Raw genomic sequence first — 144179 nt, 5'->3', positions numbered from 1 at the left:
TGCGTGTTAACGTGATTGTTTACCGCTTATCAGACGAGCGTAAATATGATTTTGACTTTTGAGCAAGCAGCACTTATATCGCACGAATGTATGGAACATATTATGAACATGTTCTTCTATTTTGTGCACTCTGTTTGCGAGAGAAGCTGAGAAAAGGAGTTGAACCTAATGCAATGCGTTGCTGAAAAAAAAATTGAAAAGTATTTTCAACATGTAATTGGCAGCAGCGCTCATAGTTTTTTTTTTCAATATTATGTCTTAAGGTAGCTACGTACTAGCGATATAACACTCGTTGTCCGCCTACTCCTTACCCCGTGCAGTGTAGCCCACCGGAACTACCTCTGGTTAACCTCCCTGCCTTTCTATGCATCCTCTCTCTCTCTTTCACTCTCCTCCTCCTTTCTCCTCTTTCACTCCCCATTCCCCTGCCCACGTGTAGGGTAGCAAACTGGACTCAGTCTGGTTAACCTCCCTGCCTTTCCGTCTTCCCTTCTCTCTTTCTCTCTCCGTCTTCTCTCTCTCTCTTTCTCTCTCTCTATCTCGTTATCAATGTATGTATGTATGTATGTATGTATGTATGTATGTATGTATGTATGTATGTATGTATGTATGTATGTATGTATGTATGTATGTACGTACGTACGTACGTACGTACGTACGTACGTACGTACGTACGTACGTACGTATGTATGTATGTATGTATGTATGTATGTATGTATGTATGTATGTATGTATGTATGTATGTATGTATGTATGTAGGTTCCTCGTTATGATTCAAGGGAGAGTGGAACGAATGTTGGCTTGGTTCTGGTAAACACAAGAGCATGCTCACTCAAGAACATGTCAGTCACAACGCTCGTGCCCTGCACACGCACGCTCCCATGCAAGCGTGACACCTAATATAAAAGATTATTTTTATCAATGAGCTTATCTGTCATCGTTGCCAACCTCATAATCGCTTAGCTTGTAGTCAGACAGCAACAACAACTACAAAAACAGATCACCTGCACTCCTCGAAGCCAGTTCTAGAAAAAGTACAGGCCAGGTGTAGGGTGCACATTGCGACAGTTCGCCCCCTGAAGGACTTCGGGGTGAACGCGGCGGCTTGACCAGACGCCGCTGTAATCGTATCGGCGGGTACAAGAACGTGTGGCCATCCCTCTCACCCCTTTCTCTTTAATTTCAGGCGGCGTGCCTCAGTATCCTTTGATCCCGGTGCTAAGTCGAACCATTTATCACGAACATCCTCGGCGTCCTTATGCAAATGGCCGCTCCGGTGTATATAGGTCCAGGCCAGCCGCCTCGCAAAGCCGGCTCGCTCGTGCTGACGCAGTATTAATGAAGAGGGGACTACGGTGAAAGAGAACGTGCCCTCACACCGCTGGACCATTGGCGCCGTTAATGTCCTGGCTTCGACCATTCGCTTAATCTCGATTTCGGCTAGAGACGACGAGAACCTGAGCAAGGACAAAGGTCGTGCTGATATGACACTGATAGAGATTGAGACCCGAACGAAGGCAATAATAAAAAAGCGAAGTCATGTCAAAATTTGTTCCTCGATAAGCCAGCAGTTTTACGTTGAGTGAAGTTGCAGAAGTTGAAGTACTCTGTTTGGACCTCTTCAGCCCACCAATCATCGATCAGGTTGGCTTGATTTGTATCGACATGCGCTAAGAATAAATAATTGTTGCGTGAACCACTAATTGATGCGGAAGCTATAACCGATGCGGAAACTAGCCTGTACTGCAAGCCTGCTTTCCGTATTTTTACACAAACGTCTACACATACTACACACCTCCAAATAATTTCATCTTTATCACCTTGTAAGTGACCTGAACCACATGATAACTTAGCTCGAATATGGGAAATTCTTGTTTCGAATATGAAACCTTGTTGGCTCTTATTCTTCATACACGAGCCCACTTTGTCACCAGCCTGCAGATTAACTCAGGCACGAGGATATTAGTGTTCGAATATTGAAAAAAAAAATTTAGTGGTGGCCCGTGACCCGGTGCCTTAACCCGAAGAGACTTTCCCTGCTCCGGGTGATGACTGCACTTCATGAGAAACTTTGTCGGCAGTTCAGTGATGGCCAAGGGAACACTCCACAATCAATACTTTCCTTTACCTCCTTGTTACTGAGCCTCCGAAATAATGGGTGTGGTGTAGCCGGTGTTACAACCGACCGACCGACCGACTGCTGACAGACTGCTGACTGACTGGCTGACAGGCAGAGACACAAGCTGATTGAATGCAAGAAGATGGATATACTCTGCTACAGACAGAGTAGAATCGCTGCGTTACAATCAAAATCGTTAAGGTAGTTGACTGGTCATAGCCATGCAATTTACGGCATTAAATAGACAAGGCACCTGCATCTTAGGCGGAGAAAGCAAAAGCCACGCGACACAACACTACGGTTGAAACACACTGCGTGATCGAATGAGTACAGCAAGAGGGTCGACACGTGATCTGGAATGTTGATGCCCATCCCGGCAGTCGCCGAGCAATACATCGAAGGCTTAAACCTAGTCGCTCAGCATTCCAGGCTATGGCGGAGAAAAAGGCGCTATGCAAATGAAAGAGACACAAAGTAGTGAGCATCGTGCAGAACGGGGCATCCCGCTATGAAAAAAAGAAGAAAAAAACTACAGCGATGCAAAATCGTCCAGGTTATGCAACCACGTTGCAGTGTCCAAGCAGCGAGACTCCCTCTCGTCTGCATTTTTATATTGCACGAGTCAGGCAAATACTACGCTTAATTTACGCCCTCTGTCACCTCTAGGGCTTCTAGCGAGTCAACATAAACTCCAACGAAGGAAAAGCTCACAGTATCACGATGCGCGTGGCGGCGCGCTTGTAAAGCACGCGCATGCAAATGGGCAAGGTGTAAGCGGAAGTAGACTTGACAGGGAGCGGGGTCATTAATGTTTTCCTCCCCCTGTGTATGCGAGTCTGTTCCGCGCGGAAGCGATCAGCGTGATGCCGAGTGCGTTTTCTAATGGTGACTCACTGGAGCAGACAGACCGACACTTCGCGTAGGTCGCGAGGACGCATGCCTTGCGAGGACGAACGAACACCTTGCGAAGAATTTTGCGCGTCCCAGAAAAGGCCCGAGACAAAAGCCCCGCCGCCTCAACGCGACAGCGCGCGACGCCCTTCCTCGGCCGGAAAGACTCTCCGCGGTGAACTTTTGAGAATCCTTCGCCCTTGCCATACAAATGCGGCGCGGCGTATGTCTCTTCTCCGCCTCGCGCACACCCTCCACGGGGGCGTATAGTCGGGGGAGTGAGACGCGGAATGGAGCGCCGTGTCTCTTTTACGCGTTCGTGCTCGCGTTCGCTACGTGACTTTTGTACGTAACTAGTTGTTGGACGTCCGAATAAGACGGAAAGTCACAAGAAGATGGAGGCTTCATCTAGCTGATAGTAACTGAACGAGGAATGTCGCTTGCGCCGATGTTTCGACACGGGAACATGTCTTCGTGCAGGCACCAACCTTGTTGCTGCCCTGACGAAGTTTGGGAAAAGTCCCTTTGTCGAAACGTCGGTTCCACCGACATCTTTCGTTCTGTGAATAGTTGTTGAACTTACATCATGAGTATGAAGAGTGAGCATGGCCTTCTATGTAGGTGTTAACATATATTTCTGTTTAGTATAAGCAGATACTGGTTTGTTGTTATCGCGAAGTTGCTCTCGCGTTCTAATTGTAGTAACTTATCTTTTCTCTACAAAAAACTGAACAAGAAAAAAAAGCTGATGAAGTGCACATGTTGCGATGAATGTGAAACAAAGCTTCAGTGAAACGGGTAATCAAAGGCTATGCAATTAATGTCGACGGTTACAGCTGTATTTGCTTTAATCCTACGCAACGTGTAATCTCGTGCAATGTTTATGCATCGCACAGGTCACAAGTGCAATGTCATCCATTGTTTACCTTTATTTCCCTACACCGTTGACAAGCTTTGTGGAGATGTAAACACTAGTTAATGCAGATTCATGCAAAATGTGTGGCGTCTACGCAGCGATGGGGTGTAGGTAAAGAAAGCTTCGCTTTGAAAATAAATCAAGGGAAACGGAGAACTTGCTAACAAGCGTAGTAGTGATTGCGTTGCGATGTGACGGCACGAAGTGTGTGTGCAGAACCGAGCACTTGGGGAAAACGACGACATTCCAACATCATGCCATAACGCTGCTGGATATGCCCTGTAATTCGTCAACGCCTGCGTTGTGTAACCTTGCCTCGAAAGGCACCGCATAAGATTCCGCCTCGCGTGAGAGCACGAAATAAAGTGCAAGCGTGTATAATGGTGTTTGTGGTGGCGGCGGCGTTGCTGATGTCTGAGGTAGTCTTAACCTTGTTGAAAGTAAAAGCACTCGGGCTGCGTTCTCGAAGCGCGAGCAAACGTACTGCGCCGGAAGCAGCAAGCCAGCCAATGCTGTCGCTCACGCGCTTTCACTTTTGCTATAGTCCCGCATCAGTGAAACTTGAAACCGCTAGGGCATAGCCTTCAAGTGTCACGTGCACGGAATAGTATACGCACGCTGGCGTAGGTAGGAGGATACCAGAAGGTTGAGCGCGAGCTCTGTCTTAGCTGGAGAGGAGCGCGGAGCTCCGCGCTCAACCTCGACAGTGTTGCGTGCGTGCAACCGCGTGCTGCAGGCTGAGTGTAATTGTGGGGGAAGGAGACTCGGAGGCGACCCTTCCGCTTTGTTTATTGCGCGACTCGCGAGAGACGCACGCACCGTTTACGAACAGCGCGCGGCGAATTAGGCGGGCGGAATAAAGAAACGAGAAAAAAAACGCGGCTTATTAACTGCGAAAGCACGCGGAGTGTACTACGCGCTGCTTCCCGATGCCCGGGCATGATTTGTGGTCGCGCGTGGGAGATGCCACGGATGGTTTTTACTGCACGCTAAGATGATCCACGTGCGCCTCCGAAAGCGCTGCCGCGGGACTCGGCGCTGTGGGAAGCGGGAGAAAGCGAGGCGAACGCTTGCAAACCGGGAGGAAGACAATGGATGCTTAGCCGTGCGCGCGCGTGCGGTCTTTGCTGTTGCTTTATTTTTTTATTATTTACATCCGTCGCGTCGTGTTATGTACGCTTGCCAAACGCGCGCTTGATTTGTGTGTCCCAATTAGCGGGCCTGCGAAGGAGGGTCGTCCCCCGCCGACCCGTACGCTTCTCTGCTTTTGAGCGCCGATCAAGGCGTCGTCGACCTTGGAGCCGATTTGGAAACGGCCTAGTCACGGCGCCTCGTCTGCCCTCGCAAGCGCGAATTACCTGCTAAGGCACTCGCGGAAATCAGTCGGCCAAGAAAACGAGAATATTCCTCGCTCGAGCGCACGTGATCCTTTCGGCTGAGGATGGAAAACCAGCCTTTACCTCGTTAGCTGTTACGTGCACTGATAAAGAGATAAAGATGTCACGGGGCAGAATAAATCAACAGTGAGCGAACAAAGAGAAGCGTCAATCCTGACCTGATTGTCAGGGCTTGTTTCGACTACGGGGCTTGTCTGCGTACTGACGAAGACGAGCCTCCTTGTCGAAAGTGTTGCTCCGTGCTGCTGCTTCCTTTATTCGCCTATTGTTGATCAAGGGAAGTCTCCATTATCCGGTGACTCATTTGTCTTCTTTAAATTATGTGCAGGAATGAACACTTTATCAAGTGGGAGTCCGTGCATAATAACGTATTGGTGACATTAACAACGAGTCGGCGTTGCCTGTACTAAATCCCAGTTTGACATAGTAGCGACGATTACGATTATTGGTAGGGCGTCCTGGATCAGGACTAATTTTTCTTTAACTGCGATGCTTTTCTTTCGAGGAACCCATATGGGTTTCCTTTGTAGCAATTGCTACGAATGGGTTGATGTCTCATTTTCCCTTCATTAATTACTTCTCTCCCCTTTTCGGGTTTCCACAGAACTATTATGTCAAACTCTTGCGCCTGCTTCGAGTTGTTGACAAATTCGACTTCACCCTGCAATCTGCTAGCCACCTGGTTAGCTCAGACGGTAGAGCGGCTGCCCCGGAAAGGCGGTCGTCTCGGGTTCGAGTCCCGGACCAGGACGAATTTTTCTTCAACTGCGAGGCTTTTCTTTCGAGGAACTCGTATGGGTTTCCTTTGTGGCAATTGCTACGAACCGGTGGATGTCTCGTTTTCGCTTCATTAACAAAATATTTCTTGCTTAAAACTCGGCGGATAGGATCGCCATTCTACCTGGCGTACAGTGTGCGAGAAGATTTGGCGCATCTAATCTGCCGTTACCTCCTCTTCAGACTGATGACACAAAGTTCATGACAAGCCGTTGGACCGCGGTCCATTCGCTTATCAAAGACGGCGAATTGATTTTTTCGTGGGCCCCCGTGGGAAGTGTGGACGCACTGTGAAGCCGATGCCTATAACGGCGGCCTCTCACTGTGACACGGTCCGCACGCGCGGTTCAAGAGTGCTGCAACACGATAGCCCATGAGCGCAGTCACGTGCTCTTATTTCATATTTCGCGGGCTTTCTTTAATGGCCGAAGAAAACCACTACGCTTCGTTTAAGTTGCCACAATAAATTGGATCGGTCGTTTCGTAACCCCCTCTACAACGTGACGAAACGCAATTGGCCCTAAGGTGCATATTAAAAATTTTGAATAATTCATCTCAGTCACTCAACTAATTGAGCGGCATATAAGAAGAATATATATATTGAAGGGTGCCACATGACGGCAAACCATATGTCGTTGGTTTCACCCAGCCACTGCTAAGGATTTTTTTTTATAATTCTTGGTTCAAGTTGCGTGAAACACCCTGTACATTGTGGCCCCAAAGTGCTCTATGTTTCATTATAGCCGCATTACGCTTCCCATTTATTTTCACAATATGTTGCTGGGTGCTTGAGTGAGTCTTTCCTTCTTTTATGTATACGCCGGTGCATTTATATTGCTTGACTAAGGGTATGAATTGCTGTTGAATTGACGCCTCGTATTTACTGGTCTCTTCAATAAAGATCATAATTCCCGATTTCTCTGTGCCAAACTTAACGCCTAGATTTGTCGCTGCGTTGCCCCGGATATTTGCACATGTCTGTAAATCTCTTTAATTGTCCACTAGTAGCATTATGTCGTCCTCATAGATCAGTACCGGGAACTTCTGTTGAACCATTTGTCCATTACGCAAGTAGGATTAATCAAATCCTAATTCCCTATTTTCCGATGGTCTTTCTATGCCGTTAACATAAAGCATGAACGACTCTGGAGATAGAGGTCATCTTTGCTTCGGTCGTTGGCGAATTTCCACCAATGCATTACATTTTCGGCCTTCCCATACAATTTGTACTCGGTTTTCTCTAAATAAGTCCCTGAGCAGCTCCACGTCATCATCACCTATGCCTTCGTGCGTGAGCATATCCTATAACAATTCCTCGTCTACGTTGTCCTATAGGCTCTCTTAATACCTAGGAATGCTATCCATAAAGGTCTATTCTTAGCTACTGTAAAATGAGCGCCCGTAGTGGCAGGGAGCTGGAAGCAGGCGCGCTTTTCCTGAGGGGAAAGCGTCCAGAGCTTCTTGGGCGCGTTCACGCTAGGCGTCATTTATATAAAATCAAGCATAAGCTTCAAGTTAGGGTGCATTTCTGTATACGACCAGTGTATAGTGACCAAGGAACCTCGGAAACGTGTGTTTTTCCACCTTGACTAGGTCAGCGACCGCAAAGTCTTCGTCATCATTTACCTGACCAGAAAAAGCAGATGTAACTTAGACACATTTGCTGTGCCAATCGTTACGCAAACAAGATAGCTATACAAGAAGTCAAAGTACTAAGGAATTATAGACTATAGCTAACTATCGCAGGGAGTGGGTGTCTCACCTTGACAATTACGCCAACAGCCAAAGAAAATTTGGAACTGAGGTACTCTACGTGTTTGTTCCACGTTAGATCCTTCGAAAAGAAAACGCCCCGAATTCAATGCAGTGAGTAACCTCTATTTTGTAATTTCCAATAAATTGAGCTTCATCCCAGCAAAACACAATGCAATTCACATAAATTGCAATATTGCAATGCAATCACATAACTGCATAGTTGCATAAATTGCAATGCAATCAAATAAATTGCAACTGCAATATGCACCTCGCTGTATATCATCAGCCTGTAATAACTGTATAGATTATCTCGCGTTATTGACGCCTGCGTACTGAGTTCTCTGCGCAAGGTGCCATTCTGGCAGTTCATGAGTCGTTCCACAGATGCAGTATTGCTTAAGCTTCAGATGAAGAATAGCATGAGTTATCGAGTTGAAAGCATTAGAAAAATATATGCCCATGGCAAACTGCATGCTACTTAACTCCTGTATAACTATTTATTTTTTGGCCAGAAGTGCTCTTTCGGTAGACCCGTGTTGTTTTGAAACCGGGTTGGAATTCGCGAAGGACTTTGTGGCGAAGGAGATAAGAAGAAATCCTGGCGTACATTAGTTTTTCGATACTTTTCGATAATATTGGCACGATCGAGATCGGACGATAGTCATCAAGGACTTATCTCTAGCCTCGAACACTAGCATAACTTGAGGTTATTGCATGGCTCTTGGGAATACGCCCCTGGACAAGATAATATTATGAATATACGTTACTACTCGGCAAATAATCAAGTACACGCATTACGAGTGTTATCTGAATTCCCCTAGAATAATTTGACTTTTCATTTTTGAGAGAGTTGATGTAAGAGAAAGCCTCAAGACAATCTCTTGGTTGAAGAAATTGCGAATTCATTGTGCTGTAATTTAACAGACAAATTTCAGCGGCGGTGTTAGTAATATACTAGCAATATCGTTGGTCTCACGGCCTCGCTCAATAAACAACCGATTGACCGAATTCGCCATTTCAGTACTTAAGATGTCGTCTCGTGCGAACTCTGTATTATTCGAAAAAGTTAGGATTCAAGAGCCGATTCAGTTTCTTCCAAATCATGTCTGGTCTATGCAAACTCTCACCCCAAAATACGTTCATATAATATTTGTCTTGGGCCGCCTTCTGCTTAGATGCTTCTGCTTAGACAGTTTATTATAGCATGCTTTAAATTCGATAAGTACGTCAAGGCTCCTTGTTTTCAAAAAGTTTGCGTATGATTCATTTGTACGCTTTACAACTTCTGACTGTCGTCGTTATAATGTGTCAAGAAGAGTGCTCGTGACCACGCTCGAAAAACTGGACAATCACCCCTTCACAGAAGAAAAAGTTCTAGGACACTGGTCCAGGCGGGTTTCGGCCCTCAAAGCCTTAAAGGCTCTGCTGAAGTTTTTAAGGACCTGTTAAATGTGCGACCGTCTTTGAGTATTGTAGTGCGTAGCGTCGCGTGTGTAAATTTTTCTAAGTTTGTTTTCTTCTTTCTCTTCTGATTCGCTTTACCCCTTTCCCCAGAACAGGGTAGGCAACCGGTACTTATACTGCATAACCTCCCTGTCTTTGTCTTCACTCACCTTTTGTCTCTCCTTTATAACTTGTAACATGTCGTAATTCACCCATTGTCTGCGTACCCTGCATGGCTTCCGCACCTTCTTTTATGAATGCTGCTTATAAGATGATAAAGGTATCCATAAAGCTGTAGTGCACCTCATCACAGTCATTTTATTCGCAACTAGTTTCCCACGTCTGAAGCCTGATGGAGCTGCAGCACTGTTTAAGCTGTGTTGGCGTAATTATTCTGACAAAATTTTGTTCCTTTATCCTTTCAAACTATCATAAGTATGCCCAAATGATCAGCAATGCCAGTGGTTATGACACCTCCATAAATAAAGTGACTTTTTATGTTTGTTGTAAAGATATTTAACAAAGATGCACATTCAGACGTGATTCTCATTCTTATTTATCTCTTATAGTTAATATGTTCCTGCTTTTTTAGCCTTCAGTTAAGCTGCCACAATTACCTTGTACACTGTAAACTGATTTGGGTGTAAATCGGTTTTCAGCGTACAAGTGCGTACGACATTAACATTGGCAGTTCGCATTTGATCCTAAGGGTTTTGTTATTCGATGCCACATAACCTTTAAATAAAGTAATTTATAACGTTCACCATATCGAACACATTTTATGAGCTAGTGATCCAAAATCGAGCTTATCGAGTTCAGGCTTTCAGGTTACGTTTTCTATACAATAGATAGCACCAGCAAAACCATATACGTACCTCACATAATAAATGCGGCAGAACCGGTAGCCATTACACAGACGCTTACTCATATCTCCTGACACGATACTGAATTGTGAATACAACACTTTCCACAGTCAGTTATGGAAATAAGTCGCATGCGTGGCGTGACAGGGCCACTGCCACTTTCTCGCACTTAGCATTGCTTAGGGCTGCCTTGCGGGAATAAAAAGGCCATTGTATTACTGATTGCTGACGGGAGGGCTATCCGGGTACTTATGCATATATATATATATATATATATATATATATATATATATATATATAGACCTGTCGGGTGGTGGGGCCAAGAAGCCAGCGGCTAATGAGGTGCAGGATGCCGTTTCTTGAAGCCGTTTGCCGGTTCTTTTTTCAGGTGGGTCATGCGTAAGCCCGCAGCAAAGCCGCTGTACGCTCATCTGCCAACTAGCGCACAAATCAGAATGCCTGTGCGTTGGTACTTGATGCCATTCGGTTTTCAACAAATTTATGTGTCTGTAATAATGTACTGTAGACGTGAGCTAGCCTTCAAAACATTAAACCACTTCTACGTTAACATAAAATAGGGAAGCAACTATGGAGAGGAACCGTTGTGGATATCAGTGAATATTTATCGTGCAGTTGCATGGCACTAGGGTGTTAGAGAGAGGAAAGCACAGGTTCATTTCAAAATTTTGCAGGCGCTGGTTGCGTTATTTGTGAATAAATAGCAGGCAATCAAGTGCGAGCGCCGCAGGTAGAAATCATCTTATGCGGAAGCTGTACTTTACGAGCTACTATATAAATACATGGGGAAAAGTGAAATCGTTTTGGTCAGCATCCAACCAAACGATTTTTGTTTTATTTTCTAATTAATCGAAAAACAATATACCGGCTTCTTGGAGCACCCTTTATTTAGGTCGGCAATTTCAAGATGCGTGACGGGCGCGTATTTACTATGATGCGTGACAATGAGGACGAGGGCAGCGATAATAATGATCGTGATTATGATGATGACAATGGTATTAGTGGTAGCGGTATGAGCATCCTTGTGAAGCACGGTGGTGTCACATGCCACCGTGCATGTACTTTTAACCATTCTGGCGCAAATAGACGTGTGAAAGACGTGTGTTGAGGTGTAAATATATACTCAATCTCACCAGCATTCATTCATTCATTCATTCATTCATTCATTCATTCATTCATTCATTCATTCATTCATTCATTCATTCATTCATTCATTCATTTGAATTACCTTACAGGCCCGTAGGGCATTGTGTAAGGGTGGCGTCAAAGTTTCACCAGTGAATACACAACAAGAACAAACAAGAAAACGACGTACAATACATGATAAATGAAATTTCAGCACATAGTCACAGCACAGACGAGATGACAAAGCAACCGCGCAAATAACAATAGATGAGGTACATAGGTTAAGTCACAGGATAAAATAAAGAAAGCGCATGGCACATGGATAAGTGCGCAAGCCATCAAGCGTGATATAGCACAATGTACGGCAACAAAAAAAAATATTTAGAAAAGAGAAAACCGAAATGCTTAACAGCAAATCAATAAAAATAACATCAGGATATGAACCTAGAAGTGCTAAACGACGGCTTCAGTGAAATGTGTAATGTGGTGGTGATGGAATGTATCAGGATTAGACAGAGAAGCGATGTCGTCAGGCTGGTTATTCTATAATCTGATGGCTCGTGGAAGTGCTGATGAATTGAAAGCTAAAGTGTCCCCGTAAATCCGTGTAAAACTCAAATGATTGTGTAATATGTTGGACGTGCGGGATGGGGGACATCGAGGTGAAATGAGCATGATCTATTGTAGTGTAGATGCTTGTGAAAGAATGTTAGTAGAGCGATGTCAGAGCGTGTGCCTAAACATCAGTAACTTGCAGCACTTCCAAATGTACCAGTTGTATACCAGCAATATCCTTGCGCAGCTTAATATAGTTCCGGGCGCAACAGTCTGATTACTGGCGGGATTAGACAACTTCATTTTTGCTTGGTACATGCTCCGTTACAGCATTGCATTACATGTCAGGCCCTGTGCGCATGCACGACGTATGCCTCGAATTACTGAGGCAGTTACCGCTGGTGACCGTAATAGCCACCCTAGCCGTGATTTCCGAGCAACATGGCCGCGCCCATGCAGCCTACATACCTGGTTCAATCCGAATTCGCGCGCGTTACTGGCTGTGCGCTCTGACAGCAAGAAATAAGTGGTAAAATCTGCCATCTCTCAGTCTAATTTCACGCCAAGGGTAAGCATAAGGTATATTTTGTCGATATTATTAAATGAGCTGCTTGTTTTGACGCTACTAGGAAAACAGAGGTGGCGCCGAGCCGTGAAAGTGGTTTCATTTAAAGTAAGCAGAGGGCGCCGCAGCATTACCACTGGTGATGCGTTGACGATGCGGAACGCTATAAAGACGCAATTGTTCATTGCATAATTAATTTACTGCTCCGCTCTAGTATGGTACTATGTGATGACGGTGGCGAGAAAAATTGGAGGACGCTTAAGCTTCGCCTTCAAGAGTGGAACGCGACAGCGTTCCCGTCGACCCGCCAAGGGGTGTAAGACAATGGGGCTACGGCGCAGCGACTACGCGCCCCGCATCGGACGCGGTGAGCGTCGAGCAACCCAGCGTTCGGCGCGGCAACGAAATGTGCGCCTGAGCAAGCGACGCACGCCTGAGCCTTAGAAACAGCTCGTTTCTAAGGCAACACCGCATTCACTAGAGGCGCTTTTGTACCGCTTTGAAGCCCAGCCCAGCCCATCTTACAAGTTGTTTTTTATTCATAAAGTGCCTGCTGAGATTTATCGCTCAGGGCCAACGCCGCCGTGAGCGACGACACCGACGACACCGGCTTTTCTGCGACACGAGCTCCTTAACGCTCTCGCGTTAAAACGCCTGTTTAAGATATAGAAATCGAGCAGACAACGCAACGCTGGTGAACAATTATAAGGTCGTCCGCTCTTACTACTCGCTATGGAGACTTCAAGGGATTGCTGAGAAAACGTACAGGTGAAGTGAAGCCCCGCTGTCGCACTCATGTCAACGCAGCTTTCGGTTATAACGTCAAAACATCCGTTGCGACAATCCACTAACCGGGGACCACGTATGGAAAGGTTGGCGGGCAAACACTCAGTAGACAACGCGGCGCGGATGAACCCATTTTGACGGGCATTCAGCGTTCTTATTTTCTAAAGAAACCCGCAGCTCCCACAGTGCTGCAAGGAACTGCTGTGACGGAGTATATATCGTTTACTTATTATAGCTGCTGCGGCCAATTTGACATAAAGGCATGAATAACGATAACTTTCGCACCAAGTAGCGAGCAGCATAGACCACCTGACATGCACCGCTGATAGAGCCGAAATGTTTTCTGCGGAATCCACTACTCGCGATATCACACGTGCCTCACAAATACCACAGTTACTTGTATGCATTGCACTAAGCAAATTTTTCGAAATTATCAAGTACGTAACCAGCACCGACGGTTGTTTGAATATTTCCATCGTTCCGCATGTCTTATAGCTCAACGTATCCTTCAAAGGAGTTGAAAGGCAAAGGCGTTTACTTTATACATCTATGATAATGGTCATGCGCGGTGGCCAGAGTGTTTCGTGAGGGGCGGCCCACTGAGGGCGCATTCACATTCGCAAGATTTTTCCAGGGTGCGCTGCGTAGATTTTGCGGTTGCCTTTCTTGCCGGTTACCGGAAAATCTACGACGCGTGACCAGAAGAGGACCGCCGCATCGCCGCATCGGTTAGATACCGATTTTCATCGCCGAAATAGAAAGCATCACTTGTCACAAGCCAATCGGAAAGCGGTATTTTTGCCTTGGCTGCTCTTCAAAGCTAACCTTCCAGGTTCTCGTGGTGCGTGGAATGTGCGTAATTTTGGGAGGTACACACATAGAAGGAATACTCTTGTACTAACCATGAATTCGGAAAAAACCTGCAAGAAGTGACCTTGCGGGCTTCCGTGCATCCACAACGGATCTAGCGATAGCTGGCGGGCGGCACTGAACATTTCGTCGCGCGCGCGACGTCGTGCGACCGGAACAAGCCCTACCAGTGTGAACGGGGCTAAAAGGCATTTCGGACGTTCAACTCCGCAAAACGTAAGGTTGCCGTAATGTTTGCGCACGTGCTTGTGTTTTCAAGAGTGACGAGCAAAGGCAACGCATAAGGCTAAGGCTGCCATCAAGCCTGCAGGTTTGATATACGCAATGCTTTTGTAGACTAAGCTGCTTTATCTTTTTTTATTTATTTATCTTATACGCTAGGTTACCTTTAGCCGTTGCACGTACTCAGCGGCTATGGCACCACCCTGCAGGAGGAACCGCATCTCTCCATTCATGAGTGTCAACATGGCCAAAAGCTGGCTGACTGTTCACTGATTTGCAGTAGTGAACGGCCCATGGTGGTGGTGGCGTAATTGAAAAAAAAAAGAGGCAAAGCAGAGTTTTGAATCTTAGCACACTGTGTTACGTGAATTCATTTCGCGATTTAAGAGAAATAAATCCTTTGCTCTCACCTCCCCAGGCACCTCCTCCGAAGTTTCCTATGCCGTAGATATTAAAGCCCATTGCAAGGTGACTTAGTATGGTTTAGGTTAGATCCTGTGACGCTCGACAGTCACAAACTATTGTGTACATCATAGACATGCAAGCCGCTAGAACGTGCAGGGACAAGACTGTATATTGTTCTGAAGAGCTAGAAAGCACAAGTTTCTTTGTGTTCCTGGGGGATATGATGGGTTAGAGAAAAAGGCTGCGTTCTGGCAGCTTCGCGAGGCTTTCGTCACCGATTATCCAAAAGCAGCAGTATACAGGCGAGGCATATGGCTTTATGTAGTCGAATAGCACCGCTAAAGTTGCATCAAAAATTAACATCTGTGAACAAGTACGCAGTCGTTAAAGCAAGGGAGACCCGTGGCAACAGTTCGTTCAACCGTCAGACTCATGATGGGTGACTCCTGGATTGGGAAATCAGAGTCGCTCCTTGACTGCCTTCATTGAAATTTATGGAAGGCCCCCGCATAATGTGGACTACTACTCTGTCCAGACAAAGAAGATAACGACAGGCGATGATTCTTACTTGCTTTTCTATCAAATTGCTTTGCGCTGCTGTGGATGTGAAGGGAGGCACTTCTTGGACACACTTTTTCCTTATTATTATTATTATTATTATTATTATTATTATTATTATTATTATTATTATTATTATTATTATTATTATTATTATTATTATTATTATTATTATTAGTTAACCCTTAAAATATGGGTGCGAGCCACGTCCCCCTCTCCCCCTCTTTTACTTTACACTTCTTCATGTTCATTATTCTATTAAAAAAACCTTGCAGGCTCCTGAAGTATTGTGTTAGGGGGGATTACACAATATATATCTTCATAAGTGGAAGTATTACAAAGAATGGAAAGAGATAACGAGTATATGAGAACTATGCTAGGTACATAAAACGAGGTGACGTTACATAATAGTTAGCGGAACACGATATACACTATCAGAATGAATGGTGGCGAACACAATGTAAGGGTACATAATTTAACACGGTCAAATTTTACAAAATTATTATAAGGGTACATCTCTTGACATTGTAAAATACGGAAGTTAGCGAGAAGCGTGTACATAATTAAGAGAAAATTAATCAAAGCAACTGGTCCCGAAAAAATAGCGATCACTTCGTGACGAAACTTAACAGGGTCAGGAATGTGGAAGTCTATTCCATAGTTCAGTTGCTAGTGGTAACGCTGATGAATTGAAAGCGTTTGTGCTCCCAAAGATACGTTTGAAGCAGCGCTTGTTGTGTAAACGGCGAGGCGTTCTTAACGGTTGGGAGGGAGAGAGGGCGGTTTGGTGCTGACGGTTTGTTATTTTATGAAATAGGCAGGTTAGAGCAACCTTCCTGCGTGATTCTAAGGACGATAAGGACAGAGAAGAGGCCACGGTGGCCGCATTTCGATGGGGGCGAAATGCGAAAACGCCCGTGTACTTAGATTTAGGTGCACATTAAATAACCCCAGGTGGTCGAAATTTTCGGAGTCCTTCACTACGGCGTGCCTCATAATCAGAAAGTGGTTTTGGCACGTAAAACCCCATAATTTAACAGAGAAGATTTGTTATTAACAACATGGAATGACGGCTGTAGTCTTCGGCGATGAAGCGCGCGGTACGATTTTTTGAACACGTTCAACAGCGTTGGTTAGGTAGGTTTGACGAGGCGACCAAATTGATTACGCATATTCAAGTTGAGGACTGACGAATGTTAGATATGCTAGTGATTTGGTCAAAGTAGGAGCGTCGTGAAGGTTTCGTTTAAGGTAGTCGAGGGTGCGTGATGCCCGTACGCCTTCCCATATGTCTTCCCATACGTTGAGTCACGTAAGTTCAAACGGGATAGATTCTAGTCCCGGCTGCTAGGCCGGATTCCCTTCGTACCAGGCATCGCGTCGCAGCAGCCTCGCTGTTACAGCTATACTGCAATTTCTTTCTGGCCTCAAAACCGGAAAGGAATTAAGTTCGATTCTCTCCAGCCCTGTAGCGCTCGGCTACTGTGCATAGGCACAGTGAGAGAGCACCAGCAAGCGCCGAGTCATTACAAAGTGAGACTCGTTATTGACAAAGGGAGCGGGAGGGAGAACCGTCCAGTCGGGGGGCGTTTCGCGTCGATTCCATCACTCGTTCATACACGACGGCTTTCGCGTTCCGTTTCGCACAGACCCGCCGGGCTCGAGCGATACGTCGCTGCACACGCGTGTCCATCGCCGCCGCGAGTTTAATCGAATGTGGTAATACTTTTGGGACGATGCGACCGGGGGGCGGCTGGGCGATGATTCGGTTGCGCCGCACTTCTTTTGTCCGCGAGCCCGGCTCGTTCGCGGCCATGATGAATGCGTTTGATGACCGCGACTCGAGAGGGGAGCGTGAGAGAGGAGGGGGAGGGGGGTAACATCGGGCGCCGCGTTTTCGACACTCCGCGGTTGGCGGATGTCGAGGGAAACAAAGGACGGAATCCTGTCGCAACGCGGCGCGGATCACGCACGCGCCGCGAAACGCGGGAGCCGCTTTCCGCGGCGCTTACGTGAGCCGTGGATCGTGTGACAGCTCCATCTGAACAGGTGGTGGCGAAAACGTGGCGGAAGATTCGCACCGGTTCCCCGTAATCGCTTGCTACTGCGGCGTGAGCTTCCGTTAGGTGTGAATGTTTCGTCTGTGGGGAAGAACTCTGTTAGAAGCCAGCGACCTCTAGGAGGCCTTCATATTATGTCGGCATGTCACTTCCTTTCCTTTTTCTTTCTTTTTTGCGTTTTTGTTTGCTTCGCAGTCTCGGACATCTTCCTTTTGATTCTTCAGTCGCTTCCCCCCTACAGTGCTCTTAAATTAGTCATCTCTATAACCCCACAGATGGCCCATGCGCGCATGTTGGTCGTGCACGTCCGACGCTCACAGTGGCAAGCAACTGCCGCTTGTACTGTCTCAGTGCCGCTTTCGATTGTAGCGTTAGCTTGCACATACGCGGCGATTCATAGCTTCTTGTCTCGCTGAAATGAAGTGTGGTAAATAAATGTAGCAGCTTCTCGAATGGGGATGAACGAGATGTAGTGGCGATAAGCGAGGGTCGGTCTGCGAGTGCTTCAAGTATGCCTTAAAAATGTACAAAGTATTTTCATACATTTTTACTCAGAAAGATGTTTTCATAATCGATTCAAGGCTTTTCGAGTTGTCGAGTTGGTCCTCGTAAGGCTGCAATATTCGCTGCAACAATATATGTTACTGACCGCGCGAATGTGATTGCGCTTGCTCGGAATGTGTACGGGTTGGTGCGGTCATGGTGGTTCGTCTTATCTTTTCTTTCCTTTCTTTTAGTTGTTTTTGCGAGAAGAATACTGAGAATGGATGTTGCGATGAAAACCACGCTGTGGAACTACTGCTGCATCGCGCTATGCTGCTTGCACACGTGGCGTGATGTTGCTTGTCGGCCTGTAATTCTGGGCTGAATAAAAGTCTTATACTACTACTACTACTACTACTACTACTACATAAATACGCGAATAGACGCCACTGAACCAGTACATTTTCTTCTTTCCTGCTTGCCATTTTTTTTCTGTTTTGTGATCCGAATCATATTTTGAATTGCGCGCTAAATTTAAAAGTTCGACCGTCAATGGAAATCGACCAAATCCGTACGCAAGCTTGTGCAGCGAGAAACGCAAGTAAGAAAAACGAAAGAACGAAAAAACCTATACGCTGTCGATTAGAATATCTCATAGGTGTTATCCAAAAGTTCAAAGGGTTTGCTTTCATCTTCGCAGTGTTTCTGTCGTAAAATTTGTTCTGAACGTTATTTTCATAACGCCGACATAAAATGAGGCGCCAAAGTACAGGAGCCGTACCTTGTAATCATTCTTTAAATTTTTTTGCACTGTTCTTTCACCCGTCGTTGTTGGCTCGCACAAAGCCGCGCTAATGCTAATGCTAGAATTGATCAGTATACGTGATAAGGACGATGCAAAATGGAAAGAGCTGGTGTGAAGAGTCATTACAAGATACGACTCCGGCTGTAAACGTTCGCATGTTAGTTTCGTGTTAGTTCACTAGTTGCTCCTTTGTCATGCACGACTTGATTCAGCGCCCCCCCCCCCCCATCTCCCTCTCTCTTACTCATTGCCCTGTATTGGGCCCGTAGAGTATAATGAATGAAACGAAGTGCCTGTGCCGCACACTGAACAATTCCGTTTTTACATGCTTCCATTTCCGGTTTTCTCCGTCTAAACTATTTATCTATGGTCTAAGCTACTCCAAGATTCCGGCTAACGTTCCTGTGCAAATAAATGATTCCTTACCTCCGATTGTGCATCCTCCTTAGGCACGACGGTGATTATAGGCCATGCCGAACTTCATGCTGCCTATGTTTCCCTTTCCCAGTGACAGTTTCACGTGTGTGATCCTTGGCCGAACGTAAAATCTCATCCTTTAAAAAAAGAATGCGCATTCAACGCATCCTGTTCGTACGTCATATTCGTATTATGGAGCTGAAATTCATGGGCGGGTTAAAGAAGCTTGAGAAGAAATGATGACCATGCAACGAGGGACGGAACGAAAAATAACAGACCTAAGGTTGAGAGGCAGAGAGACATTGATACGGATTAGAGAGGAACCATCCTAGCCTAGTTGAGATTGAGATGAAGATGTGGAGTTTGGCATGTTGTTTTATACGAAGAGTAGATACTAGTCGGTGGACTACTAGAGTTCATATGACGGGTCGGCAAAGCAAGGGAAACGCAAGCGAGGGCGGTTGAAGTCATAGTAGGCGCCTTGATAAGATGAAAAAGAAATTGCAGGCATAAAGCGGTGCGGGGCTGATGTCAAACAGGGGTAGTTTGATATTTCCATGCGAGGCCTTCCTGCGATTAACAATAAATCGCATTATGGCGATGATGATGGCGAAAAACTAACAGGTAGTACACATTATAGAAACTCGCTGATGGAGTATGTTGAAATTGTCGTGATTCACGACAGTTTCAACGTCGACAAGTAGATACGCATGCAGAGGCACCGGTGAAGAAAATATAAGCGAGATTGATCTTCTTGACCTTTTCGGGAGTTTTCTGACAAACAGTTTTCTACATTGCCTCGAGTAAATTAAACCACTACCCTCCAACACTTTGATGCTGCAAGGAAAGTTCAGGGCACCACACACTCATGCCGAAAGGCAATGCGTGTTTGCACGCCTATGCATATATTTCGAAGGTTTACCGGTCGAAAAGACTTACGGGAGACGAAAAACCACGCCGATGACAAGCATCGGGTATAAATGTATCCATTCTTTAAGGAAAGCGTGGCTCCAATACGGGAGCACGTAGGACGGACCGAACTCGTTGCTGCTTTCACTGCGAGCACGTCTTAAGTGTCACGGCCGTCGCTCCCGTCCAAAGACCGTCGCTAGGCTATCGAGAAAGAAAAAGAAAAGATTAGCGTAACGTAAACACGACTTCAAGGCATCGACGAGGTTTCCGACCAGACCCCCGACGACGACGACGTCCTGCCCCGCACAGCGTGTGCCCGCGTGTCTCAGCGTGCACGGCACGTCTCCCGCCGCGCCTGCAACCGAAGCGCGCCCACCAGAAACGCGGTACCATTCGTCGGACCGGGGCGACTTCGGACGCGCATCCGTCGGACAGCAGCCGATGAGTCGCGCACGCCGATCGCATCAGGGACGCGCGAGCGCACGCATCTCCTCTCCGGACCCGCGCGAAAACGAGGAAACAAGCTCGTGGCAGCGGCGGGCGTCATGCGGCGGAGGCCAACTTTCTGCTTGGTTTCCTTTCCCCTGCGGCGTGGTTGGAGGGCGGAAGATGACCGCCCACTCTGCCATAACGGGTTGCCTGCCTCGGGGCAGCCCTCCTCTCGTCAACTCTCGCCCTCCGCTGGGCTCACTCGCTTTCTCACTTCTCACATTCACCTCCCCCCCCCCCGACCCCCCACCCTTCTACAGCCCGTTCGCCTTCCTGCCTTCATGACGGCGGCATCAAGCCCGATTGAAGTATGCAGATGCGCTAGGATCCCTGAAAACTAGAGGCGAGTCGAGAGAGAGGGTTCGAGCGTGGACTGTTCTTCAGCTGCGCCGTCTCGCTTTGGACGGACTACTCTCCTACTACCCGGACTCGTCGCAGAGACTAGCTGGTGGCATCTTGTTGTTTTCGTTTGGCGCCCAGAGGTAATGGAGAGTGAGCGCGGAAGAAAGGAGTCTGGTTGCTTCGTTTCTTTTTTTCTCGCGCGTATAGAAAGATGAAGCGAAGGCACGCGAGAAAGGGGGTGTGGGGTCTAGGGTTAGGAGCTCTTCCACCTTCGCGCGATTGTACGCGCTCGTGGTACACGCTCGTGTACGAAGCGTGGTCCCTAAGGCTGGGGTGTTGCGCAATGTAGGACAGAGGCTGCTGATTGGCGGCGCCAGGAATGCCGATGGTCGGGTGTAGCGCTATAAAAACGGAGATGAGCCTCGCTGACGAGTCATCCGCAACAACTTGCCCCTAGTGCTACCGATCCCTCACCGAGTGCCCGACTCTAGCAGCCATGCACAAGGTGAGTGTTTCGGGCAGGAAACCACAGGCGCCGCCGAGACACGATCCGTTGGATTTGAACCGCCAACCGCCAGGTTGCCCTGTGGTTTGGACCTTCTTCAGACCGCACTCCATGGGATTACGCGTCCGCAGCTTCCCCCGCGCTCCATCGTCATCGACGCGCACTGGTCATGCGCCGTCATCGATCTTTATTTCTCGTTTTCTCTGAGCCGATATTCGCGGCTGAGCTATGCGTTCCCATCCCTGATCCTCATCCATTTCATTTAGGAAATGTTTGCATATGTTCCAGCCTTCTCGCTGCTCCTTCAGTGTTTCGAAAGCTTCGCTGCTTTAGAATCGGCTCTAGGTCCCGTCTTCAGAGCACGTTATTCAGTTTCTACAGCCCCTCCTTAATGAGTCACGGTCACCGCGATGACGGATCAGCCTGTATCCGCTAATCAATTTCCCGGCCTCCGTTGAGGCCGCAGTTAGGCTTGTCATGTATCAATTTTCCAATGAGTTGTTTCACAGGCCTGCTGATATTGCTTTCGCTCGCATAAATATGTTCGTTTTGATTTGATCGCCTATATTTATTGAGGTGTTTATAACGTATGCGCCAGTATGGTTACCGAGGTAAACGACTCAATTGAATACCTAAGGACTTCACAACGCTTCGTGGTAGCATTAGTACGAGACACGGACCTCCATGAAGTTACATGCATTGGCCTTTAAGTTCAGCGGTTACCTTTTTTGTAAATAGTGCCTACCCGTCAGCGTGGTCTGCACGTGATACATTTGTAGTAGGGAAATGCAGGCATCATAGTTTTTGCATCCCTGTTATTTAGCTTTGATACCTACGATAAATCGCCCGAGGAAAACCCAAGTTGCACTATGAATCACAGTATCTACAACTTTTAGGAGTGAAACTACTGGCCGCCCACCTTGTCATCAATGAGTTCAAACGTCACCAATACATGTGATGTGGAGTGAGGCCAGGCCATCTAGGAAGTGAGCAGAGTTAATGCATTCCACTGATACTGGCCACAGACAGTTAGCTCAGTGAAAGAAAGCCAGGGAACTGCTGCGAACTAAACCCTGCCTTCTCCATGTGCGTTTGTCCACCCCAGTTGATTAGAGATAATAACCTAATCTCTGTTCATGACGTAATAATTGCACATTAACGCAATAATTGACGCAGAAATTGCACACTTACCAAAACTGTTTGTTTAATACTCTATGCACTTGCTTTCTTTTTCAGTTTGTTATCCTCCTGGCCTTCTTCTGCGTTGCCGTAAGTTGACTCCCACTTTTCCGTCTATGCCCCTAATGGCGGTTCTACTATGTCTCCTAATTTCTTTCGATATGAAGTTAAGCTCATAATTGTTTCTGGACTTGTTCGGAGTCTAGTGGACTACAATTAAAATTTAGTACAGCGACTGAGCGCCGTGCTAGCACTACACGAGCACTGAACTCCGCGAGAAACGTGAGATACACACACAACTGTTGTTTCCTTGTTTCTCGAACTGTTCCCACTACAAGATGCAATACGAACTAACCCTGCGTTGCACCTTTTTGCCATGCTAGATCATATTTGAAGGTAATAATGAAGACAATGAAGGAAATCATGACAAAAGGTTGTAATAAAGGCAATATAAATGTAATCAATAATCATTCTAAGCAAATACTTAGTGAGGTTGGTTAGAGTACGTAATAGAGTTATGCGCGTTAAGAACCTCTTAAATCGAGGGTTCTTGGCGTATTGCGTCTTGCGTAGTGCCTTCATTATCTTAAGACCAAAAAAAAACAAGAAAGAAGAAGAAGGAAAGCAACCCCCGAAGTGAAGAAATTTGAGCTCGCTCCCTTCACCAAGTCTCTCTCTCTCTCTCTCTCTCTCCTCGTAAAAGGAAAACGAGTTACATATTTGCAAGCTTGTCAGACATACTTAACTGAAAAGGAAGTACTTTGGCAGTACACGCATGTGCAGACAAGCATATGGCGTTTCTTAGAGGGCCAACACGTACTTCCTATTACACATATGCCTATGCCGATAAATCAATCAGTGCCGAATTACCCAACTAATTTATCGCTGGCCAGTTAAAAATATTAGGACCGGGCACGAGGTACAAGATGCTCGATGTGATCACAGTTAACATGCTTTCGGTCATAATTATTCCGGAGCCACCAATATGGCAAGACTAATAATGATATCGTGGTTTGGACATGCAGAACTCGAAAATTTAAGTATTTTAATTAATTAACGTAACCCCAGGTCATGTGGTCTTTAGGAGTAAGCAGAGCCTACTAACGAAGCACGTTGTTTATATGGACAGGTAATGTTTGCATGGGGGAGTAGAGAGAGAGAATACAGAGAAAGACAGGGAGGTTAACCAGCGGTAGTTCCGGTTGGCTATCCTGCACGGCGGGAAGGGTTAAGGGGGATAAAAAGAGGAAGAGAGTAGAAGGGGCAGATAGAGAGAAAGAGAGACGAGCACGAACAAAGCGCGTACACTATAGAGCGGTAGGGGCGGCGTTCTTGAAGTCTATCGCGAAGCCCCGTAGACCGCAGGGGAGTCGATTACTTAGTGGGATAACGGAGGGGAAGGAAAGAAGACCAGTGTTCTCGTAACCAGGTGAAGCCGGTTCCGCGCAGTGAGCTGCTCATTTGCGTATCGCGGACATACCAGCGGAATGCGCTCTACGGCCTTTGACCGGTGGCCAGACGCAAGGGTTGGGGCCACCTCGAAACCCGTCTCCCAGACTAATGAACCTGATAAGTGCACCGTACTGAGGGTCCAACAAGAAAGGCGGCACGAAGAGTAGATGCGTCTTTGCACTGCTACTTCCTTTGCCTGCGAATCTTGCACATCGATCAATCAATTTTATTAATATTAGACATTATTAAAATTACAAAGGAAATGTAGTACAGAAGGAGGTCCCAAAGTAAAAAGACTGTCAGAGAGACCTCCTGTTATAACGCGTATAAAAAATGTAGAATATACGATTAGCAACGAAGGCAAGAACGGCGGGAAAATACAAATCACCATATTCGAAGTAATTAATCAAACATCCGGCAGTTGAAGATTGCACAGAAATGAGCAAGAATAATTCTATATTAAAATATGCATGAAAGCACGAACATTACTGTAATTGAATAGGAATATAATGATTACATAAAGTCAACAGTGTGGAATCCAGCGATGCAACAAAATTAAATTAAAAACGGCTAATAATTAACACAAACCCAGAAAAACATTAAAACATCGCTACACAGTAATGCATGCACACACACACACTCACACACAGAGTCACACTCGCTTATATATATATATATATATATATATATATATATATATATATATATATATATATATCTATATATATATATATATATATATATATATATATATATATATATATATATATAGTCATATAATGAGAAGCCAACAAACACTGACACCAAGGACAACATAGGGGAAATTGCATGTGCTTAATAAATGAAATAAAGTAACGATAAATTAATGGAAATTAAAGTGGATAAAAAAACAACTTGCCACAGGTGGGAACCGAACCCACAGCCGTCACACTTCGCATTTTTTTCATCCACTTTAATTTCCGTTAATTTATCGTGTCCTTATTTCATTTATTAAGCACAAGTAATTTCCCCTATGTTGTCCTCGGTGTCAGTGTTTGTTGGCTTCTTATGATATGACTATATATATATGTAAACTGTTTTAGAGGCCATCAGCAACAGTGTAGTGAAGGGCAAGATTTGATATTTGGTGGTAGTAAATTCCAAAACGAAATTGCAGAAAAGATCGCTGTCATTTTACAGTAGTTAGTGTTGACTTGTTGTCATACGTCCGTTAATACAGGTACGAACTAAGTATCCGTTATTTTTTCTAAATTCCGAAGAAAGAGAAAATGGCAATAAATACACGCCAGTCCCTGGATCACAAACAAAGGTGCTGAAGAAAAAAAAAACATAACCACTGCACTCTGTGAAGATGGAATGCAGCGAACGCTGACAACAGTCAAAGCTCTGAAACGAAAGCAAAGTGCTTTCGCTGCCATTCTAGTTCCACAGAGTGGAACGGTTGTCATTTTTGTACATTGCGAGTCTGGCGTCATTGCTCGTTCGGAGGTGCCTGGGATCGCAATTGTAGTCTTCGTTCAGCATTGCGGGAACGTTCTTCGTTTCGAGCCGGTGCCGTTTACATTCTCGTTGCTGTTCCCTCCGGCGCTCCTCGTACGCATCTTGTTCTTCGGGTGTACGACCTGTACGTGTGCGTCCCATCGATAACGCAGCTGTTTTTAGCGCCGATACCTCTCCTGCTTGTATGCTGCGATAACCTTGACGTCACGCAATTGTTCTCGGGGAGCGTTCTAATCTGTTCCGCATTTTCTCATCTGCGCCGCCGCACTGCACCCGTATGGGTTTGTTAGAAATCGCTTAATCCGTTTCTTTTGCCGGAGGCCGAAAGAACTACGGAAGATTAGTCCTTACAGCTTTCGCTGTAAAAAAAATAATAAAACTGCTTAGGAATTGAGGAAATCATGCTTTTTCGCTGCCGCATCTAGGTGTACTAGGTTTATCATGGGCGTTCGCAAATAAAACCGCTATTTTCGAGTGCCCGCTTGAGCAATGTCTTTTTTTAACGCTTCCCAAATCACAAAAAGCAAGACATTTAGGATAAGCTCCTGCGTATGCCTTAACTGAGTCGCCAGCAGCAGATCAAGCCGTTTTCAAGGTTGCCGCTAACCGCTCTCTTCCCTTCGAAACTTCGCAGGCCGCGCAGAGGGGTGGCTTCAACCCGGCGCAGGAGAACTACCCGCCGATCCCGTACTCCTTCAACTATGCGAGCCAGGACGCCGAAGGCTCGCACACGCGTGAAGAGAGCGGCGACGGCTCCGGACGAGTCACGGGCCGCTACACCATGACGCTGGCCGACGGCCGCACCCGCACCGTCAGCTACACAGCCGACGAGAACGGATACCGCGCCGAGATCGTCACCAACGAGCTGGGCACCGAGTCCAAGAACCCCGCCGACGTCGTGATCCAGTCGAGCGCGCCGACCGGAGTCGAGGCCGCGCTCGCCGCCGAGGGCAGCCGCCCGCGCGCTCCCGCCGGGCCTAGGGTGGGCTGAGCTGCCCCCCCCCCCTCCTTGAAGCAAGCTTCACCTCGGAACACCTCCGCTTCCTACGTGTGATTCCGCGTTACGGCTACGGAAAGACCCGCGCCAGGCGAGCGCGCTAGGCACGTTCCAGGCGCTCTGCCGGGTGTTGTAAATTTTTCTTCCTCCTTCTCGGTTGCCCTCTCCCTTATTCTAGGTCTATCCTCCCACGCTGTCCCGTCCGTTGTTCGTGTGTCACCTCGACGCCTTTCCTCTGGGTTTCCCGTGTTGATCGTGTCTGTCGGGTTGGGTACGCTGTGTTGCTCTTTGTCCGCGTTGCTTTTCACCGCCACACTGAGTGTGAGAAAAACCCTTTTTTTCTTAAACGCACCGTAAGCATAGCTCTGGGTTTCGGTTGACACTTCCTTCCTAGCAACGCTCAAGGACTTTCTAACGCGGTGTGGGTGCCTTGCTTGCCTTGCTATGGAAGCGGGTCGCCTGCAGTCGCTTGTCTCAGTTGTCACGTCTCCCGAGTATGCGCTACTGTTGTCAGGTGGGGATCCCGATCGGCAACCTCCCTTCGCAGTCGCTCACATACCTTCCGGTCGCTTCTCCTTGCCCCCTTCATTAGCCCGTGCCAAGGCGCGCGAAATCAAGCATGCCCCGCCTCCGTGTCGCTCATACGAGTGTTTGTCCCTCACGTCTCGTTTCACCACGTCATTACCGCCCGCACGAGGCCGGTCGTCCTATTCCTGTGTCTTTCACTGCAATGGATAAAAAAAAATAGTCTCATGTCTTGAATTGGGTTGCCTCTTTTGTTGTACATGTTGAGCACAATAAAGAGTGGTATTCATGTTCCACTTTCTTGGTCTATTACTGTTCTCGATGGCGACAGCTTCTTACTAAGGACACCGGCGCTACAACAAATCCACTGTGGAAGCTAGCGAAAAGAGCTTAAGGAGCTAAGAAATTGTTATTAGCTGTCTGCGCCATGCTGTTCTAAAATTTGCTGCGCGTGAACGTGAGCCCTTTCAAGGCAGTGACTAACGAACAATAACTGAACTTATGAACCAGAAGAATGATATCAAAACGCCCATCTTCCTCGAAAAAGTCCGCACTGAAATTTTATAGGGGCTATTCGGCAGATATTTTTTTAACTTATTGTCGCTTCTTCTCCTTTTTGCGAACCGATAAACTGTAAGTGTTGCTGACTAAGGTCTCGTTTTCAATCATTAGTGAGTTTGCAATACTCGGAAATCCGGCGGTTGGGGAAACGAAACATCTCAACCATCCTGTAAAATAAGAAAAAAGTGCTTTTATGGAACTTCAGTTACCTTAGGGGACTTGTTAACTAAGCTTCCCCGGCCGTTACTGCTTTTCAGCTAGTAAAAGGAATTAAGAAATCATTATTGCAGCAAATTTGAAAACGTTCCTGATAAATTTCTTCAATATGGAAAGCTTCAGCTCTGCACAAACTCCTGTGTCGTATAATTCAAGTGCACTTGCAAAGCAGATGTTCTTGTCTAAAGAATCAGAACCAAATTTGTTGCGTCTACGAAAATTTTAAATTTCACTAACTTTTCAATTAGTATTTTTGTTAGTACGCTAAATTATTTTTCAGACGTTCACAAAAATTCGTAGGTGAAAAAATCGCAGCATCAAAATTCACGACAGTAAATCCTTAGCACGTTCTGCTATTAAAATTTTGCAAAGCATCATAGACAAAAGGTATAAAACAGGCAAGTAATGTTTGAAAAAGGGCGACTCCAAGTTACTTGGCATCGCTCTCTAGGTGACGAAAGTTTTGCAGAAATTCTAATCAGAAGTTATTGAGGTGAAAGCCTTAATTTAAATGGCTCATACCCCCGATGGCCTTGAAGACAACGCGGCGTCCGGTCCAATCGTACAAAAACTATCATCATCAGCAATGACTCATACCCCCCTAAGCAAGCAAAATATATCATGGCTCATCCCTCTCGTAACGCAGAGGCTACAAGCACTCAGCAAAGTGAAGCGTGCTGCATACATTCATTGCAATCACGAATACAAGGTACAGAAACGTGGCGCCTCGTCTAGTGCACAGAAAAAAAAAAACAACGGGATCTTCTCAATGACTCATACTCCCGTAAGGCTGAGGCCACAAGCGTGGCGGTGGTGATGGTGTTGCAGCAAGCAGGGTTAGTCTCGTATATATAGCCGGAAATTGTTCCGCCTGAGCTTCCTGTGCACTGAGATCAGGGGTGTGTCACCAAGTGTCGGAGATCGCCGTGTCTCGCAAGAAAGCTACTAGCAATCGTTGCCCTCTCTTCCTGATTGTCGCGGGCCCTCTCGAAAAAAACCGGCGTCTTCAAAGGTCCTGTGCGAAAGACTACTCTTTAGCAGGCTGTCGAGCATCGCTTTTCTTTCTGTGTCGAACTGCAGGCAAGGCCAGATGAAGTGCTCGATATCACCGTTATCACCACAGAAGGCACAGAGCACCCACCGTGGTTGCTTAGTGGCTATGGTGTCGGGCTGCTAAGCACGAGGTTGCGGGATCGCACCCCGGCCACGGCGGCCGCCTTTCGATGGGGGCGAAATGCGAAAACACCCGTGTACTTAGATATAGGGGCACGTTAAAGAACCCCAGGTGGTCCAAATTTCCAGAGTCCCCCACTACGGCGTGCCTCATAATCAGAAAGTGATTTTGGCACGTAAAACCTCATAATGTTTTAAAATTTTGACACTTCCACTGCCGGTATTTTGACGGCGGTGCGCTGAACAGGCAAGCGAACAGGCAAGCAAGAAATGGAAGCTGTCGAATAAGGATGTGTAGTGATTTACCGCAAGGATAGCCTCAACTAATGCGTGATGTGCGGTCATGCTATCAATTCACCGTGCTTCTTTCATTTCATGTCGTTTAATCCAAGTTTTGATTCCTCCTCGCGCTCATAAGAGGCCATAAATTTGATGCATTGCCACTTCGTATGCACGCTTGTCTTAGCGTAAGAACTTCGTAAGAAAATGCGTACGAACAGCGCAGCATAGTGAATTCCACCCCTGATCTTTAGAAAGGCGGAACCCATATCTGCATTCGCAAGTGTACTGATTGCATCCACTTAGCAAAGCATATTCTATTAGAGCCTCCAGTAATATGTGCGTGCGTGCGTGCATGCGTACTAGTGTGTGTGTGTGTGTGTGTGTGTGTGTGTGTGCGTGTGCGTATGTGTCAGCGAAATAATTTTGAAATCAAAATGCAACAGGGTTCACTGGACACGGTTGAAAGCTTTTTCTCCGCGCTCCTAAACATTCTGTGATCTTTGAATAAAGTTTGCTTCTTTGTTTGTTTGTTTGTTTGTTTGTTTGTTTGTTTGTTTGTATTTTTCACTACTTCAGAAAAATCACTAATAACCTTTTTTTTTTCAAGGTAAGTTCAGAAAGTAAGGTTCGTAACTCATTTTTACAAAACAACTTTATTGCAAAAGAAAAACTGCACCATGGCATCATGGATTATACACATCGCATATTTTCCCACATAGTCGTCACCGACATTAAGACATTCGTCGTAGCGCGCAATCAGTTTGAAGAAACCGCGCCCTGCGATGCAAATAACTGTCGCACAGCCTGGTCCACCCGAGCATTGTTTTGGAAGTACTGCCCCGAGAGTGCGGCTTTCAGTGCAGGGAACAGGTGCCCATTTATACCGGATAGCAGCACGCCCTTTCGTTGGCGACCACGTCGTCAACACGCGTCTGTCTGTCATCGCAATTCGTTCTCGAATGACCTCGGCCACGCCGGCTCACGCTGCTACTCTCCCTTCTTCGGCACTCGGCGCATGCGTCATGCCTCCTCAGCTGGCGCTCCTTCCGTCGTTGAACCAGCAACGGGCGTGGATTCGTATGGGCCCCGTTTGTTTGTTTAACCTGGTGTGCTATCTTCTCCTTCAAACAAAAAGAAAATGATGAAACTTATTTTTGAAACGTCCCTCTAATTAAATGCTTTACGGCACATATTCCAATTTACAAATTGGAGCCGGTGATGTTGCAGTGCATATCCACATGGACCCGCCGTGGTTGTTCAGTGGCTACGGTGTTAGGCTGCTGAGCACAAGGTCGCGGGATCGAATCCCGGCCACGGCGGCCGCATTTCGATGGAGGTGAAATGCGAAAACACCCGTGTACATAGATTTAGGTGCACGTTAAAGAACCCCAGGTGGTCGAAATTTCTGGAGTTCTCCACTACGGCGTGCCTCATAATCAGAAAGTGGTTTTGGCACGTAAAACCCCATAATCTAATCTATCCACATGGAGCGACATCTCAGGATCGCACGACTTTCGAGAAATGCACCGTGAAACTAGCGCTAAAAAAATGGGCTGTTGATCTACGTATTCTTTTGACAAAGCGCCGTTTTGTGCATTACAAAACAAAAATAACTGGAACGCCCATGTATCTCATTGCGCACATTTGGAATCAATATCTGTCCCGAAACTGGTGTCATCCTGACAATTCGCTCCAAATGGACCCGACATGTGAACTCGCCCACTGAAATTCGTAAATTGCAACGTGTGCCATAATGTAACTAATTAAAAAGTTAATTAGTTATATTTTTGGTATTTAATCGATAAAATGATTCTATTTCTCGTGCAAGTAATGTCCGCCTCTTTGAGTAAACTAACTCATATTGTATTTAGCTACCTCAGGCGATTTTCAAGATTCTATATGGACCTAAAGAAGCACCGGACGTATGTATAATAATGATTATGAGGTTTTACGTGCCAAAACCACTTTATAATTACGAGGCACGCCGTAGTGGAGGACTCCGGAAATTTCGACCACCTGGGGTTCTTTACCGTGCACCTAAATCTAAGTACACGGGTGTTTTCGCATTTCGCCCCCATCGTAATGCGGCCGCCGTGGCCGGGATTCGATCTCGCGACCTCGTGCTCAGCAGCCCAACACCATAGCCACTGAGCAACCACGGCGGGTGGGTGGGTGGGTGTATGTATGTATGTATGTATGTATGTATGTATGTATGTATGTATGTATGTATGTATGTATGTATGTATGTATGTATGTATGTATGTATGTATGTATGTATGTATGTATGTGTATGTATGTATGTATGTATGTATGTATGTATGTATGTATGTATGTATGTATGTATGTATGTATGTATGTATGTATGTATGTATGTATGTGGAAATAGCTTTTGCGTTGAACATCAGGGTTAAATGATTAGCGAACACATAGAAAGCATGGGGTAGATTCTTTAAAAGGAAGCTTTGGTTTCGAACCTCATGCCGTGACTCAACAGCGACATTCTTTCGGTCCTTCCGACGCTCACGCCCGGAGAGCATATTTGCATACTGAACAGAGCGAAACCAAAAAGGCAGCTTCCGGCCGAACCAACAAAGACGAAAACGCGAACGAAAAAGAGAAAGAGAGAAAGAGAACTCAACGCTAGAGACACACACTGTACTACACCCACATGCGTCTGCGTACTGCGAGATTGCGACATATTGCATTCTTTGGGGAGAGAAATAAGAAAGACGCACATCCTGTCCATTAAAAAAAAGTGTGAAAAGGAAAATCTGGGCCTTTAAGTGCCGAAACCACTATTTTATTATGAGTTACGCCGCAGTGGGGACTCCGGATTAATTTTGACCACCTGGGATTCTTGAACGTGCACCGAAATTTTCAAGTACCCGAGCATTTTATGCATTTCGCCTTCCCTCCGAAATTCTTTCGCCGCCGCATCTGCCCGTTCACTCTGTGATACAAGCAGAAGACGCGTGAGGCGTCGTTCGAAACTGAATACCAAATGGTGCTTTCTGTTTCAGATAAAAATGTGCGATTGGAGAATTGAATATATTTCTTACCGATACTCAATTATATGCCATTATTAGTGGTTAAAACAGTACAATGTAGCCAGCTGCTCTGTTCTGGAAGAGAGCCTGCGTGTATTCGCTTAACAAGATGGTTCACGTGGCCGTTGCTCACAGGCCAGAAACAGCGGTATGTCACCGCTATTTGCTCCTTAACGAGATGTCCACATAAACAGACCACCAAGCAACGTTGCTTGCATTCCAACCCCCCTGCCCCCCCCCCCCCCCGAAAACAAAAATAATTTCTCGAGTCAGCCATGCTCTTCCTCATTTGTCTAAAATCTTCTGTGGGTTGTCTTCCCGCTTTCATGAGCCAAAAAATCATCAGATATTCAAAGTCTGAGAAAGGTTACTTTCAAATATTCTTGTTCAATCTATTGACTCCAAAATATTCACTACTCGAATACCACCGCGTGCATGAAAGCTGGTGATGTGCATTGGGTCCATTGGGACTAAGGGCTAGCTTTTAGTGAACGTATTCAAAGATTTTATCTCTCTCACTTTCTTTTGCTATATTATTTCCTTCTTTTTGTTAATGCATTCTAAAGTGCTTGCGAATGTGTTCTTCTTTACCCGACATAATGTACCTGTTCTGCTGCGGCAAGGTGATCCATATGAAACCCAGTCAGATTTCATTTGTGTTGTTTTTATTTTATTGCTTTTGTTATTTTGCTCTTTGTTGTAAGGATAATCGAAAAGCCTCGTAGGTCACCACGTGCGACCAATTGCTCAAAGGATTAGAGTCGCATGACCACGGCCCATATACTTTCGCGTAGTGGTACGAGGAGGTTTGTACAGCTCTTCTTTAGCGCAGTTTTCTTTATTCAAAGCGAGGGGAGGGGGGGGGGAGGCGAAGGTGTTACAGTAATAACAACTTTCGGGTAACTTGTCGTTATTTCGAGACCTGCTGTCACAATAAAATGAATACGGAGTCTTCATATTTAGCAACTTTGAATTCTGCATGATTGCTAATGATAGGGCGGTTTCTTCACAAATCATCCTTCACAAACATGCCTGAAGATTTGGACGATTCCTGTAGAAGGTTACACTTCAAGCATCTCATCAACAGTATTACTTTAACCGTCATTACGGTGAAAAGAAATTTCCTTGGGACAATTTTGTACTACGTCGTTCAAATGCTTTCTCGGCTTCTCTCTATATAAAATATATCTATCTTCTTCGCCATAATTGAGTTGGCGGCGATGGTGAGGATTATGGAAGACTGCTGAAGCCCGTGAGAGCAATGACAAGCACTTTTTGCTCGTAAGTTACATGTAACTTAGGGCTTGAAGCTTTACTTTTATGACGTCTAAGCTAAATAAGTATAGCAAGTTTACAAGGTCATCGGCGGATTTGAACATAACATTATGAACATTTCAAGCGTAACAATGAACAGCAGTGTTACAAAAGGATGATGTGAATTGCTTAAACATCTAATAAAAGAAAACAGTAAATTCTGCACATTCTAAATTAATTACAAATCAATCTATAATCGTCCTGTCATCACCATCCTCTGCTCATTTGGTAAATTATTGTTTGTGGGAAAGCCAATGACGATAGTCGCCAAAATTTCCAATTTCATCTTAATAATTGACACATTCTCCATAGTTAGTATTCGCGGACTGTGTGTTTGTTCTGTATATGTACAGTTTTTAAAAGATAATACGAATCCAGGCGTGTCACGTGGCCTTTTTCGTGGAGACCCTGTTGCAGGCAGGGCGCCTCGAGTACGCTACGTACGAGGACTGGTGTTTCGGAGGCGGTGAAGGGAGGGGGGTGGAAGAAGCTTGAATCCACCCAGTACACTGTAAAATAATTTACACCCTAAAAAGTGAAAAAGGGTGTAAATATGTCTATAACTCACAGCCTTAGGGTGTCCGTTATATAGAGAACACCCTAAGGGTGAGTTATAGACACATTTACAACCTTTTTCACATTTTAGGGTGTAAATTATTTTACAGTGTACTCGGGACCCCCTTTTTCCCAACCTTCGACTTGCATTATCCTTACGCAGGACAGGCCCGATATCCACGCCAACTGTCTGATCATATTCACACTGTAAGTTGCGCATGAAAAACGCGGGCTAATGGTTGGACTAGACGACACGAGCGCGATGTGGCCTTTACTTTGGGCTGGTTTTGTTAAGCCCTTTACTTCATCCCTGCGTTTCACGCGCAACACAAAGTATGAATATGATTGGGCACCAACTCGCCCAGCTTTTAATTTTTTCAACTTTGTCATCGCTGTACAATGGGTTACCTTATCAATACCCTGCTTTCCTATAGAAGCCTGTTCCGTGCCCACCATAAAAACGCATGAAATCATTCCATGTCACGTAGGAGCGGCTTCATTGCTTCTCCGCAAGACTCTGCGCAAGACAGAGGGCACCCCGGTCTACCCCCCCTCCCCAACTCTCTTTCAGCCTCCGCAAATGTTTAGAGCACCCCCCCCCCCCCCCCCCCACACACACACACCCTTTGCGTCTTTTTCCGGGTTTGGCGTTGTTGCCGTGCGGCTGGTTGTTGTTGAGTCGGTTGCTATCTCGGCGGATATATTTGTAGATATGCATCTGCAAAAATTGTACGTGCGTCGAATGAAAGTAGCAGTGAACGGGCTGATTTAACCCTTGTATGCTGGCTAAGTTGGGCACCTCTGTCCAGCGTAAGAAAAAAAGAATGAAAAACTTGTTACATATCACCTGAACATAAGATGTCGGCTTAAAGATAACTCGAAAGGTTGCCAGTCTGTTAAGGAACTTGTGATCTATATTGAATTGATTATTTGATTTACTTTAGTTTCTTTCATTTAGCCATTCGGTATACGTTCCACTATGGGTGCGCATGCTCAACAAGGGAAGGCGCAAAATGTAATGATGTGAAAGAAATTCATCAAGGACATAAGTAAGGCTGACGTCTTTCTCCATTGTTGTTCACGCTTTATGTTAAGGGCATAGAAGGACGACAGGAACGCTATGAATCGGGGCTTGAGTTATCCTACATGCGTAATGGACAAATGGTGCAACAGAAGATCCCCGGACTGATGCATGCGGCGTACAATACCCGCCGCGGTTGCTTAATGGCTATGGCATTGCGCTGCTGCACGAGGTCGTGGGATCAAATCCCGGCCAAGGGCGGCTGCATTTAGATGGGGGCGAAATGCAAAAAAATATCCGTGTGCTTAGATTTAGGCACACGTTAAAGAAGCCGAGGTGGTCAAAATTAATCCGGAGTGCCGAAGTACGGCGTGCCTCATGATAAGATCATGGTTTTGGCAAGTAAGGCCCCCTAATTCAATTCAATTCAGACTACATAGTACAACTAGAGGACAATGCAATGGAGTTACAGACACTTCCGAATGCCTGTGACAACGTAGCGACAAATCTACGCCTTAAGTTTAGCACTGAGAAATCAGAAAATACGAGTATGATGTTTAATGAAGAGGTGAGTAACTACTTGGTGTCAATTCAACAGCAAGTCATACCCATGGTCAACCAATATAAATTTCTCGGCGTAGACATAGACAAAAGGAAAGACTTACTCAAGCACCCACCAAGATATTCTGAAAATAAATGGGAAGCGTAATGCAGCTATAATGAAACATAGAACCCTTTGGGGCCACAATAAATATGAGGGGGTGCGAGGAACCTGGATAGGAGTAAAGCTACCAGCGTTAACGTTCACAAATGCCATTCTGTGCTTAGGATCAGATATCTTGTCGAGAGAGAGAGAGAGAGAGAAATCAAGGACAAGAAAGGCAGGGAGGTCAACCAGAAGAGCATCCGGTTTGCTACCCTAAACTGGGGATGGGGGAAAGGGGAATAGAAAGAGGAAAAAGGGAAAGAGTGAGCACTGAATGCGTGTGGGCGGGACACTATGAACGGTCACTTAAGCCTGTGCACTTCAAGTAGCGTGGCGGCACACCGCGGTAGATGTAATGTTCCAAAGTTGGGCCGTCTTCAGTCTGTAAGAAAAAGCACCTCTCACTCAAATAGTCTCGAATCCATCGATACATCCGGCCACCAACTCCAACAGCCTCAAGTGAGTTCAGTATGGCCTCATGGGCGACGTTGTCGTATGCTCCTTTTATATCTAGAAAAAGTGCCACTGATAGGCGCTTGAGGCTTTTTTTTATTTTGGAACCAGGTTACGATGCCAATGACGTTGTAAATGGACGAGCGACCTCGACGAAAGTCTGTCATGGCGTCCGGATAGATGTTGAGTCGCTCTAGGTATCATTCCAAGCGAGCAAGAATCATTCTTTCCATCACTTTACCGGTCGACGCAGCTCGAAAGCGAAATCGGACGATATGATAAGAGCTCAAGCGGAGACTTTCCAGGTTTCAGAATGGGGATCAAGCGGCTAGATTTCCATTTTCTAGGAAAGGCGCCGTTCTGCCAAGACTCATTGTAGTAGCTGAGCAGCTCATCACGTGCGTCATGTCCAAGGAGGCATAAAGCAGCATACGTGATGCCATCAGAGATCATGAAAGTTGGCAACCAAGTACAGGTTAATTAAAAGTGCATATAGACAGCTTGTACAATGCTTTAATGCCTGTATAAGATGTGTATACATTTTTTCCACTCTCTATTAATAATGTTTTGTTATTGATAATAATTAATATGTTTTGTTATATGCCCTACATGCTCTTTTAAACCTTCTGTAACGCCCCCCTTACCCAATGCTTCATACGAGGCCTCTAATAAGGACATTTTAAATAAATAAATAAATAAATAAATAAATAAATAAATAAATAAATAAATAAATAAATAAACCAGTGGTCATTAGAAAGAAAGTTAGATCAACAGAGACCGCGAATTGGATGCAAAGAATGGAAACAAAGAAGACCATGTATATTTACACGAACGGAAAGAAATAAGTTAGAAGGGAAGATCTATACAATAACACAGTGGGCAGCACCTTGCTATTTGAGGCTCGAGCTGGTTACCTAAGGACAAAAAGATACCGGTGCAAATATTCGCAACAAGATGGGGCATCTGTATGCTGCAGCCAAAATCCGGAGACCACTCAGTGCATCCTAATGGAATGCGAAGGGATTCACCCAGTGAGCCAAGTAGGCAATGTACAGCTTCCAGGAGCGCATGTCACCTAGGCTGCTTGAGCGCCTCAAGCAGCCTAGGTGACAAATCGTCACCTAGGCTGCTTGAGTCACCTAGCCTGCTTGCGTGTGGTTGTAAACCTTTGTTTTAAGACACAAAAAATTCTTTCAAGACACAAATGCCAAACAAACCACACGGGAAATAATCGAGGCATTCCACCTCAGAAGATTAGGAGAGACTTGCGTTAGCCATGCATCTTTGTCTCTGTTAGAATGCGAATTTCAGTATCTTCACAACATGCGTGTTAATCTGATGTAGTGTCGTTTTGTTGTTTCCTTTTTTGACTTCCCTACCTCCTCATATATTTAACTGATGTCTTTATACCCTGTCATGCTCTCAAGCTGCGGTTTATTGCAATCACACACACAATCAATACAAATTTGGTTGAGAGTTAGCGATCGTCCTGTCTGCTTCTAGTCTGTGTCTGTGTCCCTTCGCGCTGCAATCCCAGATCACGTTACCGTACCAACTCGCCCAACTTTCTATCCTTTTGCTTGAGTTCACCAGATTTATCTACATGCAGCATGAAGCTGCTACATGTGACTGTTACAGGGCAGGGTAGCTGGTGGAATACAACGCACCTGCAATGCAAAGTTTGCACGTATCGACGCTACGCGGCACGCATGTCACACCGCGTGACAAATAGCACGATACAATGCTAAAGGTGATGATGATGATTTATTGGCAATCCCTTTAAAACGGCACGGTGATAAGCAGTCCCCTAGCCTGCTTCATTTAATCAGGCAAGCTATACATTTCTTTTTTTCATTCTAACGTTGTATATATCTCCTTAATCTTCTTTTTCTTCCTCAAACCTTCTCTATCTACCTTTACCGCTGCCTATGAAATTGCTACATCATATTCAACTACAATGCAAAATGTGCACGTATCGGTGCTGGGTCAGAAGGGTTGTGACATGCGTCGCGCATGTCACATAGCGTATTTCATCACACGCTAGGGCGCGTGTATAGGGTATGTTTCCGCTGCAAGCTAGCAAGCACTGGCATAGCTCAAACGAAGTCAGAAAAGCAATAGAAAAATAAACCTCACGCATGAACTCGCATGAACAAAGTCTAAAAAGGAAATTCGAAGACACCACCTATTTAGGCAGGACATGAACCAGGTTACCCTGCAAGAAAGCTCGTAATAACAAAAATTATTTGTTCACTGTGTCACAAGAATCATTTACAAAGAGTTAATATCGATGTTATTCCCGCGGCCGTTCTATCGATCAGTATGCATCAGATTACCAGGACATGATGTACTTGCAAAAGTGCGCAAGATGCCAGTTCGCCCTTCAACAAAAGCTTTTTCTTTAACAAATTACACACTGCAACCTTGCCAGTTAAAACATGGTTCCGGAAAAGAATATTTTCGTTTCGTCAATTAACTGTCGCCCTTGTTACGTGGCTGAAACTATTGAACACTGTTTTATTGATTGTAAAGATGCCATTTTATTCTGGGATATCCTCCAGAGAAATACGCAAAAAGTATTTTGATCTAAATTCTCACAGTAACCGACATATTGTTGTTCTGTGTGATGATGTACCATTCTATATGCTTTTACTGATAGGCCTGCACAGCCTATGGAAAGCTCGAATACACGACCGAAATGGAGAAAGAATAATTTCCTCAAGGTCGCATTTCGCTCGAATGATTACGCACGCAAAGTACATTTACGATCACGAAGAGTGTCAGCCGCATTAGTATTAATTTTTGATTAGGTGTTTACCTTCTCCTTTCGAGTTTTTGTTGTGATGGAAAGTTGCTTTGCGTGACGTTCTCTTTGTATGCACTGCTAGGTGACCATCTAGTGCTCATATAATTGTAAATAATTCCTGTACAAACATGATTTCATTCATTGCGATAAATACCGTGTTTAAAAGAACACGACAAAGCGCTGGCGATGCTCAGTGGTACTGTAGCCGACTATACCGCGCCGCGGGCGCGTGTTTGATCCCGGTGGAAACTGGGCTTTTTTTTTCTCTTCTTTCCATGCGATAACTGAGACGGACACTGGTGTCGCCAGCGGCGGACAACATCGCCAACCGAAACAGCTATTGGAATGAGCTCATAACAGCTTACGCTGCAAAAATACTAGAATGAAAAACGTATGCATCGCATACCTGTTTAAATCGCGCAGGCTAGGCGACAATTTGACACCGCCCTGTTTCAAAGGGTGTGCCAATAAATACTCCTCCTCCTCCTCTTCTTCTTCTTCTTTATCATCAACATTATTATTATTATTATTATTATTATTATTATTATTATTATTATTATTATTATTATTATTATTATTATTATTATTATTATTATTATTATTATTATTATTGCAAATTATTGGCAATGGGTATGTCCCACTGTGACGCAAGAAGTATAGAATCATTAAATATTGCTTTATATGCGTCGTACTTTTCTGCGCATACACCTCTTATCCGCAATTTTTTCTCGAGACGAGCATCATACGTCGCCTTCGTCCTTGCAACATCGCTGCGTATTCATGTCACATTGTGCATCCCCCTGACTAGGAGTTTGTACGCATTTCGGCGCAGCTTGTGAACGATGAAGTGCATAAACAATGAATTCCTTGACAACAAAGTTACGAACGTTGTAATGGATGAATATTACCCTCCATGAGATTGCCCGTTGCATAGCATGAAAGTAGACAAAATATTGCGCATCACCGTTAGTTGTAAAAGAGAGAAAAGGACAGAAAGAGACAGAAAAGTAATAATATTATAAGGCATTCAAATGACCGCTTTACTTCGCATATATTCCCACATCTGTTGTGCATGCATGCCTTTTTTTTTCCCCTTGCATAGCTCTCTTTTGAATATTTAACATTGATTTCATTAACGGTATGAGAGGAGTGCCATCAGAGCTGAACTAGCTTGACGAAAGGTATTTAAGGGCTCCGTTAAAGGTCGAGAGTGGTTCTACCCCTGTAGTTATGAAGCTAAGCCAGCGACGTACTGTAGTACGCCGCTACGAGATATTCGTGCCAATGAGTTACAGCGAAGCTTAAAGCCGAAGTTGTCGTGGCACAGATGAAAATATTCTCCGCGATAAATAAAAGGAAAGGGAACGAACGCGGTGTAAGCTGCGCACAAGGATAAACTGTGCCCGAATGGATTGGATTGCCGATAATGTAAATGTTGCATTTCTGCCTATAGCTAGGGTTGCATCCTTGACCATGCTCCGACATGATGAGTTACCCGCCCCAGGCTGCGCACCGGAGAAGAAGACGCCGCCGCTCTGGTTAGCACTCCGCGTTCATCCGCAACCTCCTCTCCCTTCCGCCGTGGCCGCGCGCCTGAAATCAGGTAAGCACCGTGCGATCGCGTCGGAAGCACGAAGCAAACGCTGAACTGAGCGGAGGTTGTTTAATGGGGGGGAGGGGGGGGGGGTTGCATCGGAGGTACGGTCAATGATGGAGCGCCCCTCGGCTAGCCTTGTCGGCTACTCGCCAGCAATACGTCGAAGCAGCCGCTGGCTGTTGCGACGGCCGCTGAAGAAGAAACGCGTTTATAGTGGATGGTGGCGGTGTGTCGCTTCGCTCGCCGCCGAAAGGAGGATGAGTTGCGGCAGCGGCGGAGAAAGGGCTTTTCCGCGGAGAAAGGTGAAGTGAGCGCGGCGGCCGCGAGGGAGGAAGCGAGGGGTGGTGGTTTGTTGGTGGGGGGGGGGGGGGGGGACACCTAAGGTTAGCGGCTCTCTGCACGCGGTCGTGTAACGTCTGTGCTGGCTTGCGCGTTCGGTCTAAGGCCGGCGACGGAGGTGCTGCGCGATGTAGGACAGCGGAAGCTGATTGGCGGTGGAAAGGGCGATGGCTGGCCGGCTGAGAGTGCTATAAGAACGGAGATGAGCCGGGCTGGGAGACCCATCCGAGACTCGCGTCCCCAGCAGTAGTAGTGCCCGCAACGAGTGCTCCGGACAACTTCACCAACTAACCGCCATCATGCAAAAGGTGAGTGCATGCTGGGCAAGGCACCACTACACCCGTGCCGGCTTCAGACGCGGTTCCAGGGATATCCCGCGCCGTGCGCCACGTGATTCCACTTTTCTGCGTGACCGGCCACATGTACTTGGAATTGCGGGCCAAGTTTTCTTGCCAGCCCAATCCTCCTCTCCCACGCAATCTCCTCACGTGTCCATTGTCACGAGCCGCGCACGAGAAGCTGCCGGTCAATTAAGCCCTTTGTCATGAAGCTCGCTTACGGTTGTATTTGCTTCTAATTGTCTCTGACCCCCCCACGCCTTTTTTGACCTACGTGTTTTAATAACTCTTTCCGAACACTTCGGTTCAAATGTCAATACAGTAATGTCTCAGAAGTTCTCTTTTTTCTTGGCCCGATTCAGCTTCCCACTCCCGCCATCGACAATTTAAAGCACTGTAGTTTATGCTGTGATACGTCCTTTATTTTCTCAGTCAGTCAGTTCAACTTAATTTTACCATAGCCATAGTCCCAATGTTTAAACTTACGCTATTACAGTCGAAGTATGATGATTTTGAGTGCGTTGGGCTCCAGTTTATCGTCTGTATATAACCCGGGCATATCTTTTTTTTTTTCTTTCCGCAATCGCAAAGTTCTCACGTTGTTTCTTACATTTCATTTGCAACGAGCTGGTCCTATCGTCGACATCTGCACTGCCTACCCTTTGTAGAGATACTGTAGTACTACATTTCACTACTGCCGAACTCTTCATGTGGATGCTTTGGCTTCATATATTTTCTTTCGATAGAAATTTGCACGGTAGGACTGTCGGCATCTCGCTTTCTTGATATTATATTAGCCGCTCAGAACTTTCCTATTGCCACGAACCGCTTTCGTGATTTATACGTATGCTCATTACAAATTATGCGAGCATTATTAAATGCACATAAATGTTGACGTAAACCTCGATGTTCTTTGAAGAAACACTGCAGTGGATTACGCAGTTATTTGTTTTAGTTAATTACGCTTTTGTAGCAGTCAAATCGTGAAAGGAAGGTAGCCGAACCAGAAAAGGAAGCAAAAGCGATCGAAGGGTGGCCAAGCGGCTCCGAAGTTCCCCTATCGCGACGTCATAGATTTTAGCAGAGTCTATTCGGGTCTAGACAACTGCCTATCGGCATAAAGAAATACTACAATGCATTCTAAAGGAACAATACAGTGAACGTAGAACGTTTCGAGAACTTTTGATGCGCTAAAACGCCCACGAACAAGAAAATACTTTGAACTCGGTGACGTAACACTGCCGTGGCGGCGCGGAGGTATAGGCGCGAAACTGAAGGTGCTGAATTTCGGGCTTCATTCTGTCCTGCAGTAGTCGAGCTTTCTCCGTGAGACGCACAAATACAGGTCCTAAGCTGAATAATTTACGTGAACAAACTAAGTTAGTGTCTGTTTAATACCTTTAGCTTTAAGCTTTATTTGGCGTTACTATTTTTGCGTGTGTCCGTTTAACGCTCTAGCGATATACTCGTGCGAAAATTTGTATATCAGTATTTCTAATGTTCCTTCCATTTCTTTCTTCTTTTCTCTTTTTTTTTCAGCTCGTCATCCTTCTGGCCTGCATCTGCGTTGCCGTAAGTTCTCTTTCAATGTCCTTCGTGATGCGCGTATGCCAGAAAGCAATGAGATTCAATGAGACTGAAATACCCTATAAAGCATCACTAAACAAAATAATTAGAGTCTGCAAGAATACGCCAAGTCTGTAAGCCTAGGAGATTAGAGTATGCGGCGGTACAGTTCGAGACACATAAGCTGAAGCCGATCATATTATTCTCGGCAAGGCTGTGGCATTTCGCTGCAACTCTTTAATTCTCGCAATCTGCAGCACGCTGCGAGAGAGGCTTTCACTAAGTGCGAATTGCGATTTCTTTATTAATATAGAAGTGAAACAGCAAACAGAGGTTACCTAGGCAACAGATGAACCGGTTTTATCTAAATGTGTTGCCTTAAACAGAGAAACTGAACTTCTATGGTATTTTGGGGAGCAGATTAACGATTTAAGGCTTCAACTGCTCTCTAAAAATTAGCTGCAATTTCGTGAATTCTAAGAATAATGCGCCAACAGGTATAGAACTCCACGTCGAAAAGAGGCATTGCAATTCTGTAAGCTTTACCAGTTAGATCACTTGAAGCACGCAACTATATCTTACTCCACAGCTCACGCGGAAATGCTACATTGCTTGCACATGTTTTACAAAGGCCCAGCTCAAAAACTGGCGGCATGTTTCATTGCAGTGCATAATGTGGCCATGTTGTGCGCTTTGTACGCCCTGACTGCTGTATCGTACAGTGTTCTGATGTATGTTATTATCGCAGCGTTATTGAGTTGCAAGCTGATGCTTCACATTTATAAATTGTTCTGACTTTCAGAATTTTTTTAACTTCGAGGGTTTCAAGAAATAATCCGCTCCAAACTATGTGTAGACCCCAACTCTTAAATTCAAGAAAGCTCGCGAAAACCAGTTCATTAGAAGCCACGAAATACAATTTCTCTTTTTCCATACGCTTCAATACGATCTGTTGCGGTCCCTCTTTCGACGTCAAATTTAATGTATGTCACTTTTGGACTTTAAACTTTGTTCAATCCCGCTTGAGAACGGAGAGCCCGCTTGACAATCGATGTATAAACTCAATTAATAGGATTTCCAGATAAAGATGTGTAAAAGGAACATAGACAGAAACGATGGTCCCCCAGAACGACGCAACGTATAAGCAGTGGCATGGACTTCAATAATGGTGCGAAGCTGTTCGAAAGCAACCAGTTTTACTTGGCTTTCCGGCACCAGAATTAGTGAAACCTTACTAGTCAGTGCAGCAACGTCCTATTGAACAATGCTGAGAATCTCATTTCAATACTCGACAGTGCATGGGAATTAAACGAGGCGGAATAACCTAATATGAAGACTGGAAAGCCAAGGACTTACGTCAGCAGTAAATCTGGGAAGTTGCGCGCTTTCTAGCAGCAACAGTCTCAGTCGTGCCATACCAATGAGCGCCGCGGCATTAATATGGAACAGCGTGAATATGCAATAGTCACGAAACCGGCTGCAGCATTTCTGACGGTATTAACCAGTGGATTTTCTCGGTAACGGCACGTAAGACGGCGCCGCCTTTTGTAAGCAATCATGACCGAAGAACCTGAAGGAGTTGCAAGCAACGCAAAGCTTGTAACCGCATAATGAAACTGTGCGCCATTATACAAACCAAACGCATTTCGCTGTCGGCTTTCAACACCAAATTATTTCATAATAAGCAGGACCTAATACAGACTTAATCGTATACTGAGTTCAGAATACTGCATTCAGAAACGAGCTACTTGGTTGTTTACGTAGCAACGTGGTTGTCTTGTCATCTGCTGAAAATTTTCAGGGCTCTGGCCAAAACCTATGTCCACACGAGTGGCACTGAAGGTGCCGCTGCATTGTTTTAGGGCTTTCAGGCCACGCGGCAGGATTCATATTCAGCCTCACATCCTCCTTTCCCATCTTAGTTTCCTTCCTCCTCACCCTTCTTGCCCTTTCCCACAGTACAAGGCAGGCAACCGAGCACTTGCTCTGGCTAACACTCGCTCTGCCATTCCCGTACTGCGCGCTCTATCTCTCCTAGACGAGGTGAAGCGCGGATTCGGTTCGATGCGAGCGCGGCGTGAACGAACCCTGTAGGGGGCTCACAGTTCGCCTCAAACTCTTCGCCTCAAACTTCCTCCTCTGAACGCAGGCCGCACAGCGGGGCTTCGCGCCGGTGGAGAACTACCCGCCGATCCCGTACTCCTTCAACTACGCCAACCAGGACGCCGAGGGCTCGCACACGCACGAAGAGAGCGGCGACGGCAACGGACGAGTCCAGGGCCGCTACACCCTCTCGCTGGCCGACGGCCGCACTCGTACCGTGACCTACACGGCCGACGAGAACGGCTACCGCGCCGAGGTCGTCACCAACGAGCAGGGCACTGAGTCCAAGAACCCCGCCGACGTCGTGTTTCAGTCGAGCGCCCTGCCGGGACCCGAGGCCGCCATCGCCAACGAGCCCAACCGCCTCAGGGGCTAGGTTGCCTTGAGCAAGCTTCCCTTCTGACCACCTCCGCTTCCTGTGTGTGACTCCGTGTATAACGGTTACGGAAAAAAGAAATATACCAGGCGCCCGTGTTATGGCTCGCATGCGGCGTGCCGAGCGGGCGTTGTAAATTTTTCTTCCTCCTTCCCTGTCGACACCCTCCCGCTGTGTCTCGTTGTTTCTGTGCTTTGTTCGTGTTCTTTTGTGGTCGTCTATGTGTATCTGTTGCGCCGGGTAGGTGTTCGTCATGTCCTTGTTGGTCCCTCTGTATCACACCGTGTCGTCTCCCCTTGTACAACTCGATATCACCTCGTTGAGATTGAAGTTGCCGCTGCCTCAAGTGACACCACAGGGTAATCGTCTTCTGTGATGGGTGCCTTGCTGTTTCGATTTATCTTTGTTATTTTATGTCGCCTTCGCTATGGAAGCTGGTCGGTGCAGCCGCTGGTCTACGGCTTCTCGTCTGGGAAGTGTATCTACCCTCCCAAGCGAGATCTCTTGCAGCATCTATCTTCCGTTCCTAGTTCAGAACCTCCTCATCAATTCGCCGGGTTGGCGCACTCAATGCTCCACACGTGGGTCGCTCATGAGTGTTTGTCCCGACTTGCCGAGTCACCTTGTCATCGCCACCCACTAAGCGCCTCGCTCCCACTACGCGCCGCTGCTATGGAAAAACAACAGCTTTCCGTTGTTGTGAACCTTGGTTGTATTTTTTTTGTTTTTGTTTTGACGTGTGCTCAATAAACAATGTCATTCGTACATGAGTTATGGTTTCCTCAATCAGAAATTGAATGGCTGTTTATTGCACAACTAGCGATGACTCTTCTCAGAAACATTGTGGGAGGCGACGACTCGAGTCTTCTAATAAAAAAACGACAGAGCTACAGAATTTGCCCAGAGTGAGGACAGGACACTCAGCTACGACATGATTCAATCGGACTATCTCATATCGATGAAAAGAAGCCGTATGACGATAACACAAAGTGAAATATCATAAAAAAGGGAATGCAACATTTACACGGCATAATCTACACCGAATAGTCCCAGGCCATTTGTGTTCATGTATACCATGGCTGCGGATTTCTTATATCTTCTTTCGCAAGTGCTTTCTAACCTCTCAGACGACATTTCCGTGCTGCAGGAGCTACACGCACGATTCAGAGTTATTAAATAGTGATTTCGTATTCGCGGTATAGTGAGCGGATGGCCACAACGCGAAAAAATGCTCGTCGCTGAAAGTGTTGTCAAGCATTCTTCCATAGCTGCTTTCCGATCAGCCACAGAATTTTTGCGTAATGTAGGAGCCATTCACGTGCGAATAGCTATCGCTTTGCCTCCGTCGCGAATTCTTCTCCGTTACCCATTTTTCTGTCATATTCATCTGTTCATCTGCCAGTTCTGTTGCGCCATAACTGCCGTTCACCTCCTCATTTTTTAAAATTCATCCTCGGAATATCATCACCTGGTGAAGAAAAAAACATTTTCCACCACTGCCACTACTGGGACATGTGCAGGCAAAGCCCGGCGCCCCTAAGTGCAGCAATATACAGTTCCGTGATGGACGTGCTGTCCACTGAGCTGCCTCGTAACACCCACGCCTGGAAATTTGCGCGAAGTTTTGTGCGCCACACAGAATCTCAAGAGCGGTGCAGCCTGTGCATGTATATCGGAAACACCATAGCGGAGGAAGGCGACAGTGTACGCATTGAAAAGAAGTTGATCATGAGAAGATGACAGGGTGTTCTGCGAGAACCCACTGCTCTTCGCAGCCAGATGGACAGTTGAAGTCTGCTTATTTTTATGTTACTATCGCAACAATCACTCGCTTAGGTGGCTCCTCTAGATAAATGCCAGCACTTACCCAACTAGGTGGAAGTAAGAATGGATAGGAGAGATGGGAGAATGGGCAAGGTTATTTGTACACAGAGTGAATTCTTACAGGAGAATAGTGAGGAAAGCTTGGCTACACGTCTAACATGTTATTCTAGCAGGCAAGAATTAAAAATAGTTGACGTGCTGCTTTTACAAGATCGGCATCTGTGAAACAAGGTAGGCTCCGAGGGAGTAGTGTAACTACGCACGCAAACAAACAAATTATTCTAGTGGACATCTCGTTTCCCACGGGCCCATGGAAACAAGTGTGGTTCATTGACGATGTAACAGAATATAGGCATAATTATGTGCGTTGTTGATGGACCGGCGATAGGGATGGGCCAATAAGGAATTGTCGGGGTATTGTTTTCCTCTAGAAGGTTACAAATGTGCGCTGCGAGAACTCGGCGTATTACATATTTATTTGCCAGCAGCAGTAGTGAATGACTGTGGACTGCGAGGTAACTGGTTAACACTGACAGTGTGCACGCACATATGTCATCGTGATTGGGCGGGTTGGGAGAGGCTGTCAAATGATTGTCTCATAATTGAAACAACGACATAGTTGCCTACGTTAGTGGAATCAAGTTCGAGGCATTTGCACTTGATAATTTCTTGTCTGATTATTTAAAATTCTCAGATTGATAAAGAGCAAAGCAATCGTTTTCCAAATGATAGCTGAAAATATAAATGTCACTTAAATTGTTGTACGCGCTAAGAAGCAGTGATAAAGAAGATCTCCGACAAGCTAACGTTAGCGCAATTCTCTCCTTAGGTCAATTCTCTCCTCAGACCTGTAAGCGAAAAAGAAGACCTTGCCTTACAATGTTACGGTGCGCAGGGTAACTCGAGTGATCGAGTTAGCCTGCACGCGTACAACAAAGATGTCATTATCATTTTTCAAACGTTTTTTGCTGTATTACAAAAACAAACTCAGTAGCTGATGTTCTTTTACTCCAATCTCTTCATATTAAACCAATTATGACAGAACAGAAAGAAAAACAGGCTGCAAAAATTAGCTAAGTCTCGAACACTCGACTAGGTAATATTGATCGTTAGGTGTTAACTATAAGCAAATAAATTATTCTTTATAAGTAAACCTTAGGCTCAGTAGTGAATATGACAACTATGATATACAAATTGTCGCAACGCGCATGCTTCCGGTGTATCTGTTATACTTATTTAAATAAATATGTCACTCTACGTTAAGTCATCCAGCAACAAGCATTTATGACTGGTAGCATGCAGCGATAATGGAGGTGGTTTTCTCCGTCCTTACTTTTAAGCTTTGTGAATGCTCAGTTTATCAACCTGTGCAGACGACAGACATGAAACTGGTGCGCTAGCACCAATGCCGGCTCCGCAGCCCATATTAATGCATCATGCATTTTTAGTCTATACTCATTATAGCTCTCAAACGTCCATCAATGTCTCAGTACCTTCCACAAATAATGTAGCACATGTGATGGGAAAGAATGTAATAGAAACCCAAATGAATTTTGTGGACTTGTAACATTTAACCGCTTTTCGATACCCCTACCCGCGCATGGTACTGCTTTGGCTGTCATGCGATCGTACTTGTATATTTCGGAAGCAATTTTTCGCGCCTCGTTCTGGGATATATATATATATATATATATATATATATATATATATATATATATATATATATATATATATATATATATATATATATATATATATATATATATATATATATATATATATATATATATATAATTAGGATGTTCACTGGCGCTTGGTAAACTATATGGCCATTTGCGTACGCTTCACCTCATTATTCACCTCAAATAACGTTATAACGTAGAAGGTCAGGAAACCGAAATCACCTGTTTGCTTTCTATTACATAGATTTGCCATTGCAACATATCCTAGAGTTCTTGCACCTGTGCGCTACATCCCAGAACGAGGCGCGAAAAATTGCTTGCGAAATATACAAGTACGATCGCATGACAGCATATATAAACTAGGAGAGCGCCTGACGTCACGGAGCCGACCTTCGCAAGCCATTTCACCGGGAAGCTTTCGCTTTTCCTTTTCTTTCCCGCGCCTCCACGAGACATGACCTCTGATTCTCAGCTGCGCTCGGTCGAGTATGTTTGGTGGCCGGAAGGTTTCAACCGCGTATTTGTTCGGGTGTTTTGCCAGTAGGACTGTGCACATTTTCGCCCCATATGCTTCCGTAACTTGAGGCGTTTCTTGTAACGTTCAGCCGTTCTACTCTGTGTTGGAACGCGTGAGGGCAGCATTCACACATTGCCCTCGCCGACACCCTTTGTCTTTTCGCAAGAGCGGGGGCAAAGCGCTACGGTAGGTGACACTATAGTGATGTAATGCTACAGTAATGCTTAATGTCATAGTAATACACTATATTAATACTTTCTTTGGTAGCCATTTAACCCGTGACGCTCTCTCCTAGTTTCCCCGGAGCCTAAAGGCACCAGGAGCGAATTAAGCGACGAAGGCAGTACAGTATTGCGAGAAACTCGAATCGCCCCAACAGAAACACACTATTCGGCTAATTTTGAACGGCCCCTACAACGCTCCCCGCCTTGCGCCTGTCTGTGTCTATCACTTGGTACGCCATTGTCTATGTTGCGCAACATACTCCCTAGGTGGTGGTGGTGGTGGTGGTGGTGATGTTGAAGCAGGCGGGGTTAGCCTGGCATACATAGCCGGCATAGAGCTTAATGAACCAATTAGAGTTTCACAAGAAGACTTATCAAGCTGCCAGTTGCATGCTTGACTGATACTGCGGTTGAGCTCGCTTTCTCCGGATTGAGAGGGATCAGGTGGTGGTGGTGGTGGTGGTGATGTTGAAGCAGGCGGGGTTAGCCTGGCATACATAGCCGGCAATTGTTCCGCCTGATCCTCCTTCGAGTTCAGATCAGTGGTGTGTCACCAGGTGTCGATGAGCCCCGTGTCTCGCAGGAAGGCTATCAGAAGTCGTTGCGCTCTCTTCCTCAATGCCGCGGGCCCTCCGGGGAAAACAACATCTTGAACGGTCCTGTGCGTGAGACCGCTTTTTTGTAGGTTGTCGACCATTACTTTTCGTTCCGTGTCAAACTGAGGGCACAGCCAAATGAAATGTTCGATGTCGCCAATGTCACCACAGAAAACACAGAGTGGGGAAGCGCGAAGCCCAGTCTTGAATAACCAAGCTGGGGTGTACGCGGAGTCGGTCCTGATGCGGTATAAAAGCGTCGCTTGTTCACGTGTAAATCCATGAGTCACACAGGATTCGTGTGGATTCTTGAACATCTCTCTAAAGTGAAGGCGGATTGCACCCTTAGGGTTTCGAAAAGCTTTTGGAGCTTTCACTTTTGGGACAGATGTCAGCGCTAGGCGTGCCAGAGCGTCAGCTTCCTCGTTCCCATCAATTCCTACGTGTGATGGAATCCACTGAAACCTTATGTTAAATCCTTTGCTCGTTAGGTCGTCGATCAGTGCCAGAGACTGCCTTGTAAATTTCTCTAGAGGTAGGCCCTGATGTAATCTCTGCAATGCTGACTTGGAATCCGTCAGCACCACGACATCTCGTGCAGAAAAGGCCCATAGTTTCCGCAAAGCCGCGGTGATTGCGGCACTTTCGACTGTTGTAGAGGAAACTACGCGATCCAGTCGGCCAGACCATGACACATCAAGGGATGGTATGCAGAATGCCGCTGCACAGCTATCTGTTTGTGCGCACACCGAACCGTCTGTGTACACTTGTAGATGGCTTTGAAACACAGTGCTCAAGTGGTCCAGCACAATGAACTTGGCTTCGGCAGTTGAGATGGTGCGTTTCGTCGGTAGGTGGGGTACATTGAGGCTGCAGGTAACGTCCGGAAAAGACCATGGCGGGTCAAGGCGACTTCGTTTAGGCCATTCCAATCCTAAAAATCGGAAGGTGTTCAGCGCCGCATGGAAATGTGAGCGAGTTCTTGCTCTTAGCCGCCGGAGAAGCGCCGTGCCTGCCCGTGACTCGCCCAGCCTTAATAGCTGCGTCAGCAAGGCCTGAGATGCCAAGAGGCGGAGTGGAAGAGACTCTGCCTCATTAGTGACTTTCTTGTTTGAAGCCGCCGTTGGAACTCCCATCGCCAAGCGAAGTCCCTTTCTGTGCACTGCCTCCAAGCGCTCGAATTGACTCGATGACGGTGATATCAGAGGGAGCTGATAGAGAATGCGGCTTGTTATCAGTGCAGCGTTCAGTTTAAGCATGGATATAGGATTGTTACCCCAACGTATACCTGCCAATCGACGAAGTGCGTTGATTCTTTGCACTGATGCAGCCACAACACTTTCGACCGCACCAGGCCATAGCAGCTTGTTGTCGATAGTGACGCCCAGGAATCGAACATGAGTTGCACGAAGAATTGAATGCCCTCTGATATTCAGCGTCAGACGTGTTGACTTGCGTCTCACTCCCGGGAAAAGCATGAAGGCCGATTTTTCTGCTGATAAAGATAGGCCAAGCGTCGATAAGTGGCGATCGATAGTGGAGATTGCGGCCTGGGCTATTCGGGCCAAACGTTTGTGCTGGTACCCCGAGATCCAAATGCAGATGTCATCTGCGTAGATGGACATTTTAACTGCCGTCCGATCAGGATCGATGCCAACTGATGAGCCTTTGTTCATCGACCATTAAAAAATGACAAATATTATCTTTTCTTTCCATAGTAATGCTGTTTTTTGCATGTTAACATTGTGTTAACGCCTTCGCGTCTCAAGCGACGCAAACAAGCCGGTTGAGCTTTTCCCTTCATCGTTTCTACATTTCTAGAAGCCAGCTTCATCGAATACTCATTTTTCGTCTCTGAATCGGCGGGAACGCGGAAGTTAAGCTTCTCCTCATAATTCCTTATCATGTGGAGAAGCCAACTTTGGCGAACACTTTCTTTTATATAAAGCGAAAAAAACACGGAAGTTCGGCTTCTCCCCACAAAACCCCTTGGTGTGGAAAAGCCAACTTTGACGAACCTTTCTTTTTTTTTTTTTTTGTCTGAAGCGAAGAGAACGCGAGAATATGGCTTCTCCTCACAAGGCCTACTAATATGGACAAGCCAGTTTTGACGGACACGTTTTAGCTAGCAATGCACGCACATATCCGCGTACGTGCACGGGTACAACTCTCGAGGCATATTGTAAGTACTATATACCATCGCCTGTATACAGGCAGTGCGCTTAGGAGGATTCTGTGCGACTGTCCTGAACATAATGTTCAGCGACAGTCCCTGGCATCCATTCTAGCGCACCTCGACACTAGACCATTGTCCCTCGACACGATTTTCACATGCCGCCGACAGAAGACATCGCAGGTGAAGGCGACGAAGGGACTACTTCGGTTTTTGAAAGAGACGAGATTGGATAAGCGGCTGTGACAGTGATATCACGTATCACGCCATATTGATGGACTCTAACGGACGATGTGCGTGTGCTGTGCTATGTGCTCTCTCTCTCTCACTCACTTCCCCATCTTTCATCGCCCCCATCCCTCTTCCATGTGTAGGGTAGCAAGCCGGTTAAACTAAACTGGCTAACGTCCCTGCCTTTCCTTCTCCACATTTTCCTTCCTTAGATGGAGTATTCAGCCCTCACGGCCTATATTAAAATATACGCGAAATGCAGAAATCCTTCTCATTGCGCCACCATTTACCGATGTGGCTCAAGCGCGTTGCATTGAAAAGAAAATCTTAAATTCTACTCACTGCTGGGAGATTTCTTTTAGGTACCGAACTTTAAAAACTATCAAAATTGAAACAAAAGAAAACTGGCGCAATAAACTGACATCTCCGTAACTTTGTCATAAAAACAGATATCCCGATGCGGCAAGCGTCGACCTTCTATTTCGGCAAATTAGACTTTATAAAGCAGCCAAACATAACTCATTCATTTATATATACGCGAATGATTGATATTTTTGCAAGGTTTGCGATAGCAACATTCAGAAATAATCGGCATGCCCAAGAATACCGTATAATGCACACATTCTGTGCACTATAGGCGTCCTAATTAATAAATTGCGATATCTGATTTTTTTGCATATTTGTTCACTTGTTTCATCAGCCTCTTCAAACCAATTGAATCTTGGCAATTTTCAAAGACGTGGAGAACTAAGCTTGCAAGTCCACATGTTACTCTTGAGAGACTATGATGCGTTAGCACTGGTGCTTCCTTATCATTCAATAGATGGTAAATCGTCGAATGATAAGTAGCGCTGAGTGTTCGTGTTTCTGCGGTGAACCCGCGCATGAAATTTCTCGTCATACCTCTGATTTCTCCATCGCGCACCACTCCATGTCCCCAAAATTGACTGAAGCGTTGTGGGGTCATATCGTTCGATGATTATTCACCGAATTCGCTTGATTAGAAACTCTACCACACCTATCAGTGCATGCTGCAGATAGCGATTCGTCGTGGGGTGCGCTCTCCCAACGCCTGTGCTGGATAGCAGGCCTCTGTACTCTGCTTTATGTCGTCATGCTACTTGGACATTTCCATTGCCGAGCCCCGCATAACGAAAGGGGTGACGTCAAAATCACCGCGCTTTACGCGTGCCCATTTGATTCTATGGCAGTCGGGTATGATAGCATGACGTCATGGATCGAAGTGCACAGGCCTTGTGCTATAGGATCTGTTGGCCCGCCACGCGCCTGCGCTCCATCATGCGCTCATCCTGTCACGTGTCTTTGTACGTGAAGTCTCCCCGCCTGCACCTTCTTAGCCGTTTCGCTGGACTCACTACGTCAGTGGCTGCGTCGAGGACATCCGTCCATATATCGCCAAAGGCAGTTTCAACCTGTGTAATGTTATCGCACAAAAACATTTTTCGGGACACATGTTATATGCGGGTGTCAGAATCGATCCACTATGCCGTTCACTCTTCTACTTCAGTATCGGACCATGTTACGAACTCAATTAAAAACCTTGCGAGGAAATATATGCACTGGTATATAGATCGGTCGGCCCATGTTTTTACACTTCCTTCAATATAGCGCGTCTCGTAACGCGGAATTTTGAAGCCGTCAGGTGATCTAGACAACACCTTATTATCTCTCGATAATGTCAATATCAGCTCGCAGAACTCGGGGCTAGTTACCGAAACTCTAAAAGGGCCTACAGAAGCAGTTAAAAAACTTCCCTTAATAATGTTCCAGTGGATACATGGCCACTAGAACGACCCAGGGAATGTAGCAGCTGATGATGCAACACGACAAGCGCATAAGGACGTTGTAACATCAGGACTTCCTCGATCAAAAGATGAGTTAGAGCTATAGAGCTATATGAGCGCTGACTACATGTTGTAGTGTGTCTTCAGTGAGATTTTGTATTGATTTATATTTGTTGTACTTATTTTAGAGGATTCTACATTCTGATGCACTGTATGCCACCTGTTTTATTAAATTTATTTTCTACATTAACGTGAGATGACCTTATGTACGTATATTATGTGATTTCTGTTGTGAGCCGGTTTGACACGTTAACGTCACTGGGCTGTCAGATATTTTTCTTTTTGTTCTTCTTACCTTTCTTTAGCTCAGTGACAGCTTGTTATTTCATATTTAGCATATATTTATTCTATGTGAAAATGAGCGGCCCGCGCCGTCTAAAGGCGCCAACATCTCTTAAATATTGTGTATACTTAAAGAGAGTAATTTACACGCATGAGCCGTCGTACAGTCTCACCTATCATCATCGGCCATCATCGCGATACTGCCATTGTCACAGTCATCCAGTTGACATTGTTCTCGTCATCACCTTTGTATGGTGCTTGTCTTTCTTACCGTATCTCTCTATTCGTTCCTACATCCTCTCACTCCACCCCAGCGCAGGGTAGCAAACCGGACAAACGTCTGGTTAACCTCCCTGCCTTTCCTCTCCTCGTTGTCGTCGTTGTCGTTATCGTTGGAAAATGCCATGCTCAGTCCTCCGAACGGCTTCCCTTTCATTGCCCCTCTAATAGGTTCATTTAGTCCTTTCATCGTGAACTCGCCAAGGTATGGACCTTATGAATGAAGAGAGCAAGGTGCGTGCACTCTTAAACAAAATTACACCCTTTGGGTCGTATCTTGTCATACAACAATAATAACCATTTGTCTTGTCCGCGTTTCCTTTCCTTAACGCTGCGAGCCCGGTACTTCAGAGTCACGAACGACATGCGCGTTATCAGCATGACCGAGCATACTCGACAGGAAAGTAGCAGGCGCAGCGTTTTTCAAGAAAGGAAACACAAGTAAGACAGACGATGGTTATCCTAGTGTGGCAAAATACGACCCAAAGGTTGTAGACTTGTTCCAGAGTGTATTTCAGCACTCTACAGTTTAAATAAAAGAGGAACTTGATACTAGTGAGCTAATATAGCTCAGTGACTACGGACTTGCCCTGCTGAGCACTAGGCGGTGCGCCCGACACCTGCTGAGACGGTTTCATTCCTATGGGGGCGGGTGCCGAAAACACTCGTGTACCATATGATGGTTCGGAGTCCCCCCAATAAGGCATGCCTCATAATCAGATCGTGGTTTAGGCCCGTTACAATACCAGAATATAAGACATGTTGTTAGCCATGTTAGCGTGGATCATAGCGTCGTCAGGCCTCTCCGATCGACTGTCATAATATAATTCTTGCGGTAATGAAATAAGTCGTAAGCGAGAGAAACCGTAGTTCAAAGTCAGCGCAACAGTCATGTGAGAAAAAAAAAAGAACCATGAAAATTCTCGGGTGGCTATGGGCAACGAATGGCTTCAAAACAGACTTGGATACTAAGCCAACCCAAGAGTCCGACAGGCAGTAGGGCAAGCCTGTTCACCTACCGCCAATGGTGATATCTTCGCGCCTCCTCTTTTGCAAACGTAAGCTTGTAAGCTGTGACGCCACAGAAAATGGAAGACCATGACATGGAATGGGGGCATTGTATTGCGCTTATTCGCGAAGGTCGACTGTGTGAACTGTAAATGTATCAAGTTAACCGGGCCATTCTCGGATAACCATGCTTCGAAGAACGCCATGCATGCGGAACGCGATCGCCTTAATACAATGTCCAGAGAAAGACCGGCTACATAACAGCCGTTCTTAATGTTGCTCAGAATTGTCTCTACAGGTGGCACATATTATATCAAAGACTTTACAACTTGCTGGTAGACTTACGTATTGAATCCTCGAAGCTACTGCATATTGGTTCTCACCTCTGTCCGCTGAATGTGAATCGCTAATGTGTCAGCGCCTAACGCGAGCGCCAATGGTAGGGCGCTATGTGTCACCAAAGAGGATGTAGTTCGTTATATTACTATTATTACTTGCACAGAGCCCTGTGAGATCTTGTAACACGCAGAGTGAGAAAGTGCAATTGAGAGAAAGCAGGGATCTTGACCAGAAAAGCGTCTTGCAAACAAATGGTCAGACATCTACATAGCACACGTGACTGGGATAACCGGAAACGTCCCCATTTATCAATGTTACGCAGAACTTGAAAAAAGTAATAGTTCCAGGATGAGATGAAGAAATTCAAGCCAGCTGTCTGATTTTTATACAGCACCGTCCGCTTATTTAGAATCCTTAACGTGATATCACGCTGCTGCAGGCACTCTTTTCTTGGCTCTCTGCAGTGCTTCCAATACTAGGTAATTACAGGAGCGTAACCAAGAAATTAGCTTAGACATACGGATGAAACACGTGACAACAAGTGAACACAACTCGTAAAGCGAAAGGGAGGAAACTCTGACTGTCTGTAATTATCTGCTTTAAGCAACGTTTTTTCGCTTCCATGTTGCATAAGCACAGGGTCTTCTCATCTGGAGACAGGCGCCGCTAATGAGTGGGCACATCACATGTATATGTAATCCTTGTGTCTTGCTTTCGTCATACCTTACAGACATGCCTTCATTACAGCCGTCACACTTTTCTTCTTCGTCTCTCGAAAAGAGCAGCTACTCGCAGGTGCGCGCGATCTTAATCAGGATAATTCATCACATATTTCTAGGAAGCACGAGAGGCTTCACAACGTTTCCAAGTACACGGGGGAGCGCGGACTAGTGAAGCCGGAAAGCGACTAGCACTTGAGCACATGATTGATTCAGCATCCCGCTCAAGTACAATCTATGTCCCATTGTGTTTCACCCAGGACTTCTCGGCCGTGGACAAGGACAGGCGTAAATGTGCCCGAGGCCGGAGATTCCCGTCAACGCCAGCGGAGAGCCGGCGGATAATGTGAAAATCACGGCCGCGCATCCCCACGGTCTCCCATTCGTGATCACTCTCCGCTCCAACGGGTTGCGGGTATACCGGTGGGACTCACGTTCGTCAACGCCTCCAGCGATGACCCTCGCCCCCGCCGATTTCGCCCGCTCCCTCCCGCGCGACCAGCGACGGCCGTGGCCAGCTGCGCCGGAACGAAGCATGTGCCGTGATCACTCGAAACACGAGTACACCGAAGGGAATAGGGGGAGGGCTCGCCGTCGTTTGAATCTGGAGCATTCCTCGGCTAAAGCCGCGGCGTGCGTGCGTGCGGGCATGCCGCATGCCGTTCTCGTAGCGTCCTCTCGCCACTGGTCCGCACAGCCACTTTCTCTCTCGCGTGGTGGTGGCCGGACCTCGTCGTTTTCGCCCCGTCGAGAAAAACGAGAGTGAAATGGAGAAAGGGCACTCGAGCGGTGAAAGGTGAAGCGAAATCACCGGCCGGCCGAGAGGAGGAAGGGCGGCCAGGGTTAGAGGCCCTCCACACACGATTGTCCGCAAGCGCGCTTGCGCTCGTGTGCACGGTCTAACGCTGGCGACGCCGAGGCGTTGCGCAATGTAGGTCGGCTGCACCTGATTGGCGGCGGAAGAGCGCGCCGATGCCCGGGCGTAGCTCTATAAAAACGGAGATGAGTCGCGGACGGAACTCATCCTCCGACACTTGCCCGAAGTGCCCAACCGGTCATCACCGAGTGCGAGTCCCGACCGACGCCCGGCCCATAACACCATGCACAAGGTGAGTTCGCCATGGGCCCAAAGGGACGGCCGTGGTGGAGCCGGAGGCGGTGGCACGCTCCCTGGATTTGTGCCCCGTCTTCGGACTCCGTGGTTCGGGCCCGCTTCTCAGTCCGCGGATAAGGGATTACGGCAGCGGACCCCCTTGTCGCGTACTGCGAATGCATCGAAACGTGCTAGCTCTGTTGATTTAGCCCGTTCGTTCCTTCGATGGTGTTGAATTAATTTCACATTTGTTCCTTTCATACGTCGGCGTTCAATGCTTCCCACGTACACGTCTGACAAGCGCATTTATTAGCTACATCATGGATGCAGTGTGGCGTGCCTGTTTAGGTTTCGGACTCCTAAAGCACTGTCCTCTCTAAGTCTTTTGAGATCTTTATGGTAAAGTTGCGGATTCACCTATGACATCAGCTTCTTTACGGTCAAATTACCATTTGCAAATTATTTTTAGCTTATGGTGTGCGGTATTTGGAGTAGTTTTTATATCAATAGATGATGTAAGAATATCTGGTGCGAAAGAACGGGCGAGAAAGCTAGCCTAGAAACGTCTGCCGTCATCTTGCCGTTCGCTATAGACATAGCTGCATAGTCTTGCGTAGTTTTCGCATCACATATATGCGCTAATACGTGCCCAAAGCATCTGCATGATTGCTTGAGCAGCACATAGCTAAGGTACGGCGTATGATGGTTATGCATTTGTCCCAGCAACAGAATACTCTGTTTGTGCAATGGCAGTTACGAAAATATCAACGATAGACGTGAGAACTCCCCAACGCGTCGCATAAAACTTCCATTCGCAGTGGTGTCTTCCTAAACTTGGAATTTTTTTTTAGACTAAGTAGTGGGCATATAGATTTCTGACGGCTGATAGTAATGAGTACCTCAATATTGCATTTTCAAGAGGAAGGTTGCTTGACAGCCTACGTTGTGACAAGTTGAGAACCCCACACATAAAAAAAAAAGGTTTGGGCACAACAGTTGCCCGCATGCCTCTGCGAGGCCAGTCGAGCTTGCAGCTGGCAACATCCTACTTCCCCTCCTTCTCTTCTTCTTGTGTTACTGAAGCTCCTGTAATGTTTAATGTCCGTTAATGAAACCTTATAGAGAAACAGGATGATCAATGGCCAGAAAAGGAACGATGTTTAGAAGCTGAAACTGCTGTCGCGCTCGTCAGAAACTGGAGGCAGTGCGCATTACGGCCTTTAAGAATGAAGCATAGCTAATTTCACCCTTCCTTCCATATGCGCAAGCCACGTCAAGTGTTATCAGTGCACACTGGGATCCAGGTACAGCTCTGTGACGCTTTTTAAAGCTTGCAGATGTTTGAGGGCCACTGGCGCTGCAACAGCGCCACCCCACGGCAAAGCGAATCCCCCTGTACATGACCGGCATTTTTGCCTGAGTGCATTGAGGAGTAAACGCGCTTGTGCATTTGGAACGCTAAGCAAACTGCGAGCCCCATTTTCCGCCTTTCTTGCGGGATCAGCTATTTTTCTGTAAGTGCTGTGTCCACTAACAGTTAACCGAATGGCGTCCAGTTGAAGAACGTCAAATTTATTCTCGCGAGTTCACAGTAGTTGTTTCTGATCTGTGATGTGTAGAAGAAATAAAAATTGAGCATCCTATGTACGTTACCTTTATGTTTTTATCAATCTCGTCCACTCGGAATGAAAGCAGGGAAGTTCTTGCGCGTTGCACAAGTATGTTTCACTTGTTCGAGCAGAGCGCTTGATCTTCACTGTATAAGATACTCTCTCTTCTTTTCCAGCTCGTTATCCTCTTCGCCTGCATCTGCGTTGTCGTAAGTTACTTTTCAGCAATTTATCTGGTCAATAGCGTCTGTTTATCGTGAATCACGTGAGCTTTAAACCGTTTGCCACCGAACACAATTCTCTTAAGGTGATTTTATAAAAAACACGTGGTGCTCTCCCAAAAAGTTAATGTGAGAAAAATGAGGATAGCAGTTGTTGTTACGGGGAAAAAAAGATGGTGTACAAGGGCCCTTCAACTAAACCTAGAAATCGTTTTAGGAAACAACATGTCTTAGCCGTTGGAAAGAGAGGTCTGATGACGGAGGTACGAGCTGTGGAAAGCAGCTGTTTCACGCAAGAGTGGATGGAGATGATGCGTTTTCTGCTATTGGACAATGCTGACGCCGATATAATATTTGCATTGCGGAAAAAGTTAACTACATCAAAAAGTTTCGCCAGAAAAGAAGAAAAGAACAACGGAACGTTAGGCGCAAAACGTGGGGGATGGAGCAACAAATATTTGCTATTTGATTAGAAGCAGCCATTCTTGCATCTCGAAGAAGAAAGGGAAGACAATGTTGTTAAGCTATTACGGGGCAAGTAAACAAAGAAAGTCTTCTGAGGTGAAAGATAGCGATTACTTAAATATATCTTTAATTATTAACTTTGTGGTCACAATTTTGTACAAGTATTGTACAAAAAATTGAAAACATCACCTCCGATTGTCTGTAATGTGCTGCATCTTACGCAACTATTAGAGGAGGGGCACAAATTGACACACATGCAGAGAAGGACAGGCAAGATGAGAGGCATTCTCGGTGAGTTTGTGAATTTTTGCCCCTCTTCTCGTAGCTATGTTGCGCCATTTAGCCGTACACGAAATAATTTGCACAGCTCTTCTTCTGTACTGAAATGAAAGTAGCTGTGGCGCGAACGGCGGATCTCGGCGGCTTTTTAAATGTTTTGGGGGCTTTTTTTGAAGCGCGGAGAAAAGAGCGACGCCAAAGGTAGCTCGCTGTAAGCAACCGAATGTGTTGTTTTTAAATGTGCTCTAGAAACCTTGTGCGATAAAGGTAATAATGAAAACGTGAGCTAAATAATTACCAATTGGTAAATAATTAGGAACTGAAAATTACTGGAGGCTTCTTTAGGAGATCGCTAACAATATAGGGGTGGGATTTCAGCTGCCATTAAAGTTACGCTTCCATTCAAAACGTCCTCCGTGTTGGCTGGGACCCCCCGTATAAACTGAAAGCCAAAGAAAGCCAGCGCTTTGATAGCTTGGGTGAAAGCAAATGGAGTTGGCCACACGCAGAAAAGTCGAAACTTTAAAACAGAAGATTTCGTGGCATTAGTCAAAGTAAACATTTAAAGAAACTGACATTGCGCTGGATTCCATGTCCCTCAGTGTGGCGACAGCGCGTGAGTGTCCCTTCCAGTCAATAAAATTCAATGCCCAGCACGCTTCAATTCATCCTTCTTTGTGTTTCCCGAAAGGTTTTACATTAGAAGCGCCTAACTACGCAAGCCTCCGTAATTTTGTGATTGGTCGGCAGTGTTGCGTACGAATGACTTCATAAATATGGGTCATAGTAGGAACCCCACTGATAGTCTCGTCTTTAGTGTATGATCCAATAACGGTATCCTCGGCTCGCAAGTCCAAAGCATTTAGGTAACTATCTTTCGAGTCCCGAATCCTCAAACAAATATGTTTAGTGTACTCAAGTGGTTCGTCAGAGCAGGCACCCAACATGCTCGCACCTTCAACCTCCGAGTGACAGAAAATGTATTAAAGGAAGCGTTCTTTCAATGACAGGCAGTTCCTTCGATGGCAGTATACATGGCTCTACCTACCAGTCTGAGCGCCTGTGACCACTGGCTGTATTTTACAGCGATAACCGTTATCGACTCTCTCCCCTAGTTGTTTTGATATCTGTCATTCATTTTCCACCGCCGAAATCGTAGATTGCTTTGCAAGTTTACAAAGAAATCAATAAAGGAATGCTAAGTTACGTTAGTGGGTTCGAACCCCTGTTATACACATTAGCAGTCGGAAGTTTCACCTTTCCACCATTCCACCGATGCTATAGACAAGAACAACACTGCGCCTGCAGTAGAGCGCGCTCACTCCCCTAGTTACTATGACGACGGACACCATGCTCTGCAGCGTACCTCTATACCAGCAAGAGGTGAAACTGCCTAAATTAATCCAGCGGTAAAATTTGAAAGGCGGGATAGAACGGAGAAGAAGGGAGCCGTGTCACTCCACTTGTTTACCGTAGGTGGCTGCCACCTTCCAAGAGAAAAAACGACTTGGACTAGAGCCGACATTGAAGAAAGCTTTCTTCGTATTGAAAACAGATTTCTCGAGCCCATCTTTGAATGTTTGCCCAAATCACGCGACTCGAACAGATACCAGACAAAACAGAAAAATACTTTGTATAATATTGTATCTGCTGTTGCTTCACTGTTTCGTGTTCTGGACGAAAGTGCAATATTTTTTCCCTCTCTAAATCCCGTCTTTCTACGCCGATTCTCCCCATCCTCGCGCAAGGTAGCAAACCAGAAACTCGGAACTTATTAACCTCCCCGCCGTCCCTCCCTCTCTTCTCGTAGTTCTAGCAAACAAAAGTCATTGGGTATTCGGCGCCACGTCTTTGCATGCATCTACAGAGTAATTTGTAAGCTATAGAGTGGTTCTCAAAGAACGTCACTGGTCATTTTGGACAAAGAACTTCCGCTAGAATGGGCGGCTGAGCTTAAGAGAAAACGAAAAGGTTTGTAAATGTGGCGTCAGCTTGCTTACCATGGAACTTCTCACACGCAGGCCGCACAGCGGGGCTTCGCGCCGGTGGAGAACTACCCGCCGATCCCGTACTCCTTCAACTACGCGAGCCAGGACGCCGAGGGCTCGCACACCCACGAGCAGAGCGGCGACGGCGCCGGACGCGTCACGGGACGCTACACCATCCAGCTGGCCGACGGCCGCACACGCACCGTCACGTACACGGCCGACGAGAACGGATACCGTGCCGAGGTCGTCACCAACGAGCTGGGCACCGAGTCCAAGAACCCCGCCGACGTCGTCTTCCAGTCGAGCGCCCCAACCGGACCTGAGGCCGCCATCGCCAACGAGCCCAACCGAATCAGGGGCTAGGCGGCTACTTTGAGAAAAATTCCTTGCCGATTGCGTCCGCTTGCCTTTTGTGTGTGACGCCATGTTCCTTCCACAAATATCTCCAAGCCGCTAATGCCTGGGGTTCCAGTGCGTCACAAGGCGTTGTAAATTTTTCTTCTCCCTCTTTGTGGCTGAGATTCTTTCTTATCGTACTTATCGTATTCGTACGATTCAACGCATCCCTCTACGGTCCTTGTCTGAAACGTTGTCCTGTTATACAGTTATCGACGCTCTTGTGTGACTCTCAATCCCTCTTTTTCCCTGCTCGTAGGTGTAGAAACTCCTTTCCTGACTAGGGACCTCGTGGCTTGCATTTTGCGCAGACGGTCCTGGGTGAAGCTCGGGGTGGGTTCTCTTCGGTGTGGGCACATCGTTGGGGCTTTGCATTAAAAGCGGGTCGTGGCAGCCGCTGGTGATCGGCTTTGCATGAGGTACACGTATTTACTCTCTGAAGCGGGATCTTCCCATTCGTCACTCGTCGTTCCGGTTGTAGTTCTGTCCTCGTTTACCCGTACCAAGTAGCGCGACGCGCTCCATGTGCTGCTGCCTTAAGTGAATGTCCTGCGTGCGTGTGTGTGTCCTGACGTCTCGTCGTCGTTGTCTCTACCTCCGCGTTCTGCGCCTGCCTCTTCACTACCGTGGGAAAATGTTTGTCCTGTGTTGTGACTTTGGTGCAGACATGTGCATAATAAAGAGTGATACTCATAGCTTGGCATCGTTTGAGTTGTCGGTGACTTTGCAGCGCATGACTGAGCGTGGAATGGCTGCAGATCATCTGGAAGAAAAAAAAAATAAAAGCTCGGGAAGATGACACGGTAATGGGGCTGCTAAATGGCGACATTAGAAAAGCTCTCTGAAAAAGCAAACTCCTAGGATTTAGGTACGCCTTTTTCGGTAGTTTTCACAAGCATTGTTTAGCTTGTTAATATTGCGAAATATACATATGTGTACATGAACTGAACGGGTTATTTTACCTCACATCTGGAGTCACGTGATAGCCACGTTGCAAGGCAAGCAAGTCAAATTTCTATGACAAGTCTGTCGCTCTCTTTGATTTGATTTGTAAACGATTCGATGCTATGTAAGGTGTTGAAGAAGCAGCCACCTAACTACATCTTTAATGTTTCACGTAGCGCTGAAAAGAATGGCGCGTCGAGTCTGATGATGCGTAAACATAAGTCACTGACGTGGATAACACAAATTTTTCTTCGAATATAGTATAAACGCTTGAGTACTACTAGTAACAACAGCACAGGTGAAAGCTAGCTTGTAAGACTGTGCATTACTAATACTTATGTATTTGCGTAATAGTTACTTAATTGCATAATACTTACGCAATTTTTCCGTCCGTTCACACTCTCACTCAGCGCTAAATAGTTTCACTGCAATTACAAAACTAATAAACAAACACTCGCCAGCAGTGTTACTTGTGTGTTGACTTGAGCAATCTTCAGCGTTGCTATGCTTATCTCATGTGTTCTTGACCCAAAATGTGTGTAGCAGTTTAACAACGTTTGTGAAAAAAAAAGAAAAACATTCCCGAGATGTTTTGGTCACTTCGGCATGAAGTTGAGCTTGTGTCCTAAAAAGAATCATTATGGTAAAAACGAAAACATTATCGGTGACCATCATACGTTGTCGTCGTGAACAATTCCAAAAATTCACTGATGCGTGGCCATCAGCCATGTCAAGCTGAATGCGCCGCTTGTTGTCAGGTCAGCGCAATGGGATTAGTACATTAGAGTGAAGTCGCCTAGAAACGCCAAACGCTGATTAATTACCATTAATCCAATTAATGCGGTTAATTGATATCTGCCTCTCTACCGAAGAATAGTTCAGAGGTCTAATCAATGAAGTTAATTCACAAAGTTTTCGCTCGTAACTGTTCTTTGCCATTGGCCGGCCGCCTTCTTCAATAATCTGTCCAATACAAGCATAGCCTGGAGTTTTCTCTTACGAGTTATTTTATCACAAAAGCTTATCGGGAATATGGTGCAGGTGCCCGCCCTCAGACATCACTCCTATACACATTAAGTATCGACATCCACAACATCCACTCGACATGATGGCCAATAATATTTGCTCGTTCCGATTTCGACAAACTACTGACGCTTCTTCAGCATCAACCATAGTGAAAGTATTTCCAATACCCATTTTCCGTGGTTCGTCACCACTCTTATCTTCAGGTGGGCTGTGTACGCGTTTTAGCTACCGATTTGACGATTTGTTATAGCTGCTTGGCGTTCCACGCAATTGTATAACTTAACGTGGCAACTGCACGGATAGCCCATTTTAATCGTTGACACTCGCAGTCACCACGGAGTGGAATATCGACGCATGGAACCCTTCAGAAAGTACATGCCAAATACGTTCCACAGCGCTGCCACTTTATGCTTTCTCGACTTCAGGAGAGAACATCTTGCTCTTTCATCTATATGACTGTATACCCCGTACACCACGACATAGCTCACTGAAACGTGGCAGTTTCATGAACCACTTCATAATCAGTTGAAAGCCAGTAGCTCCCTGCTGTGGCGAAGTCATAGTTTATTGTTATATTTCAATCAGCCGCTCCTTAGAGCTGGTTAATTGTGAGTATAATCTTTTCCCACACACTGTGCATGCCATAGCGGAGCAGCTCTATAGCACAGGCGCCCGAGAAATAACGTTGCGGCGTTGGGGTCCCCACCCCTACGCCAGACCTGACTCAACCACAGCATTCTTTCCGACGCTCACGCCTTAGCTATGATTTGCATGACTGCGCACACAACGAGAGACGAACGCCCGCGCCCCCACAGGTCACAAGATGCCAAGCAAGGACGACGGTGGGATAGACGCCCACCACTACCGGTCTCTCGCGTGGGGATAACGCATTGTATTTTTCTGAGCGCAATTGTTAAAGAAACAAGGGAAGGCGCTCGTACACGCACACACACAACGGTGGTAGGCAGCTGACCGAACGCGAATCCGGCGGGTTTCGACACGGCATGCGTGTGCAGTCTGATATCGAATTCACTTCGTTTATTTAAACTGATACCTGCTCAGGTAGTCAAGCGGCCATGGCATTGCGCTGTGGAGTTCGAGGTCACGGGTTTGGCTGCGGCTGTCGCATTCTAGTACGGATGGAATGCAAAAACGTTCGTGTACCGTACAGTCGCGGACAGAATATTACGGACCATGAAATCTAAGAAAAAGCTGCATATCTTCGCAGCCTCACAACGCGATCTGGTATTTGCATTTTGGACCTCGACTATAATATGCTAACAACGTTGTCGTGGGCAGTTTTACTGGTTACTGCTACAAGCTGCTCGGGAATTGAACGTTTTCGGAGATCCCGTGGTCCATTTTATTCTGTCCGCGACTGTACGTATAGGTGTACGATAAAGAACTCCAGGCAGCAAGAAATTATTTCGGAGCCCCGATTACGGTGTGCCTCATGATGACATCGTGGTTTTGGCGCGTAAAACCTCTGGATTTAGTTATTCTCTTTAGGAAACTGTCATGGGATGGGATATATGCGTCCTTAGTCGATGCAGACTAATTGGGGGCATTTTAGCCCGCAGGGTGCTAATGAAATTGTAACAGACAATAACATGGAGTTTACAAGAACCTTTTAGGAAACAGGAAGGAGTGAGAGAAATGAAGACCCTGTTGATCTTGTGGGTAGAGACTGACATAAACTTTCCTATTCTTTGTGAGTACTTAGTACAACTATTTAAGCAGCCTTAAAAACACGCAAGTTTTAGGAGACGGCGACATAGGTCGCCGTCTCCTAAAACAAGCTAAGCGAAAGTGCACGTACAGAGCAGAGAAGCTTTTATGTGCTCGGAAGGTGTCGCTGCAGTTAGCAGTCATGAGCAACAACGCCACAGTCAAAAATGTTCGCCGAAAAAATGCTGGTGCATGCTAGCTGATACCGAAAAAGAAAGCTGAAGAGTAGCAATTCTTACGATACGTTCCGACCTCCAAATCTTCCTTGTTTTACAGTGGCCGCTAAAAGTGGGCTACCGTAAAAGCGCTCGACAACAAAAAAAGTAAACGGATAACGTGGCCTGTGCATCGCGTATAGGAACACTGTTCAACGAAGAGACCATTTCGCGCGTATACTCGAAGTGCAAAGTAACGCCGAAGTTTTTTTTGTTTTCTTTTAATATCCAAAAGCTGTATCGACGGGCCTGACGACTCTCGATGACGTTTCTACAAGCGGCAGGATCAGTGCAAATGATTAGATGGCAGAATTTAAACACCCAAATTGGCTCGTTCGACATTCATGCCATACAGTCATATAACTCTAAAAACGAACCAGGGCCTGTATTCGCATACACGCATACACAAAGAAAAAGCTCTTCCGCTGCAATTGTTCGCAAGAGTAAATACCAGCCAATTCTGATGGTCAACATATTACTAGGGAAGACGGCCGTCCAACGGCAAGGAACACTTACGTATGAAAAGTTTTGTGATTTCTGTCCCAGGAAGAATGACGAAACACGAACTGCATGAATGTCCTATACATCTATGTTTTTTCTGCTGACGTTTTCTGCCCTCCACTGAATTGCAAATACAATCCCTCCATTATGTACAAACTTCGTAATCCCTAACCATGGACAGTTTCCTCGGCGAACAAAGACAAGGAGGTGTACAAGACATATGACGTGAGATTTAAAGAAAGAAAACATTCTGCAAGAAAGAACTACAAAGGAAGCACGGCAACCGGAACCCTATAGGCCTGACTGCGACGTGGCGAGAGGAACGTGAAAAAGAATAAATATTACCAAGGCGGAGTCCTGGAACAACTTCACATTGCACAAGCACTTAACATGGCCTCACAGCGGAACGGCTCATGACGCGCGTGTGTGTTCTTTAGCTACCAACAACAGGTGCATACGTACAAGGAGGTCGACCTTGGATATGCAGCGCCGACAATGAGTGCATGTTCCGACGCGTAGGTAAGTTCCATAGGGTCAATAGAGGGGCAGAGACGCGCTCGAGATAGGATCTGTTGTTGGGGTATCTTGGCGCCGCCACAGAATCTCCGTGAGCGTGCCAGAGACGAAAATTGCTAGGTAAGGGCCTCCGGCGCAAGTCCGTGCTGCGCCGGTCAGTTCTTGCGCGCGACCGCGTGCCGACTTGTGAGATATGACGAGACGTCGCAAGTGCGTAATGCGCACACCTGACGCAACGCTCCGGGCGAAGTGACGAGATGATTGTTACAATCGCGGGAAGACCATGACAATTGTCTGCCGACTTCATCGTTCTCACAGCTCTGCTACTGCTAGTTATACGTCCCATTTCCTCGCTGGGTCATCGTTGCTTCCCTTATCTGTCACCCATATCTTCCTGAGCTTCGATGATGTAAAATTTCCCTTAATGTAGTTATACCACGTTTACTCTTGTCACTGACATAAATTTGCACCACAAGGTTCTAATGTTAAACTGCTTACTACCGAGAAGTAATCATTGTGTCTATCTCTGTCTCCTGTTCTCTTTTTCCCTGATCGTCTTCTTCGTCGGCAGTTTTACAAGGATCCCTGCAGCTAACACGAACTGGTAAGAATAACTGGACTCGGCAAGTATAAGTTTCTTACGATTGCTTAATCCCTTTGGGTGCTGCAGTGCTAGGTATGGCATACATGGAAACGCCAAAAAGTAGGGACTTCTGACTGACTTGTTTTCAGGAGAGCCTGGCATCTTGACGTCGCGTATGGTTAATGATGTTTCGCTTCTCCCAGAGGCTTAGTATTTACGAAAACTGCATGTAAGGTGCCGGTATTAGTATAGTTACACAAACAATTACTACTTAAGCATTATCCTTTGCAGTGATACAGTTATATCCAATGCCAGAGTTCATACTTTCCACTAGCTGCATATGTAAGAAAGACGTGAATGTTCGCGCTCTTAGCCAGTTTCGATCGCGCCGTTCTGTTTTCTTAATTCAACTAATAACGTCTTGCTAGAACAAACATAAATGGAATGCAGCGTTTAATATGAAAGACCTAACACTTGCCGTTAAGGCTGGATTCCAAGAAAGCGGTATTTGTGTAGATAGTCATATTTTAGACAAGCCACGTCCAAAAATCACAAACTAATATTGCATAGCTCCGCGTGACCGCAGTTTGACTGCATTCTTTGAGAAACTTACTGGTAGCAGATCTTCTCCCGACGTAGTATTCTGAGAAACCTTCTCGACTTATCAGGGCTATCCATTAACGGGAAAGTAACGCTGGAAGGTTGTTTTCCTTTAATTGTTCGCCACATCCGCTTCCAGTTGTTAGTTAATGGGTCCACCCGGAAAATATGAACGGAAGTCGTCGATCGGCAGCTCCACCGCCTTCTTCACCGCATAAAATTGAGGCACGAGAAAGGTACTAGTACATCAGAAAACGCTACCTTTACAATGATTTCATACCTCGCCCTCTTTTTATGTTTAAAAGACGCGTTATTCGTTAAAAAAATTACTTCGGCGACTGGGACGGCCCTCGACGTCGCGGCACTTCCGAATCAACGCCTGCCAACGGCGACTCGCATTCCTCGACGTAACGCGGGTCGTTCTCACGTTATTAACGCGTACGCATCGCGCACGTCAGGTCAGGAACGCGGCATTGTTCGCCTGCACGAGGACGGACACAACGAGAGGGAGGACCTCCCTGGAGGCCGGCCGCTTCTCAAGCGCGCGGTAGTTCGTGCACGCCGAAAACTCAAGGGCGAACTCGTTGATGCCGGGAGGAGACGCCGTGCCTGCCTCTGAGGAGCGCGCCAAGAACATCATCTTGCTTGAGGCGGGGAGCGCTGTGGACGAACACAGCACCGCATCTGTTCCGTGCAGCGCGAACAAAAGCGAGCGCGCGTACCATTCCCCGCTCTCCTCGCTTTAGAGGAAGTCGAACAGCAGGGCGGAGGAGCACGAAGCTTCCCGTTGGAAGAGCAGAAAAAGAACAAAACGTGCAAGTTGGTTCGAATTTCTCGATTCGATTGGCTTGCATAGTTCATTAAATTCTGTGGCATAGTTCATTGGGTTCATTGACTCATTGATTAGTCGTTGATTTAGATTCAGCGCCGTGTCTTGTCATTCTTCCTTTGCATCGTCTTCGCCTCTGCTGCCGCCTACAACCATAAAGCTTCGTCTTATTTGGTGCATGCCACGTGATGAATTCACTACCAGCCTTAATATATGCACGTTGGTCAAACTATGCCAACGAACTACACCAGTTAGAAAGCTGTGTAACATGATGAATGAGGCAATCTACGTCGGTCTTTGTAATGCAGGTTGCAGAGTTCACCCTATGGAAATCACAGCCCATGCAGGTTCAATACGCTCGGGTACAAATAATCACGGAGGCCAGCATTTAAGAGAGAGGATGTTAAACCGTGGACGGACTGTTGGAAGCGTAATTTTGATTTATCACTTCAATACTTTATTCTTTTTCTTTTTTTAAAGGTTTCGGAAATTGCTAACTTAAAAGAAGTCAAGCGTCAAGTTAGCAACTCCTTAACCCTACGCCAACAGATGTCTCCATTCCCGTGAAATGTTTCTGTAAGAGTGATAAAATCATGCTAATATGATACATTAGTGCATGACTTACGTGAAAGTATCCCATTAATTAAATAATTTCTGCAAACGCCCTGTCATTAGTGGTTTGGTGCAGAGTGGTTTATAAAATATGAATATTGTATGGTTTGAACGCTCAATCTAATACAGTTAAAGCCAATCTATTCGAGATGCTGCGTTGCTTTTGCGCACTATATACATCCAGTATCGCTGTTTCTGAATTATACTAGTGACGCAGATAAGGAACCGGGCGTTGACATATGCAAATAATGTGGCGTAAGGTCACTGTCCCCCCCGTACAGAAGAATCCTTCCATAAATGATTTGTATTACGCGTGTCTGGCACTGTGCGCGCGCGCGTTTTTGTTGCTGATTTTCGTGATATCGGTGGCACCGGTGCCTCTACAAAACAACGATGAATGTACCCCGCCAATGCGGGCATTGTCGTGTACGTCTACATCCGCACGCAGCCTCGGCCATCGGTTATCAAAAGTGTTACCTTTCAGGATGAGCGCAGGTATGTCTATATTGTCACGAGTAGATGGCTCTGCTTTCTAGCGGTGAGCTCTTCTTCACCGGATTGCCACTGTTATCGCTAGGCGCAAGACGCGCCTGCTCTATCTAAAGTTTCCCGATTGTTGTCGCCGATTCTACAGTTAAAGAGTATTGTCTTATTGGACTACACCCACGACGCGAATACTGTATTGCCCGCTCTCGAGGGTACGCAGATACCAGCGACTACTCTGGAATGTAAAGTGATGCGTGCGTAAATAGCGGGCGCACTCGGTCCGATAGATTCCACGACCGACAACTGTTTTCACCGCTGTCGTTGTGGCTTGATATCTGCTTGTTGTTCGGAACACAAGTTCGGCCAACAGAGAGTCAGCGGCTTAACTTACAGTTTTGGCAGTGCTCGATTCTTCACGTTCCTTACAACGCGACGCCATCACATATTCCTGCTGAAGTGGACTAATTCTTACGTTTCGCTTCAGTGGGTTAACCGGGGAGTATTAGCAACGCCTGCCCGCGGTATGGGCGCATCGTTGGACGCACGCGTTTGGCCTCCAAGAGATGTCTTGGATGTGAGTCAAGGTATGTGGGACGAGCGACGCCGGGAAAGCTCACTGTTGGCATCGTTCCGATAGCGCGCCTGTCACCGTCCTGGAATGCTGCTGCAGCGCGACACAGAACATTCTAGAAACCGCGTTGTTCGTTGTGTCTGAATGTCTCCGTCGAGGGCGCAAGCGTTGGAACGGCCATCATTCAGCCTGAAAAGTTACCAAGTGCTGCACAAAAGTAGACTGTCTGGCCCGATTTTGCGCGTTTTTCAGTGTGGCAAGTGAAGTCAAATGTCAAGAGTAACAAGCATAAAAACACTATTCACACGTTTCATGTAACGTTAATCTTGCTTGTTAAATATGAATCTTTGGGATAACCAGTTTCAAGAGAATACGGTGTAACGACAGAAACTCGGTACATAACAACACATCCGAACAAGCAGACACAGGCGTATGTGTTGGAGTCTGTTCGCATAGGAAAGATGCGTCACGTGACTCCCACACCTTGGTTCACTCAAAAGCACGGTAGTAATGGCATGTAAAATGAAAAGATAAATACAAAAGATGAGACTGAGAGTTGAACGTGTACGGATGCACGCGCCTGACGGCAAATAGTATAGGCTCCTTGCTGGTGGGAAGATAGGCGAGACCCTTACTTGCGACGCGATGTGACACAAAGTTATAGCCCACTCTCGTCATATGGGTATGTCAAACGTACAGGCACGGTCCATTCATCTTATGAAAACAGAAAGATGGCCAAATTCACAAACACAGCACCGAAGGAGCGGATACGCGCGCAGTGCTCCTAAAGGGAAAGAGAAACTAGAGGAAACGCAAAGGGGGGAGGAGGAGAGGAGGAAAAGGCAGGTTGCAACAGACGGATGTGTGTTACGTGGCAAAAATTGTGCCCTCTTCCGACCCCTCGTTATACACGACCAGAGAAAAGACACGCGCAGCGGCGGTCTCGGTTTCTTCTCCGGCAGTGTGCCTTCTTCCCGCTCCGCCGCCTCCCTTCCTTGCAAGGACGTGGAACGCGTGTGCGTGCGATCTCGTCTCCTTCTCCGTGCCCTTTGACACCGCAGCTTCCTTTTATTTCTTTTCCTATTTTACTTTACTCCGCACCTTTCTTCTCAACATTCGGCCGCACTTCTAGTTCCTCCAGAGCCGTAGGAGGCACGCCGCCACCGACGTTTCTTCCGCCGCCACGCGAGCGCCGCTTGTCGTATTGAGGTCGCTCTCGCCGCAAGACTCCCGCGCTGGACGGAAGCTGGCGCCAGTAGGCGTGCGCCTGCAGTCAGCATGCGGCCGCTACCTTCTTTCTTTCTTTACTTTCTCTCGCTCTCTCGTTTCCTTTTCAAAGAAAGCTCTTTCCCATACGCTGCCGGAAAGAAAAAATACGCGCCATGTGCGCGCATCTGTGCAAACTATGATATGTGATCCCGGTTTTGGGGAGGTGAGACATGTGGTGTCTGCGTGTCTGCTGTGTAGTTACTGAAATCCTCTCCTCTCTTTCCTCTTGGACATGACGCGTGCCGAATCCCGCCGGCGGCCTCGAGGAGGCTGAACAAAGTGCACGGTGCTCAACAACCGGCACGCTTTGCAGGAGACTTCTGCAATTTCCCCGGCACTTGCTAGTCACATTTACCAGTAACTGCAGACCAACAGAATCGCTCACCACGCTAAACTACCGCGCGTGGAACTGCCGGTTGGAGAGAGGAATGGGCTAGACTAGCTCCGGCGATACTCACGCAGACATCAGGCGAAGCTCCTCTCGATCGATTTTGTACGCAGGTGTAGCTCTTTGTTTTCTAGATGACCAATGTTCATGTTCAGATGACCAATCTCCAGATGACCATTCCGATGGTCGTGTACCTAAATTTCGGAGCGGTTTCTTCGCCCTGGTGGCCAAAGTCATTCGGAGCCATCCAGTGCAACAAGCCCAAATGGAGCAAACTTTCCGTAGAGTGTAAGAATGTGATGAGATCGAGCGGAAGCAAAACTTGCACTGTAGCGTCCCAGCAGGAAGCTCAACGGGCGCTAGCAATAGCAGCGAGTGTCCCTTCAGCGCGTAAATTCTCACTTTCAATGCAATCAGTGATCTCGATCAGATCTCTGATACGGATTATTTTTATGCCGTGCTCTCTATAGGGCCCGACACCATGTGGTGGTGATCCCACTGAGCATTTCCCATTTCTTTCCTATTTCGCTAAAAAAAAGAAAAAGAAAAACAAAGGAAACGGAAAAAGTTCTCGTAATACTTCCTGTTTCGTCCTTTATCAAACACGCAAGCACACCCCAAAACGTACGCAAGTACGATTCTCGAGAGACCGCAGGACTTCTTCCGGGGCATAGTGCTATGTTGCGCGTGACGCTGCTTTGTGCTCCATACCATGTTAGAAAAAAAAAAAATAGAAATGTTGAGGAGTAACGAAACTGGAAAGCTAGGCAAGCTCAGCTTTCTTTTTTTTTTTTTTTTGGTAAGGCAATGGGTCTCGCCTGCTGGTTGTCCGTTGTGGTTAGACGCTGTTTTTCACAAGCGTTGCCCTCTAACCCCGGAAGAAGGCAGCGCCGTCAGCAGAGACGCTGAGACGTCTCCCTGCCGACGGCGTCAATAGAGGGAGCCACGTACCTGCTGGTAACACTCAAGCCGCGCTCCTCGTACGTGACTTCGCCAATGGAACTTTCGTGCGCAGGAGCGGACGTACGCCGTCTTACACAAAGCTGAATTCTGAAGTGCTATACATATACAGCTGCCACAAAAAAAATTAAAGCCACAAATTTTACGCAAGAAAGTTGGTAATGAGGTTACAGAGACAATATATACCATTAAAATATACTTAGAGTACGGTGGCAGATGCTGCTTTGAAACTGCAAGTAAGCCGGTATTGCTGTAAATGAAGATTTCTAAAGGCATAATTGTCGCAAACACAAAGGACGCCACTGATTTGGCGGTAAGATAACCTTACGTAGTGAAAAAAAAAAGTCAGATGCGTTGCGTTCATAAGCTGACTTGTACGAAACGAATCACGTATCATTATTTACTTGTAATCAGTCACATTTTTGGTAATTTTGTGATTTAACGATCATCTTGTTTACTCGACAACGCTCACTGCCAATTAATTAGTTTTTTTAGGTAACCAATTACCTATGTAGCCCTATAAGAAGCCAACAAACACTAACACTAAGGACAACATAGGGGAAATTACTTGTGCTTAATAAATGAAGTAAGGAAACGATAAATTAATGAAAATGAAAGTGGATGAAAAAACAACCTGCCGCCAATGGGGAACAATCCCACAACCTTCGCATGCTAAGGTTGTGGGATCGTTCCCCACCTGCGGCAAGTTGTTTCGCGTGCGATGCTCTACCAATTGAGCTACAGCGGCGCCGTTGCGATGCGAAGGTTGTGGGATCGTTCCCCACCTGCAGCAAGTTGTTTTTTCACCCAATTTCATTTCCATTAATTCAGCGCTTCTTCATTCCATTAATTAAGCACAAGTAATTTCCACTATGTTGTTCTTGGTGTCAGTGTTTGTTGGCTTCTTATGATATGTCATATAAACCTAATTGTACGATTGCAGCACACGAAGACTATTTTTATGGCTGAAGATTATGCTGTTATATTTTTAATTAAATTACAAATTTGGCCACCTTTCCCGGGGGCTACGAGTCCTTGTTTAAATCTAAAGAGCTAATGCACCGCTAATGAGTGAAGCTTGCCGGCAGAAGCTCCAGCGGGTGTGTTTCCCGACAAATTGAAGCGGCGCTTCTATGGCTCGATGCCGATGACCACTTCGGACATTGATGCCCGGAAATCACCTATGGATGACTTTTCACTGTTTCACTGGCCCTACCTGGAGCCCCGTCTCGAAGCACCAGCGAAAATAAAACCCTGTGTTTCATATAGCACCCAAAGGCGAGCATCGCGGCCATCAGTAACCACAATGTTCGCAAAATGTTCGTACGTTGAAAGGCCAGCAAGGAAGCTTCACGCCTTCTCTTTACATTTCTGAGAGACCCCAAACGGTTCGACACGTGGTGAACGCCATAGTGAAACTGCAAAAGACACTAAGACTCTTGCAGGCCTTGCTCCCCCCAGGCTAACACCTCTTCACCTGCAGGCGCCTTCCTCCTCCTACACTCGCTTCTTCAAACATAATCTCGCGATTTCACTGACGGGCCACGTACGCTTGCGCGTAAAAGTTAATGAATATAATGTACATGGGTAAGGGCTGCAGGTTATGCCCTGATTGAGCCAGGCCAGTAGCATACATTTACTCTATTTGCGCAATTTTAGTAAAACTTGAGACGGAAGTAACCTTAGAGTAATAGATCAAATTTTAGTAATTGGTCAATTAATTTTCTTACGCAGTAATTCGTCCATTTTTCTCGATTACATATTTAAATTGAGCCAGGCCAGTAGCATATATTTACTCTATTTGCGCAATTTTAGTAAAACTTGAGACGGAAGTAACCTTAGAGTAATAGATCAAATTTTAGTAATTGGTCAATTAATTTTCTTGCGCAGTAATTGGTCCATTTTTCTCGATTACATATTTAAATGAAGTATTTGTAGTTGTAATCGGGTACTTTGTTTCTGTAACGTGTACAAGGCTGTTCGTAAGTATGCAATCAACCGTGCAACCTTCGTGACTTTGTGATTTCACAAACATACGAATTTGGTGAAAAATACGTGACTTCTCACTGACGTCATTCACGACTCCGTTAGGACGTGAAATTCATAGCTGTGATTTCTTCAGTTTTTTTACTAATAATCAACCATTCTTTTTTTTTTTCGTCAAAGAGATGTAAATATGACTTTACAGGAAAATTTAACCTTTTAAACTCGTTTAGAATTCCTAAGCGATACTGAAACTAGAGGCAACGAATAAAATAATATTATCAGTGCATCAATATATAATTATCAATGCACATTTTGTTTTTTGTATGGTAGGCACGCGGGCGCTAGTGCACATATAATTTCTACCCAACACAGGCACAGCCACTTCTGTTTTGAGCAGTAAGTACTGGTTGAGTAAATGGTTGCAATACTTAATGGTTTCAGGTTATATTTCGTGCTTTTTCTGTTATATGCAGTCAGACTGCCTAACACGCTATCGAACTGCAAGACTACTTTAAACGATTCTCTAATAATTTAACGAGGAACAGGACTCTGAAGGAAAGAAAGAAGTATTCTGGAATCCGACAATATACAAGCTTATGTAATATAGACGATTTATCTGAATGAATAGCTTCTTTGATCAGTAGAGAATGAGTATTAATTGTTTCCCGTAACGAATAATTTGCTTGTTATCAAGACCGTGTAAACTCCGCTTTCACATGACCTTATGTTTTTCCTTACTTTAATTACGCCTCTAAAATATCTATCTATCTATCTATCTATCTATCTATCTATCTATCTATCTATCTATCTATCTATCTATCTATCTATCTATCTATCTATCTATCTATCTATCTATCTATCTATCTATCTATCTATCTATCTATCTATCTATCTATCTATCTATCTATCTATCTATCTATCTATCTATCTATCTATCTATCTATCTATCTATCTATCTATCTATCTATCTATCTATCTATCATGTTACAAGTGTCGTATACAGGTAGCTTTTTGTATGGTATACGTCATTCAGATGCGCCTCGTTGCAGGTGCGGCCATTAGTGAAAGAACGTGCAACACGTTCTAATAAGCTGTGCTAAATTGGAAGAGCATAGGTGTGCTTTGAAGACAACACTGATGAACCTTGATAACCGCCCTTTCAGTGCAGAAAACTAGCTTGGCCAATGGGATAAAGCATCATTACAGCAATCAAAGTTTTAATGACTTTCTTTGCTGAAAAGGACATTGTATATATGCATTAATTATTCTTATGTGTAAATAAAAAAAAAGATTTGGAGTTTTACGTGCCAAAACTCCGATATGATCATGAGGCACGTCGTAGTGGGTGATTAATTTTTACCACCTGGGGTTCTTTGACCTGCACTCGATGCACATACACGTGAATGTTTGCATTTCGACCCCATCGTAATGCGGTCGGGATTTGATCCCACGCCCTCGGGCTTCGCAGCGTAACGCCAAAGCCACTAAGCAACCATGACGGGTCACGTTGCATGTCCTTGTGGGTCATTGTAATGTTGCAACATACTGCGTGAGTTATATACTGATGTGCGCGATGTTTAATATATTGACTGTTGCTGTTTGAGTATGTTTACGAAATGTGCTTTAGTGTCGGACTGTTTTTGATATAACCTCGCGAGATCATCCTTTGGTGGTTAGACAATCCATTGTTTGCGGAGAAGCCGCTGACACAACAGTTCACATTTACAATGTCTTCGCAATATATAACGCACTCATTCACCCTCTAAAGCACCTGCTTCCTTGCCAAAAATATCAGGAAAACACCGAATCAGAGGTAGCCAGCGTAAAGTGTTACATTTTGCTTTCTTTTCTTCAGTAGTATTGATAACTGTAGTTGTGTTAATGTTATTTTAACTCCATATGAGAACGGCACTTGGCCTGCCTAGGCAGCTGACTTCCGCCCACCTGCGCGCTCGTTCTCGCAGCCACCCCGACAATCATAAAAGATACACCATCACAAAGAAAACTGTACGCTGAGCCACGGCGACGATAGTATTACCTGACAAGAACGCGCCGATTTCGGCGTCAAAATAGAGCGCGGTAAAAATATCGCGCTCAGAATCTTACGACGCGCGAGTGAGGTGTATGCCTCAGCCGGTCGGACAGGCCCGTCACTGCATCGTTCACGGAAGCGCCGTACATTCGAGAGGGTATAGAAAGGGTTGTTTAAAAGAAGGGGTGGAGGGGGCAAGGAAGAGTGGAGGGGTGTATATAACGTGCGCAACGCCCAGGCGTCGCGCGGACCACGCACGGCGTCTCGGAATTCGGGCGGCACGCGCCCGCTATTTCGCTCACGTGCTGGACAGCAGTTTCGGCGAGCGGGCGGCGGGACGGGCAGCAGGCGGCCACTTTCACCCTGACCCGGTCTCGGAAATCGTGAACGCGCCGCGTGCAGCAGGGCTGGCGCGACTACCCGCAGACGCCTTCCCGCCCCCCTCCCCCCCCCCCCTCCAACATCTCCCTTTCTCTCCTACCTGGGTAACCTCCGGGCGCGCGCTCATCCACTGACCTCCGACCCACGCTTGCGATGCGCACTCCGACCGACATACACGGATGCGAGACCGTAATCTCCTCGCAAGGGCGACCGGATGGCCGGTTCGGCTTTCGGCCCGCAAAAGACGGACCGCACGACGACCGCCCGGCCTCTTGGTTACCCCTGGTGTATGCGGCGCCCTGCATGTTCGATCGCTTAGCATGTGTACCGACCCGCTGCAACGACGACTTTCACAAACTCGAAGTGGTGCGCTTTTTTTCTTGTTTAGTAAATAAAGCGGCAGTGGCAGTTCGGAAAGCGAACCGCGTAGCTATACCCAATAGGTTCGTTCCGATACTCATTCGCATTTACGTATGCATTCTTATATTTAAGTACCCTATACATTGTCTTTCGAATGAATGCTTTAAAGCTTCAAGCTGCATTCGTTCGTTGTTCAATGCACGTAATTTAGAAATACATTTAGGCATTCATAAAGGAAGCACGTCTGCCTGCGTGAAAAAGACACGCTAACCAGTGGCGCAGCAACGATGGTGCAAGTCCTTCAGCGCAGCTTCTTCTGTCCAATGTTTTAGCGTACGCCAGATATGAGCGATTCAAGGGCTCCACGCAAATAATTACATGTTTTCGTGGAAACGGGCGCGCGTACAATTCGTGTAATTTTATCTGAAATGCAGCTTTTACAGACAACAATGCTTTCCAAACTAAAAACCGCAAGTATGACTCACTTTTGTCTTTCCGCACGCATACATAAAGCGCCAGCGAGCGCATTTGCGATAGACGCTCTGCATGCCTGGGCTAACGAACGTAACATTCCCTGACGTGGTATGCTGTTCGTATCTATACCATATTCGCCTCTTATACGCTAACAGACGAATCTTTAGCCGCCCACTCTAAGAGAACCGTTCTGAAAACGCCGTCACTCTTGGAGGTTTTCAAACAGGCCTTCTGAAGAATCGTAGGAAGCGAAGGAAAGCAGATGAAAGTACAGTATCTTCAGATGCTTTGGAACGCTGGTTTGCTTTTGTTTACGTTGTTTACCCCTTAAATAAGGCAGAACAAACGTAAACGCACCCCCTGAGTGGAGCAGTGCCGGCGACCTATGTATGCAAATCGCGTGTGACCCTCTAATACATGGGAGACAACCCGGACTACAGGCTCCACCACTAGTCCGGAGTAGACGATGTGAGCACGGAGGAAGAAAAAACATGAGAGGGAGCATTACGTCAGGCAGCCAGCCCTCGCAAGCGAACGCTCTGTGAAGACACCGTGGTGGCCCAGCACGTCACCTCTTGCGTCGATATCACAGAGCAAAACTCGAGATTTGCTGAGACGTTAGACTCCCAGTAGCTATTTCAGTAGTTTTTCTTCGGTGCGCGCTTGTTCAGCTGCCTTGCCGTGACTCTGCCTGCAGAGCGAGAACACTAAAACCAACCGCGCACTTTGATGTGCAATCACATGTTGGGCCGACAGGCTTGGCTTCAATCGCGTTGCGGTACGCTCTCTCCTATGTTCTCCCTTCTTCCATGGCTGTGAGCTATATAGCTCCATATGTGATCGATGGTGTGTCGATGTGGTGGCGTACGTGAAACGATGCGTTATAGATTGCAGGAAGCGCGCAGAATGATTCCGAAGTTAGGCGCACATTCGAATTCAAGGGCGCAGAAATCCCAAAGCGATATTGCGTCTTCTAATCGAGAACACTACTACGCGTCTCAGCTTTCAAGGACTGTACGTTCTAAATTTAGCGAGACCACAGTTAGTGTTGACGCGTTTGACTCGCTTCCTAATGCGCGCAGTGTTGGGAATCGCGTCTGAGCAATACAATCGACATGACTTCAGGAAAATTGTCCTAGTCAGTGAACAGTTCTGGACTTGGAGTGTGATCTCCGTGAACTGTTTTTATTCTGTCTTGAGTCCGAATTTTGCAAGAAATAACATGTGCTTCCTTTCAAAATGTAGAGAAAGAGAGAAAGAGAGTAAGAGAGAGAGAGAGAGAGAGAGAGAGAGAGTGGCGGCTGGTATTTTCTACTAGGCACTAATTTCTCGTTAAACAATTACAATAAGTTTGTTAAAAATGCCTGACACCTGCACACTGCTTGAATATAAAGTTTGAATTCTTTTCTTCTCAGAAGCCAGAATGACAGCGACACCCTCTGCAAGTGTATTCCCCGCGCTGTATGCATCACCAATTATTTTTGCTCGTAAACGTAGAAGAAATGTGCAGGCCACAATACTCTTGCTTCGTTTTCCTATATTTCTAACAACAGTTTACCGGTACTTGCATGATGAGATAGAATTCCGATGCGATCTATCCAGTTTAAAGAATTGAGTCGCCGCACCTTACCTTGAGCGCTGTCTAAGGACAATGAACCAGTGCCTTATAAACCACTGAGGAAATCCTTGATTGTTAATGGCTCTGTAGATAAATAAAACAAAGCTGATTTAAACATTAAAGCTCGATAATCGCCAAACGAGGGCTTGTGCGAGCTCCTTTGACTCTGTAGTGCTATTCCGCGAACGTCACTCTACCGCCATCTCTCTGTTTCTCTCCCTTCTTTCTATTGCCCTACTCCCTTCCCCCAGCGCAGGGTAGCCAACAAGACTCTTGACTGGTTAAGATCCCTGCCTTTCTTTTATCTCTCTATCTCTCTTGCATGTGCACTTCGACATCATTGTCATTCATGTCTGACGTTAAAAACACAGGTGACTGGCTGCGATGTACAATCAGCCTAAATTTACACGTACGGTGGTCCTCCGAGATCAAAAATAAGCCCTGCGATTCTCAATTTTGGCCTTGGAGAATGCTAGTTCATGTGCTCCTGAGACACTTAAGAAAGACTAAGAACAGACCATATTCTGCCAGTGCATAATATGGTCATCAGTATGGAAGAATAGAGTTGGCTTTTTGAACACAAGTGTCGTTTTCTCGACGTCAAGTCGATATGTAACGGGAGCGATCCAGTGATTACTCTTCTAGGCCACACTTTATTGCACGAAGAGAGGTGGGTAATAAACGTACACGTTTCTTTTTTTCAACAGAAAACAAGAATAAATAACTTGAAAACAAACCCTGCAGGCACATGACATCGACAAGCAAATCTCTATATATGCGAATACGGAGCAAATAAATAGTATCATCACATATACGACAAACGAGACACACACAAAAGCAGGCACTTAATCGAAACAAACCAAAAAAACAATAAAGAAATAGTACGGGAATAATAGCGACACGGAAGTTCGGCACATAAATACACGGCTGCAGAGACTGAAACGATATCTAGTGAAAAGTGGGCGGAGTGAATAAGAAGCGTAATCTAAGAGGAAACATACAGCGAGGAACGATAATTGGATAAGATGCGCACCAGCAGCGGTGCGTGATCACCATACAGTGTAATACAGCAGGGGCCTACAAAGTATAGCGACGAAAGTAGAACAGGAACACGAAAAAGGAGAGACACAAAAAGAAAGAAAAGAAAGTAACGGGCAACACAATACCCTCATGGTTAGAAAAGAAGTAACGCAGGACCTCGTGTATAGTCTGAGGGCGCGAACTAAGGCAGCGGCGCTGTCCGGTTAAGGAATTTCATGCCCAGCAGTGAAGGCGTATAGCGGCGGTCGACAGAAGACAAGGAAGTCGTGAGAGTTCTAAGGAACAGTGTGGCTTCAAGAAGATTTCCCGCTTTCCTCCTTAGGCCCTGAAGGGAGCAGCACCAAGGAGAGCGCCCTCTGCGGCGTGGGCGGCATCGGGACCAGACAGGGCGCTCGACGTGAAGGTGGTGTCGGCGGCCGGCCTGGACTCGGTGCCGGGCTCGTTGGTGACCACGTCGGCCCTGTAGCCGAACTCGTCGGCCACGTAGGTGACCACACGGGTGCGCCCGTCACCGAGGCTCAGGGAGTAACGGCCGGACACGCGGCCGCTGCCATCACCGGTCTCCTCGTGACCGTGGCTACCCTCGATGTCGTTGGAGACATAGCCGAAGGAGTACGGCTGGGGCGCCTCCACGGGGGCGGCGATCAGCTGGCAACTGACGCCCAGGGCACAGGCGGCCAGCACGGCGATGGTAAGCTGGGTAAAGGGTGGAGAGCAGGCAAAGCGAGTATTGTGAGTGCTTTTGCGGCATGCCGAAGAGTCATTGAACGTCGCTCGAATGTCTGCGCTCAAACGAGGTGACATCACGTTAGGTGTGATACGCCTAATTTCGAATTCCGATATTAGCACTACACGTCCATTCTTCCCTGTGGAGTAGTAACTGACCTATGGTATCGGAGCCTGCCCATGCGAATAGATTACGGGTGAAGTGTCGAACCTACAAGCCGGGCATGTCGATTGCAAAACTTGCACCACACATTTGCAGCGCCAAAGACAGGCACGTAACATTTAATAAAGAGGTCGAGAGTCCGTCCTCTCAACGTCATCCTGCGCGTTGTCTTAAGTGCTGCAAACATGTGGAACAAAAGCCTTCGCTCTCAGGCACTCTCGAGGTAGGTCTGAATGCATCAAAATATTGTTTGCGTCCGATTGCGGTGATTGTACCGCTGACACTCTGCAATAATCGGCGTGCACCGGCGGCATGAGCCAATTTCTCAACTTATATATGTTGCGCCCCCCTCCGAGCGCCCCCCTCCGAGCCTGTGGCCGGGCAGATAGCTGTTGGTATAATCCCGTCGCAGGAACTGTCAACAGGCGTAAATGAGTTTTCCGGCGTGAAGGTATATCCGTTTGTGCGGTGAATGGTTCTTGGCTGCGTGATGGAGCGTAGCTGCGTAATTTTCCTCTGCAGGACGCCGCAATCGTCGCTTCCGTCTCGGCCCAGTCGTGGATGCGAGCGCGCTTACCGTGTTCATGGCTGCTGCTGCTGCCGCTGTGGTGGATGGTAGAAGACCGAGAGTGGGACCCTCACTCAGCCAGCCAGGCTTTTATATTCTGTCAGCGGGGCACCAGTTCGGCGCGCTTATCAATGACAAAGGCCATAAAGTGCTCCCTCTCCTTGTAGTAATCGTCCTTTGGTCTGTTCGGCATTATCCGCGTCCTTTATTTTCACAAAGCCTCTCTCCTCCTCTTGTTGCGCGCATGTGGAGTCGTCGTCGTGGAGCACTCGGCAAAAAAGAAAAATAAAAAAAAGAGAGAGAAAACGAGATCAGATTTCTTTTTCGTTCGCATCGACCAACAAATGCAGCGGCAGCGAGGGAGGGTAGAAGGCCCTTAGCGGGCGCGCGGAATCACTTCACTGCAAGGTGCGCAGGCAACTGAGCGCTATCCGCTCCGGGAGGGCCAAAGTATATCGCGTCCCATCGACAGAATCCGAAAGAACGGCGCTGCGGCGCGCAGGGCGCGCGACAGCGTCTCTCCTTCCTCCTCCCCAGCCTCCTCGTCGGGAGGCATAAGATGCGCAGCGGCCCGCTTTCTCCAAAAAAGAAAAGGGGGGTGTGATGCGAAGCAGGGGCGGAATCAGTTGTTTTTCAAGGATGTCTGTGGCGTGCTATGCCACCGCCGCCACGTATACAACGGCACAGTCTCGTATCCGGCCGAGGGCGTGCTCCGGAGAGAAGTGGTGGCGGCTGTGTTTCGCCGCGGAGCGTCATCGGCACCCCGGGGGGAAGGGGGGGGGGGGGAGCTTAAGAAGCCGTGCGGAAGCCTACTCCCACCCCCCCCCCCCTTCGCCACCATCCCGACAACGGAACCCCGATAGGATAACGTCCCGCTTTGTCCGCAGGAGGAGATGGCTAGCAGCGATACGGAGCGAAGCGTATACGAAGCGCTTCTTTCTTCGCCTCCGGCGAATTGCACAACCCGGTATGCGCTGCGCCTTCCTCAGTTTATGAGTTGCAGATGCGCTTTGTCGGTGCCTGTGTTTGACTCCCTTCGACGGTGTCATCGGGGATGCGGGGCACGAAAAGAGTTCGAGGCCGCAGCTATGCACGAGACACCCGGAGGCGGGTTCGAACGCTGTTGTATTTCGGGCTGCTGCTAATGTTGCTGCTGCTGCTGCTGCTGCTGCGGCCGATGCATGTTGTTGTAGGGCTTCAGCCTAGGCGTCGTTTTTGTGCAGATTGCTATAGGAGGAAGGCCGGCATTGGGAGCTCGCGCGCATCAAGATATAAAGCTACGGCATCAGCGAAGTCGCGAAGGCTCGCCCAACAAAAGAACGCGTGGCGGTGCGGCTTCAGCACGGGCAGAGGTTTAGCTCCGTCGCCGCATCGGCGCGATTAGCGTCGACGGACGTCGCTAGGCGATACGGGATACGGAAGCTGGAGATTATTTGATCACTGCCAAATGACAACATCGTCGAATAGGGAGTGTGTAGTGAGGCGCCCTATACCGGGACCGTTACAAACGTGGCGCCGACGGCCTTCCACGTGGCCGGCAACAAGTCGCAACCAAATGCTCAGATACCGCGTGTATTTGCTTTGGCTTAAACACTGATATCAGGTAAGGATAAAGAGCAGAAAAGAAAAAAAAACGAATGAGTGCCTCTAAGTACAAGACATTGAGAACGTTCGATAAACTCTGCAGGCAACATTGATATTTTAGTGAGCTTCGGAATGTGAACAAGAAGAGGCCATAATTTTCAGCGTTTATCATTTTAAAATGTCGACCGGTATTACAGACAGCGGTATACAGCTGTTCGGCGATTGACATGGTGGTATCACTAGAATAGCGACGTATGAATTTAGCCTGCTATGAAGGATGCGCGAATATTTATCATAAGTATCTACGGCATCAGACATTCACGTGACACGTGATGTTATTTAACGCAGGTAAAGTTCAAAGAAAACACGGACAGCGGAAAGAACTAGGACATTCAAAGCGCTTATGTATGTCCTCATTCTTTCAACAGCCCGTGTTCTTATTTGCCGTTTACTTGCCTTAATATGTCACCGTACCAACTTGTTCGGACACAGACCGTAGCGAAGTTATCTACCTTCACCAAATCCCTTGAGCATTTCGCGCCTCTAACGCACATTTAACTTCCGCTATGATTTCTCTGGTTTCATTGGCCGTCACCTCGTACGATTGCAATCAGCGAAAAATTCAATCCGTCGGGTGGCCTTATTCTCTGTAGCTCAAAAGGTTGATTAGCGTGAGAAAAAAAAAAGAAGAAGAAAGAGAGTTTAAAAGAGAGTTTAACAAATTTTTGATCATTTGCATCATTGCTACCTTTGATTTATTATCTTTATAATTTCATCCCACCGAGAGTTGGTTTCCACTGTTTGAGAGCGACGCTACTTTCTTCTCCCCTCTCTACCTCCCTTTCCTCCGTCCACAGTGCAGGGTAGCGAACCGGATTTTTCCGTTCCGGTTAACGTCCCTGCCATCCCCCTACCTTCAGTCTCTCGCTGTCATTTTAGCGAAACGTATTTTTCTTTTCATCTATTTTTTCTTGTGCTTTCGTGTTGCTTTTTTTCCCTTTGGGGCGATACAAAGTCGCTCCATCGACGTACTGGGTAGCGACCATCCAGCGCTCCTTTTTGTTGCTGTAATTTGTTGCTTCTTGATTTAACAAGCAAAACTATACACCGCTACCTTAGATCAAATCGGAGGCTAAGCGTTTGCTAGCGCCTGCTCACGCTAATGTATACCTCGTGCAGGCGATGTGCCACCAAGGTTACGCATGTCAAGGAGCAGATATTGTGCATTGTTAAGCTCCTGTAATTGAGATACCTAGATAATTTGGCAATGGAAGGCGAAGAGGTTAACCAGGGATCTTAATCTGCTCGGCTAACCGCATGCACTGATGAATACAGTGAACGGAGAGAAATAGTAGAGGGACCAAGAGGATAGAAATCGAAGGGAAGTTAATAAGAATCGGTTGCTTGCTCTGTGCTGAGGGAAGACATACAGAGAGAGAAGTACTGAGGGAAGGGGAAATTCCGGATGAATGAGAGGGAAAGAAGTGACGGCGGGAAATAAAAAAAACTACCCATGCACACGCGATCAACCGCCTATTGACTTTCGAATTATATCACTCGTTTATTATGCATTCAAAGTGAAAGAAAGAAAAGGGGGCAGCGCGAGCGTTAAAAGAACCTGGCGAGAAAAATTGACAACGACACACCCGCGCGGGTCAGCTGAAACATCGGCTTACTTCGATGTGCGCAATTGGTTGCGGTTAACGCACGTATTTCTGTAAGTACGGAATAGAGGAATACGATGAACTCGCAGCCTGTTGAATATAACGAAATATTAAATATGCATTCATTGAGACGCTTTACTAGAACAACAAAATAGGTATGCAGAACAGGACTTTAGAAAAATTTTATTTTTCATGCGTGCTCGGTCACTTGGAGAGCGACAAATAGTGGCCTTTTCTCTGGTATGCAGTATCGACCGTTTTGTTTTGTTTTTCTGAAGGGCGTCTCCCTGGATGCATTGCACCGCGCAAAACGTGCCTCGCAAAGCCACCACGAAGCTTTTCATGTGAGACGTCACTAGCGCCGAGCCTTCAGCACTGAATCGCGGTTTTGTGCCTGCCTATCCGTATTTTTCACCCCTGCCATCGTCGTCATAATAATTATCACCATCACTCTTTGCCACTGATTTCAGCTCTTTTTCCCTTTGCCCTGCGCAGAGTAGCCGGTATCAGCCGCGTTAGCTCAATGCCTAAGGCGTTGCAATGCTGAGCGCTAGAGCACGGGCTCGATCCGAGCAGCGGCGGTTGCACTTCGATGAGAGCGAAATGCCAAGAAAAATCGTGAACGCTAAATAAGCGAGATGGTAAAAACCAATTCGGAATGCCCCACTTACGGCGTGCCTCACAAACAGGTAGTGTGTTTTGGCACGTAAAACCCCAAAACTTAATTCTTCAAAAAGCCGGTTAGAGTGCGCTACCTCGAGCTGACCTATCTCTCTGCCTGCTAATACGTGCATCTTCACCTCCTTCTTTTGTTTACCTTCTAGGACAGTCACGGATGCTGTTGCGCAAGGCTTGGAACGCACGTTACCTGGGAGTTTGATCTCGGGGGAATGTTTACTACGAGCAGCCTTTGAAGAAAGAAGTATATGCACTGACGTACATTTTGAGAGGTTGTTTGCAAGTGTATTTTAGCCATAGCCGAAGTTAGACAAGTAGCTTAGCGATGAATTGTCTTGGGGCAAGGAACGACCCAGAGGGATTTAGCCCTAAGAGGTGTTAATTGAGATATACTATGCTGTTATCGTTTGCGGTGTTCGCGACCGGCTGTGACAATGTGCCTGTGATACGTCTCTATCTCCCTATTTTGTTCTTATCCTTCTAATCTCGTTCCTCCACCAATGCAGGGCAGAAAATCAGGTTTTATGTTCCCACTAACCTCTCTGCCTTTCTTTCTTTTGTCCCTATAGTGCTACTGCCCGTTCATTGAAAGTGAAAGGCTACAACTCCGCACAGCTCCAAACCAGCTAGATGGAATACCTTTCTCGCATGGACAAGACATTTGTATCACGGCCTCGCATATGAAAGCTGCAGAAGGCCACAAAATCGCTTCTGCGATTTCTGAAGACTGCGGGACTGAGTGATCATCTGTGATACAGAGCAGATAACTTTCACTACGCTGGCAACATAAACACTGGACTTGCTCTCCTTATCGTAATCATTTACTCCCCCTGCCCCCGTGCAAAGTAGCCTACCCGGCTCAGGCCTGGTTAGCGTTCGTGGCCTTCATTTGTCCTTATCTTTCTCTATCACCTCGCTGTCTCTCTATTTGTGTCATAGCACAGGAGATACACGGAAACAAGAACGCAAAACGCGGCCCACCGATGGTTTTACGTTCTCTTTCGTGCGGTGGAGCGGAAAGACTGCTCAGCCAACAAGATCACATAGCTGTGCTAGGGATGAAGGCTGCAGTTGAGAGAAGGAGGAAATTGATCGTGCTCGGCCAGTGGAGCAAGATAAATGGGCCAACTGGTAACTACCATTACTCATGTCTGCAAAACCGAAGTCCCTGGTCCAACGTACTACCTATATGTTTATTACGGAAGCTCTGCGTACGCGGCAGCAACTTCGGAAAGAAAAACGAACTTCTTGTGTTCGGAGACGACCAGCGAAACGCTTTGGCAATGGCAGTGAAAAAATTAGCTCCCTGCTCATTTGAAGATTTACTCAAAGGTTTTCGTGGGAGATTACGACAACGTACAGAACAAAAGCGAAACCAGTATAGTAGAATACTGATTACTGTTAAGCGTTTTGATTGTCCCTTGTATACAGGTACATTCAACTTTCTTCTTTCTTTTTTTCGGCGTCGCCGCCGGTGGCCATTGTAGCCAAGAGGAAACGATCCGTCATATTTCGTGCAAGTGCATGCAGTAGAGTCTGCCGAGACAATTGCTTTCCGTCGCGCTCAAACATTTGGACGTCTGGCTTCTGTCGGAAGAAAGAATTTTGCAACATCGACGGGACTCAACATTGCATCAGAAGGCCGTGCAAGCGTAACTGCGCTTCACGAGATCGACCGGCGTGTGTGAGCGCCTCTAATCGGAATGCCCTTCGTGCTAATTTTTTTCCTTGTTCTTTCTCTCGCTTTTCTTTCTTTGTAACCCCAATTTGTTGCACTCCAGTGCAGGGAGGCAAACCGGAAACTCGCATCTGGTTAACCTCCCTGCAAATCCTTTCTGTCTCTCTGCGAACTCTTTTTTTTTTGCGCATTCAATTTCGTTCAGCAAACTGGTGAAGAGCAGTTGTTTACCAATACCATCGCTTCATTTCTGCATCTATTTGCAATTGCCGCCTCCTTCTTGGTACGCGCTTTGTAGTACGCGCTGGGAGGTTTCCTTTTCGTTCTTCTGAACTATCTCATAAATATATATTTTTTGAGAACAAATAGTATAGTTTCTGACTAAATATTAGTATAATAGCAACTTATTGAAAAAGATTTGATTTGTTCAAGATAGATGAGAGCAGCCAGAAGCAAACCGTTCTCAATCTGGTACGTCCGGTTCGCCAGTTGATCTTATCGCTGGTGACTTGACACTATCCAAATCAATCTCAGAGATCATATATTTTTTCTCATTCTTTATCAAAATAGAAGGCGACAGCGTCATCTGAGTGTAATTTTTGAATGTGTTAGCATCAGGGGTGTGTCAAAGTGGAAAAAAGTGCATGTGTGCGAATATACTCATAACTGACGGTGGTCTGCTGTAGGCAACTGTCAGTTGAATTTCACTCCTTGAAGAGGCAGGATGTGTGTCGAGTGAGATCCTAACACTGTAATGTGTTGAACGCGGTTTAAATCACTTATCCAGGACCTCAAAGAAGTGCGACGTAATGTTAACGCTCTGGACTACATTACAAAATCAATGTTTCAGCCTTGCCATAAGCACAGCACCCCCCTCCAGACGACTTGTGTAACGTGAGTTAACGCTCCGTGCAAGTTCGTTTGCACAGCTTCACTGTTTCCCGGTCTCTATAGCGATAACTGGAAAGCCTGTGGTGCGAGTTCAATACATGAGCAGGGATGAGAAAACAGATGCTTATCAATATCCTTTGAACAAACCTTCTCCAAGCTCCATGTTTAAAAAGCTTGACTTTGAAATTTATTCATTGCTTCGTATAATTGGTAGTGATCTCTGTAATTCAATTACTTTTTCAGTTACCATTTACATGTAACCAGTTACGTTATTGACGAGGCAAGCTGTAGCAGACGATACAGATTCGAGAATCTGAATTCGGAGGGAACTGCAGTGAGACACCCCAAGTCGTGCCATGCAGCAGTCTCGCGGATTTTCAGACAGGCAAACCCAGGAGCTCAGTATTCGTTTCCTCATCCTAACGCTCCACCAGATGTAGGCCAACGAATTGAACGGGTACTGGTATGTATCGATTATCGACGGCCACTTATGACGTTATTCAAGAAATCCAATACGGACGATCTTTTTAAGCTTTTCATTCCTCCAACCTGGACCTTCTTCTCCAAGTATCAGCAACAATGAACGGTGTGCATCCTAGAGGACCCAGATGTTGAATAACTGCATACCTTAGCAGGAGCCTTAGAGAGAGAGAGAGAGAGGATGCATAGAATGGTAGGGAGGTTAAACAGAGGTAGTTCTGGTTGGCTACCCTGAAGGAGGGAAGAAGTGGGGGCGATAGAAAAAGAAACAAAGTGGAAGGGGAAGGGAGGTATAGACAGAAAGAGAGACGAGCACAAAGAAACCGCGTACACTATAGAGCGGTAGGGGGCAGCGTTCTTGAAGTCTATCGTGAAGGCCCGTAAATCACAGGAACCTTAGTAACGTGACTAAGGCCTTCAGCGCGGATGTTCTTCGGGAGCACTGACCTAAAGCTTTTTAGTTCTGATAGTGGACGATTGTCCAACTGGTCCAGCACTTTGCGCATCACTTGTCTCTGGGCACTCTATCGCGGGCTGACAGAGATAATATGTGCGAGCGCCTCGCTGCTGCATGTGTCGCACGTGGGGCTGTCGGCCATTCCAATAAGAGAGGTATGAGTTCGTAAATGCAACGCCTATCCACAGATGGTACATCATGGCCTCTTCACGTCGTGGTAAGCGGTAGAACCTTATACATTACAACACTACCCTATCCCCCCTTGAAAAGGAACTATATAAACCTTAAAAGGGAATTGTTAGTGAAGATAAGTAATGTGTGAATAGCTGCAGAAGAGGCGCTGGAAGTGCCAGGCCAGCCGGTTCTGTTTACGGTATCTATGCAATGCTAATAAATGTTCGCAGAAAAGTAACATAAAACAATCGATTAATTTTCAGTAATTCCTCAGTTACATTGGTGGAGCAGTAATTCGTAAAATGTAATCAATTCGATATTTGAATGAAATAATTGCAATTGTAATCGGTCACTGTAGTGGTTGCTGTAGTGGCGTCGGACGACGGCCGGCCGAGGGGCAGGCTTACGGAGTGGGCATAACGGCAGGCGCGAACGAGGAGAACGAGAGGGAACGAGGAGTCTTTGTTTGGTCCTCGTTAACTGCCTTCCGTTAACGAGGACCAAACAAAGACTGCGTTTATTTCAACAGGGGGAAGGAGAACGTGGCAAGGAAGGCTTACGACGTTGGGCGCGGCGTGGCGCTAGTGATGAGAGCACCACGAAACCGGAAGTGGGGATATAACAGTTGCCTTTTTTTCTGTAACATGTTCTAACGTGTAACTTGTAAAGTATACAAATCTTATGCATACACAATGGCGCGTCGACCTCTGGCATGCGTACAAATAAATGATGCGTTCCTGTGCTGAGGGCAGTCAAAAGAATCGCTGTTTTCTTTTTCTTTTTTTTTTAAAGTGGTAGGTTGCTTACGTGTTTGGCAGCTTTGAAGAACGCGTGTTGGAGCTAGACTGAAATTCGTTCGTGAAATTTCGATATATAGCAGATTAAACAGAATTTAAAACCGCAATCCTTATCAATAGCCTGTATTCTGAGAAACGGCTGAGAACGTAATAACACTGAGCGAGGGAGCGAGCGAGTGAGTGAGTGAGAGCACATAATTACCCGAAGCGTTTTGTGTCAGGGTTGCTTCCCATTATACACCACCCAGAAGAGACGCACTGCCTCTTATCACCCATCGGCAGTGGCGGCACTGTGACTGCTGGCATACTGCACAGCGAGTCAAAAGAATAGGTTCGCGGTCTCCAAGGGTGGCTCCAACGAGGACTGAGCACGCCCTGAACTCGATTTGCATGCATCTCAGCGATTCGATCAGTGTGGATGCAGCTCCGCCCTATCCTACACAACCACCACGGTGATCGGGACGGTTGATGGCGTGGTGGTTTCGCGCCTCCGCGCGATTTCTGGCATTTGGCCCGCGCGCTGAGTGCGCTACATTTTGTTTCCTTTGTGTTCTCACCAGAATGAAGCATTCACCAGATAATGAAGCAGCACCTCGCTCGCTCGGGGGTAATTTGTCACCGATGGGTTCAGGCCTGATCGCCCTGCGACACCTTAACACGTATGAGGGTTACAGACTATTTGACTACACTGCCCATTTTCATTGACTCTACTAAAGCATTCGACTTGATCAGACACATTACCTTACCAGCCAAATTGTCTGCAACCGGCGTTGTTGGCCCTGCCTTATCACTCATTGAAAGCTATTGATCTTACTGGCAACGAGTTTTCTGTTTTAATGCTACGTTTTCTGAATTCATTACAAGGAAAGCGCTCGTCCTTGTGTTTCTTCTATTCTTCGTCCCTGTCTGTTGCGCACGATAAGTTTTAAGGTGGAGCGCCTCAAGACTCAATAGTTGGACCTGCATTATTCTTACTTTATATAAATTACCTCTCTAACTACCTAACTGAAACTGAAGCTTTCTAATACGCAGATGACACCGCAATCCTTGCTATCGAATTGTATGTCGATTCTTTGAGCACTAAATTCAGCACAGCCCTAAAGAATAAATTAAACCGGTGCCGACGTCACTCTCTCCATATTGACCCTTCTAAAACGTCATTCGTGCTGCTCCGTTCCAATCAAAAGTCTCCACCTTGCAAACCATCAATTCGCTTCAACCACACAATACCCATTGCAAATTTGAAACGTAAGTTACACGTAAGAATATTAGTCAAGGTCCGATGCTATTTAAACACATCAACATTGCTTATGCTTTACTACGCCATTAATTCAAAACCGCATTAATTACCGTATAAGAACATGGGGTAATACTTAGCTGATTCATCTAGCTCCACTCCAACGTATACAGAATCAAAGTATCAGAATCTTAACCTTAAGCCAATTCATTCTGTGCGCCTTTACGAGCCCAGACCACTGCCAATCTTCAACCTCGTTAAATATAATCTTTCGGTCGCCTTGTTCTAGGAACTTAACGACCTTCTTTCTCTAAACATTTTCTGCAAGTCATGTCTCGTTAACACACAATGCTAGATTCCCTGCGAATGACAATTTTCCTGTACCGCTGATATTAGCTAATTACAGAAATCACACTGCGCACTTTTCAGCATCATCATTTTGGAATAACCTGCCGTTAGATATTAAGTTGTCTCCATCGTTACGTGCTTTTAAACATGTACTATGTTATTTTCTGTTAGATAGCTTACTTCTGATGTAGGCTGCATTATATTCTTGTTATTTTCATATTCAGGCTTCTGAATGTTCATGCGATATTGCCGTATTCACGTTCTTCGAACCTGGCCGCGGCGGCCGCATTCCGATGGGAGCGAAATGCCAAAGCTCTCGAGTACCGTGCATGGGGCGTATAGGCTAAAAAGTCCCAGTTGGTCAGAATTATTCTGGAACAACCCCCCCCCCCTCCCCTTACAATCACGTGCCTCAAAACCAAATTGTGGTTTCGCCACGTAAGACTCCGGATTAATTGCTTTGGGCAGGAACGGCATCATTCCTCAGAAAGAACACGATGAACCTCCTAAGGTGAAACAGTTGTCATGTGACGCCTGCATTTCCCATTTGGACGCTCCTTCATTTAAAGGAGCGGCAGAGCGACTACGCACTTGCGGCTCCTGGTGGCGCATGCAAATCACGTGTTTGTTTGCATCATGCTGTAAGCTATACCTGCTTTTTTTTTTCAAACCGCGATCACTCTGGCGCACAATTGCAAATCGCCGCGCGTGGTCGCTGTTTACACTCGGGCACATCCGTTTCCCCGGCGCAAGTGAAAGGTCTCGTGAAACGAGCACTTGGCCACCGGGCAGCTCGTGGACCAGCGTTTGGATCTCCCGTGGCGATAAAAACGATGGCAATGGTCCAACGCACGCAATTCTCCGCTCCAACGACACCGTTTGTCTCGCTAAAGCACACAATGAGCAACAGCGAGCACGGAAGCATTTTGCCACCACATTTGCGTTGTTTGGCCAATATAACAGGATCAACAGCTGTCAACGGCTTGTATGTTATCGAGAACGCATGCATTCGTAAGCCAAAGAAAACAGTAGTAATTGGGGAAAATAATAAAAAAAATATATTGAGGCTTGTGTCTGATCGCCTTGAAGAACGAAGTTTCGCATTCAAAAATGACAACAACAAAATTCTAGGAAAAAAGTAAAAATAAAACAGCATGTGAGCTTTTGCGGGCCTACCACATAAAGGAAAACGGCGATAAATGTGTTAGGGACACTTCTGTCAAATTGTACCAGAAGGAAAAGATTTTTCTGCGCAGGTGTTGTTGATTAAAAGTTGACTTAGGTTTGTTTACTCTCCCCTTCCCACTTTTCTCATCCTTTCATTGCCTGCGATTCTGCATATATAAGGCATCTTCACACAAATAAAACCAGTTGATAGCTCGCGCACTTTCCGTCTCCATCGCCTTTTCCTGTGATTGTATTATTTGAGTGCGCAACTTGGCTCTTCAAAGCAATGCACCAACTAGCCCAGCAACTAATTCTCCTAAACTTTCTGATCACCTATATATATATATATAATTTATAATTATAATTTATTGACCCTTGTCGCGAAGCAGTTTCCTCTAGAGAAACGAGATGGTGTTTTCGGTGGCCCGCCACCGAAAACACCATCTCGATTTGGATTTGGAGTGGTGGAGTGAAGACATGTGCAGTAGTTGGCTAATATTGTGACTGGTATATTAAGAAATAGAATGAATATCTGTACTAGTTCACGGACCGCTGCTACACAAGGACTGCCTGTGCTGCCGTCTGTTCTCGATGCATGGCTTCCCTCGAGGATGAAAAAAAAATTCACTCATCCGGTAGGGTTGCAGCGTTAATCTCCAAGGAAAATGCTTCTTTCCAGAACGTCTGCACGAGTGAGTACCCCTCGTAATACCATGATAAAGGGAGTGGCGTCGCTTTTTGGCATATATTTATTTATTTATTTATTTATTTATTTATTCAAAATACCCCCAAAGGCCCTCATTACGAGGGTATTACATGGGGGGGGGGGTCAATCACAAGCACTGGTTGTAGTTTGTACATACTAAAAACAAGAGAGGTTAACAGAAGTAATAATACAGTGAAACATAGTTAATATACAAGATAATTAGGTCACAATTATTACAGAGATATATTATTATATATATATAGTACGTTTCTCGCACGTTATCTACACACATCCACGCCAATTAACATGCAAACTTACGCCCACTCTGTTGCCAACGTATCACATATCGATAGTTTTCATGTGACGTCATGGACGCACCTTTCACTGCGCTAGTACCCAAATATGGCGGCCACGATGACGTCAATGCATTGTATTATCACGCGCACATTCTTTTGCTTATTGATGGTGACTGTTTTTCACCAGTTTATCACTGTTCTCGCTTTGTCGTTAAACATAAGATGGGCCCATCGTGCTGTCATGCTGTCATGTTTCTTGATTACACTCTTTCCCGAGATGCTAGTACCTAAAGGTGGCGGCGACGATGACGTCTGTGCAAACTATCTATACGTGAATGGTTGCGCCCTTGAATCAGTACGCCGAAGTATGGGTGACGACGACTACACCGACAGCACATTAATGTTCGAAGATGAACGTTTCGTAACGGTCCTCACAGTAAGCGAGTGACCAGTGATGATACGTATTTGCTACAAGCCATTACAACGTACAGAACATCTACGTTCCAGGACTTGTGCCCATCAAGAACAAATTTATCTCAAATAAGCACACCCACCAGTAATCAGGCAGAAAATTAACAATCGGATGGTGACCGCCCGGGGAACCTTACTGAGTTAGAAACGTGACAAGTCGATGCTTAAAAGTGTTTGCTTAATAAAGAACGAAGAGCTAAACACACTGATACTAATTCAATTCATAAGCGGAAGGCTAGGATAGCTTGGAATACATTATTGGCCCCGCTTTCACCCGCCGTAGTTGCTCAGTGGCTATGGTGTTGGGCTACTGAGCACGACGTCGCGGGATCGAAACCCCGCCGCGGCTGCCGCATTTCGATGGGGGCGAAATGCGAAAACACCGATGTGCTTAGGTTTAGGGGCACGTTAAAGAACCCCAGGTGGTCGAAATTTTCGGAGTCCTCCACTACGGTGTGCCTCATAATGAGATAGTGGTTTTGGCACGTAAAACCCCATAATTTAATTGGCCCCGCTTTTACTACAAGCCCCGTACACGTTGCTCGCGCCGTTTGGAAAAAGCGTAATGAGCTGCGAAAGCACTTACATGTCCTTTGAAGCTGTAGCCGAAGCTTCGCGTGTGGTCCACTCAGTTACCAGACGTCTAGGATAAGGGCCGAAATAGAGGCTTTCCGAGCAGTACCAGCGTCATGTACGTACATCCATTGTAAACACAGAGGCAACGGAGGCAGCTGAGGTATAGCAATGGACGCGTCATCACGTGATGAAACACGGCAGCGGCCATGGGATCGTCGTGGAAAAGGTCAGTACGGTGTCGCTATTTAGCGAGGTTCTGTCAGCTGACGCTGTCATCATCCCATTCTTTGTGCAGCTCCTTGTAATAAACAGCGCAGAGCGACAATATGTTATGTGGGACACTGATATATTTTGCCGATCGTTTCATGTATACGAATATCACAAAATTCGTGCTAGGCCTGCACTTTATCGCAAATGTGTACGCCTTGCGTAACAACTGGCTACAATTTGGTTTTACATACGTGTCTACGGAAACTTGCCGTGATCTTTTAGTGAATTATTTACATTCGTATGTCGCTGTAACACAGATGCTCAAGCGCACCGCCGCAAATGACTGCGTGGTTGACGAAAATATCGTCTCTTAATTGCAGCTTCCCTCTCTTCATTACCACCCAAAAGTCTTCGCTGGAACAACCGGCTATATGTCATGCGTACTGCATTACACACGTCGCAGCTTACTGAACTTGAAATGCCGGCAAGAGTAAGGAAAAAGTTTTTATTGAAGTATGCAAGAAGGAACTTACGCGCCTCTGAGGTAAAGCTTATACTTTGACAACTTACGCCGGTTACTACCTCCGTAAAATAATATCACTAAATAAGATAAGAACAAACAAGTATTGCGGCTTTTATAGCACAATTCGATAAATTACATCGCAAATAATAAATGATAAATTAGTCCGATTCGATAAGCTTGCGGTAACGCGTACAAAGAAAAGAAATGGCGCTAGAGAAATGGCACAGTAAAGGCTCTCCACAAACAGAAGTGCATACGCGATCTTAGTTGAATTCCGTTGTCCTAGCTATCGCAGCTTGGTTTGCTTGCAGCGGACGAACTTTCTAGAGTGCGCTTGTGGAAGCGCGAAATGCAGCGAATTCATATTAACCGCGCTTGCAGCAGATGTTAACCACACATGTGACGCCTTTCGTCAGTGTCGCAATAGTCCCGGAGGTACACCGTCGTACATAATACGAGAGCATAATAATTTGATAAGTAAGAAATAAATAAATAATGAATGAATGAATGAATGAATGAATGAATGAATGAATGAATGAATGAATGAATGAATGAATGAATGAAATAAAGAAAGTGAGAGGAAGGTCCGCACCCGCTCTGCATACCAAATAAGCAAACGTTTTTCGCGGTGTACTTTTTTAGGCAAGTCCTCGCACCTGCGAATGATAGCGGCTGACTCAGGGTTGTTTTCACTCGATAGTTCCAAACAAAAAATGAAAACGAGAAGAAAGTGAGGCCGATCAAATAAAATAAAGAAAGACGCAAATGGAAGGCGCGCCATTACTCTTCCCAATGCTTTCGAAAGAGTCGGCATTCACGTGCACGGCGTTTGCGCACTCGCACACCTTCTTTGCATGGATGGCGTCCCGCTTGGCACTTCCTTCTCGCCGACCCGTTCAAATACTGCGAAACCGCTCGGGAATCGCAGCGCATACCAGTACGCGCCCTAGATCACTGCGCAGCTAGAATCCACGTGCTTTACGGTTTTGTTGCGTGCCGTGGGGGCACAGGCTCGTTTTGACGTATGGGGGATTAGTCTCCCTGCTTATCGACTGCTCTCAGAGCTCGGGTGTCGCATTTCATCCCGTGGAAGATAGGCCAGCTGAACAGAACCAAGGTATTGATGTTTGCCGTCGCTTGGAGATGCTTATATTATTTCTTTTCACAACAGATAATTAGATAATTAGTCTTAATTATTTAATCATGATGGGATCTTATCGCATTTGGAATGTATACGGAACATCACGGCGGCGGTGACGTGCGTCAGCGCAATTTCGCATGGAGTGCCTCTATATAGTTGTACTCGCAGTAAAAGCCTATAAGAGGGAACATAACGGCAGGCAGGTAGCCTCGGCAAAGCAACCCCATTTGGCGGTGCCCCTCCCTTTCCTTGGTGCCCATGTGCGCATTGATTCAATGAAAATAGGTCCTACGTGGTTTTCGCACCTTTAAAGGCATTATTTGGCTCATGGTAGCTTTCAATGACGCCTGCGTCGCGATAACCCCTCGCCACCCACTCGCTTCACTATAGATCTTTGCACTATCCAAGCCCTCGGCAGCTAGAAATTACCACTTGATTATCACGCGACGAGGGCCAATTTCCCATTTCCTATGACTAGGCGTCAAAATCGTCACGTCATGTCCCCTCCCAGCCTTTTTCCTTCCTCCATAGCGAAGTGGTCCTTGCGCTTCAATAGCTCTCCATCGCCAAGCCCAGCGTTAGCTCTGAACCAGGTGCTCTCGGTGTATGCCAGAAGGCGTTGGGCTGAAGGTACGTTTCCCAAACAAATCCTCGTCGTAGATAATCACCGAGGATGTTTATTAATGGGCAGTGCCTCCTTAAGTCGAGGGGTGCCGCTGTGCGCCATTCGGTGAAGTTGAGGGAGAGCTTCCTGGCAATAGTCGTAATACGGGGATAATGCATGAACGTTTCGAGGAACTTGTTGGTCTAGCTGTGCTAAGTATATTACAACTAACTTGTGGGTGGTAGCAATGATATGCGATGGGACTTGCATTGATGAGGGGATGAAAGGACAGCGGGAGTTTTTTGCACGCAAGCGAAGATAGAGAAGCGATCTCGCGGAGTGGTTTCGATGGCGACCGACTTCATTAATGTCATGTCATTAGTCGTTTTGCCAGAAACTTGGACAGCAACAGAGAAATATAGCAAAAAACGACGAATAAGATGGCGCCGGAGCTATAGGAAACAAAAGCTTACTGGCAGAAATAAGTAAGGAGAAGGCTTATATGAAAGCCAACATAGTACAGTGAGGTAATCTCGGCTATCAGGCGTTAAGGTTCAGATAGCCGCCTTACTTGGTGTTGGCAAGCTTGCTATCAAAACCAAACACTATACAGGATAGCTTAGTTGCAGTATTGGCGATCATTGTATGCAACGTCGTCTACCTGCCAATGCTTGAGCCCTGCAAACGATATTGGACTCTGGGAGTGCATCGTGGGGAACAGTTTGTTTAGTGTGCGTAACATGTATTGAAGCTCGCTTTCCCATCGTATGAACTGGAAACCTAAACGCCCAAGGGAGCTAAAGGGCATGCGCCAGGGAGAGGACTGAAAATAGAAGTCGCGTAGCCTTGGGGCGCAGTGCGTCGTATATCAGGTAACATCAGAAAGAAGTGGAACGTCTCAGTGCGTGCTGCTTCATACAGGGCTTGCTTTGCGTTTTATTTTGTAGTTCATGAAACCAGTACACAGAACTGACAAGGACATACAAACTAGTGAGAGGAACATTGGACAGTGACGTAGACAAACACGCGAAACAAGCAAGGCATGGCGTGCGTACTAGTTAGGTGCTGCAATGTCTAGTGCCGACTACCCCCGTCGAAGCATTGCACACATCGACAAGCTTATCACAACCGTCAAGTAGTGGAGTGCTTCTGTATTGTGAAAAAAAGTGTTAGGAAAAGAAAAGTAGAAATAAGCAAAAATAAGGAATAAGTATTTGTACACTATACGTATATATATGTGACCCGCAATTGTTACTTAAAGCTAGCTTGCTAGTTAGCGTTACGTAGGAAGGGGCTCTGCGAGGATGTTAGGGAGCCGCTCCTATCACAGCGAGGAAGCGATCGGGCAACATATGTATGCGGAGGTGTCTGGGGGAACGCGCGCTAACCGTCCCCAGAGCGAGGAGGGAAGTGAAGAAAGAAAAAGAAAGTGACGAACGCAGTGGTCTGAACAAAATGAGATTGCACGAGGCCACGGGACAAAGACAAGAACACAGAACGTACAAACGACAATCAAGATTCCATGTTCTGGCTTCAGCACATTTACAAACAGAGATGGCAGTTTCTTGTCTTTCTCGGAAGGGGAGTAACCGGGGACCTTTTCCATTTCTCCTTAACACGCGACCACTTGCCAGCGCTGGAGAAATAGCCAGGGCAGCGCCATCCCACTACAGGGCACGACGGGGACGTACGTACATTTCTTCTTGAAAAGCCTAGAAGGTCGCGGCGCATATTGCGCGACGCCTGGTTCGAATAGGAATGGATGAGCTCTTCACAGATGCACGAGGCACTGAAGAACAGTGGCGCAGGTTCTGCCGCCGAAGGGGGAAACATAAATAGGGGGGAGAGAGCCTTTTCGTTTGATTCTTCGCTTCGTGGTCATCGTCGTTGTCCGTGGAAGGGCGTCCTAGTGGTTCCAGCTTAGGCCTTGGACTTGAATCCTCCGGAGGCGAGGAGACGGAGACGCTCGGGCTCGGCGGCGTGGGCAGCGTCTGGGCCGGACAGGGCGCTGGAGGTGATGCTGGCGTCAGCTGGGTTGTTGGACTCGGTGCCCTGCTCGTTGGTGACGATCTCGGGGTGGAAGCCGGTCTCGTCAGCGGTGTAACGGACAGTCCTCTGGCGGCCGTCGGCGAGGGTCATGGTGTAGCTGCCGGTCACGCGGCCGTTGCCGTCACCAGACTCCTCGTGGGTGTGGGTGCCCTCCTCGGTGGAAGACTCGTGCTTGAAGGAGTATGGGATTGGCTGGCTCAGGGAGTCGTCAGAGGAGAGGACGGCGCGGGCGAAGGTCTGGGCGGCCTGTCACGTGGAAGGGCAGATGAAGAAAAAGGTACACATAAGCAACGGCCACTAAGCAGTTTTATTTTATGGTATTACTCGATTTTAAGCCTCGAGGTATATTTCCAGCTTGCTTATTCTCATCATCACTCCTCACACCCCTCTGAGCAGAGTTGCAGGCTACAGAATATTACCTCAGGCCACCCTCTAGGAGTTTCCTCAATAACTTCTTCTCTTTCTCTCTCGAGTAGCCTTTTCCGTATTCTCTGCAGCCTGGGTCGGTGCGATGCGCCGGTTGGTCCTGTCTTAGTTTCAGTTAGCTGACTTTCGCAACAACTGCGAAGTGTCAAGCTAGTGGGGGGAGCTGTAAAGCTCCAATCAAGATTGTATCGCGTAGCAAGGCTACATTTGTTCAAATCCCTCAACACCGGTTTCACTAAACACCTTATATTCAACTTCTATCCCAGAATAATATAGCTATCCTAAATGTCACTGCCATATCACCAAAACGTAAAGCAAGTGATAGTCACTTGAAAATTTTATCGATCGGATTCAATGGATGCTGCGAAAATATGGCCCTTCTGAGCACACGAATAATTTCTCTGATGCCTTAGAGTAATTCTTCCACGAAATTTCCCGGAATGTTTCTTTGGAAATCTCTCTTTTCAGCCGTAACATAAGTACAATCAGGAACAATTGTCCAATTGTGATAAGACAGATGCTGCGTGAACAGAAGCGGTACTTACGGTGTCGAGGTCGCCTTCGGCGTTGAACCTCACTGGGACAGCCTGGACGGCAACAGCCAGAGCAAGGATGGCGGCGATCTGCAGCAAAATGGTGTATTATTTAGAGCTGTGATGTCAAACTCTATAAACGCAGAAAGTTGCAACTGTTGTGTCTAACGTTGATTATCAAATCTTGGCTGATGTCAACAAATCAACGTAGGCCGCAATATCCTTCCGACGGAGTAAAGTTGGTCGAGGAGCGCCGCCTTCTCCAACCCTAGCGTCTAAATTTGCCCTTAATTCCATTACTGTATGTCAGCAACCATTACCCTCATCACACTCATTTTGCACGATCGAATTCTCTCGGAAATCACCCGCTTACTTGAACCTAAGTAAACAACTTCGCAACAACAAATTGACGGCAGGCGCGGTCAAGAATGACAATTAATGCTGCTCACAATGAAATTGTCAGTTTTTCCGTAGCCAACCATATTTAGACGCTTAATAGTGCAAGTCCCACACTATACAACGGCCGTCGAGGATGCTCCACCGAGTAGCGATCCCCTTGTTTCCTCGTTTCCGGCTGAAGCAGCGCATTCGTAAAGCGTAAGGCAAGTAGACGTTGTACGAGTCCCCCTCTTTGTCCACCGGTATCATTAAAGCGTTCCAGGGAGTCCGTTGTACACTCAGAGCACGTGATTTGGCGGGACGAAAAGAATAGATGCTGGGCGCTAAGTCCTCAAGGCGGCGCTATCGTTTTCTTCTCTTCTTCGCCTTCTTTTCGTTTTGGCCCGGAAGGTGGCGTCACAAGAAGTCGTTCGCGTCGTCTCCTTACCTTGATCATCTTGGCGGAGGAGAGGAGCAGCTGTTCCCAAGCACAAGCCGAAGAGAGCAAAGTGAAGTGGTGATGATCTCCGAGTAGCGGACTGTCGCTTTTATACCCGTCGCTCGAAGGATCCCCTCGTCCTCCAGCACGCGGTCCAATCCTGGACGGTCACGTGACGAAGAGACGCGGACACCCATTCGTGATGCAGCGCCTTACCAGTTTTCTTCTTGCCTTCTTCGCACTGGGTTTTGCAATTATTATTCTTTCTTTGCTTTCGGACGGTTTTTAGCGTCTTTCCTCCTCAAGTATCTTAATTTCTAAAGGGAAGTAAAGAGAAAGCCCTCGGTTTTTAGTTCTTTTTTTTTTATCTGTACAGTTTGGCCCCCTTGCCCTCGGAAGAGGTGCCCATCGTCTTCACAGAGAGCAGGACAACCAGTTCATTTCATTCAAGGTTTTTTTGCTTTATTCCAGTTTTGCAGGGTGGCCTCTTGGACAGGCACATCGCACACACGCTCACACAGGCGCGCGCGCACTGGTGCCATCTTCCCCGCACGCAATAACCCCTCCCCCTCCCCCCTTGCCCCCACTACTGCCCTCTTCCTTCTTTGCCAATGCGTCTCGACGACATGCGGCTACTAGCTCAAATCGTATTCCGTTGGCGCGCATCTGCAAAAGGTCTTGGATGGCCTTTATCGGGCGGTTTAATCTAGCCGTCCGCGCGGCCGACGGATGATTCTGGTTGGCCTCGAATTGACCGACCGCGGCGACCACAAATGCACACGCAGAGACACACGTAGGGGGTGCAGAAAGTCGAATTTCTACGCGTGGACGAAGAGCACTGAGAAACGCGAGAGTGAAGCGACATGCTGGAAGTGGAGGGGGGGGGATGCTGGGGGTAAGTGAAAGGGAGCGAGCAGCAGCACGTCGAATGCCTGAGCGAAGACGGACCCTGAAAACGGCGACGGATCTTCCGAGTCCAGTTACATGTTTCTTTGATCTTTTTTTTTTCTCTGTTTACCCTCTCGCCCTTCTCCTGACGGTGAAAGATACCGCAGGAGCAAAAAGAGCATACCGTACTTTCCGGAGCGCCGGTTATGATCGCTCGGTCGCTCTTCTTCGACGAGGTATATTCTTTCGCGTGGTGTAGTCACGCGTCACCACGCATTTGCGCGGAGAATGCGCGAGACTTAGTGGTTCGCTTTCTTTTTTAACGTTAGCGGAGATTCGTGGAGGTGAGTAGCCCTGGAGATTTGCCTCTTCTTTCCGCGCCCCGAGTACACGCCTACGTTTAGCCGTACTCGTCAACCGCAACAGCAAGAGTTGGGATCACGTCCTGCCAAGGCGCGATTGCACTTCACAGGCTTTAACCAACTGTAGAGTCCGCTGGCAGCTTGTCGTCTCGCTCGCTCGTGAATACCTGCAAACGACGCAGTCTTGCGTGAGCCGGCCGTTTGTCATTCCTATCTTGTTCTGTGCCAACGCACGTGCGAGTTTTTTTTTGTTCTTAGGCTGCATTGAAACGCATTGAATTGCGCCAACGTCGAGAGCGGGAAAGAGCTCCCGCGGGGGCGCCCCACTTGAATATGTTGTTGCGTAACGGGAAGGGAGACGTTTGCCAGCCAAGGTCCGTCGTTTCGAGTGCAAGGAGTCCCAGCATCGGTCACGCTCCCTGTTCCACTCGCGGGGAATGCTTTACCATAGCTTTGGAAGTGCCCCCGCAGTGTAACTGAGTCTTCGAGACGAACGATGCGCTGAATGGGCAAAGGCAGTAGTGGACAAAACTGCAACAGTTGTTTAATGCCGGACCGACAGCGTCGCATTCGGCTTCTGTTTATCAGCAATCGCGATCGTACTGCGTCGGAGATAACGTGAAAAATTATCCGCGGTGTTATCGCGATCCTCGGATGTCAGGAAAGGACGCCAATTCTGGGCGCGTGCCTTTTGCAAAAGTGAAAAAGTGATATTGAATTTCGCAAAATCAATTGGGTGTTCGTTCGCGCATTCGGAACCAAAGTTCGATTACGAATAGGGTACGTGGGGACATATTTCAGCACAAATTGTTGCTGGCATATTCGGGCAGCCTCTCCTGAGATTTAATATTCTGCTGCGTCCTGAGCGGTCCGTCTGAGCATTCCATCACCCCTAATTCATCCTTTATCATTGCCTTAGTTCCATCCACATGAAGTCTGTCATTTAATTTGGAGCGCACTGGCCGCAATAGTCAAGCCAACTTCTATTCTACGTAAGATATCTATGCAAAAATTCACCAGCGCTTAAATATAGCCTGACAGCTGTTTTCTGTAATTTATGGTCTTCATATCTAAAGATCCGTCCTGCAACGTACGGGTGACTCTTAGCAACTGGGCCTCTAATAAAACTTAAGAAATCCAAAAACGTCAGTTTTGACAATGTTCACATCGCGTTAAAAAATGAAATTATGGGGTTTTACGTGCCAAAACCACTTTCTGATTATGAGGCACGCCGTAGTCTAGGACTCCAGAAACTTTCACCACCTGGGGTTTTTTAACGTGCACCTAAATTTAAGTACACGGGTGTTCTCGCATTTCGCCCCCATCGAAATGCGGCCACCGTGGCCGGTATTCGATTCCGCGACCTCGTGCTCAGCAGCCCAACTCACATCGCGTTAACCGGCTACATTAGATATATCTTATCCAACCAAGGTTACTCATCCCACATCTAAACGCACCGGACGTAAAAAGCGAAGCGTGATTGACGTGATGGATTCCACTTAAACCCGAGTCAACAGATTTGTTTATTGCCTTGTTAACATAGCATCAGCGTCTGATACATAGACGTTAGGTCTAATTTATCACCGGTATCATTTTGTTTCCGCATGTCAACTGTTCCTTTTCCTCGCGAAGTATTCTGCCCCCCCCCCTCCTCCCTACTTCATTGGCTCAGCCGGAATAATGACCAGTACCGTGTAATGTCAGTACTATCGTCAGTACCATAGCCAGTTTCATGTACTTATTACATGTACTGTGAAATAGAATTTTCCCTGTTTCTCACCAACGTACTAATTCTAAAATCGACTATGTCTGCTTTTCTTGTTATTTGTTTATTTCATTTTATTTTTATTTATTGTAGAGCACCCAAAGACTGAAATTATCATTCCTGCCACATCACCCCTAACGTTTCATTGAAGTTTCGTGTGAAGGCTATCTAGGAATAGTGGATGAAGTGGCCGGTGTCTTCAAGAGGTGCTAACTTTTCCAGTTTATTCTTTCTTCACCTGTGTGAAAAAAAGTACAAGAAGAAAAGGCATTTCTATACGTCGCGGGGAAGTCCTGGTTCAGACGTCATCGCCAACAAGCCCAAGCATAGGTCGGCAGAATTAGCCGATTCTCACTCATATACTCGCACACGAATATGTTTACAGGATATATACTCAGTCACACAGTGAATGTGAGTGAGTGTATAATCCCGCTCGCCCACACTCACTAACACACGCACTCAAGCCCACTTGCCCTCGCCGGTGGGCATCCTCCGTTAATATGCGCGTCCACTCAACAACAACGTCACCAACACTCGTTGGTGCTCACGTTAACCGACGCTAACTCTGTTCACATGCATGCCCATCAAATTCACCCACACTCGTTCCCGTTCGTGCTCTTCTCTACTCACACGCACCATTTGTCAGTCACCAATGCTCTTTCTCACGCTGGTGAAATGAGCCTGGAGAAAGTAAGAGTCACTGTATTCGGGATTGAGCCTGACGACCTATGGGCCCAAGTCATGGCCTTGTCACCCAGCCATGAGTCGCGCGTTCCTCGTTCTCTTCCAACACTAGCCGCGATAACACGAGTCACGACATCCGATCTCACAACCTCTAAAGCCATGCTTCACAGAGGAATCATACTCTAACCAGGTGTTTAACTCTTGTTCACATTACACTCCCCGCGCTAGCCCCTTGAGTAGTTCATTAAATGAACTAAAATATTAAAGTCAATGAAAGTTGTGCTACCAAGTCAATAATTCAACAATGCTCATGCAACTACAATACCATAGACCGCGTCATAGACCATGCCATAGACCAAGCTTCCTTCCAACGGCACTATTAAACGGACTAATTCAAACGCTGTCTGCTCTTAAATGCTTTCTTAGGTTGTTTTCTGTAAGGATATGGTAAAATCTAGTAGGCAGAGAAAAAGAAAGCGAAGTGAAGTTGATGTTGCAAAGGGCTAAAGTCTCAGCTAACATCAGGCAGATGTGCTGGGAGATGTGCTGAGGAGAAGGCAGGTGTGCAGATGGACGCCTAAGAGAACATGAACAGATACCCCTGCCGTGAACATGAGTAGTGGACACGCCTTCGCGACGCTCCTAATTTGATCAGTCATCTGAACATTCATGTTCAAAAATTGTAAGAAAAAAAATCAATTTGCAAAGTATGTTTATACCTTAAACTCAAGGTGGTCTAAAGTGCTTCTCAGAGTGCGCGGCCGTTGCGCTTGCAGACGAATTCGCGCTGGTTCGAGAAAGAGTGCGCAATATAGAAATACGAAACAGAAGTATCAAGTCTTCCATCACGACGCAGTTTTTCTGGTTAGTACTGCCAGATGGAAAGGGTAACATTCGATGAAGAACACGTTTTCACTTAAAGAAAGAAAGTCTAACAGACACCAGGTACAGAATACTAATAAGTCTATAGAGCCCCGAGGTATACCGTATACTCTACGATGAAACCATTTCATAACAAAAGCGACGACAAATGCGCGAAGTAAAAAAAAGAAAAATTCGCAACTCGAAGCGGAGCGTTGAGCAATCTCGGTGTCCTTTGACCCTTGCGGCGGAATCGGTATGGACAGCGGAAGCCGGCAGATCGCGTGAAGCAAGCCAAGAATAGCGAGCAGCCAAGAATACGTCTCGACGAGTTCGCACCGGGTCGAGAAATATGAGCGCAGGTTCTCGGCCCATCAATCATCCAGCGATGGTAAACAAAGTCCGCTCACTTCTTGCCCGAGAGGCGCGATGTCGGTCCATTAATACGGTTTCATTCATATGGAAAAGGCCGCGAGTATGTCACTGAGCAAATGACTTTTCCGTGTCCGGCGACTTCACTGACAGGTGTGAAAGTCTATCACCGTCTCCGCCTCATCTACCTGAGCATTCGTAGTGGAATTTTGCGAGAGTTGAGATCGAAGGATACTGCTGCGCCTCAGGTCAACATCGCCAAGCTTATTCATTGTTCACGCCTGATAGAGTGAGAAGGAAGACATCTCGTATTATCCATGTTCTCGACTACGTCTGCGTGGAATTGTCAAAAAATAACATGCGCAGCAGTTGCATACGCACGCACACACAAACACACACACACACACACACACACACACACACACACACACACACACACACACACACACACATATATATATATATATATATATATATATATATATATATATATATATATATATATATATATTAGTCATATCAGAAGAAGCCAACAAACACTGACACCAAGGACAACATGCGAAATGCGAAGGTTGTGGGTTCGGTTCCCACCTGCGGCAAGTTGTTTGTTCCTCCAATTTAATTTCCATTAATTTATCGGTTCTTTATTTCATTGATTAAACACAAGTAGTGTCCCCTATGTTGTCCTTGGTAAATCGAGCCCCTCGGTATATATATATATATATATATATATATATATATATATATATATATATATGTATATATATATATATATATATGCATCGTCCCAACGAATGTCCCAGAGCACCGCGCCCGACGAGCAAGTGGTCGACGCTTCAGCGCTGCATCACATCTCGACCTCGACAGTGGCGCGGGCAACTGCTGGAAGTGTTCGCGAAGTGAAACATTTGAGCTGACGAGCAGCCAAACACGTCGCCGTAATTTACAATTGAAGACATTATGAATAAATGGCAAATAGATAATGTATATCATGTTGCTCGTAGTCCGACGTGGAAACCACAGAAAACCGTCTGGTGTAGAGGGACGCTTCAAAGATAGTCACCATGTGTTCTTCGTCCTCTCATTTGAGGGAACGCGAGCTTGACGTAAGGAACTAAAAAAGCAATGCGTATCGATGGCCCTTAAATCAAATTCAGACCAAAGGAAGCAGAGTTCCGTAAAGGATGTTGTGTATAGATAGTATGCAGACTTTCCATAGCCATATGGACAAGACTACAAAGCTGCGAAGTAGTGTGCTTAAAAACTGTAGACAACGATATATGCAGGCTTTCGAAATTCTTTGTCGTGCGCTTTTCCGTGGAAATCAACGCGAGTTTTTCAGCGTTCCAAGCATAAAGATGTAGTCTACGTCGGCGTTAATTCAGAAGCTCTCTCTAGGAATTTAAATACTCAAGTGCGTAACTCAAGCTTGCCTATACTTTTACGCTCCAAGCTTGCTAGAACAGGTTCGGAGTGTGAAAAGTAGCTAAATTATATGTAGATACATCGGAGGCGTTAGCCGTGTCTGCTTCGCCTTGCGCATATATAAGGTTTCATTCTGTTTCATTAGCATACATTATTACTACATAAGTACGAGGCAAACACGCAAGCTGGACTCGGGAAAAAGAAAGTTACCATACTACATGTCATGTACAAAATTTGAAAGGGAGCTTTTACTGTTTTTTCGGAAAGAAAACTTCAAAGAATTAAACTGCATTTGTTCTCTATGGAACAATACAAGGAATTACAAAAGAAATTATGGACCAGCAGGCAAGAATGTATTAGCGGGTACAGTTGTGAAAAGAAGGCAAAGTTAGTCGCGGGTGCCGTTGGTACAGTTATTAAGTGGATCAATTCGACAGGCGTAGTGCGTACAGTAAAAAAAAAAAGGACACGTGTTTACCCGAAACCACACAAAACACCTATGCAATTAACACAGACATGTACAGTAACTAAATGACAGAACGCAATAGTTTTAAAAGACAGTCAATGTAAGTGAACTGACCCAAATAAAGATAAAAGTCATGTGTTCAGAATATAGCTGAGTTGGTACAAATTTTATCAGGAATTGACATATTTTTTTTTTGTTGTACGGCTTCATATTCAGAAGCATATATAATTGATAAACTGACCTCGATTGTTTGAAGTCGGCGCTTATCGTACATGTGGAAATAGAAGGTAAATTAGCGTTGTAGCAGACATCGTTATCATTCGTATGGTTTCCTTTGTAGCAATTGCTACGAACGGGTGGATGTCTGATTTTCCCTTTTTTCAATACTTCTCTCCACCTTGCGGGTTTCCGCAGAACTACTACGCCATAAAAGAAGTAAGTATGCGTGCATGAAAATAGTTATAATTAGAAAAGTATGAGAGGCAGATGACAGGAAGGCGCAAAACAAGATGTTCGCAAAGGCCGCTGAAAAGAGTAAACCGGTGGTATACTGTAATATGAACCTACGTGCCAAGAACAGAATGGGAACAGCGGCGCACTCGTGGTGCAGTTGAGTTGCATCACGAGTCGAGAAGGGTTTTTAACCGTCGTGCCACGAAGTCAACTGGCACATAATTAGCTGGAGCTGGTGCTTGCGGACAGGCAACTGAAAAGAATACTGAACAATTACAGACCATAAGACCTATGGTCTGTGGAGCTTAGAGCGAAATGGGAATGAAGAAGGCAAGCGACATTGTGTGCGCTAATTCTTTCGACTGTTCGTCGGTCTGAGATTCTTCGGCATGAACCAACTAGCCCAACAACACGTACTACTGAAGACTTTACTGCTCAAAGCAAAAAATACCACTTGATGTATTTTCCCATTGCAATGGCGACCAGCCGCAAAGTGTCTCAGGGTTTCCCACTGCTGCTATGCAACCTAGACGAAGTCAGAAGGCCTTCTCTTTCTTTTAGTTTCATTTCAATAAAAACGGCGTTCTAAGATTAAAGGGGGAAAACTCGACAAGCACGCATTCGCTGCGTAACGTGAAGTTCTTATGCGAGGTTCTGCGATAACAAAAAGCAAGAAAGAAGCGCAGCTCCAATTACGATTGCATCTTCACTTCCGTGAATTCATGGTGGAAGTTCTGTGCTGGGAAGCTATAGCTCACTCTCGTTAAGGGATTTTTGATTATGCATGCCTACTTATCTTAAGCGGTGCTGTTCAAAAGAGCTTTAGAGCGCCGCTCTTAGGAGCCCATTCCTGCGGCGAGCGTCAGCGTCACTTGTAACCGAGTGAACGAGCACAGCGAAAGATGAGAGCGAGCGTAGCGCGCAGCGTAGGATGATAAAAAGCGGCGACTCCTCTAGCCTACTCTCAATGCTGCCATTCCTGTGGTAATAATTAAGTAAGCGAATGTTTCCAAGTTTATACAGACGCTAAACTACCATCCTTACTTAGTATGACTGTCTATTAATTTGCTTTCGCAATCGATGCTTCGGCTTTTGGGCGGAACTGCGACTTTATTAACTCCCCAAGGAGGTGCGAACATGCATGTACGTGGACTAGGAACACGATCGCAAACGAAAACGTGCTGAAGGAAAAGAAAGAAAAAATAATGTGAGGCGTATCACGGTAGCTATTTCTGCGACAAGTCTGCCACTCTTGTTTCACAGTCGGTTGGCCTACAATTGACGCGAGGTACCGACTACAACGTTCAACGTGCAGCGCGTACAGACATCCCTGTTCTTGCCGTCCACGAGAGGGGGAAAGTCTATGCAAAAAAAAGAAAAGTCACCATTTCTGGCATCAACGCTTGTCGCCTGCCGACACGCACAAAGGAACATTTTTCTCGTCTCCTTGAACGAAAACTCGGCGCAATGCACGATACGCTACGCTTCAAGCAAGAGTCAAGGCAGGTGCTAATTTCTTCCCGGATGCCGGAGCCAGGCGGGCAGAATCGCAGGCAACAAGCATCCTGTCCGGCCATTGTGATGCAAGAGCAGGCCTTGTCAGGACCAGCGGCACGTCCTCTCAACGGCGGATCCGACGAGACTTCCCTGTATCATTCGAGAAAGAAAACCAGTCTCTCTCGGGTGTGCGTGCATAACGCACAGGCGACGGAATGCTGTCCGAGCGGGGAACGTCGGGCAGATTCCTGATGCACAGAGCTTTACTGTAGCAATGGGCACGTCGTATAGGTTTCTGTACCACGGCGGCTTCTCTACATTTTTCTTCTTTCGACGACCTAAAGCCGCAGGAACGCACAAACGTACGAAGGCATGAAAGAAAGAAAGAAAGAAAGAAAGAAAGAAAGAAAGAAAGAAAGAAAGAAAGAAAGAAAGAAAGAAAGAAAGAAAGAAAGAAAGAAGTGCTATAGAAGTAGGAACCAGATTTCTTTCGCCCATCCTCAAGATAACTGGGCTGTAATGCGCTGCTCCGCTAAGAGTACCACAGGAACGGCAGCATTGAGAGTAGTACAGAGGAGTCGGGGGCAGGCGAAGAAAAAGTGGAGATAACCGAGTGCTGTGGCAGGTAATTTCACAACGCCGTTGTCTCCAAGACTACTCATTACAGCGCCAGCCCCACTGAACGACTCCGAAACGCCGGTAGAAGAGAAGGTCCGGGTGCAAAGCACAGTTTTTGTCTTCAAATACTTTATGCTTTCCGACTCTCTCTCTCTCTCTCTCTCTCTCTCTCAGTCTCAAACCTCGCTTTAATGTCGACATACGGACGGGGTGAAAAGGCGAGAGAGGAGGAACAGGTTGATCTCTGCGGCCCGTGGCGATAAAACGGTAAACGCGCTTCTTGGCTTCGCTACAGGGCCTGAGAAATTAAAGAAAAGAAAGCTGCCCTCCGAATAGGAAATAAGTCGCATGCGGCAAGGCGACCGTCGTAAAGCCAGGCCAGTATAATCTGCGTCCTCGCTAATGCGCTGTCAAGGTTAGCCGCCGAGTCGTAGCGCGCTCTCTTTGCGACGCTCCACGATGAGAGGAGGAGGAAAAGGCGCGTTACCCCGCACGTACCGACGGTGTCCTCAAACGAGCCTTCGCCGCTGGATAAGCTTTGCCGGTGACTGTGAGAGAAAATCGGGAGAAACGTTGCGGTTGAAGCGACAGAGACTGGTGCGCTTCGCTTTTCTCGGTGTCGAGGAGCCTAATGCCTACCTCGTCAATTGGCACGAAGGTATCTTAATTTCTTCTTCTTCTTCAGATGATCATAGTGGCACGTGGGTTACAAGATTACATAGCAGCCGTTGGCCTAATGAGTGAGCTAATGTCGCGTATCTGTGCAGGGATGCTCTCTGGGACGTCCTTATCATTTAATATTATTATTATTTCTTTAAGCGAATAGCTTTCGTTGGCTCTTTCGCCCGTTTTCGTCGTCGGTGGCTGGACCACATTTCTCCATGGCTGGATTTTCAACATTACAGATGTTCTGGTCAACGGCTCTGCTATCCTCGGAATGACGCAACGCAGCAACAAAGGCTCCCTGAATATTCTCACTGCAAGAAATATAGGACTTCAAGTACGCTATTCCTGTAATAAAGCGAATAGTTTCTTGCAGTCGTTCGGCTTATTCCCTTACATATACAATCATCCTCCTTGGTTTGTGGACATTTCTCTCTCTTTTAAAAAAAATATTTCCGGTCGTAATGTCGCGGTGTACTTTTCCAAAGCTGGTTTTCTGGAGCTACCAGTTGCAGACCTTGGAACTTTTATCGTAGCAAAGCATCCGATTTCGAAGTGCATACCGAGCTTGATCGTGATAACGAGCTTGATGGCGCGATAAAGCGCCTGTGCTTAAGTATTTGTGAATAACATTTAAAATAAGAGGAAATAGCCAGACAGAATGACAATGATTTACACTCTGCTAGTATACACGTGAAAGGCTTTGTACATAGTTGGCAGCGTCTGCGAAAAGCTAACTTTCCCCTTTGCCATTTTTCAACAATAAAGGAAACTTATGAAGGCAAAACGTACTGAGTAGTAAGTGAACGAATATCTCCGAGTAAATCTTTAAAAAATGGCACATGGTAACAAACAAAACTCGAATTCCTTCCCTTTCTTTTTTTTTTCAGTTTCGTCACTACAACACCACGAAACTGAATTTGAAAGTCTTTTTTTTTTATTTTCATTTCAGTAAAAAAATGAAATTTGGTAACTCAGATCTAACTACTTTAAGCGTTTTCAACTCATAGCCTAATAGCATAATAGCCGAATATCCTAACTTGGGTGCTCAGATAGCACATACTGAAACAAACAATGAATTAATATATAAAAAAAAAGAAATTGAACGTGCTCGTCGGGCCGCAGTAAGGCGAATCTGCCTTAAACATAACAGGTGGTGGCACAACAACATTTTAATAAGGCAACCAGAGATACTAATTAGATACCCAAAGCGCCGTAATTGCTTTTTTATTGCTTCGAAGCGCCAAGAGAGAGAGAGAATGAAGAGGAAAGGCAGGGAGGTTAACCAGATATGAGTCTCCGGTTTGCTACCCTACACTGGGGATGGGGGATAGGGGTTAGAAAGATGACAGAGAGGAAAACGCAAAAAAAAAAACGACCGCGCACACATGGGGACACACACACAAAAGGCGTTCCAGTTAAAGTCGAAGCGCCAAAAATGTAGCAATGCTGCGTGCTATAGACTTGATGTCGCAGCTAACGCTTGGCTCATGAAGCGGTGAGCTTCTGGCTTGGTCAACACCGCCCATTTACATGTCCTACAGCTGCCAATGTGAATAGCGTTTTGTTTGCTATAATTTTGGAAATTAGCTCGAACAAAATTAGTAAGAACAGTGACTGCATTCTGCATGTTATAACTTCTGGAACGACTAAATGTCAGCGCTAAGAATGATGCATAGTGAGGCGCGCCAGCTTAGCAATTATCGCTTACAGAAAGCTACACTTCTCTGCCAGTGCTTACATGGCTCTCTGGATCAGCGATAGATTATTAAACTTGTGACTTATACATCAAGGAAGCCAGTCTGCTGGTGTCATTGCGAATGTGTGGCGAAATTATTTTTTTTACCATGCCCATCTACTGACATTCGCGAGCATTTCTTCGTCTTTCGACTGTGTTTAGAAAAAGTTTATTTTAACAAGTGACGATACGAACACTGAGTCACAATCAGGGCACAATTTCACCAGGACGATATCATATATAAGAAACGAACCATTGTATACACGGCACGTACTCAAAGTAGCGTACGAGTCCTCACTCACTAAGATATAATCAAATAGACCCACGAAAAGGCACAGTGATACATAAACTGATTGCCGCATGTAGAAAATGATGGTCCATATATAGAGTATACACAACGGTTATCTACAATGATTATGTGACAGAGGCACTTTACGCAATTTTGAAGTGATGTGCATGAGATGTGTACATACAAAAGTGATCATGTGTACGAGAGCACACACACATACACACACAGAAATCACGGGCACCTACATTCTATGTGCATTAAATGAATACTTCTGATGGCCTGGCTACAGGAACCAAGCTGGTCGAAAATTGAGCCATACGCGTCCATCAACCACCGACAGAGAATGGCATGACGACATTCGAAGGAATTCTTCTTCCCCAAGGAAGAACTCGTCTGACAAAGACGACAGTAGCTCAAAGTAGAGCTTCCCCAGAAGTGGAAACAGAGCGCGGCGACGATGCCCCGCCGGTTACGCTATGGACAAAAGGCCCCCGCAGCAATTAAAGGTCGCGCAAAGCGGCCACGTGAGCAGCGACATTAACGTGAAATATTATTGTGAGCGTTCCCACAGTTTGTTCATACGTCGGAATGCGTAGCATGATTTAATTCCGACCGACCAAGCAATGCAAGTGATCGCAAATCTTGTTCTGTGTAGTGAAACAATACATCGTGACATAAACTTGGAGCATATGACGTCCGCTCATAGGTATCTCCAAGCTATACGGACCTAATAATAGAATAACGCGTAATATTCAGTCCCTTCTTTGATTTCTGATATTCGGGCTACATCATTCCTAAACAAATCGGGAATGTACCACTAGATGCTCCTGCTTATATAGCATGGAATTTTGATCGACGAAGAAGTGCCAGAGGGTCTATCTCTGTTCTGCGTAATAAAACAATAAATCGCGACATAAAACAGGCCCTTACATTGTCGGTTTGTAAGTATCGCTAGCCACCTAGACCTCTCATTAAAAAAGCGGATGAAGTTCTCCGGCTTCTTTATTTCTTCGAGTTCATTGTATGTGGGCTACCGCATTTTTTGCACACTGGGTATGTGCTCATATTGGCAATTCATCCAGAATAGGTATGTGCCACTGTGACACAAGGGGTATGGAACGCTAACATATATTTAGACATGTGTCGTACTTCTCTTTCCATGAACCTCTACTGACTATTCTCGCCTGACAATAGAGAGAGCTCATAAGGGAAAAGCAGGGAAGTTAACCACGTTGCACACAATTGGTTACCCTGCAATGGGGAAAGAGGAATCAAAGATGAAAAGGAGGAGAGAAACTGACCCTTTCCACACACAAAATGAAGCGCTCGTCTCTCAGTTCATGACAAGCAGTCATACAGGTCGGTGCAACTTAAGCTTTTAGTTGTGGCTACGCACATCGCAGACACACGAGGCTACGGTACCAAGATATTCTTTCCTGTAAAAGGGTCTTTCATCTAAGTGACCTTAAGCTGTCCGAAGGGCAAGCATGTCATCTTCGCATGTTGGACAGCCACACAGGAGGTGTTTTATGGTTTTTTGCCCCATGTGTTGCTGTTGGCACAGAAGACCGTCCCAATTAGGAATGACTACGCGTTCGGGAAGAAAACGCCTACTCGGAGGCGACATAGCACAGTTTTCTTCCTGACGAGCTCGACAAGCATTGTACATAGCCCTTTCAACACGACTGCCTCGGCGTCTGACACAGCACTTCCACCTGATTTGGTATTTGAATTTTCGGATAGCTTGTAAACGATGTGCTGCATAAACATAAACATTTTATGTGATAAGTGTTATGACTTCTGCGGCGCAGCGCCGTAACATTTATGTATACATATCGTCGTCACCGTCATAGTCGCATTGCTGTTGGCGTCACATGTGTTGTCGTCACACACCCCTCAATAGCTTGCCTTACACAAATATGTTTGTCCCTTTGGTAAAGATTTGTGGAATCTCGAACCAATCCGCATAGCTGAATACTTGCAAAAGTACGTGGGATCTGCATATTCTTTTCTTCAATGAAAGAAATTGTCGTGCCATCAACAGCTTCGGTGTGGCGCACATCGCAGGGCGGTCATTTCCGGGCTACATAAACGTTTTATTGAAGGCATGGATCAACTTGTAGGGAAGCTTAATGAAGACATCATAGAAGGCTGAAGACGAAATAATTAGTCGAACATTCTTTGAATAGTATCGAAGAACTCTTTCAACAAACGGCATCCTATTGCCTTCCGTTCAGCTGCGAAGTATCCATCGGTAGTTTCTGTCCGCGAGCACGTTTCTGCCAAATATTTACTTTCATTAAAAACTTTGAAGTACTCTACTGAAGTCTTCACGATCACATTCAAGTCCACGGAAAAAGAAACAGAGGGCAAAAGCGCAGCGAGCGCGCGTTATCCGGTGTTTGAAATTCACGGCATCAAGCTTGCGAAGGCATCAGCAGGGTAATACTAAAAGCGCGTAATGAATCCTTTCTACGCGGTTTCTTTCTTCACCATTGCCAGCTCTACAGCGGCGGCCTTCGGAACAGCAAGGAGGCCTTGCTCAATTCATGTTATGCAACCTTGCAACCGCTTGTGTTACACCTATTGCGGAACTGAAGCCCGAGGTCTCCGTTCTCTTTAATATGTTTCTTCCTAATACATCATCTGAAAGTACCACGCCAAGAGAGAAATACGATACATCGAACGAGCCATGCGTATTCAAACTTACCAATTTGTGATTCCATGCGACACATGGGTCAAGGTCAGTAGGGCATATAAAGCGCCGCTACATTTCCCCTGTTAGCTTCACAGTTGTCCATTCTCTGCACAAGAAACTCAGAAGCAAAGTGCAAATGTAACACCGAAGATAAGACATTAGCCGGCATATAGGCGTTGCCTATACGTGATCTAAGTTATCTCCCATACTTTAACGCCTCACTTCTACGTTGAATGCTTTGTGTACGTCAAACTCCTACAAGAAAATTGTCGTCGCAGTAGAATTCGGAGCAAATCTAACAGGATCAAAGCGACTGTCGCCATGCCTCAGCGTTAGAGCCTCATAGAGGCATTACCGAACATGTGCTTAGAGACTCTCGACATAGTCTTCGTATCGTATGGTGTCCGTATATTGGTCATAGTCTTAGCAATGTTATTGACAATGATTATAGAAAAATGAAAAATAAAATGTTTAGTTAATGTGAGAGTCTCCGCTAGGGGGCCGTGGAGTACTGACGTGCCTCACATGGGCTCCTGCGTCTTGCGCTCATTTCTACAGAAAGGCCACTCACCCTTTTCATTTTGCACCGACAGAATCGGCAAGCTGCAAGGAACCAGCGGGTACCACCTACTTTAAAAGTGAGTGCGTTTTGGTCAAGATTTCGAGCTTTATCTTCACCGACCATCCCTTGCCTTGCTAAGCCTAACGCCGCGCGAGACCCCACCGGCCCGCCGGGGAGAACCGCCGTCGCACGTGCAACAGGCACACGGTGCGCGTGGAAGGAGTTCGACAGCGCTCGCTGCCGCACGTGCGTGGCACGTGCACTGTGAGCCGAAGAGGAGGCTCGGCGCTCGCAGGCGCTGCGGCTGACAAGCAGACTTTGAGATGAGCCAAGAAACACCCGCGACGGACGCGACGTCAAGCGAACGACGAGAAGAAACCAGCGCAATGTATACAGACTCAGCGGAAGAAGCCGACGTCGCGCAATCTTGGACCTACGATAAAAACAGCGGCAGAACCATAGACCTCAACGACCAATGGCTGACATGGGAAAGGAAAGGCAAGAAGGAAATCACGCGCATCAAAGCCCCCGCAGTGACCCAATCCACACAACAGCCAGCCATGCCGCCACCGCCGCGCAAATCCAGAATGCCACCGCTACCTTTGGACGACATCAAGATTGTCTACCACCCACAAGCTGGCCTTGAACTCGCCAAATGGTCACTCGTCGCAGTCACTCACGCAATCGGAAGATCCAGCGGAATATTGCAAAAAGAATTCCATGACAACGTGCGAGTACAAATGCAAAAAGAAGAAAACCTCATCATTGCAAGTACAGCAAACAAGAACTACGCTCAAAACTTAGCCAAGGTCACTAACATACAGCTTGGAGGCAACATCTACAACGTAAAAGCCAACTCTCGTCTACCCGAAGATGTCAGCAAAGGTGTTATCTACGGTATCACGCCTGGGACTTGCAGTGCGGAACTAATGGACGGAATTCGAGTGCCAGCACGCTATACAGTCCTCAACGCCCGCATGCTCGGACAGTCCACGGCGGCGGTCATCTATTTTGAGGGCCCACACGTCCCCTACAACATCATTTATCAGAGCGGCGACTACCGATGCAAGCCCTACCGCAAATCAGTTCAGTATTGCCGAACCTGTGGCAACCTCGGACATCGTCAAGACGTTTGCCCAAAACCAACCCCAAATTTCTGCTACAAATGTGGCAAAACAAACCAACCCCCGAACCATGACTGCCATCCCACGTGCAAGATTTGCGGAGAGGGGCACGAAACCGCTGGGAAAGAATGCAAGAAAAAGCTCAAGCCCAACCCACCGCCTTACCAAGTAAGACAGCAATGGCAAAACAGGATCCAAGAGCGAGACAGTCGATGGAGCTCCAACCGCGATGAGTTCCCTGAACTAGGCGCTGCCAATGGATGCGCCGCCAACTCAAGTAATGCCTCCAGTAGCACCGCAACAACTAGCAGACCCACGTCAAGGTCACGATCAAGATCGTGGTCGCGTTCCCGAAAACGCGTGAATTACGCTGAAGTGGCCAGTGCACGCGCCGCCAACTCAAGTAACGCCTGCAGTAGCACCGCAAGAAATAACAGACCCACGTCAAGATCACGATCAAGATCGCGATCGCGTTCCCGAAAACGCCTGAATTACGCTGAAGTGGCCGGCAGCTCAGGCAGTGCCAGCGTCGCATCGGCAGAAGCGGTAGCCGTAAGAGCCCTCGAGAGCAAGCTACAAAATCAACAAAGTCTCATAGACAGACTATTCCAAAGATGCAAAGAATATGAACATGGAAGCAATCAATCATTTACAGCGCTAACCACGGATGCAGTTGATTCCGCTATCGAAGCTAGAGTTCAAAAGCACCTCCAGGCTTTCGAGGACGTCTTCACAAAGAACATCCTTGCCCTGATTGAAAACATCACCAAGCCTGTCGTCGAGAAGATTGCGACCCTTAACACCCAAGTGACCACCCTCGCGAATCAAGTCGCCACTCTCACAAGCCAGGTTACCGGCCTAACAGCCCAGGTCAACAATTTCATAGCACACGCAAAGAACAATTATGTCACCAAGTCCTACCTCGACAGCCTTCTCAACACGACCGAGCAGGGTAGAAAGAAGGCTCGCACGAACAGTCGCAATGCCTCCCGCTCGATCTCACCCAACCATGATGCTGCCTGTGAAGCTGAAGATCCTCATGATGGCGACACTTAAAACCACAACAAAGAGCCCGCAAAATACTCTGCGCATCTGGCAACGGAACTGTCGATCCTTCCGTCCCCGGTATGCAAACCTACAAGAACTTGTCAAACTGGACTACCCTGATGTAATTGCCCTACAGGAAACCAATACCCACAACGTCCGACTTCAAGGATACATCGCTCATGCACAAACTCAACGCACAGCCATCCTTACCAAGAAAACTCTCACAACGCAGGAACACGAAATAGAAGACATCCCCATCGAGCACACCCTAGTGGAGATCATACCAGACAGAAAAACGCAGCAAAGTCTCTTTATCGCCAGCATATACAGCCCTCCTCGTGATCAACTTCCGGGATTAGACCACTTTGTCCGTGAACTTAGGAAACGCACGAAAGGCCATCAAGTTGTTATAATGGGAGATTTCAACGCCCCACATACAGCATGGGCTTATCCAAGCACCACGAAGAAGGGAGCGCGAGTGCACGACACTGCTCAACACCACAGGCTAACCCTCTGGAACGACCCATTGCAGGCCACGAGAGTCGGGAACAGTGTCTCCAGGGACACTAGCCCGGACCTTACGTTCACAGCGAACGTCCACTGGGCCGAGTGGAGTCGACTCTCGGAGACGCTCGGAAGCGACTACCACATTATCCAACTTGACATCGCGCACAACCGGAAACCAAACAAGACTGGAGTTGCTCGACTAACAGACTGGAAGTCCTTCAGAGACAACCTCAGCGGCAACACAACAATTGACGACATCGCCCATTGGCTCAAGGGCCTTCTCATCACCGCAGAAAACCACACCAAGACCATCCAGCTAAGCACCAACACCCCCGCAGTCGACCCGCATCTCCTTCATCTCTGGGAGGCCAAAAGAAGCCTCCTGAAGAGGTGGAAGAGACAAAAGCTCAATAGAAAACTTAAGCAACGAATCGCCCTTCTCACCATACAGGCCCAAGATTACGCGGAGCAACTTAGCAGGCAAAATTGGCACGCCTTTTGTGACAGCATACAAGGGACACTCAGCACCAAGAAAACCTGGCATCTCCTACGCGCTCTCTTAGCTACCGATCGCACCAAAACGCAACAGAGGCAAGATCTACACAGACTGATCCACAATCATGCTGGATCGGAGGATGATCTCCTTCGTGAGCTTCAGCAAAAACTTAGCACCGACAAGCCCACTTCATCAGCCACCCGAAAGGCGTACGGCGGTACACCAAACCCAGAACTCGATCGACCATTCACCCAGGCAGAGCTCCACGCAGCATTAGCCAAACTCACTAGAAACGCCAGTCCCGGCAAGGACAGAATAACTAATAAGCTCTTACGCAACCTCCCGCAATCTGCCACTACAGCACTGCTACAGTACTACAACGACTGCTGGGAAAAGGGGGACCTACCAGCAGCCTGGAAGCATTCGGAGGTCACCATGATCCCCAAATCCAACAAACCTCTTCGCATCGAAAACCTACGTCCCATTTCCCTCACATCTTGCGTGGGCAAACTCCTCGAGCACATGGTGCACGACCGGTTAACAACATACCTCGAGGACAACGGACACTTGCCGCACACCATGTTCGGATTCCGGTAGCATCTGTCCACGCAGGACGTACTCCTGCTCCTCAAAGAAGACTTGCTTGATTACCTCGATCACAGACGCAAATCATCAATCCTGGCAATCGACGTAAAGGGCGCATTCGACAACGTGAGCCACGAAGCCATTCTCCGCAACCTCGAAGATACAGGCTGCGGAGCCCGGATCTATAACTATATCAGCAGCTTTTTGACGCACCGAACAGCAACAGTAGGCGTCTGCAACCTCCGCAGCGATAAATTTCGGCTACCCAACAAAGGAACCCCACAAGGATCAGTTATTTCACCCCTCCTTTTCAATATCGCAATGATCAAGCTACCGAAACAACTGAACGCCATCCCAAACCTATGCCATGCCCTTTACGCCGACGACGTCACACTCTGGACCAAAGCACCTACTACTGGACAACAAGAACGCAATCTAGAAGAAGCCGTAGATATTATCGAAAGATACCTCGGAGACTGCGGTCTCCAATGCGCACCTGAAAAGTCGGAGCTTCTTGTCCTGAGAGCACGGACACGAGGAAGACCACCTAACTATATCGAACCCGATCCTAGCGTCTCGCTCAACGGAACCAAGATCCCTACAGTCGACTCTCTTCGCGTACTCGGACTTCACATCCACAAGGACGGATCAGGGGCGGCCACTCTCCCGCGTCTCCAACGCACACTGTCACAAGTTACGCACCTCGTCAAGAGGATCACAAACCAAAGAAGCGGACTCAAGGAGCACGACACGCTTAGCATAATTCAAGCTCTCCTAACTAGCCGTATCACCTACGGAACTCCCTACTTGAAGCTCAAGCCGGCAGAAATCAAAAAACTCAATGTCGTCATTCGAAAGGCAATCAAAGTAGCCTTGACGCTGCCACCCATGGCATCAACGGAGAAACTCCTCCGGCTCGGCGTCCACAATACATGGGAAGAGCTTGTCGAGGCTCATAAGATCAGCCAACTAGAGCGGCTCAAGCTCACACCTACCGGACGTGCAGTTTTGCGCTACCTCAACTACAGTGAAAGCTACATTGCAGACACAGACCAGAAAGCAAGAATCCCACCTGCAGTCCGCGACTGCATCAGCGTTGCAAGTATACCGCGCAATATGCATCCAAATTATCATAAGGAGCGTCGCCAAAGCAGAATCCGCGCACTCAGCAAGAAATACGGGAGAGACCCTCATACGAGGTACACCGATGCTGCCCGGTATATTAAACGAAACGCCTTTGCCCTAAGCGTCACGGATCACCAAGGCAAAGAACTTGCAGCTGTCACCATCCGAGCAAGAGCCCCTGAGACTGCAGAGGAAACGGCAATTGCTCTAGCAATAACAACTTGCCCTGAAGTAGCAATAATACTAACAGACTCCCAAGCAGCAGCTCGCAACTATCAAAAAGGCCGCGTATCAGAAACAGCGCTCAAGATACTAAAAAATCACATCGCACGCGCCCCGCTCCCCGACACCTACATCGACTGGGTTCCAGGCCATCAGGGCATGACAGGAAATGAGGCGGCACACGCCGCTGCCCGCGAGCATACCAGCCGGGCTTTCCTGCAATCCCACACTAGGCCGGCCACCAACGTTGATGACATCGCCCTAAAGTACTCGGAGCTTCTGCAACACCACCGACTCAGCAGAAGAACGTACGCTTTGCCACACAAGAATCTAAGCAAGGAGGAAGAAGTCATCCTGCGCCGCCTACAGACCAACACCTACGTGCACGGAATAATCATGCACAGACTGTATCCTACGCAGTACTCGTACATATGCCCCCATTGCGACGTTCCAGACACCCTGCAACACATGGTCCAGGATTGCCCACTGCGTGGCACACCCACAGACCCTACCTCACAAGCTCCACAAGACGACTCCAAAGAAAGCCGCCCCATAGAAGCACAAGAAGAGCGCCCCAAATCACCGCAGATCCATACCATAACCGAAACGTGGGAGGCCAAGCTTTCCTCCGATGACCTGGACGACCAACGCAGTCTCGTCGCCCGGGCCAAAGAGGCAGCCCAAGCCAGAGGGTTCTTGGAATAAGGAATCCTCCCACCTAGGGCGAACCGGGTTCTGACTCGGTTTACCGTTTCGGAAAATAAAAGTTTAGTTCTCTCTCTCTAGTTAATGTGAACTAAGAGCTCTATTAGAGTTCATGTTTGGCTACCGGATGATCGCGTTTCAAAGATGAAGATGAACAACGCAGCAAACTAATTCGTTCGAATCAACATTTTCTAAATAGCGCATTTCTATTTAGACATAACAAGCCCAGAAAGGAAATGAGAAAGTAAGTTGTGTAGCGTCACAGAAACGTTCCGCACGAATGCTCTCGGGCCATATCTTGCCATGCCGAACTTTCAGAAGTGTCATTTTACCCTTAGAGCAGGTCGCCTACACCTTCAACTGCTCTTCCCCGGGTCGTCCGCGCCTAACTGGGCATAGGGTAATGAACCAGCTCGCAACCGAAGCCGGCACACGAAAGCGTTTAAAGCAGGCACATAAGTCTGTCACAAAGTGCTCAAGCGATCACATAAAAGCAGTCGTCAGTCAGCACTTGTGATGTGTTTTTTATTTGTCTCCGTCCCAGTCGCGCTGCGCCTTTTCAAGAGCTACGAAGCAACTCGTCCAAGTCAAATTTTACTGAAGCTCTCGGCCTGATTCTCTGTTTACGATGCCTGAACAGCATTTACATCAGAATGTTTTCTTATAGGATGCTTAAAAAAAAGGAATATTGCATAATGAACTCTTAGCTACTTTTTAGAAGGTTTTGCATTTTCTCGGACAGCATTCAAACACAATTTTCATTCTGCTGGAATAAATTTATGGTAGGCTATCCGAGCAGTTCACTTGCCCTTTATTCCCATGTTGCACCACAGAGACGCCGTCTCTTGATGGAACGGCAGTTAAGTGTGTGCAGCGTGGTCGGTACGGCCTTTCTTTTAAATAGCAAGAACACAAAAAAATTTTTGAACTCTGAGCAGATTCAACTCCAGTTGACATCTACGTAATAAAAAAAAAACATTATGTTGATGTGACTTCGCAAGTGTTGTATGTTGTGATGCCACCTGAACCAAGGTTGGCGTCAAAGAGGTTCATTAAAGAGCGACGCATGCCCACTGACACATACCTCAAGGGCGCATGCCTAGTGGTACATACGGAGTGCTCCCTGTGGCAGATACCCAGTCCCACTTACCTACCCAGTGGCACGCATGTTTAGACTGTACTATCTCCGGATTGGTCCAGGAAAACACCAAGATACACGTCAAAAGCTTGGTTGACTCGGAAAAGAATGCACCGCATTGAAATGATACCAAGACTGCAGTGTACGTGCTGACAACAGTGGTATGTTGGCTCGGCGTATGCGGACGACTCCACTTTCATCCGTGATCCACAGCAGCGTACTTCCAGCGGCAACGTGCTTGTGAATGATCAGGCTATCGCCTGAAGTTTTCGTCATGCTCCGAAACTATATAGCCTGCTAGCTGCTAAAGCCCCAGCAATCAAGTACGTCGGTAGAGCTACCGTTGTGGTTTGAATGGATGCTACTCTGGCTATTGTTGCAATGGCTTCTGTCAGTTTCAACACTTTCAAGCACCAGGGCACGGTATACAAGAATGGCCCATACGCAAACTACCTTGATATTGCTGGTGAACATGCTGATCAAGTATCTTCCGATATTTCTATGGCTCTCAAACAAGCAGACATTTTTCATGTTCTAATAAAGAGACAAATGAAGAGAGAGAAACGTAGTTTATTTTCGACTTTCCAATTCGGTAGTTGTTACATGCAAAAGTGTGTCACATAAGTAATACTAGTATGCGCTAATTAACCATGGTTGCTTTTCGCGCGTACTTCGAGGTCAGTAGACCGTCGGCCATGGGCCGATATTACTACCACTATATTCGAGATCCAACTCCATCCCTGCAGGTAGCTATACCGCTCAGCAGGCAATGTTCAGTGTTGAACAGACTAGCTGAAGGCGTTTAAATGAAAGTGTCGACAAGCAACATTCAAACGACGCTGAGAGAGCTTGCCGTTACTGCCACCCGGCTCTCTCACGCTACATGTGCTCCGAGGGCACCATTGCATAAAGTAGTCGATCTTTCGTTTCACTAGAATTATTTGACGAAGACTCGTACTCGTTTCGACTAGCCGTAGAACATGACATTGTTCCAAAACAACAACAATGGAACTTGTTTCATACCAAAAGGTCAAACGAAAGGTTTTGCAACTGAAACGCTGTAATGAGCGAGGCAGCGCGGGCAATTCGCTCGGAGAGAATTCGTTCAGGTCAGCGAAATACTCCGGGTATCCGTGAAAGTTGTTGAGAGGCGAAGCACGACCACAACTGAAGAATCCGTTCGCCTGTATTACAACACATGCGCGGCTGACATGAGCGCTTGGTGAAGAATAAAAATCGAGTTATAACAGGTTCTTCAAGTAAATAATCAGCTCTCCGCACTGACACCAATAAGGGGACTAAGTGATGTGGCAAGTGTACGATATTCATCTGAAGGTGAGTGTTACAGAAATGTGTGGCTTGTTATGTAAAATACAAAATGCTTGGTGTGTCTGTCATTTCCTTGTTCTTGTGTTTCTGGAGTAAGGCCTAGCCATTAAACAAGAAAATATTTCCGTCCTGAGCAGCTTGTATCCTTGTGCGAATGGGCAGAATAAGTTAAATTTAGAGCAGCGACACACCGCATGTAGCAATGAGCGCCGCAGTGTCAAGAAATCATTTTGTGTTGACCCTGGTATCAATGCTGAAAGTGTTTCCATCTGGGAGCAAAGGGAGCCTACTGTTCGTGTAGATGTAACGTTTGTTTCTCTGAAGTTAGTGTACCACTAGCCGTTTGAGACGAGGGACGCGTCGCTTCCACCTTAGAACAAAGGACAAAACAACGTAGGTGTGAAGAAAGAGGGAGAACAGTTTGAGGAAAAGGGGATAGAGTGCGGGAGAAAGCCTTAAGGAATATGGCACAAGGAACAACAGGCAACAAGCATTCTTGGACAGAGACGACAAATATGGACGTGAACTACAGCACGGTTTGCTCTTCCCAGAGCCCAGAAAAGCCAGCAGGGTAGATGAAGTGAAAGAGCATATGAGAGTATTTTGCTATGTGCTTTGTTTTGCGAGAACAGAAAGTACTTGCAACGCTGGCGTTTGAGGAGCTCAACAAAGACGAACGGATAAAAGAGAACACGCGAGACGTGGACAGTACGAGCTTGGCAAAGTAAGGAAGCTGCAATAGTGTTGGGATAAAGTAGACGAGAAGGACATGTGGTAGGCACACTTCATCGCAACAACTGCGAGGCAAAGGCGGTGTTAATGTTCGCGTTTCTTCTCAACGCAGTTAGGACCACCCAAGCATAGAAGTCATTGCGGTTGGTAGAGGGAAGGGGCAGTGGGGTGCAGAGAAGTAACGTGGTACGAAGTATCAAGAAGCAGGGAAGCTGCGTAGTGCAGCCAAGTTCGGGGAGATTTCAAGCCCATACTGAGCAATAACGTTAACGCACATCTACTTGCTATAGAGCACTCTAGCATCGTTCGTCAGAACCAGACAGGCTTAAATTGCACGTATCGCCTCGAACTTGGCTGCTCGTCTCTGGAGATGACCACGGTCTCTTGTGTAAGGTGTCGTGTACGTTTGTGGGTTTTGTTTTCTAGAACGGGTCTCCTTCTGCTGTCATCATTTAGGCACGGCCAACAACGACACCACCGAGCCTGGTGGACTCGTAGGCGGCGGCAGCGTCCGGTCCGGAAAGTGCGCTGGAAGTGAAGGTGGTGTCAGCGGCTGGCCTGGACTCGGTGCCGGGCTCGTTGGTGACCACGTCAGCCCTGTAGCCGAACTCGTCGGCCACGTAGGTGACCACACGGGTGCGCCCGTCGCCGAGGCTCAGCGAGTAGCGGCCGGACACGCGGCCACTGCCGTCACCGGTCTCCTCGTGGCCGTGACTGCCCTCGATGTCGTTGGACACGTAGCCGAAGGAGTACGGCTGGGGCACCTCCAGGGGGGCCGGTGCAGCCAGAAACGTCTGGGCACTCTGGAAAAGTAAATTGCAAATATTTGTTGACATGATCAGTACTCGCTACAGAACATAACTTTATTATAAATGGGCGGTAGCAACCGGCCTTGTGACGCATACGATACTAAAGAAAAGAAAATCCCCCCCCCCCCCCCCCACACACACACGCACCCTCATCAGCCTGGCGCAGCAGTAGTGATGTCCGGGATTTATCAAATGATCAAAGCCAAGACTCTGAAGTTTCAAATGACAGCTAGCACATTGATTAATTTTAGTAGCTATGGTTTTGCGGTAGCTCTGGTGAATAAAAATACCACGTTGTCATCAGCTAATACGCGACGAAACTGGCGCGTAAGAAAGAAACAGAAGTAGGTTGTCAGCCCTAGAGAAAAATTCATTTTCAGCGTGAGTTAACACTTGGCAGTGGTTTGCACAAAGTGGCAGTGGCAGATTTTCCTTGTGTACACAATCATTAAAAAATGGAACTAATTGGTTGTAAGCGTCGATGGGGAAGTCATTGTCTGCCTAGCAGTCATAGAAATAGATCTAACGGGTAGCAAAACAAATGACTAATGGGTACGCTCTTCGCATAGTTCAAATGATGTTACATCCCTGCAGTTTACTTTGTGCTCGGGAAATACGTACTCCGCTAGTTATTCGGCTTTCTTGGACGAATAAATTCAGATAAATGAAGCATAAATGCGTTTCCCCTCAACAGAGGCTTACTGTATTTTTAGTTCGCGGCCTCGGACAAATTTGTATATAAAAATAAAGGCCGAAACGTTAACAGCAATCTGTATAGCTGGCATTCCAGCTGCGCCAGCCTAAGGTAAAACTTAAACAGCATGAAATGAACGCAGCGAATGCATAATAGACCGTGAAACACCTCGCTGCCTATCTTCCCATCGTCCGAGTACAGTTTATCGGGCTTAGCGCGAAGAGAGAGCAGGTCAGCGGACATCCAGCAGCCAATATATCCAAAGCGGCATCAGAATACGGCCCCGATTTCGGTAATACTATGAAGAAAACAACAACAGAAAAGCGTAAAAAGAAGACGGCTCGCATAAAGCGAGCTTCCGTTAGCCGCAATTCGCTAGCCATGCACGGCAGCTTGAAGAAAACGCTAACGGCCGCGCGACGTGAGGAAGCCTCAGTGTCTCGGGGCTGATCTTAATTACTTACGGTTTCAAGGACCAGGTAGGCGCTGCATGCGAGAAGGGCGAGTACTGCGTGCTGAAGGACGTTGACGCAGGTTCGAGGCACGAGTCATGATGTGACCGAAATGGCGATGAGCAGACCGTGGCCAGTCGCACGGCAGGCAGGAATGCGATGCAAAAAAAAGTGCAACAAAATGAGGACGAGAGAGCGCACAGTCAAGAGACCATTTCGCGAGATTTGCTGGCGCTTTTAGCAATCGAGCAATTTTTTTTCGTTTCCTCTCGGTTTCTCCCACTTTCCAACTCCGGTATTGCTGGTCGGAGCTTACAAATTGTGTGGGTGCGTGTGGCGTTTCCTAAGTACAATTTGCCAGTCTGACATATCTTGCGACCTTAGGTGTCATCGATATGTATCCATCTTTCTTACTCGCTCTTCTTCTTTCTTCTTTTTTTTTTCAACCTTGAGCGCAGTAAGTTACGGGAGCAAGTGCGTATTCGCGGTGCTAATTTGGCAACTAAAGTGACGAATGTAGCTGTCCTTATACAGCTTCAATCGTTTTGTATTACGCTTTCAGCACAGGCTCAGCTTCTCTTCATATTTGCGAATGCAACAAACGATGTACTAGACTAGGACAGTAAGTGTCACAATTTATGGCGTTACGAGTAACTTCTGCGTGAATTTTAATGCGGTCACGCCAGCCGTATTTCCTTCTACGTTCTTTCCAAGCATGCCCAGCTGCAATGCATCGGTTCAAGCTTTGCACAGTGTCACGCGCACATTACGTAAGTTACAGAGACTGTTGAAAAGGAAACTTGCAGTAAGATGCAAAGTCGTTATTACATTATCACACGCTATACCAACATAGCATAAACGCGCCTTTTCATGCAGACAGCATTTCCAAGCTGGCAGACGCTCGCGTGTTATCCTTTACCTCTTGCATACCTTCACGTTAAAGAATCGAAGGACTAAAAAATGATAGTTGCCTGAAAAGTTAACTTGCTAACCTACACTGCAGTTAAATACCTTTGTCATTCACGCCCTCGCTCAGGCAGCGCATAACCATTTAAATTATGCAGTGAGATGACGCTAACCTTAGCTTGCGTACCGAATAACACTGTTGCCTTCAAGAAAAAACAAGGCCTGTTCGTGCCTCGTCTATAGGTGGGCGGCTCCTGTTTGCTGCCCGCCGCCGAATCGCTCACCTTGTACATGATTATTTTTCCTTCGTTCGTGGCGCCTTAGAAGGCGATTCTCCCGCAGAAGACAGAGAAGCTAAGAGGAACAGAAGAAGCTCTGCACGGTCTTGTTCGAGCAGCAGTGTTTCGCTTATATAGGGCGATCCCCCCCCCTCCTCAGAAAGGCCCCTCCTACTATTCGGCTTCGGGCTCCAATGGCAGTCGTCCCGACCCAGTAAGATATTGTCTTCGGATTCTCATATTTGCATAAACCTCCCCCTCTTTGTCGAATTCGGTTAATTTCTCAAGCCCGGGGAGCGAGCGAAAGAAGAACAACCTCAGCCGCATCTCCTTGTGATCGCGTTTCCCCCCGCTCTTCACAAACACACGCACGCGAGTTCGGCTTTCGCCTTTCGAGGTGAGAGCGTACGCTGGGGGCGCCTCTTTTATTCTTTCGAGATAAAAGTAAAGGACGACCAGCCCAGCACGGAGCAAAGCACAGCGGTAACAAAGATTCCGGGCGAACCGACAAACGCCGGGTGACCCTCAAGAAGCGGCGTCGACCACGTATCGGGGACCCCTTCCACCGCGTCGCCGATGCCGATGAAACCCCCCAGCGCCCATATAAGCGATTATCATCGCAGCCCTATGGAAAAAACGCAACCTCGCAGTTCCGAATCATCGCTTTGTGTGTTCTCTTTCCTCCTTCTTCTCTGATTTCCGGTTTGTTTCACATCTCCTCTTTATTTTAATTTTTTTTTCGGGCGCAGCATTCCGCTTGTTAAAAAGGGCGTAAAAGAAAAAACGCCCTCGAAATCGCGATACCTTTTCGGCACGCTTGATGCCGCTCCGTTGCTTTCTCGACTTTCGTGGGGTATGCGCTTTGTTAGTCATCTAGAGTACTTTGGCGGTCCCTCTTTCTGCATGCCTATCGCAATAGAATATATCGAGCCCCTCCGAAAGAGGTATCAGGTTTAGTAATGAAATGAGCAGTGACTGAGGGTGCTATGCCACGGTGAAGCTGAAATTTCAGCGAGGGAAAGCGCTTTGAGTTAGTGAACACAGAAGCCAGTATAAAAAGCGAAACATGAGAGGCCCTCAAAGGTCGCGGCGTAATAAAATCTATGTATCTAGTCGTTTCTTGGCGTTGGGGGAGCTAGGGCGGTCGCTAAACGAGTAAAGTTATCGTTAGAAAATAAGGAAAAAAAGGAAGCAGGACAGAGCACATGTTCTATATTGGAGAGGGTCCATCCATCATGAACGCATCATGCGTGAGTTGGCTTTGCGTTCCAAGTGACCGTTGACCACCAGGAATACGAAACTGGTGTCGGTTCCTGTTACAATTATTACGGCCCCAAGGTCTATGCGCACTGCGCCATCGCTTGCTTCAAGTGAACATTTGCCAGCAGAATGTCTGAACCGGGTGAAGGTGTAAACCGGTGAACCGCTGAGCCCTCACTCTTGTTTGAACACGTCACGAAGAGACTAAGTATTATGAGCTTGTACGAGGTGTGCAGCTCCCAAATTGGCAATAGAAACTTCTGGCTAGCTTGCCGCAGCTTCCGATTGGCTCTCAACGTGAAGGCCATAAACAGTTGACAAGTTGAAATGATCATCATCGGAGAAGATACGCTCAGTTGTATTAATATATTTCGGAGCTTGCACCTTCTCACACCCCTGCAACACCCTTTGCAATTGTGGCGACTTTCCAACTTGTGACAACTGAAGAAGCACACTTTCTACAGTTAGTGTATGGCTAGTTCAGCAACATCGTGGTAGCTATTGATACCATGCGCTAATGAGTTCCATAGCTATGGTGCACATTCAGTGCGTGTGTTCACTGCTGCACGCGAGTGTTTAATGTAAAACATGTGGTTGCACATTAGATATCGCATACAGGAAATTTCCGCATACTAGATAGTGCGTAGAAATCCAGCTTTCCTATTTGTTTGCAGAAGTAGTTCTCTCAGATATTTTATTTGCTTTTTAAGCAATGTTTCCCAACGTCTTTGGCATTGTACAGTACAGGTTTTTTGTACTACAGTGTACTATGAACCTGACAGTTCGTAGTACACTGTAATACAAGGACCCTGCTAGATCTCCGCAGCGTTTACTCTTTCCATGAAATTTGTTACGTACTGCTCACGAACATTGCAGTTCAATTTATTTGTATATTCTCTGAACGAATGATGACGTCAGAGGTCTACATAAAAATAAACACGAAATAAACCGAACTCCTCCTGCTTAATGGGACTTTTTCATGCTGTTCTGTGTGTCTTTTGCGAAAGTATTCATTCTGACAAACGTGCACCAACAAACCCATTAAGCAGAAATTATTCCGAGTCTTATGAATATTATTCACAATGAAAAATCGCGACATTAGGCTACTTGCATAGTGCTGACACCACAATTATCCTCTCAATGAAAGTGACTCCAAGGACGCATGGCATGTGTTTGTGTGATCGAAGTAAATGAAACAGCTCCAACAAAGAAACCACTGAAAACATTCGTTTATTTTTACACGTGATATGACCCATGAATGTCAACATCAGATCGCACTTTCTACCTACAGAGATGGAGAACGACATGGGATGTTCTCGAGCAAGTGCCAAGTGAACAAAAGCACATTTAGCAATACAAGATTTCAAGAACAACAACCCTGTTTTTAATCTCCAAGCATACTACAGCATTTCGCACTATTCATAAGCATACGCACCGTTTGCGTTGTCCGTTTAATTAACACCACAGTGTGAGTAGTACTGAGGGATAAATCATAAAACGTGCAATAAGCCTCTACGAGAGGAACAGGAAAGCATTTTTACAGCTTGCTGGTGCAATGGCATGGTGGGCTCCCAATCAAGGCTCCAAGCTATAGTAAGCTTCTAAGCGGAAACAAGCTACTTTTCACGCCGTAGAAAATGTTATGACATAAGCACCTTCTGTACATAAGCACGCTCTCGTCGCAGAGGATATTAGAGGTTAGTGGCACCAACTATACTTTAAAAAAAATCTATCCTTAATACAGTGACCTCCTAAAATGATATGGCATTATAGAGGCTGTTTATTTTTACCGTTAACATACACTTTAAGAACATAACACGATTCTACTTCTCCAGATGGATTAGTCTCAGAGGCGGACATTATTTACACAATAAATCAAAATGAATGCTACTAATTACCCATATTTCGCTAAGTAGCTCCTAAACTAATTACTTTACAGCACATGTTGCAATTTACGAATTGTAGACATTGACTTTGAAAGTTATACCTACTTTGAACTAATTCTAAGTATGACACGTTTGGAGATATGTGTTCCAAAACTCTGCCAGAAAATGCATTGATGCTCCAGTAATGTACAAACTTCATTGAACAAAAAGGCATTCCGTTTACAACGTTAAGTTTTAAATGGCTTATTACTACGCATGCAATGCCCTTGCGTCTTCCATGCTAAGCGTTTTGGCATGCTCGGCAATTCATGTAAGAAATAACCCATTATCTGCCTAGTTCAATCACTTGTAAGCAACCCAAACGTATGGTATAATTAAGAACAATTAAAGGTATCACAGGGCAAAAAAGTTGCCGACCTCTCAGTTATTTATCTGCGGCTTTCCGAAACAACGCCACCACATGTTTGTTCGGTTTGGTGCTTGATTCCAGAAGGATGCGCCCACTATGGTGAATCGCTAAAATATAATGATGAAAATGGCAACATGAATGGCTCTCTGTAGGTTCATTTAAGAATCTGGCGCGATGAATATGCAGGGGTGCACACGGCTCCGGAATATGCGAAATGCGCATGGTTTGGGTCGAATAAATCTTGGCATGCTAGCAAGAGTGCAGTCCCTGAAGATACACTGGACCCCGGCGATCAGTGCCACACTTGCTTTAACTGCAGTACAATTAGGAGGAAAACAATAATCCAACAATCAATGTCAAAGTTCACCTCTCGTATGTTGTGGTTATCATATCAGTGCTTTCACCAATTAAGGCGACACTTAAGACTCATAATTACATATGTCACTTAATTTGGCTTGGTTTGATGGGGGCGCAGTATGCAGCCCGAATTGCATAAACAGAGAACGACATGAACAGCTTCAGTGAGAACGAAAAATGTTCTATCAACTGGCCCATTTCGCTTTTGCGAGCTATACAAATTCCATGGCACGGACTAGAAAGAAAAGCAGGCTTGCAGAAGTCAAATATGAACAAACGACTTCGGACTTGACGCTCGCACTGTTGGTGCCACGTCGCTAATCTTTGCACCGGCCCATCCTTACAATGAGCTCATCACGCAAGTATGCACCTCTACCGTTGCGAATGCACATGAAACTTTTCCTGCGTGACCCGACTACGGGCTACGCCAGGCTACGGCTCGTAATAGACGATCTCGTCCCTCTGCGCGGGCAGGTAGCCTGGCCCCCTCAGCTGCGACGGCGCTGCCCACCGCTCCACGTTCGACGACGCAGCGGCCGCGCGCCTAGGAGTCGAGTGCCTCGAAGCTCCAGCCCGAGTCATGGACCTGTGCGCGGCCCTCGCGGCGTCTGGTCCGGACAGCGCCTGAGAGTTGACGACTACGCCCGATGAACTGCCCGACTCGGTGCCCTGCTCGTTGGTTGCGATGCCCGCGCGGAAGCCGTCCTTGTCAGCCACGTACTTCACCACGCGCATGCGGCCGTCCGCGAGGGCGATGCGGTACGAGCCCCTCACGGTGCCGTGCTCGTCCCGGGTCTCCTCGCGGCCATGGGAGCCACCTTTGTCGGAGCTGCCGTACACGAAGCTGTACGGAGCAGGGGGATCGAGATTGTTGGCCTGCGTACGTCGACAGGTCATGGAGAAGGGAGGGAAAGAAAGATGACATTGCGACACTTCAGCGAAAGATAAAAAGTAACGATGAAAGCATTACGATTAGCTCGTCTTGCTCGTACAGCAGAACTATGACAGAACTATGACAGCAGTGATACGAAAAGGAAGAGGAGACGTTCAGAGACAGCGGGATACGCACAAGGAAAAGAAAGAAAAATACACGCATGCACAAGAAAGACGTAACACTTAAGGCAAGCTTAAATATATGTAAAAAGATTATTATTAACAATCTTTAAAAGCATATACAAAGAGGGCGTCAAAACGTCATTCAAGAGAAACTGACATGGTTACTCCAAGCCGAGGAACATCATGAGATTGTAGCTAACTGCAAGGAAGCCCTGATGTCATTGTTGCTGTACCTAACTTACACGGGTAAACCGCAAGCTCAGGCACAACACGAGTGTATTATTTTCGCGTACGAAGAAAGTAGATAACCGCTAAGCTATGAAGTTAACATTTCCATATGTTACGCAACTGTAAATCCTCTGAAATCATTCCCACTGTGATCAAGCGAGTAGAAAGGTCACATCAAATCACTCCTCGGTCAAGACAGGACAAGCGGCTTGCTGTTCACGTCCATTTCCGCGCTGTTGATGAACGGATGATTTTCGTGCTGTTAGGTCACTTATGTACGACTTCAAATACTGTGTTTAATGCTGCAGCTGAACAAACGTCAAATTCTCGAGAAAAATGTCACGGGGCATTCGCGCTTAATTCTGGTGCACTTAGCGTCAACGCATACCAATGAGCGGTCAGATAAAAGTGGGAGTCACGTTCCTAGAGATAATAGCCCCTTGAATGTTTGCCGTCGGGGAAAAGCGGTGCGCTTACAAGCGCACAGAACGAACAATAAAATACGCACTCACCCTGACCCGAGACGGCCTATCTCGTGCCTCATCCACGAAGTCTCCGGTACAGCTTGCCTGTGTGGTGATAGCACAGAGCACGAAGAGAGACGCCTGCGAACAAAGATATCGCAGCACCAGCGTGAGAGTAACGGAAGGTCAGAAGTGTCCTTGAACAGAAGGTTCTCTCTCATGATAGGGTGCCAGGATTTCACATCACAAGCCAACATAATTGTAACAAGTCAGTTGGCCCTCACGGAAGCAAAGTTGCCAGCTGTCGACTAGCCGAAGAACGCAATGTTTGTTCTCTTAAAGACTATAGAGACAAAGCAAATCCGCTTAGAGTCGTTCGCGGTCGCTGACTCATGAGCGAATTGCAGCAAAGTTTCAAGCACGAAAGTCGATCGTAGATCATGCCTTACATGTTGATTTTGCTAAAAACCCTTGCACAACAAAATTTCAAAATATTTCTTCACTGCTGCCATGCAAAATTTTCGCCTTATAATTGTTCTTGATGTGGTGCCTGCCACAAGAAAACTGAGATTACTGCTCCGTACTTTGAGAAGCGCTTCGGAGTAGAAATTGCCTCGCTGTGTAGCCACAAACCTGTAGCCATAAAAATCTACTTAAGGTAGATTTTTACCAGCTGTGTATCATTCACTGTTTCCTCGAGATAAACTGATGAACAGCATTCAAACGTAACTTCTTCCACACTGTGGCGTCAAACTGCATGCAAGCACTTAGTTATTATTGTCCAAATAAATTTTCATAACATATATCTGCCAACGCGCTACCAATTTTGGACATGATACTATTGTTCAATGGCTGCCCAGTGCATTATCCGGGTATCACTACACGCAGCGAATCCTCACGTGATTGTGAGAAGCAGACATTACAAAGGAGCTTACTCTATTTGTACAAAACATGTCCAGGGAACAGAAAACATCGTTCAGAGTGCCTTGATTCATCATAATACAGTTTGAATTACCACCGCCCATTTTCCGCACCCATCCCCCTTTTGTTGCAGCGATGCAACAGTGTTGTTTCACCAGTGGCTCTGTGCTGTCTTCGAAGTTGCTGTTGTTGCTTCGAAATTCGTTATCATTCGTCAGTGAAGATGCTGGCTCAACCTCACACATGGTTCAATCCATACTGTACGTGAGAAGACTGTCCATGTGCTTCTCTTCAGACTTGCCTGCTTCGATGCGCACCTTCAATCTCCCCGAAACGGTCTAATTGTTAAGCCGCGTGGAGGCCAGATCATTCTCAGTAATTAAGGTTCTGGGAGCATGACCTGGCTTCTTCCATGTAAAAATCTGCTTTAGTTTTCCTAACCTTGCAGTCAGTGGAATGAACTGCTGCGTTTTAAGTACGCATGCGGTGTCGCCTGCCATGCACGTGAATTAACTGTTTTATCGTGACTTCTACGTCGCGCTTTGCCCTCCAACAGCAATTTTCTTTAGTTTTGTGTAGCCAACTGAACGTTCGAATGTGCACTTTACGTCAACGCATACCAATGAGCAGTCACATAAAACTGGCGCTCACTTTCCTATAGATAGTAGCCGCTTAAATACTTGCCGTCTGATAAATTATCTTAACTTAGCTTAAGTGCGGTTATCTTAAGCGTAAGCTGTCACGGATGTCCACAGTATCTTCGCAAGCAAACTGATGTAGCACCTACAGATAAAGCCTAAAGGAAACCACGAAAGGAAGAATATTTGTCTGAAACGCTTGGACACCAAACCAAAGGAACAATCAGGTCTTTCCGATTCGAGGATACCTCGAGGTGCACAATTAGTGGTTTCTCCGACCTAACCGCGCAAGTCACTCCCTCAACCACTCACAAACAGCACGCGCATTTGTGCACTCTGGACCTGCCTAGTGAAGACGAGCGGTCACGCGGACCATCAGAAACCTTCGTATTTCTGTCACAGCGTGTCCGCAGCCGTTTAAGCAAAAGCAGCGTCAGCAACGTTCCTGGCGAGCACGCTCGGTGGCCACACAACACCGAGGACAACCTGGACGTAGTCGAGTCTACACGACGAGAACCGTGTCCAGTGGCTAAGCCATGCAGACCTGGACCGTGGAACGACGGCAGTTGCAAAACGCCCTCCCGCGTGTGCAAGCGACGCAAGCACAGAACACGGGTAACCGCTGTGCGCTGTCGCGACACGAGAGCTGACCGCGAGGGGCACGACTTCGTCCCTTACCTTGAACATCGCGCGCGCTTCGGAGACGACTCGGACAAACACTGCTGACAAGCGCGGCAACTGGTGACGTCTCTCGCCGGCGCCCGACGTTTTATACACATTCCAGCGCAGAATGCACGAGTTTGCAAAACAGCTATTGCGCATGCTTCCAACGGACGGGCTTAGCCGAATCGTAGGAGGCGAAGGAGAAGGCAAGGATGACGGCAGGCACTCGTGTGGAAGTGGGGGACGAGTGCAACCTGTCTGCTTTAGTGTTCACGCTCCGTCAGCGACTCATGACTTCCGGGACATCTACAAAAAAATAACACGCGACACGCGTCGTGTGCTAGCTCTCTGTGAATGTTGGGCATTGGAGCTCGTGTTGGCTGTGACCCTCGTTTCGAAAGCGCCAGAATCGGAGCCAAATACACTTGATCTCTCAGGCGCAGCGACCTTCTTCGACATTCGGAGAAGGGGAGTTTTGTCACGGGTAGCCAGGCGTGACGCAACGCTGACAGAGGAGTCTGACGTAAGGTTTTCAGCGCTGCTTCCGCGATGCATAAATTGTGCGCGTAACCATGCCTTGGAGGGATGAGCGGCGACGAAGAAAGTTTTCGCCGGAAGGTGTAGCGTTTCAAAATTGTATTTTGTCCTCCACAGGTTTGTTGCCAATGCTGACAAAGCACCGCCTGAGCGAGATTTGAAACATTGTGTTACGTGTTCTTTTACAGACAGTGGGCGATATTCTAGTGGTCGCGATGTATTGGACATTGATTGTTTTTGTATGTTAAAGTGAGAACTGTGGCACACTAGGTAGTCTGTGTTCTCCTCTAAGTCGCAGACATCATATGCAGCACCCTCAGCCATTCCAGTTAGTGATACCGGAACACCGTCCCCACTATTTACTGGCCTAGAAGGCAGTAAAGGCGCCCATGTGCTTATTTAGATGATTGGCCTGTGCGAGCACCCTTGACTGTGTTGTGCTGACCACGCACATGTACACATTCACCACCTTCCACACTCTCTCTTCTTTCTACTCAACTGTTCTCTACCCACAACGTAGAGGAGCCAACCTAACGCTTTCCTGGTTATCATCCTTACCTTCTCTCTTTCCTTTCGCTCTCTCTTTTGTGTTGCGTATAAGATGGACAAAATGGAAAATAAAAATCAAAGTTTGACTGCAACATTAAAAACCTGCAAGGCCAATTTAGTAGGGTCAAACAAGTCCAAGTCTCTTGCCGCCGCAAAAAAAATAGGAATGAATAACACCAAGACACTCGACACACACTTGTAAAATCAGTGATTACAGTTCGCGCACCGACGAGCAATTGAAAGAATTTCGAAGTCAATGAGTATGTGATCGCGCTTGATGTCATTCTCCGTATGGCGGCGCCACTGTGTTTATCTCATTGGTTCAAAGCCCCAGAGGTTCAGGGAACCGATGCGTTTCTCCTTCGCTCTCCGTTCTTTCTTTCCATTACTTAACCCCTTCCTCCCGCGTAGGGTAGCAAACCGGAAGCGTGTCTGGTTTACCTCCCTGTCTTTCCTTCCTTCTTTTCGTCCTCTTTCTTCTATTCCCCCAATGCTCCTCACTCTGCTAAGCTTCGGAAAGCCAGGCATGCTGCATAGAAGCCCTACAGCAGAAATCAGTGACGGATGTCGTCACTTACAAATAGGTCTCTAGACTACTGATTACGAATAAGCTTTTAACACTGACCTTAATGCGACAAACAAGCGTGCGGTGCAATTTATTCAACCTCCATATGGCTTTAATTTGAACTTTGAACAACGGCAACTCAGGTTTTAAATATTTTTTCTTGCCTGAAACAACGATAACGGATGTACACGAAACATGCTAAGATACAAATATGCATTACATACTGCCGCACTCGTAAAGGCGTTCCATAATATGCTGACCTCCATTAAGAAACTGCACTTTACAGCAGCAACTGAAGCTCTAAAAATAAAACCAGCAAGACCGAAGGAAGGAGGCCGAGGAACAAAAGTGCTTGGAGTGCACTGACTGATCAGAGAGTTTATGATGCCTTTATCTTCAAAAACTGGCAGACAAGCTTCTTCGAGGACGTAAACGCGTGAAGAAAATTGAAAAAGTAACGTGTCCATCGATGTAGCCGGAAGTGCTCTGTGGACGCGGACCTGAAAGGTGTTCATCAAAATCAGGCCCCGCTCACACCTTCGCCGCGAGAACCGTGAACAGGCACCGTCACAAAAAAAAATGGCTGTGGCTTAGGTAAGGTTAAGCCCAGGATGCGAAGCATACTAGCCTTTATTTTAGTTGTTGAACCACTGTTTAGCCTGGTGAACTGCTGTTGCTTGGCTATATTTGGTTCGGCTAGACGAAGAAACAACTCATGCATTACTTCTTCGCCTTCAAGAGTGGAACGCGACAGCGTTCCCGTCGACCCGCCAAGGGGTGTAAGACAATGGGCTACAGGGCAGCGACTACGCGCCCCGCATTGGACGCGGTGAGCGTCGAGCAAAGCAGCGTTCGGCGCGGCAACGAAATGTGCGCCTGAGCAAGAGACGCACGCCTTAGAAACAGCGCGTTTCTAAGGCAACACCGCATTCACTAGAGGCGCTTTTGTACCGCTTTGAAGCGTTGTACTCGTGGCTCAGTGGTAGCGTCTCCGTCCCACACTCCGGAGACCCTGGTTCGATTCCCACCCAGCCCGTCTTGCAAGAGTTGAGCCAAAGCCACTTCTCCTCTGTCGTGACGTCACGGTGTCACGTGATTTCATGGTCACCGCCGCGCCTGAGGAGCTGGGTTGAGCCCTCGTAATATGCTTCGCATAAAAAAGAAGTTTAATAGCGATCGACCAAGAATAGCGCGCGGCACGGGTACTTTTCTCACACCTGGTAAAGAAGGCCGCGAAACGATCGTTGCCTAAGCAAGAGTGAAGAACTGAGGTAAAAAAAAAAGAAGAAGAGGAAGGGAGGAAGAGAGCAGTATATGGCATCGCCGGCAGTGAGGGCCGATCTCCCGCAGGGTGACATTCCGCACCGGCCGGCTGGCAAGATTCGATCCGGCTTGCCCGATCCCCACTGCGAACAGTCTAAAAGCGGCCCATGTGCTCAGGAACGTGGCATGCTTCCAGGTGACCTGCACGGCGACGCGAACATGCCTGCAGTTCTGCCCCAACAGGAAAAAAAAAAAGAAAAGCAACGGACACTGCGGGAAATCGCCATGGGCAGCACGTATCCAGCAAGAGAGCTGAGCATGCGAGGATTCGCGTCAAGCGAGCAATTCCGTTCAAGGTTGCGCGCCCGGCTCGGCGATGTGAAGCGTGGGTTGTCCGGGCGACACGAACGAGGCGACGATCCGTTAGCTCGAAGAGGAAGTGCGCTGTGGTTTCATGAAGCCTCGAAGCAAAACCGTGCTCCGATTGCGTCAGTCTCTCCGCAAGTAGGTAAGACGAAACCAAAGCAGCAAATAACCCTGGTATACCGGGCACACCCTATTCCACCGATTTATCTAGCATGTGCGCCCCCCGGATTAACGGCAAGGCGTGAGGTCGGTTGCTGACCCATAACACAGGCGAACAACCTGACTGATAGAGTACAAAACGTCATGCGAATTAGTGACAGATGCAATAGCTTTAATGGAAGACGCAAGACGTACGTTCGGCTGCGGGCTTGACGTGCTACTCCCTATGAAATTTAGGTAAAATATGAAGTGGTACACACTCCATGAGAACAAAGTCTTGAAAATTCGAAAACCGCAGGGAGTGAGGGATTTATAAAAGTAAACGCAGAAACAACGGCCTGAGGTAATATGGCTCTATAGCCTGTTACCATGTTCAAGGGGAAGGAGAAGAGAAGGGAAGGAAGGGTATCACGAGTGATGCTGAGGGTAAACAATAGGAGGTCGGCTATATGCACGTTCGTGTCCGAAGGCCCCGTTCAGACGCTTTAATCTCAGCCTACGTAGTTAAAAAACCAGTGCACACACTCAAACCCGTATTAAGTCATGTGGCTCTGAACAACGCCAGAAGCGCTTTAGTTGCGCACAATGCATGAAGAGTTAAAGAGGAACCCACGACTCTACTGCCGAAGACTACGATACAGGTTTAAATGCATATATGCTACAGACCCTTCCACGAAGAAAGACTGCTATCCATTAAGAAACCAGCTGTCAGGATAGTGCTGATTCTATTGAGCCTATGAAGTCTTCTTTATCGAATGTCATTTCAGCATCTTACAAGTACATGCGAAGTAAAAAGTTTCCCAGAAAGTCCCCGGTGCGTACATCTTTAAACGACGGCCTTCCTTTCATTTTAGATTTGAGCACAAGACAAGAATTCCCTACTTTCAGACATCATCTGACAACGACGTCGGGAGCCTAAGCCGCATTACTAGTAAGAAAGGTAGCGTCTCGATATGCGAGGACGTTATAACATGTTCATCGCGCCAATAAAATCATATCTGATCGCTTTCGGAACTTCTCTGTACTGTTTTTAAACTGTCAGTGTCAGTAGGTCAACCCGTTCACAGAGCAAAACGTTTAAAAATGTGCTGCCCACACATAACGCACGCGCAGACGCAATCACCAGAACTGCAGGCATACATAATCGCATCAGACACGATCATATATTGGAACACGCGCAGCATTCGAGATGTCCTGCATATTGAATTCTGAACGGAAGCCAGGAAGGAAGATACATTCCACTATGCAGGTACAACGAGATCTGCGCCAGCTTCCCGCAACGTTGGAACACCGACTATTCACCTCACTCGTTCTTTCATAGCACGCGCCTTCGGCACGAGCAGTAAGCAACTAGCAGTGCTACTTGCAAGACCAGAGAGGTATCACAAAAAGAAGAGGCCGCAAGGGCGCCAGCGATGCAAACACCAGGACAAGCACGCCAACGTGCGCGGCAACTCCAACCAGTCCCGCGAGGAGGGATGGCCTCTGCTCTCACCACAAACTGCCTGCAAACAGAGCACGAGCAGCACGTTTTCGGCAGAGGGTAAAAGCGACCACTTCCGCTGTCCCGTACGCACCATCATGACCCGAGCAAGCGCCTAAAACGAGCAGGACCGTAGATCCAAAGGGAGCTGCGGGGCAGAGAGCGTAGGGATTGAAAAAGTATAAAAGAAAAGAAAGAACCGCTGAATCAACGGGAGCCTCCTGAATGCGTTCACGTGTTTCGTTTTTCTGTTTGTTTTTTTTCGACGAACGGCGGTTGGTCCGTCTTTTGCCTTCCGGGATGCACTGAAATGGAATCGGGCCTGTTGTGCTGTCGGCCACATCAAGGATTCACGACCTTTCGTCACCAGGAGTTGAAACGCTCCCCATGTACAGTTCTTCATTGAGGACACGTGACGAACGTACCGGAAGAAATCTGCATTCGCAGCCACGTCTTGTCTGGGCGAACAACGCGAGGACGCGTTATTCTGGGAGGCTTCAGACGGTAGGGGGCTTTCCAGCGAATTCTTGAATACGAGAAACGGTAAAGCGGAGAGAGAAAGAGAATAGGAGGGAACAAATGTTTTGTCGGCCGGGAAGATTTGCATCAGAGCTCCTTTCTTCAC

The 144179-nt window shown here is 46.7% G+C and overlaps 6 protein-coding genes across 6 annotated transcripts; 3 read left to right on the top strand and 3 right to left on the bottom strand.

Moving 5' to 3' along the window:
- Window positions 1-21153: 21153 nt before the first annotated feature.
- On the top strand, window positions 21154-27227 carry LOC135908359 (cuticle protein 10.9-like). Its single transcript, XM_065440125.1, has 3 exons — window positions 21154-21278; window positions 22515-22547; window positions 26044-27227. Exons 1-3 carry the CDS (start codon window positions 21270-21272, stop codon window positions 26398-26400), a joined length of 399 nt encoding a protein of 132 aa, XP_065296197.1. The 5' UTR covers window positions 21154-21269; the 3' UTR covers window positions 26401-27227.
- A 13952-nt stretch (window positions 27228-41179) lies between these two features.
- LOC135908360 (cuticle protein 10.9-like) lies at window positions 41180-46154 on the top strand. The gene is made up of 3 exons (XM_065440126.2): window positions 41180-41309; window positions 42879-42911; window positions 45055-46154. The coding sequence occupies exons 1-3, from the start codon at window positions 41301-41303 to the stop codon at window positions 45382-45384; spliced, it is 372 nt and encodes a 123-aa protein (XP_065296198.1). The 5' UTR covers window positions 41180-41300; the 3' UTR covers window positions 45385-46154.
- Window positions 46155-58112: 11958 nt separating this feature from the next.
- LOC135908363 (cuticle protein 10.9-like) lies at window positions 58113-63875 on the top strand. The gene is made up of 3 exons (XM_065440128.2): window positions 58113-58232; window positions 60003-60035; window positions 62813-63875. Exons 1-3 carry the CDS (start codon window positions 58224-58226, stop codon window positions 63140-63142), a joined length of 372 nt encoding a protein of 123 aa, XP_065296200.1. The 5' UTR covers window positions 58113-58223; the 3' UTR covers window positions 63143-63875.
- Window positions 63876-81888: 18013 nt separating this feature from the next.
- On the bottom strand, window positions 81889-83922 carry LOC135908362 (cuticle protein 10.9-like). Its single transcript, XM_065440127.1, has 2 exons — window positions 83763-83922; window positions 81889-82992 (listed from the first exon to the last, which is right to left on the bottom strand). Exons 1-2 carry the CDS (start codon window positions 83769-83771, stop codon window positions 82615-82617), a joined length of 387 nt encoding a protein of 128 aa, XP_065296199.1. The 5' UTR covers window positions 83772-83922; the 3' UTR covers window positions 81889-82614.
- A 17013-nt stretch (window positions 83923-100935) lies between these two features.
- On the bottom strand, window positions 100936-130915 carry LOC135908364 (uncharacterized). Its single transcript, XM_065440129.2, has 8 exons — window positions 130757-130915; window positions 129579-129629; window positions 128070-128414; window positions 121608-121661; window positions 120388-120583; window positions 103270-103430; window positions 102456-102533; window positions 100936-101730 (listed from the first exon to the last, which is right to left on the bottom strand). Exons 1-8 carry the CDS (start codon window positions 130763-130765, stop codon window positions 101356-101358), a joined length of 1269 nt encoding a protein of 422 aa, XP_065296201.2. The 5' UTR covers window positions 130766-130915; the 3' UTR covers window positions 100936-101355.
- A 2304-nt stretch (window positions 130916-133219) lies between these two features.
- Window positions 133220-138806, bottom strand: LOC135908366 (cuticle protein 19.8-like). The gene is made up of 3 exons (XM_065440131.1): window positions 138648-138806; window positions 136459-136551; window positions 133220-135538 (listed from the first exon to the last, which is right to left on the bottom strand). The coding sequence occupies exons 1-3, from the start codon at window positions 138789-138791 to the stop codon at window positions 135095-135097; spliced, it is 681 nt and encodes a 226-aa protein (XP_065296203.1). The 5' UTR covers window positions 138792-138806; the 3' UTR covers window positions 133220-135094.
- Between the last annotated feature and the right edge of the window lie 5373 nt (window positions 138807-144179).

This window comes from Dermacentor albipictus, chromosome 5, assembly GCF_038994185.2.
Source record: "Dermacentor albipictus isolate Rhodes 1998 colony chromosome 5, USDA_Dalb.pri_finalv2, whole genome shotgun sequence".
Lineage (NCBI taxonomy): Eukaryota > Metazoa > Arthropoda > Arachnida > Ixodida > Ixodidae > Dermacentor > Dermacentor albipictus.
The sequence above is the reverse complement of the archived record's forward strand: the minus strand, read 5'-3'. Positions and strand labels throughout refer to the sequence as shown.

Bases quoted from the DNA above. Each gene is read 5' to 3' on its own strand.
- LOC135908359 (XM_065440125.1), top strand. The intron at 22,548-26,043 runs GTAAGTTGACTC...GAAACTTCGCAG, and splicing joins TGGCCTTCTTCTGCGTTGCC to GCCGCGCAGAGGGGTGGCTT.
- LOC135908360 (XM_065440126.2), top strand. The intron at 42,912-45,054 runs GTAAGTTCTCTT...CTCTGAACGCAG, and splicing joins TGGCCTGCATCTGCGTTGCC to GCCGCACAGCGGGGCTTCGC.
- LOC135908363 (XM_065440128.2), top strand. The intron at 60,036-62,812 runs GTAAGTTACTTT...TCTCACACGCAG, and splicing joins TCGCCTGCATCTGCGTTGTC to GCCGCACAGCGGGGCTTCGC.
- LOC135908364 (XM_065440129.2), bottom strand. The intron at 121,662-128,069 runs GCCTAAATGATG...CCACCTCTTCAG, and splicing joins GTGGTGTCGTTGTTGGCCGT to GAGGCTTCTTTTGGCCTCCC. The intron at 120,584-121,607 runs GTTGGTGCTTAG...CTGGGCTGTTAG, and splicing joins TGCGGGTCGACTGCGGGGGT to GCCGGTAACCTGGCTTGTGA.
- LOC135908366 (XM_065440131.1), bottom strand. From the start codon at position 138,791: ATGCGCAATAGCTGTTTTGCAAACTCGTGCATTCTGCGCTGGAATGTG. The intron at 136,552-138,647 runs GTAAGGGACGAA...CTTTGTTCGCAG, and splicing joins AAGCGCGCGCGATGTTCAAG to GCGTCTCTCTTCGTGCTCTG. The intron at 135,539-136,458 runs GTGAGTGCGTAT...CGACGTACGCAG, and splicing joins ATAGGCCGTCTCGGGTCAGG to GCCAACAATCTCGATCCCCC.